Source organism: Salmo trutta, chromosome 38 (genome assembly GCF_901001165.1).
Source record: "Salmo trutta chromosome 38, fSalTru1.1, whole genome shotgun sequence".
NCBI lineage: Eukaryota > Metazoa > Chordata > Actinopteri > Salmoniformes > Salmonidae > Salmo > Salmo trutta.
In genome coordinates, this window is record NC_042994.1 from 11,158,895 (window position 1) to 11,302,898 (window position 144,004).

Genomic DNA, 144,004 nt, shown 5'->3' on the forward strand with positions numbered 1-144,004 from the left:
CAAACGTCAGCCTCGAAACCTTAATGACTTGGAGAAGATCTGCAAAGAGGAGTGGGACAAAATCCCTCCTGAGATGTGTGCAAACCTGGTGGCCAACTACAAGAAACATCTGACCTCTGTGATTGCCAACAAGGGTTTTGCCACCAAGTACTAAGTCATGTTTTGCAGAGAGGTCAAATACTTATTTCCCTCATTAAAATGCAAATCAATTTATAACATTTTTGACATGCGTTTTTCTGGATTTTTTTGTTGTTATTCTGTCTCGCACTGTTCATATAAACCTACCATTAAAATTATAGACTGATCATTTCTTTGTAAGTGGGCAAACGTACAAAATCAGCAGGGGATCAAATACTTTTTCCCCCCACTGTAGGTGAGATGTGAGATAAACACGAAGAAGCCAGTTGGTGTGAATGTCAAAGGCTCTGCATTACCTGCGTCATCACGCTCACTGTGATGGCAGAGAAAATGGGACGTTCTTTATTTGTGTCTATGAATTGGGAGCTGTAATTGCCAGCTCGTAAATATGGCTACTTCCCTATGCTATCGTGCTATCACTGTGAAATGGAATTATAATACTAGTACACTGTTGTTTTGATGCGTACTGTAGTACTGTAGTAAAAACGCAGGGAGCATAAAAAGAGTTCAAGTTTGCGAGAAGCTAAATGTATTACCATTTTTTTTATATGCCTGGTTTTATCAAGTACATATATCATTCATACATGTCGATCTCCTCTGAAATTTTACACGATAGACCAAGGTAGAGAAAATGCAGAAAAATATATTCAACAGTCTGACGCTATGTCACGTCCTGACCCTTGTAAGAGGTCATTTTCTATAGTAGATGGGTCAGGGCGTGACAAGGGGTGTTTGGTTGGTTTTCTGGTTTTCTATTTCAATGTTTTGTGTTCTAGGTTTTTTATTTCTATGTTGTTGTTTTTTTGGGGTTGATCTCCAATTGGAGGCAGCTGGTCCTCGTTGCCTCTGATTGGAGATCATATTTAAGTAGGTGGTTTTTCCTTTTGGGTTTGTGGGTTGTTCATTTTGAGTAGTGTGTTTTCCTCTCTGCGTCACGGTTTGTTGTTTTTTTGTATTTCTAGTATTTGGTGTATTGCAACGTTTCACTATAAATAAAAAGATGTGGAACTACAACCATGCTGCGCGTTGGTCCGGTCATTCTGACAGCCGTGACACCCTATCCTGAAAGAACACAATATCAGATTAATATCAGTTCATGTTCAATTTCCCCTGAGCCACAGCTACGACTCAGTTTCCTTTGTTGCCACCAGAAGTCATGAAACTGAATCAGTCTAATTACTGAGCCACGACAGGAGCCACGACAGAACAATGCCACCTTGCATCCGAATCCTCTTTTGTGCATTAGGACTTAAAAATGTTTCTCATTGAACTCCCCTATAAAATAGATGAAAGGGAAAGGGGGATACATAGTCATTGTACAACTGAATGCATTCAACTGAAATGTGTCTTGCTCATTTAACCCAACCCCTCTGACAGAATACATTTTTAGGATCTTGATGATAATCTCAACCTTAGTGATGAAAGGTTCAAGTATGAGTGCCTTTTAATTTCGACAAGTGTGTGTGACCTTTGAAACAAATTGAAAAAGCAAAAGCCATTAACCATAAACATAAATGATAATTTCAGCCTCCCGAATGGCGCAGCGGTCAAAGGCACTGCATCGCAGTGCTTGAGATGTCACTACAGACCGGGTTCGATCCCAGGCTGTATCGTGACCGGGAGTCCCGTAAGGCGGCGCACAATTGGCCAAGTGTCATCCGGGTTAGGAGAGGGTTTGGCTGTGGGGCTTTACTTGGCTCATCGCGCTCTAGCGACTCCTTGTGGTGGGCCGGGCACCTGCAGGCTGACCTCTGTCGTCAGTAAGTGGTGTTTCCTCTGACACATTGGTGCAGCTGGCTTCCGGGTTAAGCGAGCGGGTGTTAAGAAGTTCGGTTTCGGGGGTCATGTTTCGAAGGACGCATGACTCGACCTTCGCCTCTCCAGAGCCCATTGGGGAGTTGCAGGGATGAGACAAGATCGTAATTGGATTGCATTTGGATATCATGAAATGTGACCTCAGAGGTGCTACATGCACAGACACAAAACAATATCCCACAAAGCAGGTGGGAACAATGACACCTTAAGTATGATCCCCAATTAGAGACAACGAACATCAGCTGCCTCTAATTGGGAACCATACCAAGAGCACCAACATAGAAATGAAAAGACTAGAACACCCCCTAGTCACACCCTGAACCAAGGGCTCTCTATGGTCAGGGCGTGACAAAATAACTAATACAATTAATTTCAAACATGTGATTGCATACGACCAGTTGTGTGTGCTGTGGGCATGCAATAGTGATAGTAGGCTTACCATTGGACAAACAAACGTACCTCAAATCTGACTGACAGCTAAGACATCTCCGTCAACTAAACCATGAATGACATGCAGTCAAGTCTATACATAGCAGCATCTTGTTCACGGATGGAAAATAATGACTTTCCCATATACATGTTAATGCCGCAGCTTGTTGGCGTGTTGCTAAGGAACAGTGGGGTGTAGGAGCCGGGTGTGAAGATAGCTAATTGCAGAATGCACATAAACTAAGTACACGTTCCTAGAAGGTTAATGCCCCCCCCCCCACACACACACACTTGCACCTCTGTAGTGTGTGTGTGTGTGAGTGTGTGTGGGAGAGAGAGGTCTCTCTAACCTTCCTCTTTAATAGGGGCAAAAGGATGCGTTATGGTGTGAAAATCAGTAATGTTATCTAAGTCCATTTGCTCTACTGTATTTTAAGACATGTAGGACAGTAAGAAGTTTTCTCTTCTTCCCTAAATAAATATTGAGAATGAATGTATAGAGAATGTATAATAATGGTAACCTATCTTCTTTCGAAAGAAAAGCATTTATTACAAAAATCGATTGGATGAAAAATGCATACATATTTAATGTCAGCTGATCAGAATCTTCAACCAAGATTCTGACTGAGGCACACAGAACAGAAGTCAAGCCAGAACCAAGGTCGCTAGCTGGAGGGAGGGAGGGAGGGAGGGAGGGAGGGAGGGAGAGAGAGAGAGATAGAGAGGGAGGGAGGGAGGGAGAAACAATCAGATAGCTGAATTACCCAGCACGGTACCGAGGTTTGCAGTGTTTTTTTACTTATGCAGCATAGCCAGATCATATAAGATTAGCCCCCAAAAAAAGGAATTCTAAGATAATGCATCTTTGGTGCAACACGTGGTCAATTATATGCTTTTATCAGATAATTAAATTACTTAAGGTAGGATGGGTTTTCAACAGCTAGGAAAGCTAACTCCAAAATGGTCTACAGGAATCAATAGCTGAAACAAGTGACTAATGTACTTGACGTGACTAACGTATATGTACACAGCAAGGGCTTGTGGGTCCTGGTACCCATGGCGATGCAAAGTGTGTTTGCCTGAGACCTGAGGATGAGTCATCCACCATCTCTGCAATGCAGCACACTTCAGGGGAGACGCGTTGAGGAGTGTGTGTGTGTTTTGTTGTGTTTGTGTGCGTGTGTGTGTGCGTGCGTGTGTATGTGTGTGTGTGTGTGTGTGTGTGTGTGTGTGTGTGTGTGTGTGTGTGTGTGTGTGTGTGTGTGTGTGTGTGTGTGTGTGTGTGTGTGTGTGTGTGTGTGTGTGTGTGTGTGTGTGTGTGTGTGTGTGGCATGCCTTAGCTCACCATATACACTCTATTCTCACGCTTGTTGTCATAACAATCACAGGCACCGTCAGGACCCCAGGATACTATAGAGGTTTGGTCAAGGGTCTGATGGTAACACTTGACGGCCAATCACCTTCAAGACTGTTCCCTGTAATTTATTGAACTCCATTAGGCCACCCACCTTGATACTGGTAACACAGATACAATAACACATCTACGGCAATCGTCTGGCTATGCACGGCCTTGTAAGCCATTATCCACATACTATACTGATCAGGTGAAGAGTTGTAAGAGAAACACAGCATACTGAACACCAACACTAGTCTAAAGGATCTAACTAGCTACTCTGGCTATGGAGGATACAACAGAGACTGGACCACACACACAATACACACACACAATACACACACACACAACACTGAAATCGTATTATTCAAGACACTTCATTCACAAAGACTCATGGCCCAAAACTCTCCTGCTTATATAAACGAAATGAACCTATATTATTCAAGGGAGTTCATTCTCCTATAAGTGACAGTCACATGATCCAAGGTGATATCCAGTGCATATCAGAGAGATTAAATCAAATATTATTTGTCACATGCGCCAAATATAACAGGTTTCACCTCACAGTGAAATGCTTACTTACAAGCCCTTAACCAACAATGCAGTTGTTAGTGGTCTAATGATGACACCACTCATTGAATGATAATAGCGTATTCAATGATTAGAGCAGCCAAATGGCTCATTATAATGGTTGACTTCAATAGAAGATTTCCATAAATGACAAGGGCATAATACAGATAGGGAGATGAATGTAGAGTTATATATTTGCAAACAAAGCAACAGCAGTGAGGCAGGCACACGGCACACACACAACACACACACACACACACACACACTTACATTTGACTTTTTAGTCATTTAGCAGATGCTCTTATCCAGAGTGACTTACAGTTAGTGTATTCATCTCATGATAGCTCGGTGGGGCAACCACATATCACAGTCATAGTAAGTACACTTTTCCTCATTAAAGTAGCTATCAGTTGGGGGGGAGGGGGGGGGGGCTGGGCAGGGACTCTGCTTCCCTAGCTTCAGGGGGAAGCTGGTTCTACCATTGGGGTGCCAGGACAGAGAAGAGCTTGGACTGGGCTGAGCTGATTAGGAGCACACACACAATACACACACACACACACAACACTGAAATCCTGTTATTCAAGACACTTCATTCACAAATAAACGAAATTAATCTATATTATTCAAGGGACTTCATTCTTCTATAAATGACAGTCACGTCTCTTAATGATCCAAGGTGATATCCAGTGCCTACAAGTATTCCCCCCCTTGGACTTCTTAAAAGTTACAAAGTGGGATTCAAATGGATTTTATTGTCATGTTTTGTCAACGATCAAAAAATACGCTGTAATGTCAGAGTGGAAGACAATTTTATAACATTTTATAAAGATTCATGAAAAATATAACACTAATATACCTTGATTAGATAAGTATTCACCCCCATGAGGCAATACATGTAGTGGCAGCAATTACAGTTGTGAGTCTTCTTGGGTAAGTCTCATAAGAGCTCTGCACACATGTATTGTGCAATATTTGCCTATGATTATTTTCTAAATTCTTCAAGCAAGGTGTTGTGGATCATGGCTAGACAGCAATTTTCAAGTCTTGCCATAGATTTCCAAGCAGATTTAAGTCACAACTTGATCACTTATGAATGCTCAGTGTCTTGGTAAGCCACTCCAGTGTAGGTTTGGCCTTTTGTTGTAGGTTATTGTTCTGCTGAAGGGGGAATTCCTCTCCCAGTGTCTGGTGTAAAGCAGACTGAAGCAGGTTTTCCTCTAGGATTTTGCCTGTGCTTAGCTCCATCCCCTTTCTTTTTGTCCTGAAATTCTCCCCAGTCTTTGCCGATGTCAAGCATACTAATACCATGATGCGGCCACCACTGAGCTTGAAAATAAGGAGGCAGTTATTCAGTGATGTATTGTGTGTCACACCCTGATCTGTTGCACCTGTCCTTGTGATGGTCTCCACCCCCGTCCAGGTGTCGCCCATCTTCCCCATTATCCCCTGTGTATTTTCACCTTTGTTCTCTGTTAGTCTGTTGCCAGTTCGTCTTGTTCGTTGAGTCAACCAACGTTTTTCTCAGCTCCTACTTTTCCCAGTCTCTCCTTTTCTCGCCCCCCTGGTTTTGACCCTTGCCTGTCCTGTCCCTGAGCCCCGCCTGACGTCCTGTGCCTTTGCCCCACCTCAGGATTACCGACCTCTGCCTGCCCTGACCGTGAGCCTGCCTGCCGTCCTGCACCTTTGCCCTTATACTCTGGATTATTGACCCCAGCCTGCTTCGACCTGTCGTTGCCTGCCCCTGTTGCTATAATAAACATTGTATAATAAACACAGTCTGCATCTGGGTCTTACCTTGATTCCTGATATTGTGTTGGATTTGCCCCAAGCATAAGGCTTTTTATTTATGCCAAAAAGTGCATTCATTTCCCATGTTTTTTTTTGCAGTATTACTTTAGTGCATTGTTGCATACAGGATGCATATTTTGGAATATTCATTATTTTGTATATTTTTATACTTATTTTCACTCTGTAATTGAGGCGATTATTGTGGAGTCACTTCAATGATATTGATCCATCCTCAGTTTTCCCATAACAGCCATTGTAGTGGTTTTAAAATCACCAATGGCCTTATGGTGACATCCCTAAGCAGTTTCCTTCCTGTCTTGCAGCTCAGTTCAGAAGGACGACCGTATCTTTGTGTCTGGGTTGTTTAATAAATCATCCACAACCTAATTATTAACTTGACCATGCTTAAACAGATATTCAATGTCTGATTTGTTATTGTTACCCATCTACCAATCACTGCCCTTCTTGCGAGCTTTCGAAAAGCTCCCTGGTATTTGTAGTTGAATCTGTGGTTGCAACTCAACACTTGACTGAGGGACCTTACAGATGTTGTATGGATGGGGGACAGAGGCAGGGGTAGTCATTCAAATATCAGTTAAACCCTTATTATTTGACACAGAGTGAGTGCATGTAACATATTGTGTGATTTGTTAAGTCATATTTTATATATTTTAGTAATTTATGCATGCCTAAACAAAAGGGTTGAATGCTTTTGCAACGACTATATTTTAGTTATTTAATTTTTATTAATTTGTTAAAAAAAAGTTTAAAAAATTTAATGACAATTAAATCTGTTTCAATTCCACTTTGAAAATGCAGCAAAATGTGAAAAACTCCAAGGGGGGTGAATAGTTATGATACCAAGTGTACTTCAAATACCAGTAACTCTCTGAGTCAAACAGTTCTTCTGCAGGCCTGTGTGAATATTCCATTCTTGTGACCAAAACATTTGCATTTAGGTGCTGTTGACATAATGAGAAGAAGATAAGCAGAGATGCTGTTTCTGTGCTTGGCTGGCAACTCGCTACATCCTAATCACCTGCTTATTTAGATGATGCGTGTGTGTGTGTGTGTGTGTGTGTCGTAAAAAGAATGAAGGATAGATGGATGTATGGAAGATGACTCAAATCTTTTTTGTATTAAATGAGGAAATTCAATTTGACCCATTTGAGTGTCTTTAGCAAAGCCAGAGCACAGTACAATGAATAGACCTTGGCCCTCTGCCACGCTACCACCACAACCATTAGCACTCAACACTTGTTACAACGGTTTATTCCTCAATACTTTTTACAATATGTTAGCACCCTTATCACAACGTTTTATTAAACCCTCAACACTTGTTGCAGCAGTTTAACCATGGAGTTGGTGTAGCATGGTTAACGTTTGCATTCAATCTATTATGTAACCCACCATGTCTCTCCATCAGCCCGAGTACCTCTTTAAAGACAAACCCATCAGGGCATAGACTCCGTAAGTCATGAAACAGCAAAGCCCAAGGTACTAATGCTCCAGCAATTAGCATCCTGATAGCAGCAGATGCCACTGTGCCGCTAATTAGCAACGTTAGCCAATACTGGCCCTGCTGAGATAAAATAACTCTAGGGCAGTGGTGCAGGGCAGGTCGAACTCTGCAGCTGAGGCAAATGGACACACATACGGAGCACACGTTAGGAGGAATAAACAATATCTTATCACCATTTTATTCTCAATATTTATTTTTCAATATACAGTATTTAAATCCATAGCTTGTTTGATTATGCTACACAATTTCCTACGATTCCCAAATATTTGGCACAGATTATACATACACAATCTTTTAAAATATCATCTTACAGTTACGCTTTGTCCCGTTCCACTTGGGTTCTTTGGAAATGTAATTATAACCCTGTTACGACACATATTTCAGTGAAGCAAAGATGTTGAATGACTGGACATTCAATATACTGTACAGAAATATAGTAAGCTACACGATTCAATTCAAAATTGCTACAATATGCATGCAGTAACAAATACAGCTGCTGAAGCATTGACTTTACACACTATTCTCAGGATATACACACATCTAATAAAAACATACTGTACAATCAATGAACACAGAATAATGAAACCTTTCCAACAACAACACGTCTGTCAAATACAAAAATACTCGCTTTTACTGGTTTCTCCACTCTATGAAATAGCCAATGTCCTGATAATACATTATCCACACATACAAATTCCCCCAAAGAAGAAAAAACAAAGCACAACACTGTTTAGGTTGACAGGTTTCATGAGAGGCCGTACGACTGTGGACCATGGAGCTAAGCTGACAGCAACACAGCATTAGATACATCCTGCTCCCTAACACCCAGAAAGAGAGAGAGAGAGAGAGAGAGAGAGAGAGAGAGAGAGAGAGAGAGAGAGAGAGAGCGAGAGAGAGATAAAGCGAGTGAGACATCAGGCTCCAGAGACCTCGTCAAAAGAGGGAGAGAAAGAGGGAGGGGGGGACATAAGAGAGGGGATGGAGAGAAAGTGACAAAGAGGAGTATGTGTGGAGGAGGAGTAATAAAAGATAATTGAATTGTCTCCATCTTATCGCACTTTAAAGTAGGACCCGAGCACAAACACACACACAGTATACACAGCGATACAAAGGAGAGACGAACTAGAGGGCATTCTTCAAGTAAAATAAACCCTTTGGGCTACACTCAACATCCCATCAACATCGACTTGCTTAAAGTGTGCAACAACCTCTCAAACACTACTATTGTGTTTTTTTCAATTTCATCCTACAAACGGATGATATTAAGTGGGTACATGTCCCTCAGTTTCAATGGGCAAGATGCCTCTGGAGGGCACTGTTATGTGAATATACTGGCTTGACAGATTCAGATTAGGTGGGAGAGCAATGAAGAAGTATTGAGTTGAGGTTGACAGATTCGGATTAGTTGGGAGAGCAATGAAGAAGTATTGAGTTGAGGTTGACAGATTCGGATTAGTTGGGAGAGCAATGAAGAAGTATTGAGTTGAGGTTGACAGATTCGGATTAGGTGGGAGAGCAATGCAGAAGTATTGAGTTGAGGTTGACGGATTCGGATTAGGTGGGAGAGCAATGAAGAAGTATTGAGTTGAGGTTGACAGATTCGGATTAGGTGGGAGAGCAATGCAGAAGTATTGAGTTGAGGTTGACGGATTCGGATTAGGTGGGAGAGCAATGCAGAAGTATTGAGTTCTTGACAACTAACACTTGAATCCAGCATTGTTGCTGTGATACAAGGAGAGAGAACCAACTCAGGGGAGGTATGCTGCCAAAACAAGGGTGGTCATAGCAACCTTGTGATGACAGCTACATGTCCCCTGCGTGTCACTTCCCCTGTGTCCCCCCGCTCAGGGGAAAGCGTTGTAAGGTGCAGAGATAGAGCGTGGGGGTCACCGGATTATGCTTGCTGCTTGTTTGATTGACAAAACTAACCTTTCTGGCAGCTCACCAAGGACACTTGCGACAACAACAGGAACTTTGTCGGAGCTCTCTCCTCTCTCTACTACTGATGACTCACACTAGCTTATCCTTCCTCTCCTCCATCTCTCTTGGTCTGGCTGACACCATCTTATCCTTCCTCTCCTCCATCTCTCTTGGTCTGGCTGACACAAGCTTATCCTTCCTCTCCTCCATCTCTCTTGGTCTGGCTGACACCAGCTTATCCTTCCTCTCCTCCATCTCTCTTGGTCTGGCTGACACAAGCTTATCCTTCCTCTCCTCCATCTCTCTTGGTCTGGCTGACACCAGCTTATCCTTCCTCTCCTCCATCTCTCTTGGTCTGGCTGACACCAGCTTATCCTTCCTCTCCTCCATCTCTCTTGGTCTGGCTGACACCAGCTTATCCTTCCTCTCCTCCATCTCTCTTGGTCTGGCTGACACCAGCTTATCCTTCCTCCATCTCTCTTGGTCTGGCTGACACCAGCTTATCCTTCCTCTCCTCCATCTCTCTTGGTCTGGCTGACACCAGCTTATCCTTCCTCTCCTCCATCTCTCTTGGTCTGGCTGACACCAGCTTATCCTTCCTCTCCTCCATCTCTCTTGGTCTGGCTGACACCAGCTTTTGAAGTCCTCGAAGTGGGTCACAGCTCTTCACTGTATAGTCATGTGGGTCGTGTCAGCCAGACTACCTCTCTCCTTCCCTCCCCTCGCTAACACAAAATAACCACCTTCTTCTATATGGGAATAAGGGATGAGCATGGAAAATGGTGCATGATGAAATTGTGTTTTATAATTGAGGTGTGGTGACGGTACCAACGCTCAATAGCATGTCATAGAAAAGAAAAGGTTAAGACCCCTGATTTCAGAGGAACCCTGATTTCAGAGGAGACTTCAGAGGAACCCTGATTTCAGAGAATAAATAAAAAACACACCCAACAGAAACCAGCGTGTGTGTAATGCAGCGCTTTTTTCTCATTGTATACAGTACGTTCGGACTACCTACGCCGTGGTTGCTAGGGCGACGGCTCTCTGCGATGAAGAGTCCTTGATCCCTGTGTGTGGAGTGTACACTCACGACTCCAATTCTGGGTGCTTAGTTAACTCGTCCTGGACCCTTGTCATCACCATCACACACTAGAGTGTCCTACTAAGTGCCCTATTACGTACCCACTGTGTTATACAGGAAAGACACAAGCGGAGTCTCGGGCTGAAAAGTTAACATCTCCATGGAGAGACTTGACACTGAACTGTGGTTCCATGTTGACAAAGACTGCTTAGTAATTACTGACAATTACTGACACAGTTTACAGTAGGCCTATACAGTTTAACATGCTGTCAGTAATAACATGCAGTCAGTAATAACATGCAGCCAGTAATAACATGCAGTCAGTAATAACATGCAGCCAGTAATAACATGCAGCCAGTAATAGCATGCAGCCAGTAATAACATGCAGTCAGTAATAACATGCAGCCAGTAATAACTTGCAGTCAGTAATAACATGCAGCCAGTAATAGCATGCAGTCAGTAATAACTTGCAGTCAGTAATAATATGCAGCCAGTAATAGCATGCAGTCAGTAATAACATGCAGCCAGTAATAACATGCAGCCAGTAATAACATGCAGTCAGTAATAACATGCAGCCAGTAATAACATGCAGCCAGTAATAACATGCAGCCAGTAATAACATGCAGCCAGTAATAGCATGCAGTCAGTAATAACATGCAGCCAGTAATAACATGCAGCCAGTAATAACATGCAGGCAGTAATAACATGCAGCCAGTAATAACATGCAGTCAGTAATAACATGCAGTCAGTAATAACATGCAGCCAGTAATAACATGCAGTCAGTAATAACATGCAGTCAGTAATAACATGCAGTCAGTAATAACATGCAGCCAGTAATAACATGCAGTCAGTAATAACATGCAGTCAGTAATAACATGCAGTCAGTAATAGCATGCAGCCAGTAATAACATGCAGTCAGTAATAACATGCAGTCAGTAATAACATGCAGTCAGTAATAACATGCAGTCAGTAATACAGTGTAACAATGTTAGCTGCAGTTCCACTCAAAATGACTGTTGTTACGGTGGAAACCTTTTCTGCTGATTGGTATACTGTACACTAACCTCTAGCGTGTGTAAAGTCAGCAATGTGGAAGGTCGACTCATTTTGTAGTCCCATAAAAGATATACTTTGAGTGTATGTATTGAATAACAACAACAGCAAGAAAGGAAGCGAGTGATGAGTCATCTGTTAAGCTCTGTTGTTCGGTATGTTCAGTCACTCCTAAAGGCCTCTTCATTGGACAATGGCTGTCAAATCAGTGACTAATGACTTCTTTTCAGTGAGTTGCCTAAATTCTGACATTAGTGTCATGTTATCATGAAACCCTAATCTTATCACCAAACGTTAATTAGCCCATCAGTTGCATGTCTGGCTAACGTTGACCTGGCAGCAATGATTAGGCTGCCATCAATTAACGGTGACTATGAATTATTGAGCCAGTGGGAAGTCTGTTCAAAGGCAACTACAGTCATTTGAAATGTAAAAGAGTTAGGGAGGCTAAACAGGGCTTAAAGAGATGTATGTATGATGTTCCAATTAGAAAATACTGTACAGTACATCTTCACTGTTGGGTTTAGTCTCATGCATCATAAATAATCATCTACACCGGGGCAGCAATATTTAACATCTGTCACTGGTAGACAAGCAGCGCTTTGTACGTCATTTGATAGCAATATCTGACTCATGCAAATTACGTTTACATCCAATCTTCATGAAGGGACAGGTTCTAGGTACAGAGGTACCAAACCCAGAGAGATAGTCCAGAATGAACTGCTCTGAGAGCATTGGTGACACCATTGAGAGGCGGGGAGAGACAGTAGGAGGGACTCTGACAATGATGAATGAGAATAGTCTGATACAGACGACGGAAGATCATTGCACAGCCTCATGGGGGATGAGCCTGATGCGGAAAGGGGACACTGGGTATAGAACCCAACTAGAAGTGCAGATAGGACTGGAGCCCTAATGATGGAGAGAAGACAGAGAGAGATAGAGAGACAGGGTTGGACAGGGAGAGAGACAGGGAGAGAGACAGAAACAAAGGAGTGAAAGAGAAACACAGCCCAGACGGGATGCAGCATAGACTGGGAGATAAAACACCATCAATCTCACCCTGGCAACATCCCCAACCTATCCTTGAACATTCTCCACTGGCTCGTTGTCTGTCCGTACTTCAAGTGTTTCTCGGGTTGGAAAGCTGAAACTGTGATGCAACAGGGTTCTATTTTGGCTCCATGGTAGAGCCCCTGAGGGCCCGGCCTACATGATGGAGCAGGTGAAGCCACAGCACTCCTTCAGCAGGGACAGGCCTGTCTTGGTGAAGGGGGACGAGGTCTGCTGGGCCCTGGACGTTAGCCGTCTGGCTGGAATCTGACCTGGGGAAGAGGAGGTGGAGTCAGTCAGAGGATATGGGGATGTACCAGGTGGCGGTACTGGTGATGCTGTAGTAGATCAGACATAATGACACACATCCAGACTCACCCAGACACAAGGGTACGCAGACACATGCATGCACACACACGCCTTCAGATGATCTGATATGAGCAGAATACACGCTGATGAAAATAAATGTTGCTCAGTGGGGAGCCAGTTCAAAGATGTATGCATTTTTGTGGGTGAAATCCATAGTTTCAAAAAGAAATGCTTCAGTAGGGAAGAAAGAATTTAACAAAAAAGAGGCGCCAAACTGTCCAAAGAAATTGTCATGAAATCAAGGTCACTGACTATTACTGAATCAAAGTGAATACTTGAAAACGTTGAGACATACAATTGAGCATTTGAATGGAAAATAATAACTCACTATGACGCACTATGACTACACACACACACACCTTTCTTCTTGGAGTTTCTGGGGAACTTGGACTGGAGGAAATCAGCCATTTCTTTGTCCTCCTCCCTTTCCCTGTAGAGGAGAGAAAGATGGATGAGTGGAACTTGAAATGCTACATTTCTGTCTGTTCCTGCTAGCGATGACTAAGACTCCATATCCTCATGCCCTTTCTCCCTGGGTGTCTTCACATGCCTCAAAAACAATCAATTATTACCTCGTATTGAATTTGTATTTGTATTTCGGACAGGATGTCATTGAAGACCAAACCAATAAGGGGGAGGGGGGGGACAAGACAGATGGAACAGAGTTCTGTAACATAGGTGGTTCAGAACCATGCTCCCGTGATGACCTGGTCTGAGACCTGACGACATACTGTACGTTGGGACCCCAAGGTAAATGCCCAGGCTTTAGCTCAGAGGGCTAACAGTGTTCTGGTGAGCATGACACCTGGTTTCGAACCCCATTCGGTCACACTTGCCTTAGCCTCTCAAACTCCACATCGTCAACAAGGAAATCTCTGGTCTCCACCAGCTTGTGGATCTGCTGGAGAAGATCCTCCTCTTTCTGTCTGTCCTCGTTGGACTTGTCATTGTCTGTAACAGAAAAATGTTATGAGTTTGATCACTTTGGTCATGATAATGTATGATTACACAGTGTCTCATTCCCCAAGTTGATATTAACACATTGTAATCATTATTGACACAAGACATACATTTTGTGCTTGGTGAAGGATTTAATGATCTCACTTAGGACTGGATTCAGTCTGTTGTGCTGAAGAGTTGCGCTACAGGGTGATAGAAATTTAAAGGTAATGTTCCCGTGTTAGACGAGACTGCATTCACGGTAAACGCTGCATATGTCGGCTCAATAGGAAATTACCTTCACCTTTAAATTGCTCTAGAGCACTGAACTTCAGCGATACGGATTGAATCCAGCCTAAATCATTATTTTACAGCACTTACAACCCATGAAAAATCATAAATCAGAAAATCCACAACAATTTACAACATAAGTTTTATTAAGCACAAATTATGTTAGGTTCCACATGCAGTGGATACATTTTGACAAAAGAAACAGATCACCAGATGCAATTTTCTGCTTACATTCTTATCAAAGTTAATGTGTTAATGCCATTATCTTCACAGAACCCACTAAATCAACCCCAAACCCAGGATAGAGGTGCTGAGTGAATGTGGTCTGGACTCTATGGAGGAGGGTCATTGAGACGCCGTAGAAGGACAGAATTACTGTCTTGTGGTCCAGGTACACTCCTACTCTGGAAGAGCAGGGGACAGAGATGTCTGTCTGTTTATCATTGTGGTAGAAGGTGCAGCTATAGTCAGAGCAGATTAAACACCAGGATTGATCATTCTTCCCAAACAAACTGCGTCTTTTCAGCTGATCCCTTTATATGAGACGGCTATACAAACTGACCCGTCCCAGTGTACATTCCAGTAGCAAGCTCCAGACAGACCCTCCCTACACAGCACCTGGGGGTAGAAGGTAAATCTGTCTGGATGGTCAGGATATTCCAACAACTGACACTGGTCCCATTTCACATCTCTGTTCCCCACCGACAGATACAGTTTGTTATGTGCTGTGTTGGGATCCAATGTGAGTTGATCATTTCCAGATATCTTGGCCATTTCCTCCTCCAATACATCCTCCAGTCGTTCTTTTAGTCCGGAGACTGATTTCTTCACATCTTCAAAGGAGACATGTTGGTCGACAGCGCTAGGTAAGGCTTCAGATTCAGGAGTGACACAGAGAGACTGGACAGTCTGGAGGAAATGGATGTGATCCTCAGTTTCCTCCAGCTCATTGTCTCTCCTCCTCAGCTCAACCACCTCCTGCTCCAGTCGCAGCAATCGCTCTTCAACATGAATCCCTTCAGCCCTCTCCCTGGCTATGATCAGCTTCTTCACCTCAGAGTGCCTTTTCTCAATGGAACAGATCATGTTAGTAAAGATACTTTCACTGTTCTTCACCACACCTTGTGTAGAGCGCTTGAGTGACTTCATAGCCTTTCTTACTTTATTCTTCTCCTTCTTTATCCCGTGGATTCTCTGCTGGGATTTCTCCCCCAACTCTCTCTGTTTCGCAATCCTTTCTGCTGCAACTGAGACTGTTTCATGGCCTTTATGTTCATCTAACAAACACTGATAACAGATAAACTGCTGATCGGACCGGCAGTAAACCTCTAGTAGTTTATCATGATGAGAGCAGATCTTCTCCTGTAGCTGTGTGGTGGCTTGGACCAAGTGGCGCTTCTTAACGGTAGGAGATTCATAGTGAGGCTTGAGGTGAGTCTCACAGTAAGAGGCCAGACACAACAGACAGGACTTGACAGCTTTGAGTTTTCTCCCAGAACAAAAATCACACTCCACATCTCCAAGATCAGCATATCAGTAAGCTGGAGGAGCAGGTTGGAGTCCTGTCTCCAGATTCTCCACTAAGCCAGCCAACAGAGTGTTTTTCTTCAGAACAGGCCTTTGGATAAACCCTTGTGGTCATCCTGATCCCAGCTGCCCTCAATACAGCCCGTACAGTAGCTGTGTCCACAGGAAGTAGTCACTGGGTCCTTTTGTAGATCCAGACAGATTGAACAACTGATCGAGTCCCTGGCTGTTGCCATTTTGCTGCCCTGACTAACAGACTGAGCAGCAGAGTATGAAAGATAGGTATCATTTCTCGAGAAATGTTTGTGTTTATGACACAATGCCACATCCGGGTTCTGTGAGTACTCTTAACCTGTAGAGGGTGTGGTGATGGACAGAGGTCAGGAAGAGATCGCCTCTGATTGGACAGACAATCTTCATTGCCATTCAGTGCCATTTTTACAGTATGTCTACCATTTAACTCTCTACACTCCACTGCACCTTAGTCTGCAGTTTAAGACCTCTCAGTAGTTGACCTCTCCATCCAAAACACTATTGGCATTCTGGGGCTTTTTCATGATGATGTAAGCATCAAAATCAGACTAATCTATTCTATTAGATCTCCACTGAGTCAAAAAGCTCTGGATATCCTGCGTCATCATATGGTGATAGGAGCAGTGTTCATTTTGGATTTAGTTTAGTTAAAATACCTTTTAGTCTTGGTCACATTTGAGTAATTTCATCCTTTGTTAGTTTTAGTTATTATCAGTCAACTAAAACTCTGGACAATTTTTGTCTAGTTTTAATCACAGCCATTTTAGTCACATAATAGTCTGTGCATTTGTTTCTATTAAATAATGAATATTTAGGCTACCTCTAACTTCCATCATGTGCACATTCAAATAGCCTTGTCCAACTAAGCCTACTATCCCCTCCTACACCTTAGCTGGCAACATTGATATTGTGGCAGATTATAACCAATGCCAGCCATAATTAACCATATAGGCTATAAAGCCACGACTACAGGTTAAACAATTTAAAGCTCAGATTTTCTCCCCGTCATAACCATCAAGGAGGGTAAATAACAGTGGTTTCTTGAAAAGGGGATAATTTATGCTTTCCCAAAATGACAGAAGTATTACTTTAATCCTAATATTTAAATAGCATTAGTTTTCCCCTAATATTCAACAATTTGCATTAATTTTTCCTATAGGAAAAAAGCAACCGCAACACTCATTTGCAGACCGCTGCACGAGAGCAGCCACACAGACGGATGAATAACAGCTCTCATGGGAAAATAGAGCTTCTGATGTGATCAAAGCAAAAATAGCCTACATGAAAGTAAGAAAGAGAGTAAAGAGTAAACATTATTGTTTCTGGTTGAGGTCAATTACAAGTCAAGTGTCCTGGCACCTGACCTCGCATCAGTTCAACAGATTGACGAGTGACTGAAGTCACTGCATGGGAGTTATGTGGGAGAGCCCGGAAACTGAAATACATTTTGAGAGGATTGGAAAGCAGATGAAAATGATATTTTCATTTGTTTTGTCCAATCCTAAGAATATGCACGCATGCAGAATATTTCATGTAATCCTCTCATTGGCATCTTTCAGTTGCGAGGTCTGAGGGTGCTGATCTGCACGGCTCTCCCACACAGTTCCCAGGGGGTCACTTCAGTCATTCCTCAATATTTTGAACTGATGCGAAGCCAGATGCCTCAAATAGAAACAATAATGTTTACTCCCTCTCTTATATGCTGATCAAACCACACGTGTGCATGCGTCCGCGATCTCTGAACCAATTAGATTAATTTGGGGACAGGTTGAAAAGCATTAAACATTTATGGCAACTTAGCTAGCTTGCTGTTGCTAGCTAATTTGTCCTGGTATATAAACATTGGGTTGTTATTTTACCTGAAATGCACAAGGTCCTCTACTCTGACAATTAATCCACAGATAAAAGGGTAAACCGAATTTGTTTCTCGTCATCTCTCCTCCTTCAGGCTTCTTTTTCTTCTTGGGACTTTATATGGCGGTAGGCAACCAACTTTACAGTATTACTACAACCGACCGGAGTGTGGACCTTCATCTTTCAATCACCCACCTGGGTATGTGCTCCTAAAAACCAATGAGGAGATGGGAGAGGCCAGACTCCAATTTCAATTTTAGCACCTGTGTCACTTCCTGACCAGTAAAAGAGGTTGTTTGTTATTGTAGTTTGGTCATGGCGTGGCAGGGGGTGTTTGTTTAGAGTGTTTCGGGGTTTGTTGGGCCATGTTCTTGTTAGTCTATTTCTATGTTAGTTCTAGTATGTCTATTTCTATGTGGTGTTTATTGGGTTGACCTTCAATTGGAAGCAGCTGCTCCTCGTTGCTTCTAATTGAAGGTCCTATTTAAGAGGGGTGTTTTTTCTATGGGATTTGTGGGTAGTTATTTCCTGTTTTGTGTTCGTGCACCTGACGGGACTGTTTAGTGTCGTTTGTTGTTTTTGTATACGTGTTTCTTTTGTTTTCCTTCTTTAATAAAATAAGAAGATGAGTTTACACGTTCCCGCTGCGTTTTGGTCCAATCCCTACAACACCCGTGACAGCCTGGCCACGCAGATGACCCTAGCCACGCAGATGACCCTAGCGCAAGTGGTGTGGTCAGCATGTTACTCTGCCTCGCGCCGCGGTTCACATATCTTGTCTCTAACGAAATATATTTTCTTTGACTAAAATGAAAAGTAATTTGTAATAGTTATCGTCGTCTTGTTATCATCATAGTTTTTGTCAGGAAAAATAGTTTGTTGATGAGTATTTTTCTTCATATTTATTGTTGACGAAATGAACACTGGATAGGAGTTTGTTCTACCACCAATTTAACCCGTTGACAGTGGATATATTCCGTTACAGTATTCCATGTTAATAGGGAAACATTGTTTAAAGGGTGGTTTGAGTTTGATCACTTCTATGATGACAATGTATACAATATCTCTTCACATGATGCTGCTGTGCTGAAAAATAATTGTTATAATTAAGTACAAATTATACAACTATTACATTTTGTGGATGGTGAAGGGACTGCTGACCTCACTTATTAATTATTTGGTAACACGTCACTGTATTTTAAATGTATTTTATTTAACCTTTATTTAACTAGGCAAGTCCGTTAAGAACAAATTCTTATTTACAATGATGGCCTACCCCGGCCAAACCCGGACGAACCTGGGTCAATTGTGCGAAATATATCCACTGTCAACAGGGGTTAAATCAGTGGTAGAACAAACTCAATATATGACAACAGGATGAACAGTCATTTTTAAAACCAATTATATCCGGTTTTATAACATCTCATGCTGTGAATCATGATTCATTAAAACTACTTATGACAGCTTATAACAAATGTTATAATGTGTTTTATAAACTAGGTAGTTTGGCTCCTGGATGATGATTGGCTGAAAGCTGTGGTTCATCAGACATTATAAACTGGGTGGTTTGAGTCCTGAATGCTGATTGGTTGAAATCCATGGTATATCAGATCGTGTACCATGGGTATGACAAAACATGTATTTTTACTGCTCTAATTATGTTGGTAACCAGTTTATAATAGCAATAAAGCACCTCTGGGGTTTGTGATATGTGGCCAATATACCACACGCCGCGTCGTGCAAAAGAACAGCCCTTATCCGTGGTATATTGTGAGAAAGGCCCCACATGGTCCCAGCTGAGTATGAAAGATAGGTATTGTTTGACGAGAAGTGTTTATGCTTATCACACAACGCCACTTCCTGATTCTGTGTGTACTCTGAACCTGTAGAGGGTGTGGTGTTGGACAGAGGTCAGGAAGAGATTGTCTGTCCAATCAGAGGCAATCTTTACTGCCATTGATGGCAAGTTTTACCGTATGTCTGGAATTTAACCCTCTACAATCCATTGTACCTTAGTCTGCAGTTCAAGACCTCTCAGTAGTTAATCTCTCGATCCAAAACACTATTCTCATACTCATTGCCCTAACTAAAGTAAAGAAAACAATATAATAATAAAAATAATAATAAATAAATAATAGTTGGGCACACAATGTAAACATAGACTATACCTGGTATGGACACCAGTTTCTGGAGCTCTTTCTTGAGGCGAGTGATTTCCTTACACAGCTGAATGTCATCCATCCTAAAGACATAAACATTTCATTATTTAAAAACCCTGCATTATTCAGAATGATTCAGCAAATGGTCCAATCTAAGTTCACATGTTTTTTTTGTTGTCATTTAGCAGATGCTCCTATCCAGAGCGACTTACAGTAGTGAGTGTATACATTTTGATACCGGTAACCCAGTATCACAGCATCACAGAGCCTACAGACATCCATTACTGTCAGCTAACTGAGAGCCTCACCTCCTCTACCTTTCTACTTGTCAGACAGGATGAACAGGGACCTGCGGTGGGCAAGGTGCAGAATCCCACCCATGTGGCATCCCAAGCTTCAGAGAACAGCCACTAGACTCAACAGGATTCATCACACTTGGCCTGTAACGTTGAACTCTAAAATCATTCCATGAGTTAGAGTTAATTCAGGTGTGACATAAGACTTCTCTGATATTCTCTATAGCGCCACATCAAATACCATTACTGCCTCTGAGCAGCCAGCCTCACATCTCTGATGTTATTTAATGTCAATGGTAGAAAGTCCCCCCCCCCCCTGCTCAGCCTGTTTTCAGCTGCCTTTCTCTCTCCCACCACATTATACTGAACCCACTGGCACAGCTTTAAACAGAATGCCTGACTTATTAGATATTTCAGATTGTAAACCGTGTCAAAGGCTAAAAACAAGATCCATATATAAAAAAACACTGCCAGGCTTCCATACAGTGCCAAAATCTCTCTTCTCCAATGAATGAGGAAAGGATTCTCTCGCTCCCTCTCTCTCTCTCTCTCTCCCTTCCTCCATGTAACACTTTCCAAGCATTGTAATACAGGGAGTAGGACTAGGCGCTCTGCTCCATGTGGTTAGACCAGGGATTCTTAAACTTTTTCAGCCTGGGACCCAAATGATCAATTCTGTTTTCCTGGGACCCAAGTTTATGAAAACATGCAACTATAGGTACATATCGGTACATTTAATGTTTAAAACAAATGCAAAATAGAGAAAAACAAATGACAATGAAATGAAATACCCATATAAATAGCGATTCATGTTTATTTTTCCCCATTAAAAACACTCTTACATATCTGTCTAGGTTGGAATGATTGGTGTTAAAATACAATAAATCATTTTCATTCTGAACTGGAATTAACTGATCATATCACACAGATGTTGACCAGAAAACAAACACGCGCACACACACACACACACACACACACACACACACACACACACACACACACACACACACACACACACACACACACACACACACTCCTAATGACAGGTGTGTGGCTGGTTGAAGTTTTCATCAAGAATGTCTATTCTGGGCTCAGTTTTTGACAGTGCAACATTGAGGTCATGCTCAGCATTGAGTCTGTTTCTGTACTTGTTTTTTAAGTATGCCAGAGTTGAGAACCCTGACTGACATAGGTATGTGGTGCCAAACTGGATCAGAACATCTACTGCTTTCTCAGCCAGGCAGGAGACCGCTTCCTACTGTACTGTAGATGAGCAACCCAGAACTATGTGAGTATGTTTGCCTCAAAAAGTATCTTGCTTCAATCTGTTAATTCCAGAATAGAAATGGTTACTTGTATTTTAATAGCAACAGTTCCAACCTACACCTTTTTTCAACAGTAATTTCTACAGTAAGATGTACAGTAGGCCTGATAATTTTTCATTTTCATCTGTACTGTTACTTAGGGTTGCACTAAGTACAGTAGCTAACTAACTTGCTTTGGCTAACGTTAGCTAGCTATTAGCTGTGTACAAGGGGATTGTTTGAAAGAGAAACTCACATTTACTGCTATGAGCGATAGTAGTCCCTTATGTCTGCTTATCACCTGTTAGAAAATGACAACACTAGCTGACTTACTTTTACTTCCTGAAGCATTGTACCCGGACAAAAAAGGTGAAGAAAGGTAAAGTATGAACCCACCCACACCCGTGAACACCTACTTATCACCTTACATCTCATCCCCATCATCCTCCTAATCCTAAAACCCGAGCTTATATGAGGCTGATGTTTCTGTAGATATAGTTTTAACCAAAACATTAGATTGTGATTCTAAAAACAGAGGTTAAAATCCTCTTATCCACGAGAGAAGTCTGTTCAGTGAAATACTGTTTCGTCAATCGGATTCGTCATCTCCTTAGTTATTGTAATTATATTCCTGTTTATTCTTTGAGAAGCCTTTGCTGCTAAACGAGAAGTAGCATCAATTGAACTAACTTCAACAAACGTAGAATGACTACACGGATGCCCTTTGATGATAATTTAAGTCCGGATAAACTTGCTAAGGCAATAATTAAACGTTGGGCAATTGATGTTGTTCATAACCACTTTGTAGGTGTTCTGAAATAACTCCCTGGGTTTCCCGTCATGCTGTGGATGTTTTGTCAGGACGTGTCATTTTAATTTGTTCGTTTTGAGCGACTCATTACTAAGCACTTCCCTGCACAAAACACATTGTGGGCGCTTCTCGTTATTTCTCAAAGTTTGTATGAAACCAAGCGAGTGAGAATGACAAATCAGTGGCTGACAGCGCATAATCTTCTGCTGAACCATAGCCCTGCAGCGTGTGGGTCGCGGAGTGATCTTCAATAGAAATGCAGAAAAAAAGATGTCGTAAACATAGCAGAGCACAAGGCATCTCCCTCCCACTCGCGCAGCTGGCAAATTGAGCAGAGACACAGCTGCTACCTTCTAAGCAGAGAGCGCACTGAACAGAGAGTGCAGTTGCATTTGGCAAAATCAGTTCCAGTAATGAATAAAATAATTATACATTTACTCTGACACGTCGTGACCCACCATTAACAGGTCCTTTAAAAAAGGCTGGGTTAGACAAACATCCAGGTCCTCGTCAGAAGAGGACAAATATGTAGTGCCGCTGCCGGGAGGAAGACAGAAAAGAGGAGGTGAGCGAGTAAACCCTCACTGCCATCCGTTCTATTTGCCAACGTGCAATCATTGGAAAATAAGATCCTACCAACGGGACATTAAAAACTGTAATATCTCATGTTTCACTGAGTCGTGGCTGTAATGACCTCATGAATAACATACAGCGGCCTCTGGTAAGAAAAGGAGTGGTGGTCTAAGTATATTTGTAAACAACAGCTGGTGCACAAAATCTAAGGAAGTTGCAAGGTTTTGCTTGCCTGAGGTAGAGTATCTCATGATAAGCTGTAGACCACACAATTGACCAAGAGAGTTTTCATCTATATTGTAATGACCCTGGGTTTATAAGCGCGGATATCGACTCTGCCGCACGGGCATGCTTTTACGGCACAGCCTATAGCGCGCTGGACTTCGGGCTTGAAGGTAGAGGGTTCGAGACCTGCTCCCTGCCTGTTTCATTACACTGGTGTCAGAAGTGATCGGACCTTGCATCCACGACAGTGCGTGTGCTTGGCCGGTGAGCGCGTTCCTGTAAGACGTAGAGTCTCAAGCTAGCGCGAGGACGCGCTCTTTGAAAGGAGGGAGTAGTGTAACGACCCTGGGTTTATAAGCTCGGATATCAACTCTGCCGCACGAGCATGCTTTTGCGGCACAGTCGATAGCGCGCTGGACTTCGGGCTAGAAGGTTGAGGGTTCGAGACCTGCTCCCTGCTGTTTCATGACAATATTCTTCGTAGCTGTCTATTTACCACCACAAACCGATGCTGGCACTAAGACCACACTCAATAATCTGTATACGGCCATAAGCAAACAGGAAAACGCTCATTCAGAGGCGGTGCTCCTAGTGGCCGGGGACTTTAATGCAGGGAAACTTAAATCTGTTTGACCTAATTTCTACCAGAATGTTAAATGTGCAACCAGAGGGGGAAAAAAACTGTAGACCACCTGGAGTTGATGGAATAATCCTTTAATTCATTGCCACTTACTCAGCTGGGCCAGGGGCGCTTTAATTAGGTCAGGTGGAAATGTCCTACAGATCTCCACTCCATAAAAGGAGGAAATCGCCATCGCCTGATCGCGCTGCTTTCTCTTCCTTCACTCTGTCTAATCCAGAAGTTCTGTGCGTCCATGAATCCACGTAAGTCCACCGACTCTGTTACCTTTCATCTGAACTGTCATCTGAACTATCTGTTGCGATCGGGAGAATGGGCCATCAGTTGTTGTTTGAAGTTATTATCGTGGAGCGCGGCTTGTGTAATGTGAATGGTCAATGATCCCGGCTCTACAGATCATAATAGGCCAATTATGCAATTGGTATGGTTAATATGTAATGAAATTACATGTACACATGAAGACACTTGACAGGGTGAAATAAGAAAGTCATTGTTTGTTGAACTGATCGACTCTGATATCCAACTAATGGCGATTATAGATAGAATAACCGATCACTGTTTGTATTCTTTCATGATTTATGATAAATAGTTACGAGCCTAAATTGCTCACAGATGGTTCCTATTGACTTATTAATGAACTGGATTGTTGAATTCCTTAAATGATGTTAATAATGAATGATTGTTATGATTAGATCTTTGTGATGATGGATTTGATTGGATACACATTATTCGGTTTCCTTTGTTATGCAGCACAGACTACTCAGTAAATATACCACTTTATGGTTAACCTCTTTGGTATAGGGGGCAGTATTGAGAATTTTGGAAAAAATATGTTCCCATTTTTAACTGCCTCCTACACCAACTCAGAAGCTAGAATATGCATATTATTGTTCAGGTTTGGATAGAAAACACTCTGAATTTTCTAAAACTGTTTGAATGGTGTCTGTGAGTATAACAGAACTCCTATGGCAGGCAAAAACCTGACAAGGCTTCAAGCAGGAAGTACCCTGTCTGACAAGGAGTCGTGCGTCTTACCTCTTTTTATTGAAAAGTAAGGATCTTAGCTGTAACGTGACAATTCCCAGGGCTCCAATAGGCTCTCAGAGCCCGCGAAATAACTGAAGGTTTACGAGGGAACCTCAGGTTGAAATATATTATCGCCTTTTGTAAGTGGATGCTCGGAGGACCTTTCAATGATGCGCGTGCATGAGTCGCTTCTGAGGAGAAATTTTATTCGGCTGTTTAGGCTCAATGCATACTCCCGGTCGGAATATTAACACTTCTCTACGACATAAATGGCATAAAAATTGGTTTTAAACAGCGGTTGACATGCTTCGAAGTACGGTAATGGAATATTTAGACATTTTTGACACGCCAATGCGCCATGCGCGACACCGCGAAGAAGCATTCTAGAACTCACGAACAAAACGTCGCTGTTGGAATATAACGATGGATTATTTGGGACCAAACCAACATTTGTTATTGAAGTAGAAGTCCTGGCAGTGTATTCTGATGAAGAACAAGCAAGGTAAGAACATTTTTCTTATAGGAAATGTGATTTTGGTGGAGGCTGAACTGGGTGGGTATCTAAATAGCTAGCCCTGTAATGCCGGGCTATGTACTTAGATTATTGCAAAATGTGCTTCATCCGAAAAGCTATTTTAAAATCGGACATATCGAGTGCATAGAGGGGTAATGTATCTATAATTCTTAAAATAATTGTTATGCTTTTTGTGAACGTTTATCGTGAGTAATTTAGTAAAATCACCGGAAGTGTTCGGTGGGAATGCTAGTTCTGAACGTCATATGCTAATGTAAAAAGCTGGTTTTTGATATAAATATGAACTTGATTGAACAGACATGCATGTATTGTATAACACAATGTCCTAGGTGTGTCATCTGATGAAGATCATCAAAGGTTAGTGCTGCATTTAGATATGGTTTGGGTTTATGTGACATGATATGCTAGCTTGAAAAATGGCTGTGTGATTATTTCTGGCTGGGTACTCTGCTGACATAATCTAATGTTTTGCTTTCGTTGTAAAGCCTTTTTGAAATCGGACAGTGGGGTTAGATTAACGAGATTCTTGTCTTTAAATAGCTGTGAAATAGTCATATGTTTGAGAAATTGAAGTTATAGCATTTCTAACGATTCAAAAATCGCGCCACTGGATTGAAGTGGCTGTTACGTAGGTGGGACGAAATCGTCCCACATAGCCCAGAGAGGTTAAAGGAATTCCTGCCTCAGTCTCGTCCATTCCTCTGTCACCTGACCTGTGACCACCTGTTCACCCTCACTGTCAGTCATCCTACCTGTCCAGCTACCCACACAGATTCCACTAATCTTTCACTGGTCCTTCGAGCCGGATGATGACAGAACCAAAGACAGGTGAAAAGGAAATGAAGGGGGAGAGGGAGGAATTGTCTCCACTGGAAGGAGGGAGAAAGGAAGAGAGAGCAGCGGAGGGAAAGGTCTTGGAACAAAGAAAAGATCCAGGAGCTAAGCCTAAAGTAACAAAGGCTGCATCCTCAACCACCAGGAGAACCAGGCAAACACCTGGTTATCTTAAGGATTATGTGGTTGAGTTTCCCACATCCAAGGGCAAGCCCACCAGAGCTCAAAGTGGTGATGGATCCGCTGTACGTTTCAGAAATTAGCATTCCTCCATCTAGACAAAGCATCACTCCTTCGCCTTTCCGCCAATTACCAACCATGGCAAATCGTTCCTCTCATCCAGGGCCTGGACCAGGCCAGTCCTCAGACAGCAGGTGGGAGGGCTCTCACCCAATTCCGGCTGCCACCCATGGAGGGTCTGGGACAGTAGGGGACAGGCCCAATGAGGCCACAGTGGGCTCATCAGAAGTCCCGGGTTTATCCTTCACGCAACCAGAAGAGGGAGCCAAGATTATGAAACTACTGGTAGCCTCAGCCTATGGAATTCCCAGACCCAAACTACCATACTTTGAGAGCGGAAAGGAGAGTGAATTTGTCCTTTTGGAAATGGCATTGGAGAGCCTACTGGGTATTCACAGTCATCTGTCAGAAAGCTACAAGTACCAAGTACTAATGGATCACTTGCGGTTTCCCAGTAAATACAAGCTGGCCCAATCCTTTATGCACTCCGCAACACCATACACTGCCGCTCTCCAGGCCCTGAAAGCGAGATATGGTGAGCCACGCCAGCTAGTCCGAATGAACTAAACAACATCCTGAACACGTCTCCAATTAAAATGGGAGACCATGCTGCCTTCCAAGAGTTCTCCCTGGCTGTCCAATCCCTGACATCGATGCCGTTGAAGGAGAAGACGGGAACGAGCTGAAATGTGGCTCCCACGTGGACAGGCTTCTTAGCAAGCTGCCAGCGTTCCTCAGGGACAGTTTCATTGAACATTGTTTGAACAAAGGCATCCTGAAGGAGGGCTTGAGAAGCACCTATGCTCTCAGAGACCTGGTCGCATGGTTGCAGGTGAAAGTGAGGGCGAAGAGCATCGCTCACCAGGCCACAATCTCAGCCATAGTCTACGGGGGAAGGAAGGAGTTTGAACGCCAGGAGGGACAGAAAAGGCCAAATCCCACTACTATGTACTTAAATAGTGAAGCTGGGGAGGAACCCGGGAAGAAGACGCCTCTCAAGAGCAAGAACATCAAATTTCAGCCTTACTGCCCATATTGCAATAGTAAGGGGCACTTCCTTGGCTCATGCCCCAGGGTAAAAAAGCTCACTCAACCTCAATTGAAGGCTTGGATCACTTCAGGCTAGCGATGCTGCAAGTGTGCCCGTAGCCATAAGGCGGAGACCTGCACATTGAGGAAACCCTGCAATCGCTGTACGGAAATCCATCTCACAGTGTTGCATGATGTAATTCCCCAAGCCCAGAAAGAGCAGAGTATGCTCATGGTAGGAGCTGCAAAGGAGCTCTACCTCGACCAGCAGAACCGGTCTCCAAGGGTCATGTTGAAGGTGGTCAAGGTCACTCTGCAAAGTGAAGGGAGAAGCATTGATACATTCGCCGTTCTAGATGATGGGTCTGAACAAACAATCATTCTCCCGGCGGCCACCCATCAGCTTAACCTGGAGGGGACCCCTGAGACCCTTAATCTCAGAACGGTGCGACATGATGTTATCCAAATGAAAGGCTCTGCTGTGACCTTCAGCATTTCACCTTCAGGAAACAGGGACGTGGCCTATACCATCACCAATGCCTTCACGGCAGATGGCCTGAATCTTGCAGAGCACTCCTACCCGGTAAGTGTTCTACAATATCCTCATCTCCGAGGATTGCCTCTTCCTAGCCTGGCCAGAGTAGCTCCACTTATTCTGATTGGGTCAGACCACCCACATCTCGTCACCCCGACTGAGCCTATATGAGCTGGACCAGAAGGTGGGCCCGTTGCTGTCCATACATCCTTGGGTTGGGCTGTGCAAGGTCCAGACCATTTACTTCTCTCCACCCAAGCTGTACAGTCACAGCAAGTCCTCTTCACCAGAAGCAATCCAGCTCCATCCCCTGTCCAGCCATTGACCTCCTTCGGAATGTTGAGATGCTCTGGAAGATGGACACCTTCTCCAACCGGAAGCTACAGGAGGTCACCTGCTCTAAACAAGACTCCTATGCATTAGACCTCCTGGAGAAGCGCACCACCACCACTGAAATGGATGGCGTTCAGAGGTACGCGACCCCACTGCTACGGGTGCCCAACCATCCTCCTCTGGCAACCACGACACAGGCTGTACTCCCACTATTGCATGGAACGGAGCGACGCCTGATGAAGAATCCTGAGCTTGCTGAAGTTCATAACCGAGAGATTCATAACCTTGTAAAGGCAGGCTATGTCATCAAAGTGACAGCTCAAGAAGAGGGAAACGCACTCAGCGAATCCTGGTATCTCCCTCACCATGTTATCCAGCAACACGGTGAGAAGTACAGACTTGTCTTCAACTGTTCATTCCAAGCTGCTGGTCAAAGCTTGAATGACTGTCTACTCCCTGGACCAACTTTAGGTCCTTCCTTGCTCGGTGTCCTTCTCTGGTTCCGGCAGCACTCTACAGCCATCAGTGGAGACATTAAAGCCATGTTTCATCAGATTCGTCTGCTGCCTTCCGACACCACACTGCTCCGGTTCATATGGCGAGATATGGAACGAGACGCAGAGCCTACAATCTATGAATGGCAAGTACTCCCATTTGTCACCACCTGCAGTCCTTGCTGTGCCATATACGCTCTGCAGAGACACGCACGGGAGCACCCAGACAGTGACCCAGAAGTATGGGATTCAGTGGAAAATGCCTTCTATGTGGAGAACTGCTTAAAGAGCGTCCCATCCACAGCTGAAGCGAAAGCACTCCTTGACAAAGTACGGAATCTCCTGTCCAAAGGGGGATTTGAGGTCCGACAGTGGGCGAGTAACAGAGCGGAGGTTATCCAGCACCTCCCGCCACAAGCCAGGTCTAGTAGCAGTGAACTATGGCTATCGCAGTTTGGCGCTAACCCACAAGAGCCCACTCTAGGACTGAGATGGAGCTGCATACCGGATACCCTGGGGTACAAGCACCGCTCAGCCCTGAGTACCGAAACCCCCACTCTGTGCACCATCTATCAGACCCTGGCCAGTCAATACGATCCCCTTTGGTATATTCTGCCATACATAACCCGGGCCAAAGTCTTAGTCCAGGACCTGTGGCAGTCCAAGAGGGACTGGGATGAACCGATCCACCCTAGTGGAACGATGGATCTGTTGGGAAACCGAGTTATCGGAGCTCTCTGAAGTCCAAATGCCAAGATGTTATGTATCACCCTGTGCTGACCAACTGGGATCATGCCTGGAACTGCATGTGTTCTGTGACGCTTCGGAGCGAGCTTATGGGGCGGTTTCCTATCTAAGAGTGGAGGATAAGGCAGGCCACACCCATGTCTCCTTCGTCATGGCCAGGTCCAGGGTCGCACCCAAGAAGCAATTGTCAATGCCTAGGCTGGAACTCAGTGCTGCCCTTTCTGGAGCCCAGTTTGCATTGACCTTGCGAGCCGAGGTCACCTTGCCAATCCAAAGGGTCATCTACTGGAATGATTCGACCACTGTATTGACCTGGCTCAAGTCGGAGTCCTGCAGATATAAGGTGTTCGTCAAAACTCGCATTGCGGAAATCCAAGACCTAACAGAAGTCCAAGACTGGAGGTATGTTAACAGCGTAAACAATCCTGCTGATGACGTTACTCGGGGTAAACCACTTAAGGAACTGGCTCAACCCCATCGCTGGAGTTTGGGGCCACCATTCTTGTCCCAACCAGAGGACGAGTGGCCGACAGCCCCCAGGCGTGCAGCCCCTCCGCAACCAACTGAAGCTCATGAGTTAACCTGTTCAGGATAGGGGGCAGTATTTTCACGGCCGGATAAAAAACATACCAGATTTAATGTGGTTATTACTCCTGCCCAGAAACTAGAATATGCATATAATTATTTTATTTGGATAGAAAACACCCTAAAGTTTCTAAAACTGTTTGAATGGTGTCTGTGAGTATAACAGAACTCATATGGCAGGCCAAAACCTGAGAAGATTCCATACAGGAAGTGCCCTCTCTGACCATTTCTTGGCCTTCTATAGCCTCTTTATGGAAAATAGAGGATCTCTGCTGTAACGTGACATTTTCTAAGGCTCCCATAGGCTCTCAGAAGGCGCCAGAACAGGGAATGATGACTCTGCAGTCCCTGGGCGAAAAACAGTAGGGCTTTTGGAAAGTGGTCGCTCTGAGAGCAATGACACGGGTGCGCGCGTGCATGTGAAGACTCCATTTTCTATTTTCAGTGTTTGAACGAAAACAAGGTCTCCCGGTCGGAATATTATCGCTATTTTACGAGAAAAATCGCATATAAATTGATTTTAAACAGCGTTTGACATGCTTCGAAGTACGGTAATGGAATATTTTGAAATTTCCATTTCAAAATAGCCATTCGTAAGCACCAATACGCCTGCGTGGAATGTCAGAGATGGCGGGCCAGAGCCACGGTGCCCAAAATGGCAGATTAACCCCCTGCTCGCTTAAGCCTCCTCAAACCACCCTTCTGGTCAACAGGAGTTGATTGCTTTGGCCCCTTGACGATCAAGCTAGGTGGTCGAGTGGAAAAGCGCTGGGGCATTCTATTCAAGTGTTTGACCACTAGATGTGTCCACCTGGACCTACTGGAGAGTTTGGATACTGAAGCCTTCCTCATGGCCCTACGGCGGTTTATCTCCCTACGGGGGAAACCCTACGAGATCCTGGCTGACAGAGGCACAAACTTCAAGGCAGGAGAAGCCAGGTTGGAGGAAGCCTTCCAAGCCATGGAACCCAGCCTCCAGGATCAGCTGATGGACCAACAAATCTCATTCAAATGTAACCCTCCAAGAGCTCCTCATTTTGGAGGAACATGGGAGCGAGAGATCAAATCTGTAAAGACGGCCTTAGGAGTCGTACTGGGGGACCAAACTGTCACGGAAACTGTCTTGCGGACTGTCCTGATAGAGGTGGAAGGGATAATGAACTCCAAACCCTTGGGATATCTCTCTGCAGACATCGCTGACCCCGATCCGGTTACACCGAATATGCTCTTGATGGGACGCCGAGATGCGTCACTTCCTCAAGCCATGTATGCTGATACCAACCTCGTTGGCAGGCGCCGGTGGCGACACAGCCAGATCTTGGCTGACCATTTCTGGGCCCGATTCATTCGGGATTACCTACCAAGTCTACAGCACAGAGGGAAATGGCGGAGAGAAATGGCCAGCCTGGAAACTGGCCAAGTCGTAATGATGGTGGACCCTCAACTGCCTCGAGCCTCCTGGCCGGTGGGTCGTATCACTAAGACCATGCCTGGGACCGATGGTCGTGTTAGATCAGTGGAGATCCAGGTAAAGAACCGGACATATATCCGGACAGTTGCCCGACTATTTCCTCTCCCTGAGATGACAGAGGACGGGGAGCAATGAGCCTTTTTTGAGGAGTGTGGAAATTAACCAATTTCCGGGGTGGCTGTAGAAAAAGCCCATGGAGTTGGTGGAATAATCCTTTAATTCATTGCCACTTACTAAGCTGGGCCAGGGGCGTTTTAATTAGGTCAGGTGGAAATGTCCTACAGATCTCCACTCCATAAAAGGAGGAAATCGCCATCGCCTGATCGCGCTGCTTTCTCTTCCTTAACTCCGTCTAATCCAGAAGTTCTGTGCATCCATGAATCCACGTAAATCCACCGACTCTGTTACCTTTCATCTGAACTTTCATCTGAACTATCTGTTGCGATCGGGAGAGTGGGCCATCAGTTGTTGTTTGAAGTTATTATCGCGTGGCTTGGAGCGCACGCTTCAAACATTTTGTGTAATGTGAATGGTCAATGATCCCGGCCCTACAGATCATAATAGGCCAATTATGCAATTGGTATGGTTAATATGTAATGAAATTACATGTACACATGAAGACACTTGAAAGGGTGAAATAAGAAAGTCATTGTTTGTTGAACTGATCGACTCTGATATCCAACTAATGGCGATTATAGATAGAATAACCGATCACTGTTTGTATTCTTTCATGATTTATGATAAATAGTTACGAGCCTAAATTGCTCACAGATGGTTCCTATTGACTTATTAATGAACTGGATTGTTGAATTCCCTAAACTATGTTAATAATGAATGATTGTTATGATTAGATCTTTATGATGATGGATTCGATTGGATACATGTTATTCTGTTTCCTTTGTTATGCAGCACAGACTACTCAGTAAATATACCACTTTATGGTTAAAGGAATTCCTGCCTCAGTCTCATCCATTCCTCTGTCACCTGACCCGTGACCACCTGTTCACCCTCACTGTCAGTCATCCTACCTGTCCAGCTACCCACACAGATTCCACTAATCTTTCACCACCTTTACTCCACACACACATACAAAAATCGCCCTCCATTTGGAAAATCTGACCATAATTCTATCCTCCTGATTCCTGCTTACAAGTAAAAACTAAAGCAGGAAGCACCAGTGACTCGATCAATAAGAAAGTGGTCAGATGAAGCAGATGGTAAGCTACAGGACTGTTTTGCTAGCACAGACTGGAATATGTTCCGGGATTTTTCACATGGCATTGAGGAGTATGCCACATCAGTGACTGGCTTCATCAATAAGTGCATCGATGACATCGTCCCCACAGTGACCGTACGTACATACCCCAACCAGAAGCCATGGTTTACAGGCAATATCCACACTGAGCTAAAGGGTAGAGCTGCCGATTTCAAGGAGCGGGACTTTAACCACAGAAGCTTATAAGAAATCCCAATATGCCCTTCAACAAACCATCAAGCAGAAAAAGTGTCAATACAGGACTAAGATTGAATCGTACTACACCGGCTCTGATGCTCGTCGGATGTGGCAGGGCCACGAGCTGCCCAGTGACACGAGCCTACCAGACAAGTTAAATTACTTCATTGCTCGCTTTGAGTCAAGTAACACTGAAACATGCATGAGAGCATCAGCTGTTCCGGACGACTGTGTGATCACGCTCTCCGTAGCCGATGTGAGTAAGACCTTTGAACAGGTCAACATCCACAAGGCCACAGGGCCAGATGAATTACCAGGACGTGTACTCCGAGCATGTGCTGACCAACTGGCATCTTCACTGACATTTTCAACCTGTCCCTGACTGACTCTGTAATACCAACATGTTTCAAGCAGACCACCATAGTCCATGTGCCCAAGAACACTAAGGTAACCTGCCTAAATGACTACCGACCCGTAGCACTCACGTCTGTAGCCATGAAGTGCTTTGAAAGGCTGGTCATGGCTCACATCAACACCATTATCCCAGAAACACTAGACCCACTCCAATTTGCATATCGCCCAAACAGATCCACAGATGATGCAATCTCTATTGCATTCCACGCTGCCCTTTCACACCTGGACAAAAGGAATACCTATGTGAGAATGCTATTCATTGACTACAGCTCAGCGTTCAACACCATAGCGCCCTCAAAGCTCATCATTAAGCTAAGGACTCTGGGGCTAAACACCTCCCTCTGCAACTGGATCCTGGACTTCCTGACGGCCCCAGGTAGTTTGGGTAGGTAGCAACACAGCCGCCACACTGATCCTCAACACGGGGGCCCCTCAGGGGTGCGTGCTCAGTCCCCTCCTGTACTCCCTGTTCACTCATGACTGCATGGGCAGCCGCGACTCAACACCATCATCAAGTTTGCCGATGACACAACAGTGGTAGAACTGATCAACGACAACGATGAGGTAGCCTATAGGGAGGAGGTCAGAGACCTGGCCGTGTGGTGCCAGGACAACAATCTCTCCCTCAACGTGATCAAGACAAAGGAGATGATTGTGCACTACAGGAAAAGGAGGACCGAGCACGCCCCCATTCTCATCGACTGGGCTGTAGTAGAGCAGGTTGAGAGCTTCAAGTTCCTTGGTGTCCACATCACCAACAAACTATCATGGTCCAAACACACTAAGACAGTCATGGAGAGGTTACGACAAAACCTATTCCCCCTCAGGAGACTCAAAAGGTTCTACAGCTACACCATCGAGAGCATTCTGACTAGTTGCATCACTGCCTGGCATGGCAACTGCTCGGCCTCTGACCACAAGGCACTACAGAGGGTAGTGCATACGGCCCAGTACATCACTGGGGCCAAGCTTCCTGCCATCCAGGACCTCTATGCCGGTGTCAGAGGAAGGCCCTAAAAATTGTAAAAGACTCCAGCCACCCTAGTCATAGACTGTTCTCTCTGTTACCGGCGCGCCAAGTCTAGGTCCAAAAGGCTTCTTAACAGCGTTTACACCCAAGCCATGAGACACCCAAGCCAAAAAGTTTATTTAATTTTATTTGAATGACTACAGAGACCAAGTCTACTTTCATCTTCACCAATACAGCCAAGAGACTGCTTCTTAAGAAAATACTACGTCTAAATAAAGAGAGATGCACAAGAAGCTAATATTTTAAGAATTGGCTGAAGAACTTGTAAAGGTAGATTGCAAGAAAAATGTCTCCTAGACAGTTATTTCTCTCCTTGTTAACACATCAACATTGTTTTAGTTACGATCCTGAACCTACGTAGGAACACACTAGGAAGTAAAGTGACCCTGGCCCGTATCCACAAAGCATCTCAGAGTAGGAGTGCCAATATAGGATCAGTTTGGTGTTTTAGCTCACAATGAGTAACATTACATGGACAGAGTGGACCTGATCCTAGATCTGCACTCTGAGACGTTTTGTGAATAAGGGCCCAGGCAGGTATATATGTGCTCTCAACCAGCAGCCAATTTATCCATTGACAGAGGGTCATAAATCCACAACAGTAACATTGCCTTGCTGCCTGTCCCAGTCTAGTTTATACCCCATGTTCCAGTCATTAGGTCCCATTATATGATGGAAGTGCTGATGCTGAAGCCTTGTTTTCAGACCGCTGTGCAATCTGCCAATCACTGATCTAACACTCCTTCACAGGCCAATCATGACGTCATCCCAACGCTGAAACACACAGGATGGGGGGAAATCCCAGAAGTGTGAAACCATGGTAAACACGGTTCTCAACGTGCCAATCACCATGGAAACCACGGGTCTCAAAGTGCCAATCACAGAGGATACATCAGGCTGACCTCTGACCCCTATCCTGGGAGGTTAACTCAAAGCAGCCTGGGTAAAGGCTGAAGCAGACTGAATATAAACGCAGACACATAGTAATTTCCTTACATGCCACACGTTATCAGTAAGTGGTGGTCAACCAATTGTCAAAATACTAACATTCCTCTAGAGCAGGGGTGGGCAACTCCAGTCCTCAAGGGCCTGATTGGTGTCACACTTTTTCTACATCCCTAGCAAACACAGCTGATTAATCAAATTGCATTCTAAACTGAAGATCATGATTAGGTGATTATTGGAATCAGGTGTGTTAGCTGGGGCTGGGGAAAAACTGTGACACCAATCAGGCCCTCGAGGACTGGAGTTGCCCACCCCTGCTCTAGAGGCTGGAGAGTGGTGTTAGACAGACAGGGTACATCATCCATGACTAGGAGGATGAGACATCAGACCATAGTGAGTTCAGGTCTCCTGCCACATGACACATTTCCCTTCTGAGGAAGTGATGACTCATAGGTCAGTGTAGTGACGTACTGTAGAGCAGAACATTATTCATACTGTAGTGTAGATAGAGCAGAACATCACTGCTGAGTGAGGGGGTCAGCTACAGTGTCATCATTAGTAAGCTACATCATTGTTAATTTAGAGCTCAGTGGCAGCGGTATAATTAGAATGTTGTGGACATGGCTACTGAGTGAGAGGGTCAGTCCAGTGACATCATTAAGAAGGGACAGCTCTAGCTACTGAGTGAGAGGGTCAGTCCAGTGACATCATTAAGAAGGGACAGCTCTAGCTACTGAGCTACACTAGGCTGCTTTCAAGACAACTGGGAACGCTGAAAAAAACGAGGTCAAATCATGACGTCCGTGATCTTCAGGTCAGAAAGTTGGATCCAAGTCGGATCTCGTTTTTTCAAAGTTCTTGGTTGTCTTGAACCACTGAAGTCTGAAATCAGAGATTTCCGAGTTCCCAGCCTAGTGACATCACTAGCTACTGAGGGAGAAGGTCAGTTTAGTAGCATTATCAATAGGGAAGATTATAGGGAAAGTTGTTTTTCACTACAGCTGAGAGGGACAATGCCCTGAGGTGTATGCACTCACTCACTGTTGTAAGTTGCTTTGGAAAAAAGCATCTGCTAAACGGCATATATTATTTATTGTTATATTACATGCAGTGAACAGTTCATTGTCGGTTTACAGGTTGCCTAGATGAAGCTGAATCTTGACTTGTACAGTTTATAGTTTAAACCCATGCTACTCTATTCTTTATCTAAGACAAAGAGAATGGCAGGGCACTGTTCTTATGGTTCCCCCTGTCTGTAGGACAACTGTAGCCCTCCGGTAACCCAGTTTCACAGCATTACAGTTGGGTAGCTGAGCCTAGACATCCATCACTGTCAGCTAACTGAGAGCCTCACCTCTCTACCTCGTCTACCTCTCTACCTGTCAGACGGGATGAATAGGGACCTGCGATGGGCAAGGTGTAGAATACAGATGATGTATGACCTGAGAGGAACCACACTATTCTACTTAAACAGATTATACTCCCTTCTATTCTATTATAATGAAATCGTTGAAGTAACTTTGCTTCTATTCTTTGTTATTATTGTTATGAGTGGTGTGTTGAATGGGTTTTCTATAAACTTGATTTGATCACGGATATAAGATGCTACTCATATTCCTGAATTGGCAACACACAGGGATTATTATACTAACTACTTACACTTTATATGCTCAGTCATACTCATTAAGTCCTAGTCTGATTAGATTATTGTGTATCAAATTAATCACAGCTCATTCCCTGTCTTTGCGTCACAGTAAGGAAGGCGACGTCACTACAGTGCATTCTATTGGGTTATGATGTTGGTGTAGCACCAGTAAAAATGCAGTATAAACATGCCTCTGAGTATAGACATTCCTGAATTCCTCTCCTTCCATTCTTGTCTATTGGATCACCTTGTTTCTTCTAACAGTGTACATAACTGTGAGCATGCATTCACGCACACACAGACATACACATATGTGTCCCTGTGTTGAGTTTAACCCTGACCTAAAAGCTTGGAAGGGATGAGAGAGCCAAGCCTATGGGTTCGTAGCTTCAGCCCTGCAGCACACACACACACTTACACACACCAACTGATTAATGGACTGCTGAATGTTTTATTTTTTGTTCTCTTGCTTTGTTTGTTATTTTCCATATTATGTCTATCTCTGAGAAACTACCCAGGAAAGGGTTGAAAATAGCCCATATTAATAGAGGTAGCCTTAGAAATAAGGTTCATGAAATCAATAACTTGCTAACATCAGATAACATTCATATATTTTCATTTCTAGAAGTCACAGAGATAATTATTTTGATGATACAGCAGTAGCAATACAAGGATATAACATCTATAGAAGAAACAGGAATGCTTATGGGGAGGTGTTGTTTTATTTATATATATATATACAGTGGCAAGAAAAAGTATGTGAACCCTTTGGAATTACCTGGATTTCTGCATAAATTGGTCAAAGTTTGATCTGATCTTCATCTAAATCACAACAATATACAAACACAGTCTGCTTAAACTAATAACACACAAACAATTTTACGTTTTCATGTCTTTATTGAACACACCGTGTAAACATTCTCAGTCCAGGGTGGAAAAAGTATGTGAACCCTCGGATTTAATAACTGGTTGACCCTCCTTTGGACTAAACGTTTTCTGTAGTTGAGTATCATACCTGCACAACAGTCAGGAGGAATTTTGGACCATTCCTCTTCACAAAACTGTTTCAATTCAGCAATATTCTTGGTCATGCCACAGCATCTCAATCGGGTTGAGGTCAGGACTCTGACTGGCCACACCAGAAGTCATATTTTCTTCTGTTGAAGCCATTCTGTTGTTGATTTACTTCTGTGTTTTGGGTCATTGTCCTGTTACATCACCCAACTTCTGTTGAGCTTCAATTGGAAGACAGATAGCCTTACATTCTCCTGGGAAATTTCTTGATAAACATGGGAATTTATTTTTCCGTTGATGATAGCAAGCTGTCCAAGCCCTGAGGCAGCAAAGCAGCCCCAAACCATGACGCTCCTACCACCATATTTTACAGTTAGAATGAGGTTTTGATGTTGGTGTGCTGTGCCTTTTTTCTCCACACATAGTGTTGTGTGTTCCTTCCAAACAACTCAACTTTAGTTTCACCACAGAATATTTTGCCAGTAGTGCTGTGGAACATCCAGGAGCTCTTTTGCGAACTTCAGACGTGTAGCAATGTTTTTTGTGGACAGCAGTGGTGTCTTCCCATGAACACCATTCTTGTTTAGTGTTTTACATATCGTAGACTCGTCAACAGAGATGTTAGCATGTTCCAGTGATTTCTGTAAGTCTTTAGCTGACACTCTAGGATTCTTCTTAACCTCAATGAGCATTCTGCACTGTGCTCTTGCAGTCATCTTTGCAGGACGGCCACTCCTAGGGCTTCACATACTTTTTCCAACCTACACTGTGAATGTTTAAATGATGTACTCAATAAAGACAAGAAAAATAAAATAATTTGTGTATTATTAGTTTAAGCACACTGTTTTTGTCTATTGTTGTGACTTAGAGGAAGATCAGATAAATTGGTCAAAAAATGTATGTAGAAATGCAGGTAATTCCAAAGGGTTCACATACTTTTTCTTGCCACTGTAGTATTTGAACTTAGATCTGATTAAGTGACATACCGTTGAAGTCGGAAGTATACATACATCTTAGCCAAATACATTTAAACTCAGTTTTTCACAATTTCTGACATTTAATCCTAGTAAAAATTCCCTGTCTTAGGTCAGTTAGGATCACCACTTTATTTTAAGAATGTGAAATGTCAGAATAATAGTAGAGAGAATTACTTATTTCAGCTTTTATTTCTGTCATCACATTCCCAGTGGGTCAGAAGTTTACATAAACTCAATTAGTATTTTGAACCTTTAAATTGTTTAATTTGGGTCAAACGTTTTGGGTAGCCTTCCACAGGTTTCCCACAATAAGTTCATTGAATTTTGGCCTATTCCTCTTGACAGAGCTGGTGTAACCGAGTTAGGTTTGTAGGCCTCCTTGCTCACACACACTTTTTCAGTTCTGCCCACAAATATTCTATAGGATTGAGGTCAGGGCTTTGTGATTGCCACTCCAAAGCCTTGACTTTGTTGTCCTTAAATCATTTTGCCACAACTTTGGAAGTATGCTTGGGGTCATTGTCCATTTGGAAGACCCGTTTTCTTTAATAGTAGCCTCTCTAATATCAAACATGTAGGGTGTGGTGTACCGCAGGGCAGCTCTCTAGGCCCTTTACTCTTTTCTATTTTTACCAATGACCTGCCAATGGCATTAAACAAAGCCTGTGTGTCCATGTATGCTGATGATTCAACCATATACGTGTCAGCAACCACAGCTAATGAAGTCACTAAAACCCTTAACAAGGAGTTGCAGTCAGTTTTGGAATGGATGGCCAGTAATAAAATGGTCCTGAATATCTCTAAAACTAAGAGCATTGTATTTGGTACAAATCATTCCCTAAGCTCTAGACCTCTTCTGAATATGGTAATGAATGGTGTGGCTGTTGAAACAACAACAAACTGTCATTGTCAAAACATGTAGATTCAATGGTTGTAAAGATGAGGAGAGACTGACTGCATCATTTCCTCTTTTTATAAGAAACATTAATGTGTTGAAAAATCCTAATTGTTTGCATAGTAAACTTACACACAGCTCTGACACACACACTTACCCCACCAGACATGCCACCAGTGGTATTTTTACAGTCCCCAAGTCCAGAACAAATTCATGAAAGCGTACAGTATTATATAGAGCCAATCCCTTCCATCTCATATTGCTCAAATGAACAGAAAACCTGGTTTAAAAAAACAGATAAAGCAACGCCTCACGGCATGCCTGTCCCCTATTTGACCTAGATATTTTGTGTGTATGTATTGATATGTAGGCTATGTGTACCATTTTACATTTATGTAGTTCTGTCCTTGAGCTGTTCTTGTCTATTAATGCTTTCGCAACAGCTAATGTGAATCCAGATAAAATATCCCCCAGAAATTGTATCTTCCTCCCACCCACACACAAAGGTCCCTGCACAGACCCCCAGCAACCTCCCTATTCCTTCTTCTTCTTCTTCTTCGGTGTCCTCCTTCTTGGCTATTTCTTCCTCCCACACTTCCAGCGAAAAGGCTTCCCTCTCTCTAGGGCTGTGGCGGTCACGAAATTTCATCAGCCAGTGATTGTCGAGCAAATAACTGTCAGTCTCACTGTAATTGACCATTAATTAACATAAACACATTTAGCATCTTCTGGCTTCCACACATAGCCTACAAGCCACTGATGCAGACCTTTGGAACATCTATATTTTAAAAAGTAAAATAAATACATGTAATATAGCCTACACATTCACAATAAATCCATTATTTATTTTAGACAGGTCTAAAGAAGCATGATATGAAGATAATGTAGTCTAGTTCAGAAGAACAGAATAGCATACTCTGAGTTATCTTTATGTTAGGTCCTGATGTGGCTATGCCAAATGGCTGTAGGCTAAACTAGTTCATTTAGCAGACAAGATTTGCTTAGAATTCCGTGGCATTATATTTTATATTATTTTATAGTATGAAGAATACAATTGAACACATATTTTCTCCAAACGATTTGAGGGAGTGCGCACATGCGACTACTCTGTTTCTTATGCTGGGCATCATTCACAAATGATAATATATAATTCACAAGTGACAGGCTAATATTGTCTCCCATCAGACTATTCTTGATTTAATCTTGTCTTTACATATAGGAAATAATATATGTATGAAATTTGTTTTGATTAAAAATGGACCATTATCATGCACCTGTCTCGAAACAGGGGCAGTGGGAAAAAAATACATGTCTATGCACTTAAAGAGCGAATGGAGGATGCTTTTCCTGTGGTTCATTTCCAGCCAGGCAGCCTATACTCCTGTTGTAAAGATAAACAATGTTCTTAATATTAGGAATGTTGAGAAATAAATATAGTAGGCCTAGTCTATAGAAAGCTGAGGGGAACCTCCTCTTTTTAGTAGAGGCCATCACTCTGTTTTCTTGTATAATTGCATAGCCTATAAAAATGTGGTGGTAAATGAGCTCATGGGCTCTCATGAAGTGTTTGATTAGATTTTTGGTTACATTTGCTTTGATGTCAGAGTGATTCAAGAGACAATAGAGTGTTGAGTACCAGGCAGTTAGAAGGTTGATAGGCTACTAATGACCATCAGCAGCATCAGAGCTTGGGGAAGCCTAATTACCATGACTAACCGGTCACATGGAATATGATGGCCTTCATGACTCGTGACCGCCGGTGTGGAGGTACTAAAGTCACCGTAACAGCCCTACCTCTCTCTCTCCCCTCCTTCATTCCTTCCTCTCCACTCTCCCTCCCGTGTAGCATCCCAAGCTTTAGAGAACCGCCACTGGATTCAACAGGATTCACCACACTTGAACTATATTGTTACACACACACAAGCACACCACCCTGCTATTCAGAATAATACTTGACAATACAGTAGAGATATCTAGATCAGAGATATCCAGATTAGAGATAACAGACATACAACATACTCACATGTATCTGAGTTCTGACTCTCTTCTGACCAGCACATCTCGAATCCTGTCAATCTTGAACAGCTCTCCCTCGATGTCATCTATGGTGATGGTGGAGTCTGCCATGGAGACGATGTCCTCTTCTGGTCAGAGAGAAGGACAGACAAACGTTACGTTTTTCTATTAAACTTCTTTCCAGTTCTACATTTTGGAATGATATGGATATGGTAGAATAGGTAGGCAAACGTGTGCTCACTCGCAAACATGCGCACACACACACACACACACACACACACACACACACACACAGTCGCACATGCACACTCTCACACTCTCACACACACACACACACACAGTTGGGTTGGCACAGCAAAGTAACATTGTGACAAGATAAAGCTCGCATATGCATAAAGGTGGCTGTAAGACACATGTCCTACTGTAGCATCATGGATAAAGTAGCTTGGGACAAGATCATCTTCCTTGTATGCTGCCAAGCAAAACATTGATTTTGTCTGGTTCAATGCAGGCTAAGGAATTAAATTAGGGTTGGTTCCAGGCTTAATCAAATACATACAGTTGAAGTTGGAAGTTTAAATACACCTTAGCCAAATACATTTAAACAGTTTTTCACAATTCCTGACATTTAACCCTAGAAGAAATCCATGTCTTAGGTCAGTTAGGATCACCACTTTATTTTAAGAATGTGAAATGTCAGAATAATAGTAGAGAGAATGATTCATTTCAGATTTTATTTCTTTCATCACTTTCCCAGTGGGTCATAAGTTTACATACACTCAATTAGTATTTGGTAGCATTGCCTTTAAATTGTTTAACTTGGGTCAAATGTTTCAGGTAGCCTTCCACTTCCACAAGCTTCCCACAATAAGTTGGGTGAATTTTGGCCCATTCCTCCTGACAGAGCTGGTGTAACTGAGTCAGGTTTGTAGGCCTCCTTGCTTGCACACGCTTTTTCAGTTCTGCCCACACATTTTCTATAGGATTGAGGTCAGGGTTGTGATGGCCACTCCAATACCTTGACTTTGTTGTCCTTAAGCCATTTTGCCACAACTTTGGAAGTATGCTTGGGGTCATTGTCCATTTGGAAGACCCACTTGCGACTAAGCTTTAACTTCCTGACTGATGTCTTGAGATGTTGCTTCAATATATCCACGTAATTTTCCTTCCGCATCATGCCATCTATTTTGTGAAGTGCACCAGTCCCTTCTGCAGCAAAGCACCCCCACAACATGATGCTGCCACCCCCGTGCTTCACGGTTGGGATGGTGTTCTTCGGCTTGCAAGCCTCCCCCTTTTTCCTCCAAACATAACGATGGTCATTATGGCCAAACAGTTCTATTTTTGTTTCATCAGACCAGAGGACATTTCTCCAAAAAGTACAATCTTTGTCCCCATGTGCAGTTGCAAACCGTAGTCTGGCTTTTTTTATGGTGGTTTTGGAGCAGTGGCTTCTTCCTTGCTGAGCGGCCTTTCAGGTTATGTCGATATAGGACTCGTTTTACTGGATATAGATATTTTTGTACCTGTTTCCTCCAGCATCTTCACAAGGTCCTTTGCTGTTGTTCTGGGATTGATTTGCACTTTTCGCATCAAAGTACGTTCATCTCTAGGAGAAAGAACGCATCTCCTTCCTGAGCGGTATGATGGCTGCGTGGTCCCATGGTGTTTACACTTGCGTACTATTGTTTGTACAAATGAATGTGGTACCTTCAGGCCTTTGGAAATTGCTCCCAAGAATGAACCAGAGTTGTGGAGGTCTACAATTTTTTTTCTGAGGTCTTGGCTGATTTCTTTAGATTTTCCCATGATGTCAAGCAAAGAGGCACTGAGTTTGAAGGTAGGCCTTGAAATACATCCATAGGTACACCTCCAATTGACTCGAATGATGTCAATTAGCCTATCAGAAGCTTCTAAAGCCATGACATAATTTTCTGGATTTTCCCAAGCTACTTAAAGGCACAGTCAATTTAGTGTATGTAAACTTCTGACCCACTGAAATTGTGATACAGTGAATTATAAGTGAAATAATCTATCTGTAAACAATTGTTGGAAAAATTACTTGTGTCATGCACAAAGTAAATGTCCTAACCGATTTGCCAAAACTCTAGTTTGTTAACAAGAAATGTGTGGAGTGGTTGAAAAACGAGTTTTAATGACTCCAACCTTAGTGTATGTAAACTTCTGACTTCAACTGTACACAGCAAAAACTGAAAAACAGGGAGATATGCTTTTAAAAAAAAAAAAATCTAGCCGGTGCCTAGCACTTTTGCTCTGATGAAAACAATTAATTAAGTCACAAAATCCACGCTTTGGCAGCAAGTTGGAGGTTTCTTCCTCAGTCATTGTTATGAGAAACGTTGAAGGTAAAAACTTTTCAGCCTTTGAATACAAAGACTTTTTACCAATTCCCCAGCGTGTGAGAAGTTGAGGTAGAAGAACTGTGTTCCTTGTAATTACTGTTGATTGTCTGAACCCACGGAGACTCTGGGGAACCATTTGAGAAAAGAGCTGACTGTCTGAGTGCTCTGGTGCAGACTGTGCTCTGGTGTAGACTGGCTCACACAGTGAGTGAGTTAGTGAGTAAATGAGAGTGACAGAGAAAGTTTGCGCGTGAGTGAGTCTGCCTCTGTGTGTCCTACCTCCCTCACCCCCAGTGGGCTTTGAGTGGAATATAAATCACCAAGAAAAATATGTCTAAGTATGAACAGCTACTTATGGGGTTTTACAGCAGCGGCCAGACATCAGCACAAGGAAATACCTAACAGAATGACATTATAATAAACAGTTGTGTATGTCAATGTGCATTTCTTGAATTTATGCAGGGCACACCTTGCCAGGCCATTTCTCTAAGTTGCTTTATAACATTTACTTGGCTTTTTACTACTTTGGTAACCAGAGTGTAATTGCTACTGGTAGTATACCATCCTTTACCACTATTCCATGATTCCATCTAACCTGCTGTTACACAATGATAACGTATTATAAGCTTCGCCACATCTCAGCCGCTATATCTAACCCGTTTGTCTGTCTGCCCCAAGCTGTTAACATCAAGCTTTGTTTTCCCGCAGAGTCCCAATAACTAGTGTGGGATGGTGTAATGGGCGTCATATAGAGGAGACCAAGGCGCAGCGTGTTGAGTGCTCATCGTTATTTTTTAATGAAAAACGAACACTAGACAAAATAAACAAAAATGACAGCCAACAGTTCCGTCAGGTTATACAAACTAAACAGAAAGCAACTACCCACACAAACCAGGGGGAAAAAAGCTGCCTAAGTATGGCTTCCAATCAGAGACAACGATAGACAGCTGCCTCTGATTGGAAACCATACCCGGCCAAAACATAGAAACAAAAAACATAGAATGCCCACCCCATCACACCCTGACCTAACTAAACAGAGAAAAACCAGCTCTCTTAGGTCAGAGCGTGACAGATGGAGCCAGTTCAAAGCATTTCAGCTTCAGAGCCACTGCAGAATTTCAATCGAGCTAAACACTCTGACATGAAATCAAACATTCCACTGCGTTCACCTCCCCAACTCCCTATTGCTTTCACAGATTTATGCCTACTAGTCACACAAAAGAGAATTATACATTTATTTTACCATCTGATCCTAGATCAGTATTTCTTGATCAAACGTTCAACTGCATCCACCTCCACAACTACCTATTTCTTTCGCAGACTTACACCTTCAAGTCACAGAAAAAACAGATTATACATGGATTTAACTTTATTTACTGATCCTAGACCTGTCAGAAAGATCAGTAATTCCTTGTTGAAGGCGTATTGAGGTATGCTGATGAGTGTCCTGCGTGCCAAAAGACTGTTAGCTTGCTGAGCTAAAGGAAGTCAGATATTCAACAGTTCAGTCAGTCTGCCTTCTCTTCCTCTGAGTCTCTTCTGAGTCTCGTCTGCTGGTGTCTTGGTTCCCTAGCGGCTCTGCTAACTAACTCTCCCCCGCTGTTGAGCTGCTCTGTGTGGAGCCCGACTAACTGAGACACCACCTGGGCTGGGGATTGAGAAACCTCACAACACCACCACTGACTGAACAGAGAATCTGATAGTCTCATCCCTCAGGAGGAAGAGGGAGACTGTCTACTTTGATACCCTTTACAATGGCAAATACATACAAGATGTGTGTTTTGTCTGAAAGTCAATTGAAAATAAAGCAGAGAGAGAAGGGTGGGGGGGAGCGAGAGAGAGATATCCTTTTCTCCTCCTCACACATAGGCTAGCCCCAGGGATGGCAGGCTAGACTGGGCTTGATGTGCAGAATCAGATATAACATCCTTTGAGAGAGCTGAAAGGAAGAGAAGAGGTGTATTCTAACTAGCACCAGCTGTGCGTTGTTACATCTGCTCCTGCCATGCCCTCTACTGCTCATCCTGTGTCTCCTTGACCTGCCGCCACTCCCCCAGTACTCTCTCCCTCTCTCTGTGTGTGTGTTTGTGTGGGTGGAGACAGGTGTGCTGGAGTCAGAGCAGATCCCCACCAGCTGCAACCTGTTCCATAATCAAGACCTCTACAAATACTCGGCCCTGCCACTTCCACGCTGCCAGATCATAATCTCTGCTCAGTCAGTCTACGCTTCTAGCCGTTTGTTACTGTTAGATCCTGTTATCCTGTTTTCCTGGCCTGATGCTGTTTTCCTCTCCGCTACATTTCCGCCTGCTCTGACTCTGGTCCCTGTCTCCAGTTCCACGTCTCGTCATCCTGCTACTCTGTCCTGGATTCCCCACTCTACTACTCCCTTGGATTCCCCTCAGGACCTGCTTACCCTGTCCCAACCCCTCTCGCTCCAGCCTTAGTCTCCGCACCTGGCTTCCTGCAACCCACCCGAGCTTCCCCTGGCCTGCACTCCATCTTCCCCCTGTGTTTCAATAAATACTTTGTTTACTTCATCCCAGTCTCCTCATCTGAGTCTGCTCTTGGGTTCCCCTGTTCCACTCCGCGTAACATGCGTGGGTAAAATCACTGGGGAAGCCAAGCCCCTGTCCCCTCATCCTCAAAAAAAGTCATAATACAATCTATATCGCATGTACAGTAACAGACCCTGTTACTGTACAACATGACCTACAGAATGGTCAAGCTAGTTAATGTTTCTGACATTTTCGGACCACTCTTGATGTAGCACCAGAGAGTTACCGCAAGTCACGAAGAAAACAGGAACTGCCTCCACTATTCCAGCACCATTTCAACATCATCAAATCACCTCTGCTTAGTCTAATACAGTGACAACTCAAAGATACCAAAAACAATTTAGTCCAATCAATGTAAGCTAAATATGATGTGGCTGTCCATGGTTCTGATTTCTGTGTGTGTGTGTGTGTGTGTGTGTGTGTGTGTGTGTGTGTGTGTGTGTGTGTGTGTGTGTGTGTGTGTGTGCATGTTTGGGTAAGTAGAAAAACATGTTGACTCACCCTACTTGTAGAGAAAATCCAATGCCATCCTCCTCTCTTTGATGTTGACGAAATGGTCTATCACTCTGTCATACAGTACATTCTTTTCATTTTTGTTGTCCTAGGCTACCTGGCTAAAATGCTTGCTCGCTAGCCTAACTTCCATACATGGGAAACTTTGGCTAGTTAACATTAGCCTTCTACATCTAGCTACATATTGAACTTGTATCAAATCAAATCAAATGTTATTTGTCACATGCACCGAATACAACAGGTGTAGACCTTACAGTGCAATGCTTGCTTACAAGACCTTAACCAACAATGCAGTTAAGAAAATACCCCCCAAAAAGTAAGAGATAAGAAAAACAAATAATTAAAGAGCAGCAGTAAATAACAATAGCGGAGCTATATACAGGGTTACCGGTACAGAGTCAATGTGTCAATGTGCGGGGGCACCAGTGTCGAGGTAAATGAGGTAATTATGTACATGCAGGTAGAGTTATTAAAGTGGCTATGCATAGATAATAACAGAGAGTAGCAGCAGCGTATGGGGGGGGTACAAATAGTCTGGGTAGCCATTTGATTAGCTGTTCAGGATTCTTATGGCTTGGGGGTAGAAGCTGTTTAGAAGCCTCTTGGACCTAGACTTGGTGCTCCGATACCGCTTGCTGTGCGGTAGCAGAGAGAACAGTCTATGACTAGGCCTTCCTCTGACACAGCCTGGTATAGAGGTCCTGGATGGCAGGAAGCTTGGCCCCGGTGATGTACTGGGCCATACGCGCTACCCTCTGCCTTGGTGTCGGAGGCCGAGCAGTTGCCATACCAGGCAGTGATGCAACCCGTCTCAGGTCAGGGGCACAACAATGTATGAATTAATGGTTGGATCAGAATTGCCATTATAATCATTGACCAGTACGGAGAAAAAGTAAAAGCACAAATCCCTATCTCTATCCATGGCTAATTTAGGAAAGGGACAATTTTAGCTAGCTGGCTAGCTAGCCAAATGAGGACAACACGAGATGCAGCAATTCAAGTTTTTCTATCAATGACGTAAGCTCCTAATGGGATTTCAGAGCACACTTTTTTTTGGTGCGCCAGGACCATTCACAGTTGAGCTCACTCAGTTTAGCTCAACGCTGACTGGGAGACCAGATGCTCACTGGCTTACTTTGCATTCAATGCTACAGGTGGCAACAATATCATACTCGTTTGGACCAGACAGCATCAGGTAGATGGCCTACACAGAGAGACAGCGGGGCGCTGTTTTGCTCGCTCGGATGCTTTCTCCTGTGAGTTACATTCAGCCTCTTGCGAATTGAAGGAAAATGATGAAACACAGAGAGACTAAAGATAAATTATTGTATGTTTTTTTTGTCCATTATTTGGGGAAGTCTGGCTTCCCTTGGCATCCATGAATACACGCCACTGCTGACTAGGCTCTGTGACCTTTGGCTTGTACTGAGAGAGTTAAAAAGCTAAAGAAAGGAGACTTGATGACTATCAGCAGTGTAAATTCACTCATATCCCTTTGGCATCTGTCAGCGTTGTATTGTGTACAAGCCTGAGACTCCCAAAGAGCCAAAGCAGTCAGCTTTCTCAGCCAGGCACAAAGGATGCATACTTAGCTATATGAATCTTCACAGAGCCGCTCAGCTGTGTTACTACAGTATGACACACTTCCTGATGTGACCCGCTACGACAGCGCTTACGTCAAGACAGCCATGGCACTTTTACACCGGAGGGAGGGGTGGTCTCATCATAAAGACTGATTAGTGGACTCTGGATCGTAAAAACTTGCTAATGTTTCGAACTCCATTCAAGTAAACCTGACAACACTCCCAACATCTCCTGAAGTTCAAACCTCTCTATAACTCTATTGTCTTTAGTGTCTATTCCCATCCCTCCTCGGACCTACACTTCCCCCCTGTTAAGGACAACACCAGTGGCACGTTGGGATTTCAAAATGCCACAACAGGTTTCCCAAAAGCCATCAGTGAGAGGTTCACTGTGTACCCAGCCTCCGGCGCCCATTACCTTGACAGCCATCATCACGTCTGGGGCTGAGAGGTTGGTCGGGTCTGGCGTAACTATGCGGCATGTTCACACCCCTGCACTAAGGGAAAGAGATCGGAGTAGGGCTGGAGGGGGTCATTCCTGGAGCTAGAGCTAGGGTCACTGTGAGAGTGCATAGCAGAATTGTGTGTGTAATAGTGTGTGTGTAATAGTGTGTGTGTGTAATAGTGTGTGTGTAATAGTGTGTGTGTAATAGTGTGTGTGTAATAGTGTGTGTGATTGTGTGTAGAGAGAGAAATGAATAATAGAGATACTGGAAGAACAGTCATCCAATTCCTCTGCGGAGCTTCTCATGTTGAGACAATTTCTGTGTTCCAAACTCAATTAAAAAGTACACTACTACCTGGTTTGACTGCGGCTCGCTCTAAGTCCATGTCTCTCACCCTCCCTAAGAGAATGTCTAGCACACTGTCACTGCCAATTGGAGGACACTGCTGGATCTGTTGGCCGACCGTTACGTGTTAGCATTCAGCACCCACATAGCATATGTAATATAGCATAGAACAATGTATGTGACTCCTCTGAAGTCTAATTATTTTATGCTTCGAAGAGAGCTGCCACAGCGCGATTTAAACAAGGCCTCAATTTGCTGTATTTTTTCTCCTCCTTCTATCCCTTATTTTTTCCCCCTCCATCAGCCTGGGTGGTTTTCTTCTTAATGAGGTAGATATCACGCAGTGACGGACTAACGGACAGGTCAGTCTAAATGCAGGGAGGAAGGGAGGAGGAAGGGTAGAAGGAGGGAGGAGGGAGTGAGGATGGGAAGACCGGAGGGAGAGAGAAAGATATAAATAAATGAGAGAGGGGTAGAGGGGAAAAGATAGAGACAAGGAGAGAAAGGGAGAGAGAGAGAGAGAGAGAGAGAGAGAGAGAGAGAGAGAGAAAGAAAAAAAGGAGAGATTCAGATTCCTCATTTTGAGGAAGTGCAGTAATAGACTACAGGTACTTTGATTGAAGAGAAATAGAAGATAATGACTAAAACAATAAAGTGTTTTAGTTACAAAAAAATATATAAATTATTCTCAACAAACAAACACTTTCCAATTCCTTTTGTTGTTGAAACATGAAAGCAAAAGGAGAATGACTCAGAGTATTGTTGATGTAATGATATCAATAGTGTGGGAACAGTGTGTCCCCAGCCTTGCAAAACTGACACTCACAATGTTCTCTTCCATTCTCAATGTCCTGTTAAGTCTCATCAGCGGGCCATCATCTATAATTTGGGGTGCAATTTACTAACTTTAATGGCGTACACCCTGTGACTGTACACATTATTCTAAAATGTCCACACACACGTTATTGAAAAAACTCACTTGTTATGGCTTTACGTCACCTGCCATCACATGGTTGGAGAGTTACTTATCCAATAGAACCCAGAGGTGTCCTTCAATGGAAGCTTCTCTAACATCAGATATGTACAGTGTGGTATCCCTCAGGGCAGTTTCCTTAGGCCGTTACTCTTCTCAATTTTAAAAAACGATTTGCCACTTGTCTTACAAGAAGCTACAGTCAGTTACAGTCAGTGTCAGAATGGGTCATTAACAATAAACCGGCCTTAAATACATCTAAAACCAAAAGTATTGTATTTGGTTCAAAGCCTTCTCCTAGACCTAAACGTCAAATGAAGTTGTGCATAAAGGGTGTGACCATTGAACAAGTGGATGAAGCTGAACTCCTAGGTATAACATTGGATGGTCAGTTATCATGGTCAAGTCATATTGACAAAGTTGTTGTAAAGATGGGGAGAGGTATGTCTGTTATAAAAATATATTCTGCGTTTTTGACACAACTGTACTACAACTAATCAGATCTTCATTACTGTCTGGTAATATGTTAAGGTGCCGCAAAGAAAGACCTATCAAAGCTGCAGCTGGCTCAAAACAAAGCAGCACACCTTGTCCTTAACTGCACACACAGAACTAACGCCAACAACATGCATAATAGTATTTCATGTTTGAGGGTTTAGGAGAAATTGTCTGCTTCTCTTGTAGTCTTTTTAAGAAACATTTGTGTGTTGAAAATGCCTAACCATTTGAATAAACTATTTGCATACACTTCAAACAGACATACACTGTACATACCGCACCAGACACACCACTATGGGTTTCTTCACTGTACCCAAACTAAAAACAGATGTAATGCGTCACTCAGTTACTGTTTCTTCGGAAAGTATTCAAACCCCTTGACTTTTTCCACATTTTGTTACGTTACAGCCTTATTCTAAAATTGATTAAATTAAAACAATATCAGAAATCTACACACATTACCCCATAATGACAAAGCGAAAACAGTTTTTTTGATTTTTTTGCAAATGCATTAACAATAAAAAACAGAAATACCTTATTTACATAAGTATTCAGACCCATTGCTATGAGACTCGAAATTGAGCTCAGGTGCATCCTGTTTCCATTGATCATCCTTGAGATGTTTCTACAACTTGATTGGAGTCCACCTGTGGTAAATTTAATTAATTGGACATGATTTGGAAAGGCACACACCTGTCTACATAAAGTCCCACTGTTGTAAGAGCAAAACCAAGCCATGAGGTCGAAGGAATTGTCCGTAGAGCTCCGAGTCAGGATTGTGTCAAGGCACAGATCTGGGGAAGGGCACCAAAACAAAAACAATTCTGCAGCATTGAAGGTCCCTAAGAACACAGTGGCCTCCATCATTCTTAAATGGAAGAAGTTTGGAAACACCAAGACTCTTCCTAGAGCTGGCCGCCCGACCAAACTGAGCAATTGGGGGAGACGGGCCCTCTAGAGTTCCTCTGTGGAGATGGGAGAAACCTCCAGAAGGACAACCATCTCTGCAGCACTCCACCAATCGGTTCTTTATGGAGAGTGGCCAGACGGAAGCCACTCCTCAGTAAAAGGCACATGACAGCCTGCTTGGAGTTTGCCAAAAGGCACCTAAAGACTCTCAGACCATGAAACAAGATTCTCTGGTCTGATGAAACCAAGATTGAACTCTTTGGCCTGAATGCCAAGCGTCACGTCTGGAGGAAACCTGGCACCATCCCTATGGTGAAGCATGGTGGTGGCAGCATCATGCTGTGGGGATATTTTTCAGCGGTAGGGACTGTGAGACTAGTCAGGATCGAGGCAAAGATGAACGGAGCAAAGTACAGAGAGATCCTTGATGAAAACCTGCTCCAGAGTGCCCAGGACCTCAGACTGGGGCAAAGGTTCAGGACAACGACCCTAAGCACACAGCCAAGACAATGCAGGACTGGCTTCGGGACAAGTCTCTTAATGTCCTTGAGTGGCCCAGCCAGAGCCTGGACTTGAACCCGATCGAACATCTCTGGAGAGACCTGAAAATAGCTGTGCACCAACTCTCCCCATCCAACCCGACAGAGCTTGAGAGGATCTGCAGAGAAGAATGGGAGAAACTCCCCAAATACAGGTGTGCCAAGCTTGTAGTGTCATACCCAAGAAGACTCAAGGCTGTAATCGCTGCCAAAGGTTCTGAGTAAATGTTCTGAATACTTATGTGAATTTGATATTTAATTTGTATTTATTTTTATTAGCAAACATAATAAAAAAAATGTTTGCTTTGTCATTATGGGGTATTTTGTGTAGATTGATGATGGGGGGAAAAAACAATTTAATCAATTTTAGAATAAGGCTGTAACATAACAAAATGTGGAACTAGTCAAGGGGTCTGAATACTTTCCGAAGGTAGTGTATGTATAGAGCCATGTCATCATGGAATGCTCTGCCACCAGATGTTACTCAGGCAAAAGCGAGTTTAGCTATAAAAAAATGATTAAAAAAAACACATTCTATCACAGCACCTCTCCTCTTTCTAAAGATCGAATTTAACTGTACTGTATATGTATATGAATAGTGTGTCAATATAATTTGTATTGTTTCTTGGTGTCTTTCCAATATAGAACTCTTATATTATTTTGTATTTTGGAAGAGTTAGCTGCGGCATGTGCAGTAGTTGATGGGATCCTAATGAAATAACATACGCGCTCTAGCTACAGCTGTTGACTGCCACCTGTAGACGTGCATTACGAAACAAACAACATCTGCATGCAACTGCAAGCATTTCCCCTGTAATAAATACTATTGTCTTCACTTTCTCAGGTCAGTTATGCACACACAAACAGTTCCATTTATTTACCTGTTTTGGAATTGTCTGTATTCCATTTAGTGCATTCCAGAGAGCCGTACTGATGTGATGATCCTTGTTTATTTTCCATCTCTCAACCGTGGGTTCGATTCCAAACTGGTCAAGGATGCGCTGTCAAACAAATACAATGCTGTGTCTTGGAAACCGAAGGAAAACTAACAAGAAAAGGCAACTGGAGCAGTCTGTGCGCACAGTCTTTCATTAAGTACCAAGCTGCATGGCAGAGAATTGTGTAAAAACGCTTCCACAACGTGCTGGTGTTGCCACGCTCTTGCCGTTATTTGAGTTTGCGGTGTTCAAGCCAAGGCTGATGATGTTTTCAATACCTACTGTAAACTCGAAGATATACTTTTATATTAGACCATGGCGCCACCTAACGTTAATCGGTGGTACTACACGCAGTTTCACCCACAGTATCCCTCTCGTTCAACAGCACTGTACTTAAAGGGATAGTTCACCCAAATTACACATTGGTTTCTTTACACTGTAACGCTGCGTTCAAGAAAACTCAGAACTAGGAAACTCTGAAATGTCCAACTTGGAAACTCGTTGTAGAAAGATGAGGTCAGAGTTCCCACTTGGAAAGTATTAAAAGCAACCAATAGGAAGCCCTACACTAAAAACTTACGCAAATTTTAACTCTGAGGTTCGGAGTTTACGAGTTGTCTTGAACACAGCATAAGCAGTCTGTGGACAAGGTAGGACAGCAATCCATGCTTTGGTTTTATTCCCCTGGCACCGTTTTAACATTTGTGGCACAAATCCCATTCAAGTCATGGTACCGATATTAGTATTTTTCACGCATCAAGTCCAAATCATCTAAAAGTATCTCAAATGTATTGTGAAGCTAAACAAAGTCCCTTCTAGATGATTTGAATATGTGGAAAAATTCTAATATCAGTATATATAGATATTATATATATATATATATATATATATATATATATATATATATATATTTGTGCCATAAATGCTAAAACGTTAGCAGTGGAACAGTGCCAGGGAAACTAAACCAAAGCATGTATTTCTGTCATACCTTGTCCATGTATGTCTGCCATACCTTGTCCATAGACCTATTGCTTACAGGGTAAGGAAACCAATATGTAATTTTGTAATTTGGGTGAACTATCCTTAAGAATAGAATAATCAACTCATTCATTTTTCATTTCAGAAAAAGTCGGATTCAAATTCTCTCTTTTTATATCAAATATACAGTAATTATATAAAAATACATGTATTTACACTACTATTAAACAAGTAATTGCAATGACACCATACTCCAATGATTAGTCTTACATACATAACATTTAAAAAATAGACAAGTGTGCAAAAAGGTCTATTGATGATGCATTACAAAAATACTAGCTGGCGATCAGAATACTCTTTAGACCCTTGTTTTTTTTCAATGGTATTATGACAGTGGCTTTTATAGATGTGGCCACTCAGTCATTCAGTCAGTCAGTCTTTCTCTCTCTCTGTCTGTATGCCTGTCTTTCTGTCATCTACATACTTTTTATGGGTGCATATATGATAACTAGTCCCCATCACCTCATGATTTATTGTAAACCAGCCAATGTCCGACAGCGGTGACTGTGTTCCATCACCTTCAAGTTAGGCGTGATAAACTCATTTGAAACAAGCAAAGGGCTCAGAGTTGAACTTTCATTTTAGCATAGACCTCCTAGCATGGTAATAGTCAACCACACTGGATATTGCACCACTTGTTAGTCTAGCATACAGAACAAAGTCATAAGCAGAAAGCTACCAGAAATTGAAACCCCCCCAGTCGGTTTCCTGTCATGCAACATGTTCTTAGGGATCTAAAAATAGGTGCCTGTTCTTTTGTGTCATGTTTTTACTGAAGGCTTGTGCACAGTGCATTCAAACCTTTATTGCTAACTTACAAGAACTTAGGTTGAGCTCAGAGAGCAGACGTGGCCTGTAATAGGCTATATGCCCCTTTAAATAGAACCTGTTTTTTAAAGAACTGGTTAATCCAACAAGTGACTGCTTCAAGAGCTTCTGTTGTTAGCTCACCAAGACATCAAACTATCTTTAAGTTGTTCTTCTGCCAAGCTTAGTAATGAAAATGACCCTACCAGGGTTATTCAGTGTCAGAACTCAAAGAGCAGCAGGTAGTGTGTTTACATGGCAAGCAGGGTTGGGGTCAATTCCATTTAAATTCAGTCAATCCCTATGGGAATTTCAGTTTACTCCATAACTTTGCTGAATTGAAATGGAATTTGCCCCAACCCTGACGTCAAGGGATGGATGAGTCTTCCCTTAGATTAGATGATTGGGAGGGTGGGCTACTCTTCTGACGGACCAGATTTTGAACCCAGGTTGTCAAGTTTATGTTAGTCCTCTGAGCTAAAGCTTATCTTGGAGCTAATACCAACTCAGCTTCACTCTCATGCCTCATACACTCTCATAAAATTGTAAATTTTAGAGGCAATATTGTTCTTTGACTATGCTGCCAGTCAGAGATATGCCTATGGGAGCAGTATATGATAAAACTGTCACAAGCAGAAACTGGAACGAGATCCAATACCCATGACAAATTAATTTGTTTGTTGACAAATCTAACACTTGTCAAACTCAACTGGTTTTCTTGTCAAGGTTACACCAGTTACCCTTAGCTGCCACCCAGGTTCTCTTTCCACATCCCTTCAAGGTACACTGAGGCGCTGTTGTGAGTACTAAGCGCGTCCCTGATCCTCATACAATGTAGATGGTCTCAACGTTTCAGTCTCTGTACAGTGGAGTCCATCCAGATGGTTGTGGGATCAGTCAGTTGATGATACCAGCGAAGGTATTGATTGGTAGAGGAAGTCCTTTGTTCATGTACTTGCTGAGGCCAGCGTCCCTCTCCTCTTCCCCCAAACTGAACTTGGACCGCATGGTCTTCTGGACACAGTATCCAGGATCAAGACAGGGAGCGATCTCTATGCTGGAATTAAATTAATTTATAGAGGACATGTCAAATTATGAGAATTAAATAAGTATGTTTGCCATTTTTGGGGGGCTTTAGTGACATTGAACATTGAAAGATTATAATATTACACTTTTTAAAAGCATATATGTGCATTTAGTTATTTACATACAGTTGAAGTAGTAAGTTTCCATACACCTCAGCCAAATACATTTAAACTCAGTTTTTCACAATTCCTAACATTTAATCCTAGTAAAAATTCCCTGTCTTAGGTCAGTTAGGATCACCACTTTATTTTAAGAATATGAAATGTCACAATAATAGTAGAGAGATTGATTTATTTCAGCTTTTACTTCTGTCATCACATTCCCAGTGGGTCAGAAGTTTACATACACTCAATTAGTATTTGGTAGCATTGCCTTTAAATTGTTTAACTTGGGTCAAACGTTTTGGGTAGTCTTCCACAAGCTTCCCACAATAAGTTGGGTGAATTTTGGCCCAATACCTTGACTTTGTTGTCCTTAAGCCATTTTGCCACAACTTTGTAAGTATGCTTGGGGTCATTGTCCATTTGGAAGACCCACTTGCGACCAAGCTTTAACTTCTTGACTGATGTCTTGAGATGTTGCTTCAATATATCCACATAATTTTATTTCCTCATGATGAAATCTATTTTGTGAAGTGCACCAGTCCCTCCTGCAGCAAATCACCCCCACGACATGATGCTGCCACCCCCATGCTTTACAGTTGGGATGGTGTTCTTCGGCTTGCAAGGCTCCCCCTTTTTCCTCCAAACATAACGATGGTCATTATGGCCAAACAGTTCTATTTTTGTTTCATCAGACCAGAGGACATTTCTCCAAAAAGTACGATCTTTGTCCCCATGTGCAGTTGCAAACCGCAGTCTGGCTTTTCTATGGCAGTTTTGGAGCAGTGGCTTCTTCCTTGCTGAGCGGCCTTTCAGGTTATGTCGATATAGGACTCGTTTTACTGTGGATATAGATACTTTTGTACCTGTTTCCTCCAGCATCTTCACAAGGTCCTATGATTGATTTGCACTTTTCGCACCAAAGTACGTTCATCTCTAGGAGACAGAATGCGTCTCCTTCCTGAGCGGTATGACGGCTACGTGGTCCCATGGTGTTTATACTTGCGTACTATTGTTTGTACAGATGAAAGTGGCACTTTCAGGCATTTGGAAATTGCTCCCAAGGATGAACCAGACCTGTGGAGGTCTACCATTTTTATTCTGAGGTCTTGGCTGATTTCTTTTAATTTTCCCATGATGTCAAGCAAAGAGGCACTGAGTTTGAAGGTAGGCCTTGAAATACATCCACAGGTAAACCTCCAATTGACTCAAATTATGTCAGTTAGCCTATCAGAAGCTTCTAAAGCCATGACATAATTTTCTGGAATTTTCCAAGCTGTTTAAAGGCACAGTCAACTTAGTGTATGTAAACTTCTGACCCACTGGAATTGTGGTACAGTGAATTATAAGTGAAATAATCTGTCTGTAAACTATTGTTGGAAAAATTGCTTGTGTCATGCACAAAGTAGATGTCCTAACCGACTTGCCAAAACTATAGTTTGTTAACAAGAAATGTGTGGAGTGGTTGAAAAACTAGTTTTAATGACTCCAACCTAAGTGTATGTAAACTTCCGACTTCAACTGTGTATACTGTAACATCACACAATATATATAATTTATACTGTAACATGACACAATATATATAATTTATACTGTAACATGACACAATATATATAATACATACTGTAACATGGCACAATATATATAATTTATACTGTAACATGACACAATATATATAATTTATACTGTAACATGACACAATATATATAATTTATACTGTAACATGACACAATATATATAATACATACTGTAACATGGCACAATATATATAATTTATACTGTAACATGACACAATATATATAATTTATACTGTAACATGACACAATATATGTAATTTATACTGTAACATGACACAATATATATAATACATACTATAACATGACACTATATATATAACATGTGCATATGTAACTAAACCACATACAGTATGACTAGGGCTAAACAAATGAGGTTAGACCAACATGCTTCAGAAGAAATTTCAACCAGCAACCTTCTGGTAACAAGATCATGTGTCTATCCACCAAACCACTGTCTGACCTGTTTTCATCTATTTCAAGTTTCCATGGTAGCCCTACCGTAGGCAACAGCAACAGCTACACCAACAGCTCTCACCTCTGTACGTCTTTGAAGGTCCTCCTAGAGTCTTTGTCCAGGGTCACAGTGAAGGTTTTCATCTCCAGGGTTCTGATCTTGATGTTACAGGTACGGATCTTGGCCTCCTGTGGAATTAAGTCTGTGTGTTAGGTTTGGTTTTAGGTTTATGAGATCATAAAGCGGTGTGGCCACCAGGCTTAGTCAAGCGAACCAGGCCTTTGTGACGTTAAGAACAAGATGGAGACCCAAGAATACCAAGAGGATGAAGTAAATCTGTTATGTTTCTGAATTTTATATCAACCTTCACTAATAGACATCTGTGTGTTAAAACGGTGTAAGCTCACCATGGTGTTTTTGGGTTTGGTTTCGTTGAAAGCTACTGTAAGACAGTTCAGATCTGAGGACAACAACAAAAATGACAACATAGGCCAGGCTTCAACAGATATACAGAATAATATGGGAAAAGTAGTAGACATTTCAGAACTTATTTTTACATTCTCACAATTGTATCAATATGCAACAGCATGAACATGCAATACTGTTTTACATTGTGACTTTGCCCAGTGGTTGAATCAACGTTGTTTCCGCGTCATTTCCATGAAATGATGTTGAACCAACGTGGAATAGACCCATAGGGTGACAACTCAGCGACTACTGATCACAATACAGATGAATCTAGCAATTCATTACGTGAATATAGTAAATATCATTGTGTGTGATATGTAGTGTTGTATACCTTCAGTTTCATTGGAGGGAATGGCACTAAGCTGAACACCTGAGGTCCTCACTGACATACCCTTATCTACGTCTCTACCACTCAACGACACCTGGAGAGGAGGACAGAGTCACAGGTCAGAGGTTATAGAGAGAAACCAACAGCTACATGTCAAATACAGGTTATATGATCTCTCTTCAGGTCAGGCCACTCTCATGATGCAGTTCAAAACTCTAAACAGAGAAAGACAAACGTTGCGTCAACAGTATCAATCCCAAACACTATGAAAATAGAGCATACCATTAGCTTTATAGCCAGATGCAGCACTTTTACATTGATGCATATTGATGAGGTAATGTTAAAAACCCGGTTAAACTTTCGCTGACCTTTTTGTAGTTGACAGAGACGACAGCACCACATACGTCTCCTGTGCTCTTCTTCTGCTTGAGGGTTGTGGCTGGGAGTGGGAGGACAGACGTGATCAGACCGGACGAGTGACATATACACGTGCACACGCCAATGCATGCACACACGTACACACACACACACTTCAAATCAGTCAAAAAAAACATCAGATGCAGAGAACGTCGATCGGCGTACACAGGCTAAATGTTACCTTTCAAAGTAGTTGGGGACTGTTTGAACTCGGGGAAGTCCAGCTCTAAGTGGGAGAGAAACACATCCTCCACTGGGTCCTTGGTCAGGTTGGAGAAGCAGATCTGGAACATAAGCAAGAGGATGACAATCGCGGGTCAGTTGGTAGAGCAAGGTGCTTGCAACACCAAGGGGGTTCGGTTCCCGCTGGGGCCAACCGTACGTAAAAATGTATGCATTCATGACTGTAAGTTGCGTTGGATAAAAGCATCTGCTAAATGGCATTTATTATTATTATTATGATATATTACCATTCAGATCATGTGCACTCTGGCATTTGGTGTTTTTGGTCTATGAGTGAGGACTGATAATCATGAACATGCTAGAGGGCCAAAGATAAACTATGCTTATTCCATCGCTGCAGACTTACTGTCATTATATCACACAATAGACCAGAGACAGTGGTAGAGAGATTCGATTGTGTATATGCGATAACTAGACCTGTTTGTGAAGCATATGGCTACGGCTGTGTCCCAAATGGCCCCCTATTCCCTATATTGTGCACTGCTTTTGACCAGGGCAAACAGGGCTCTGACTAGGGTACCATTTCAGATGCATCCTATGTCTCCTCACCTTGACAGAATAGATGGTGAAGTAAACAGGCTGCAGTCCGGTCCGCACATAGTAGGAAATGACATCAGACAGGAAGGGGTTAGGCTCTGCCTGCTTGCTGCTGTTGGACTGCTGGAGAGAGATGGGAACATGTTAGTATGGAGCCTGGGGTTGACCAAGACAGATAGGGGTACACATAAAACTAGCCTTTTAATACACTGAATATTCATGTTTTGGAAGGAACTCTATTTCATTCATGTAGAGACACAGGAGAGGAGCACTTCTTTGGTTTATAGTTCATCCACAAGGTGCTCTTTGATCATGGGATGAAATACTATAGAAAAGCCTTTGTACAAACAAACTTCCAGAAGTAATCAAGGCAGTATCATGTAGTGGAACATTTTTAAAAGCCTCGATTGTTTTATGGCTTATGCATGGCAAGAATAAAAAACCCACCCACGCGTTGTAAAAAAGGCTTTTTCATTCTTCCACTACACGAGTGCATTGATTACGTCGGGAAGTTTGTGTTGGTGCACAAAGGCTTTTTCATTCTTCCACTACACGAGTGCATTGATTACGTCGGGAAGTTTGTGTTGGTGCACAAAGGCTTTTTCATTCTTCCACTACACGAGTGCATTGATTACGTCGGGAAGTTTGTGTGGTGCACAAAGGCTTTTTCATTCTTCCACTACACGAGTGCATTGATTACGTCGGGAAGTTTGTGTGGTGCACAAAGGCTTTTTTACTCTGCAGCATCAACTTATTTTTGTTCTATTTCCCTCGCATTGTAATTCATTACAGGTCCTTATTTATTGGAAACTACAGCATTAAACAATGAAAACCTGACCCTGTGTCCCTGCAACGTTTCACAACCTTTTACCCCCCGATACTTCCCTGTCTTTCCCTATACTGTGTCAAACAGTTTCTCTTCCCTCTATCCAGCGAAATGCTAAGATGACCCATAACAGCAAAACTATTTGCATACAGTACTCATAGGTTCCTAGTTTCGATAAGAGCCCACAGATGTTTTTTTGTTGCTTCCTGTAAACAAGCAACTACTGTAAAGTCCTGTGCAATTTCCTTTTGTTTGCTAATCATTCAAAACACCTAGAAACATGCAAACGGTAATTTGTTGACTTTTTTATATGGTACAGACAGGTTGCAGAACATAAACCACATAACTTTATCTACTGTAAATCAGACCTACTGTAGATTAGACTAGCATTGTGTTTCCTCTTAAAATCCTGAAAGCTACACTTGATTGAGCTTGCCAGGCTAATGAAACCAATGGAATAGTCCCAAAAGTGCAAACCCTGTCAATCTAGCATTCCAGGCAGGCTCAATCAAAAGTATCAAAAGAGAACAGAAAATACTATTTGATGCTGTCATTTCAACATAACGTAGAAACAGCAGGTTACTGTACCATTTTGGCCAGCTTGGGGATCATGGAACCCAGACTGTTGATGTTGCAGTTGTACCATGGATCCACCATTCCCAGGTAGGAACCCAGGGCACAGGGGTTTTCCCGTAATGGGGAGAGGTTTTCCTGATAGAGAAGTACAACATGGTTTATTAAATATACACTACTGTACTAAACTGTTAGGGTTACTCAACCACAGCCAAGTTCCAGGTAAAACCAGAGAACAACATTAAGCCTTTACACTAGTGGGAATTGGCCTATATGGATAGGGTTAAATGTAAATGTTTCTTACAGAAGAAATATGAAAAACATATGCATAACCACGGTAGCAATTGAAAGGGAACCGTTTGGAGATTATAGGAAAATTATAATACCAAAGTCAAGGACACAGTTCAACTGACACAAGACTGAATCCAAAAATCACACTGTTGATTTTATGTGCATTTTATATTTACTGTACTTTTCGCCGCATTTGTTGATAACAAAATCTTAAAATACTCTGAATACATTCAGTAAGAGTATAAGAATATTCCTGGAAAACAATTGTCTCCAAGTGACCCCACCGCTCTCCAAAGTGTGCACAGTTCCTAAGTCATTTCAATGCACTTTTATAACTCAAAGAAGTCTTCAACGATAAGGTGCTTTTTTTAGCTTTCCTAGCTGTGCCGTTGAGGAACTAGAACAAGCACACTTGTAGTTGTTTCGTTTGGAACACAGCCCTGCATCCCCGCCGTCACACAATTACTGTTGTTGTTTACGCCATCCAGAAACGGACCATTATAAATCACAATCTGGGTCAGGTGGGCATAATTTGAAAGTGTGTTCTATTGCCAACATGACAAGCTAAGTTTTATAATACGATCTTACAGTGTTAGGCTTTCACAGGGCAATTCAGAGAACATATCGTAATTTTGGTGCGCATAGAAAGGACTATTCAGGTGCATTCAGCTGCATTCAGGTGCGTGTTCCGCTGCGGATTTTCTTCATAATACACAAACCTCCCACTGGGCACAGACGTCATTTCAACGTCTAGTTTTGATTTACATTTGGCTGAGTTGTCATCATGAAATCAACCAAAAATATCACTGTCATTGGATTTAGGTTAAAAGTTGGGTGAAAAAAACACATTTCCATACGTTGATGACTTTTTTCAAATTCAATCAGTTTCCACGTTGATTCAACATCCTCAAATAGATTTCTTGTTGTTAAAATGACATGGAAACAACATTGATTCAACCAGTTTCTGCCAAGTGAGATTCTGTTCAGAACAACCCAGGATATGACGCCATGCTTCTACATTTGCATTACTTGCTGTTTGGGGTTTTAGGATTCAGTATAGCATTCCCTGACATCTGCTGATCTAAAAAGAGCTTTATAAATAAACGTGATTGATCGATTGATGTCATCTTGTAACTGTACATCAAGCATAGTGATCATAAATGTTGACTGTATATTGCAGGAGTTTTATGATATGGAAATGTGAAATGCACATTTGGACATCTCATCTTTCAAAATACATAGTCCTCTTAATTTACAGCATTTCCCCCACTCAGACAACAAAACATTCCAAAAACTGTCCAATTAGTGGGAGGGATGTGGGCAACTATTACTGTACAGCCACCAACGTTCCAATGCAGGCACTTATCAGTGACCAAATCTGCCATTTCAACCCGCATATCATTCTTTTGATGTGATCATTTCACATACTGTGTGTGTGTGTGTGTGTGTGTGTGTGTGTGTGTGGGTTCACAAACTGAAACACTGAAATGAGTCATATAAATGTCTCTCGACAGGTTGTAAACTGATAGAGGTGAGGTGTTAGCTTGTGGCCTTACTTTGACAGGACAGGTGGGACTGGGATCCTCACAGACAGGGATGTAGTAAAACTGGAAGTTGACTTTCATGGTCAGAAATAGACGACGTGCTTCCCTTTTCCTGCAGAGTGAAACCAATGATTAACTCAAACCATGCTACACAGGACACCAAAATGGGTGTAATAACCAGTCAAGTTAGTTGGGAATAATCCCAATGTCTATTTCTGACGCATTAACTGTTAATGTGTCATGGTTTCAATTCAACTTCCTTCTTCCTGACTAGACCACGGGAATGGACAGTTAGTTTCCGATTCCATTTTTTGGACATTAGGAAATAAAAACATTTCAACAGCATAGTATAGGGCTAACCAAATTGTTGTAGGTGGAACTGTCTCCAAAAAGTATACTATGATCATTTCTAACAGAAATCGATTATATCCAGTATCCATTCTAATATATCCAATATCCACTACAAACTACATGCAGTCTCCCAGACTACATTACCCATGATCCTGGTCCCTCACCTGAGAAAGTAGAAGGCCTTAGCCAGCTTCCCCAGCACCCTGTCGTCCCCCATCACCACAATCCGGGCTGTGAAGTGCCTCTGCTGCTTGGAGAATGATGGGGTCCCGCTGCACCCCGCCTTCCTATGAAGTGTCCCCCCTCCCCCGCCTCCCCTTCCCCCGGCCACACTCCCGCTCTCCTCCAGAGCGTCCTGCATCAGGGCCATATTGTCCGTGACTGACGGCCTCATTTTGATACCTCCTCGTCGGGTTAACCTGGCCTCCCCCTCCTCCGAACCACCAGAGGGTTCCACCACTGAAGGCTCAACCCCAGGGGGAAGGTCCCTCTCGATGCCGCTGTCGGTGGACATCACGGAGTGGCGGGGCATGGCGGAGGATGAAGTGAGGTCGGCGGGGAGGTCAGCGAGGTCAAAGTCTGTCTCCTGGTCCTGGGTGAGGCAGAAGTGTTCCGACGACATGGAGCTGGAGCGCACGCACTTGGCCAGCTCGCGCCCTGGTGGAAGAGGTGACATCAGAAAAATAGGAATTAGATGACATATGTACTCCATCTCTATAACATGAATGTCAATACAGGTCAATGAGAACATGAAGCAGCGAGACAAGAAAGAGCTATGGTATTGGACATTTGCATGGGGTGAGAACACAGTGTGCTAGAATAACACTCCTCATTATTCACGATTCATTTAGGATTATCCATAACCATGGTAGCATCCACATTAATGTAGAAGTGTTCACAAACATATTCTATTCTTATTTACAATAAAAGTGACTCCAAAATGACACAATACATTATTTACCATTCATTTCTATTGGGCACAAAATAATCTGATACACAACCAAAAACGAATTGCAAATGCAGAGTAACAAGTTGATGTAGTCATTGCGTACTAGGAATATGGGATCAAATTCTAAACTTTTGACTACTTTATTTATAAGAATTTTTAGGGTGTCAATCATTTTGACCCCTACCTTTTTGAGAGAAAAAAAAGTATTACTGTTATTAAACAGAGAAACAGAGTTCATGTAACAGAGGTCTCTCATTGGTGTGTGTATAAACAACAGATCACTCACAGATCTCCTCATCCTCCCGCCACAGGTGGAAGCTCATCTCCGGGTTGGGAAGCGGCATGTCACACAGGCATCCCCCACCACCGGAGGACAATGTGTCTAAACCAGGAAGAGCCCAAACTGTCACAATGACACCAAAAACAACACAACACCCGATTACTTCCTGGTCCCCCTCCCCTACACTAAGTATATGGTCTCACACCTGGCCTGTGAGAGACAGTGTAGTGTCCATTTGAAGGATAGTTGTTATGATGAGAAGAATACATTTGTATTAAAAGGGAAATACAGTGTACATCTGTCCTAAGGAGGAGGGGGGGGGCTCTGACTCGACAGATTTAGACATGGAGGAATACAGTGTGAAAGATCAGCTGACCAATACAGCGATCTATTAATAACGTTCCCTGAGTCAGTGACTGCTGCACTATACGGTATGTGTCAGCTTGAAGACACACTAACACAAAAAAAGGACAGGGTTGGCAGTATTTCTCTGAATACGCCCTATGTGAAAAATGTATAACTACTTATATACACGTACCAGCTGTAATAGCTTGAAGTGTCGTCTACATTAACGTTACCCCTCCATTTTCACTTGTAAACAGAAACCAAATGCTAGTCTAAAAGAAATGGGAGATAATGTCTGGATGCTTTTTAGATCAGTTGGTTTTGGTTTCAAACAGTCAAAAGATGATTCCTCTATGATGATCCTGTACCTGATGTGTCAGTATTGGTGAGGATCTCTCTGTAGAGTTGTCCCAGTCTCCCCCTCAGCACCACCCCTTCCCCCTTGGTGCCCTCCTCCACACTCTGCTCCAGACTGGCCACCACTTCCTGGAAGTACGGCTCCACGTCCTGGCCAATTTCCTGCCACACACACGCATACACGCAAACACACACACGCAAACACACACACGCAAACACACACACACACACACACACACACACACGGTCTATGAATAGAATACAGGTGAAAGGCCATCAGCGTCCAGACAAACACATCTGGAAGTCTGAGTTTGACACATCCTGTTGAGATGAGTGTTATATTAGGACCAGTGTGTGTTTTAATGGGAATGGTGCCAACCTCTGTTAGATCACGGAGCAGCACAACTAAACAACACACTATTGAGTCATTATAGATCATTTCTGGTTAAGTGTGTTGCTGAATATGACTGAGATCGCATGTTTGAGGCACCAGTAGAGACCTTTAGCTTTCTGAGCTTTGCTTTGGTGCAAATTGAAACTGCACAAACCACAAAGAGGTTTGTGCAATACACTGAAATAGAAACTAGTGTCAAACACAAAGTGGTATTGATTTAGATAACTTTGAACAAAACATGGCAACATTTGCGAAATGACACGACAAAACCAAAGTCAAACTGAGATTAAACATCAAAGTAAATATCAAGACCATAAAACAAGTTTCTTTACTCTAGAACAGAAGTCACACCCAAAAGGTTTTTCTACTGTGTCAAATGTGCTGTGCATGTAAAATGTGCCTAGAATATACATGTAACAAAAACAATGTGGTAAAAACTAAGTTACTTTTGTTCTCCGAAGTGGGATGGATGGACAAAAGAATAAATAAAGCCAAAAAGAAAGAAACAAAGTAAATGAAGGGTTTTACCAATAACTTTTACCCTGAAACCCATCATCACATACGCATTCGGAAAGACCAGACATAAATAGAAGAAATGTCATAGTGAAACTCAATGTTAACACAACCACAGTGCAACTACACTGACCTTCAGTGCCTGTGCCAGTTTAGGACCGTGGCACAGCTCCCCTCCTAGAGCAGCCTGGATGGAGTGTTGGACCACGCTCCGCATGTGGTCAAGGGGATTCAGATACCCCCCTGACCCCGGGGCCTCGATGTCCCCCCTCAGCGCCTCACAGTGGGGGCCGGAGAAGACCGCCGGATCGGCGAACACAAACACCCTAGGAGAGATTGAGTTATTGCCTTTGGTTATCCTTGATTAACCAGTTCCCTAATTGTTTGGTCGGCAGTTCACATGCAACCTGCTGTTATTACAAGCTACTTTATCTACTAACAGCATGTCATTCTATACCATAAGGAAAAATGGCTTCTACACTGTACTGTGCTTCTCTCTGTGTCGCCGTGTGTATACAACATCAAGTTAGGTTGTTCTCTCACCTCTCCTGAAAGGGATGGTAGTCATTCTTCAGGCTCTGCTCTGCAATAACCATCCTCTGATAGAGCACTCCTGCGGGTCAAAAAGATTTACTATCCAAGTAAAACACATGACATTCTCAGTACTACAGCCATTGAATACAATGAAACAAACATCCCTCTTCATTCTAAAGTGTATTACAGTAAAACGATTATCACCTTTGAAGACAGTAAAGTCTACCAATAAAGTCTTATCTAATACATAATAAAAAATACATCGTTCGACAGGTTAGACCAAGGATGTATGTTGGTTTCGGTACCTGGTGTGTAGCGTTCTGTCTTCATGCGTCTGGTGTAGCTGAGGCCTACAGTACAGTAGGGCTGGGGGAGGGTAAGCAGCCTCTTACAGAAGTCATACACCCGCTTGTACAGGTCGTCAGGAAGATAGGCAGACTGGAACATACACAGATATACGCACAGTTAGTACTGTCAGTCAGTCACAGCTGTCCTCGGATTTACCTGAACCACCAAACACAATTGGTATTGTACATACACACAACCCTCAAATACAGTATAGTACCATTTCCCTCCATTAATACTTGCACAAACTTCCCAAAACTTCAATATACAACATATCCTGTTTTAAATTGCTAGCAATCATCAATGGTTTGTAATATTCTATTATTTTGGTGTCCATCCCATTCTATTCTATTGTACTTTAAAGAGCCTATGGCTCTGGTAACAAAAATAACTGTCTTTAAGAAGACACCAACAGATAAAGAAGAGATAAAGGTCTACGACAGTACAGAGTCCTGACCTAGCCTGACCAGGAAGTGTAGGAGACGATTAACAGGAAATAAGACTTCATCAAATCTGAGTAGATCATCAAAACAGTGATGGGTAATGAGCCAATCCCCCAAATGAAAGCTTCTCCCCAGCCAACCCCGAGACAGGTCTGTAAAGATGCTGTTATCATGTCTGACAGGTGTTTCCTTGTGTAATGTAAGCTCCGGGAACCTACCTGGATGACAGCATAGATGAGTGTGTGGAGCAAAGGGATGATGTGTGTCCGACAGTCTACCCTCTCAGCCTGCAGACAACATGAGACAAACACACAAACTTCTGTGTTAGTCAGTTACTCACTAATACAAAGTTTGTCTGTAAAAGATAGCTTATCTGTTACCACCGGGGGCGGACTGGGACCAGAAATCGGCCCTGGCATTTCTAACACATTGGACAATTATTTTCCTTGAGGCCTCTACACCGGCCAATTATTAGCAAGTTAATTATAATTTTGTGTAAAAAAAAACAACTAGTTTGACAGACCAACTGGGCTAAAAATAAACCATTCCATCTAGTGTTTGCCTGAAATGCCAGATGGCCAATCCGCCCATTTCCCACTAGACATAATATTCATGTTTCACATTGTTGCATAATGCCCTTGACAATCTCAGTGTTCTTTTCAAATGTATTTGGGTAGCAATCGTTGATTGTCTTATCATGTCTCTTGACACTACAGTGAAAACTAATAATGAAGGGCCCAGACACTTATATTTCTCCATATAAGGCCCCGGAATGGCCTAACGGAGCACATTGATGACATACCCTTTCCAGCTCCTTGACGACGACTCTCACCAGAATGAGACTGTTGGCAGGATTGTTCCGAACCTTCTTGTGCAGCGTCCATCTTAGCATCCCTTCGAATAGAAACACACACTCAGCACTTGCAAACATTTCCACAGATGGCACTAAACAGCACTCGCACTCTCTGTTGTTTCCATATACATAGCGCTACACAAATAGCTGGTGTGACTCAGTGCCAATGCTTTGTTCCATTGCACAACGAACCCAAACCGTGGATAAAATAGCTGACTCAGTGCAATTTTCCGATTATTGGCAGGCAGTGGTTATGTGTCATTCTCATGTGGTTTGGGCAGATTAATACGGAACATTAAAGAGGATCAACTCCTTCTGGATGGTGGAGCAGAGAGGCAAGTCAGGAACCTTTAGTCCATTTTAAACCTAGATGCTTTGTATGTAAGGCATAGGCGGCTGGTGGCACTTTAATTGGGGAGGACAGGCTCAAAGTAATGGCTGGAATTGAATAAATGGAACGGTATCAAACACATCGTTTCCATGTGCTTGAAACCCTTCCATTCACTTCCTTCCAGCCATTATTATGAGCCGTCCTCCCCTCACCAGCCTCCTGTGATATAAGGGTACCCATATGAATCGTTATTGAGCTTTGGGTCAGTAATGTGGGGGTTACTTGATGAAGCTTGCTATGCATCTAGCTAGCACTACCAGTTGAAGCTAGCCAGTTAGCGACACCTCTGACCAAACCAGACTGGAAATGTGCAACAAAAGCAGCCTGACCTGAAACAGAGCCATGCTCACTGGAAAGCAAGCCGGTTCACTACCTCTCAGCTCTGCTCAACTCAACAGTGTGTAAACCCCATAAAGAGTCTAGTGGAAACTACTGATGGGTTTACCTTTATTGAGCACAGAGGAGGGGTGTTGGCTCTCCAGCTCCCTGAGTACGGCCTGGACACTGCGGTAAATGTCCGACTCTGAGGCCAAGGGGGCACAGCTGCCTGGAGAGTCAGGGGTCAGCGGTTAAGAGTTAATGTTAATAAAAGCCGTACAGCAAATGTTCCATTTTGGATCAAATGTACATGCATGCCACTCTTCAAATGACACCCTATTCCCCATATATTACCTATAGGCTCCATGCTGCTCGGGGGGCTGCTCGAGCTATCTCAGGCTGCCTTGTTGGTCATGTCTCACATGCATGGCGGGGCCACGGCCTGGTGTCTATAGGGACGGGACAAGGAGAAAGTCAAAGCTGTTAGCGGTACCCACCGGAGGCATGACATGGGCATTTGAGGGCTGTTATTCTTTATTTAACCAGGAAAAAGGCCTTAAATGATATACTGGATATTCTTGTGGCACAGAGGTGTTAGGACTTGTGAGTCCCCAAGAGTAGAGCCAGTGAATTGACCACGAAACACACACACACACACACACACACACACACACACACACGCACACACACAACACCGAGCTGTAAGACTGGACATAATGAGTTTCAGCAGCAGGTGCTGCGGTCACAGTCACACTACTGTTCCAATAGAACAAGGCTGATCATTCTCCTTGCCTCATAAACAACCTCTTTCTCTGAGTCTAGTTTATCGCCGCGCGAATAGAATTATACCCCGTCCCAAGTGTTTCGTTTTTTTGGCTTTAGTTAGAGATCAGTCATCTACCCACCTGTTTCACACCATCCCCCATAACAAAGACTAAAATGACTGGGGATGTACGAAGGTCTATGGGACAGCTTCACACGTCAAGTATAAAACGACCAATCGTGTCAAAATGAAAGCTCCCAACAGTGAGAGACGATGACTTCTTGATATTCAGATCTGTGATGAGTACACTTACAGTATAAAGTTGAAGTCGGAACCTTAGCCAAATACATTTAAACTCAGTTTTTCACAATTCCTGACATTTAATCCTAGTAAAAAATTCCCTGTCTTAGGTCAGTTAGGATCACCACTTTATTTGAAGAATTTGAAATGTCAGAATAATAGTAGAGAGAATGATTTATTTCAGCTTTTATTTCTTTCATCACATTCCCAGTGGGTCAGAAGTTTACAAACACTCAATTAGTATTTGATAGCATTGCCTTTAAATTGTTTAACTTGGGTCAAACGTTTTGGGTAGTCTTCCACAAGCTTCCCACAATAAGTTGTGATGGCCACTCCAATACCTTGACTTTGTTGTCCTTAAGCCATTTTGCCACAACTTTGTAAGTATGCTTGGGGTCAGCTTTAACTTCCTGACTGATGTCTTGAGATGTTGCTTCAATATATCCACATAATTTTCCTTCTTCATGCCATCTATTTTGTGAAGTGCAAAAGTCCCTCCTGCAGCAAAGCACCCCCACAACATGATGCTGCCACCCCCGTGCTTCTGTCACGGTTGTCGTCGGTGAAAGAGGACCAAAACGCAGCAGGTACGTGTATGCTCATCTTGAGAATTTAATAAGTACAAAATGAACACCAACATAACAAACCAAGAAAAATGAACGAACTAACAACAACTAACAGTCTGGCCAAGCATAGGCTCAACACAGAACAATCACCCACAAATAACAACCACAAACACACCCTAATATATGGGACTCTCAATCAAAGGCAGATAGACAACACCTGCCTTCAACTGAGAGTCCCAACCCCAATCAACACAACATAGAAACACACTCACCAGACTAGACATAGAAATACATAAACATAGACTATAAACCAAAACCCCGGAAATACTAAATCAAACACCCTTTAACCAAACACACCACCCTGAACCACATAAAACAAATACCCTCTGTCACGTCCTGACCAAACTACAATACTAATTAACCCTTATACTGGCCAGGACGTGACAGCTTCACAGTTGGGATGATGTTCTTCGGCTTGCAAGCCTCCCCTTTTTTCCTCCAAACATAACGATAGTCATTATGGCTAAACAGTTATATTTGTGTTTCATCAGACCAGAGGACATTTCTCCAAAAAGTACGATCTTTTTCCCCATGTGCAGTTGCAAACCGTAGTCGTGCTTTTTTATGGCGGTTTTGGAGCAGTGGCTTCTTCCTTGCTGAGCGGCCTTTCAGGTTATGTCAATATAGGACTTGTTTTACTGTGGATATAGATACTTTTGTACCTGCTTCCTCCAGCATCTTCACAAGGTCCTTTGCTGTTGTTCTGGGATTGATTTGCACTTTTCGCACCAAAGTACATTCATCTCTAGGAGACAGAGCGCATCTCCTTCCTGAGCGGTATGGCGGCTGCGTGGTCCCATGGTGTTTATACTTGCATACTATTGTTTGTACAGATGAACGTGGCACTTTCAGGCATTTGGAAATTGCTCCCAAGGATGAACCAGACCTGTGGAGGTCTACAATTTTTTTTCTGAGGTCTTGGCTGATTTCTTTGGATTTTCCCATGATGTCAAGCAAAGAGGCACTGAGTTTGAAGGTAGGCCTTGAAATACATCCACAGGTACACCTCCAATTGATTCAAATGATGTCAATTAGCATAACAGAAGCTTCTAAAGCCATGACATCATTTTCTGGATTTTTCCAAGCTGTTTAAAGGCACAGTCAACTTAGTATATGTAAACTTCTGACCCATTGGAATTGTGATACAGTGAATTATAAGTGAAATAATCTGTCTGTAAACAATTGTTGGAAAAATATACTTGTGTCATGCACAAAGTAGATGTCCTAACCGACTTGCCAAAACTATAGTTTGTTAACAAGACATTTGTGGAGTGGTTGAAAAACGAGTTTTAATGACTCCAACCTAAGTGTATGTAAACTTCCGACTTCAACTGTACATGCAGAACGCATCATCACAAGACAAGATAGATAGATTCAAATCAAATGCTATTCTATTTGTCACATGCGCCGCATACAACAGGTGTAGACCTTGCTGTGAAATGCTTACTTACAAGCCCGTAACCAACAATGCAGTTCAAAAAATAGAGTTAAGTAAATATTGAACAGTGAACTAGTGAAACTGCTGTGGAGTTATAAACATTACTGAGCATAAAAAGGTGTATTACTGTAGAGATAGCCTTAGAGATAGAGGATATGGGAGTAAAAGAAATTACAAGTATATTTCCATTTGAATTAAATTGCCAAATAGAATATACTGCATTGTTTCTGCAACAACTATACCGACAACTTGACTTTCAGGACATGCCTCAGCTAACAGCACACTAAGATGTTTAAAAAAGTGAAACACACTCAGCATAAATAACTGTATTACTTCCTCAGTTTTGAATAACCTGACCCAAAATAACACAGCTGAATTGAATTGTCACCTTACTAGTCTATAAAGTGGCACCAAATGTTCTGTTGAGACATTTCCGATCCAGTCAAAACATGGAAAGAAACGACTATCTCACAAACCATGTAACGGTTCCCTAAGCCAGAGGCAGAGTGCATGCCAAAATGCCTCTCTCCATGTTAGTTCTCAGCTTCAAGTTCTATCCCAGACACATCCATCATCCAGTACCTACCGACCAAAGCACACAAAACAGGTGAACCGCCAAAAACAAATCCCCTTACCTTTTCCCTCCCAGAAAGGTTCCTCTTTTCAGCGATACACAAAAGGTTCCCTTAATTTCCGACACACTGGCTCAGTGTTCAACGTGCCGCTGCAGGGTCTGACAGAGAGAATAGTGAAGTGGAGTGAACTTCCTCTAACTGGGAGGTAGTGACGAGGTGGTGGGGGTGGTGACAGAGAGAGTGGCAGTGTTCTGAGAGAGGGGGAGAGAGAAAGAAGTAGCAGTGTTCTAAGAGTGGGAGAGAGAGAGGTAGAGGGGGAGGAGGAAAGTGAGGTGGAGGTTTGGAGGAGGATGTTTGGGGGCAAGGTAACAGCAGCAACCTGTTTGAACTGTGTTTAATGTTGCATTTTCTCTCTCTCTCTCTCTCTCTCTGACTCTATTTTTGTCTTACTGTTTTCTTGTATCTTTTTTTTTTCTTTCTTGTATCTTTCTCTCAACTTTTCCCCCTCTCTTTCTCCCTCTCCCTCAGGCTGCCCAGAGGTTGTTCCTGAGGCTACAGTAGAAAAATGGAGGTTTAGTTGGAGGGGATTTAACCGTGATCCCTGCAATAAAGCACGACTCAGGGAATGACAGCAACAGGGACAACAGCGCTGCCTCAGCAACTCAGCAACTGCCTGGGTGACCACACGTTTCCTGTTCCTGATGCACCCCTCACTCACTCTCTTCCTTTCTCTCTCTCTCTCTCTCTCTGACTTGGTCTGTCTCTCTCTCTCTCTCTCTTTCTACACTCTGTCCTTCACTCCCTCGCCTTTCTCTCCATCCTCCCTCACTCTCTCTCCCCCTCTTCAACACCGTCTCTCACAGACACACTAACATATTATATATATTTTTTAACACCTTACGTGCGGCGGGAGGACAGGACCTGAGACATTTCCTCTCTGTGTGAATGCGTAGGGTTGCACCACGCTCAACAGGCTATATTTAGGTTGGAGTGTGTGTGTGTGTGTGTGTGTGTGTGTGTGTGTGTGTGTGTGTGTGTGTGTGTGTGTGTGTGTGTGTGTGTGTGTGTGTGTGTGTGTGTGTGTGTGTGTGTGTGTGTGTGCGCGTGTGCGTGTGTGTGTATGAATATGTGTGAGTGTGTGTGCCCCAGAGGTTTCATTCATGCGTTGCCAAATGAAGAGCCTAAAAATAGCCGGTCAATTGAAAAATGTCAGTTTCTGCACTAAGTATTCATGTCCTTGCAAACTGAGGGAGGAAAGTGTATGTGTCGCAACAATGAGTTGTGATCTGCAGACAATTCTAGGTCTGTATATCGGCTAGATTTGATATGGGCACACAACTAGAGCTCTGTCGGTGGATGAGATTTGGAGCTTTTGATAGGAGTAGCTAAAACCAATGGTAAAAGCTTGTACTTCAAGAAAGAAGTACAAGACTGAAGTCCAAGTTTGCAGAGGGGAGTGCTCTGCCACCACAAAACCCCAGGCCTCAGGTGGACATGAACACTCACAAACAATGAGCTACAATACAATCAAACATACCCTTTTCAGACTGTATAATTGTACATGGTACATGGCTAAAAACAGATGTGATCCTCAAGGAGGAAAATAAATATTTGTATGCAGTAATTCACTCTTTAAGGGCGCTGCACTCACAATGACTTACCATAACAAAGACTAAAGCAAAGCAAGTTGTATAAATCTGATAGGCACTGAGTGGAGTCACTCAGGGCTCAGTAATCCGTCCCATCCGGTTTGATAATCTCTCTGCCTGGTTACATACAACCCTTTCCCGTTACTTCAGTCACACCTGTGTTTACCCAGCTAACCATGCCCTTTCACATGATCACATACCTATATACACCCTACAGTACATGCAGGGTTACTCAGGTGTATGATTAAGGTTTCATACACACACACACGCACGCATGCATGAACGCACGCGCACACACGCACCCTATAAAAACTACTGTAGAGTCCATGGCTGAGATTTCATTTATGACCTGGGCAACTTTAGTCTAATAGGCCTAGGCATTGTAATCCGTTTATGGGCAAAACGTTATGCAAACATCAAAGTTTAGCAAAAGTCTAGCAAAAAAATCAAATAAAAAAAAGATTCTAAAACAAGAAATCAATTAACAATCCAAGTAGATATATTAGAGTGAGCAGTTTCAGAACCCTGAATACAAATCTAATTACGTGGTGTCTATAGACAGTGTAACATTTGGAAAAGCAAATGGTATGTACAGTACAGTGTTCATTTCGTCAACAAAAATAGTGACAAAAATATTCGTCAAACACCTATTTTTCAGTGGCAATTGACGAGACAATAACTGACTAAATAGTCCCAGAAAAAAACTATAACTACGTTAAAAATATTTTTCATTTCAGTTGACTAAAACGAGACGAATCTCTGTGGCTAATAAGTGACTAAATCTCTGTGACTAATAAGGGGACTGGACAAGAGTTTTCGATTTTTTTTAGAGTTTTTCATTGATAAGCACAATTAATCTTAGCAGCACTGATGCTCAGCGCAGTTCAGTTCAGCAGTGGGAAGGACATGTCACACCCGGCGCACACACAGCCTACATCAGCTGCTGGCCTGTGGGGGAGCAAGTGATGAGTGTTGGCAGACGCGGAGACGACTCTTTCTTCGTCGTAGCTAACCACCGGCCTTCCAGTTAGCTACCCTTTGCCTGGTTAAGAAACACAAGCTGCTTTACGAAATTAGCGATGTCTAGCGATGATTTTCTCTCCTTTGATTATAGAAAAGTAGGCTGTCTATGAATTTGTAGTCTCGCTCAACCCTCCCACTGCATTTCATAGCCAGGTTCTGTAGACAGTGTGGCCAAGTCTCCCTCTTTTCCTCAGAGAAAATGGCTTGAGAGACTACCGTTCAAAACATACTGTATGACCCATAATACCGGTGCAACAATTTTTTCTTCTTCTTTCTATTGTGCATTGGCGGGCTGCATTTTACATTCATAAAGCATATCGCTGGCCGTTCTAAAACAAGGCTACTTGCGGACCAGACCGTTAACCATTTGTTTAGGCTACACCTGGTCATGTTACCTCATTAGCTAGCTATGGCTAACAACCTGCGGCACGTTCAGCAGGATGCAACGTTTTGGAACATTCAGATAGAAATATGCTATGCTAGAATTTACATGACTAAGACTAGACTATATAAATAAAAAGATTGCCAAAATGAACACTGGTACAGTAGTAAATATATTAGGATGAGCTACGAGAATACAGTATATACTATGTATACTATACTATGTATACACAGTGAGTAGACAACAGTATATAAACAGCATTTGAAGTGACCAGTGTTCAATGTCTCTCTATTCATGCACCTTGGTTGGGCTGCAAGGTAGCGATGGACGGTGTAAAATATTTTCTGCTTTGACTATGTTGGTTGGTTACATTCCCAATCTGCCAGTGGCAGTACCCAGTAAAGGAATGAACAGGGTTGGCTGGTATGCTCCTGCGGATGACAACAAGGACACAGACATACCACAGCCTGGCAGTGTAAAGTAAACTAACTTCTTCCAGCCCTGGAAGAAGAGAGAGTGTAGGAATTGGAGGGGGTGGGGTGGGGGATGAGGGAGGATGAGGTGTGTGTGTGTGTGTGTGTGTGTGTGTGTGTGTGTGTGTGTGTGTGTGTGTGTGTGTGTGTGTGTATGTGTGTGTGTGTGGCTTGAGGCTTGAAATCCCAACGTTAGGACAGTGAGCAGCAAAACAATATACACTGCTCAAAAAAATTAAGGGAACACTTAAACAACACATCCTAGATCTGAATGAAATAAATAATCTTATTAAATACTTTTTTCTTTACATAGTTGAATGTGCTGACAACAAAATCACACAAAAATAATCAATGGAAATCCAATTTATCAACCCATGGAGGTCTGGATTTGGAGTCACACTCTAAATTAAAGTGGAAAACCACACTACAGGCTGATCCAACTTTGATGTAATGTCCTTAAAACAAGTCAAAATGAGGCTCAGTAGTGTGTGTGGCCTCCACGTGCCTGTATGACCTCCCTACATTGCCTGGGCATGCTCCTGATGAGGTGGTGGATGGTCTCCTGAGGGATCTCCTCCCAGACCTGGACTAAAGCATCCGCCAACTCCTGGACAGTCTGTGGTGCAACGTGGCGTTGGTGGATGGAGCGAGACAGGATGTCCCAGATGTGCTCAATTGGATTCAGGTCTGGGGAACGGGCGGGCCAGTCCATAGCATCAATGCCTTCCTCTTGCAGGAACTGCTGACACACTCCAGCCACATGAGGTCTAGCATTGTCTTGCATTAGGAGGAACCCAGGGCCAACCGCACCAGCATATGGTCTCACAAGGGGTCTGAAGATCTCATCTCGGTACCTAATGGCAGTCAGGCTACCTCTGGCGAGCACATGGAGGGCTGTGCGGCCCCCCAAAGAAATGCCACCCCACACCCTGACTGACCCACCGCCAAACCGGTCATGCTGGAGGATGTTGCAGGCAGCAGAACGTTCTCCACGGCGTCTCCAGACTCTGTCACGTCTGTCACGTGCTGAGTGTGAACCTGCTTTCATCTGTGAAGAGCACAGGGCGCCAGTGGTGAATTTGCCAATCTTGGTGTTCTCTGGCAAATGCCAAACATCCGGCACGGTGTTGGGCTGTAAGCACAACCCCCACCTGTGGACGTCGGGCCCTCATACCACCCTCATGGAGTCTGTTTCTGACCGTTTGAGCAGACACATGCACATTTGTGGCCTGCTGGAGGTCATTTTGCAGGGCTCTGGCAGTGCTCCTCCTGCTCCTCCTTGCACAAAGGCGGAGGTAGTGGTCCTGCTGCTGGGTTGTTGCCCTCCTACGGCCTCCTCCACGTCTCCTGATGTACTGGCCTGTCTCATGGTAGCGCCTCCATGCTCTGGACACTACGCTGACAGACACAGCAAACCTTCTTGCCACAGCTCGCATTGATGTGCCATCCTGGATGAGCTGCACTACCTGAGCCACTTGTGTGGGTTGTAGACTCCGTCTCATGCTACCACTAGAGTGAAAGCACCGCCAGCATTCAAAAGTGACCAAAACATCAGCCAGGAAGCATAGGAACTGAGAAGTGGTCTGTGGTTTCCACCTGCAGAACCACTCCTTTATTGGGGGTGTCTTGCTTATTGCCTATAATTTCCACCTGTTGTCTATTCCATTTGCACAACAGCATGTGAAATTTATTGTCAATCAGTGTTGCTTCCTAAGTGGACAGTTTGATTTCACAGAAGTGTGATTGACTTGGAGTTACATTGTGTTGTTTAAGTGTTCCCTTTATTTTTTGAGCAGTATATATACACTGTAGGCTCACATGTACCTGTATACAAAACCTAGGGAGATACCTTGAGAACTAGTCTCGTGTAGAGTCGATATTATGTCACAGTTGAAAAACCAGGCAAGCACAGTGTCAAAATAGTCCAGTAGATCATTCCTTTCATGACATAAGCAAAGAAATTTCCCAGCTATAGTAACTCTTAAATTGTGTTGCTACAGTATGTTGTTGAGCAATGCCTCACGTCACAAGCAAGTTGACATTTATTGTCAAGAGTTCTGTCCTGGAGGCAGAACTGAGTGATTTCCCCTTAGACAGGCCAGCTGCAAAGTCAAACTTTGCAGCTGCTTTAAGGCTAAGGTTAGGGTTAGCAGTGTGGTTAAGTTTAGGGTTAAGTTTAAAAACAGATTTTATGACTTTGTGGCTGTGCCAGCTTGTGACCACTCTGCAGAGCTGCCTCCAGAACAAGATTCATGACGAAAAACGCTAACCCACACGTCACAAACTAACACTACAAAGGTTTTTTTTTGTTGGAAACCAGTCCAGTAACAAATGGTGAAAATGTTGTTCATCGATCATTTCCATAAAAAACAAGGCACCATGAACAGAAAAAAAATCTAAAAGTGACACCATTGAAAACCAACAGTATTTCCCTCCATCAAACTAAGCAGTAATCTACATCCAACCCCTCTGACCCATATCACCTTCCGTAACCATAACCCATACAAGATAAACTGGTCAATGATTCTCCTCCACCAGTGGCAGAGGTACCTGTAAGAAAATAAACATAGGCTATGTCCTAAAAGTAGTGCATTCTACATATAGGGAATATGGTGGCATTTCAGATGCACCCTTTATGCTGCTGGTATGAGGGGGGGATATCAATCAAGGATATTTCCTGCATTCACAGCAGGAACAATTACAGGAAGTGTTTCAAGACCACTGGACTCTCGCAACCCTCTGGCCCTCTACCATAAGTTCCCCCATCACATTTGCGTCAGACCCACGCATGAGCATGCACACACACATTCAGGAGGCAGGCACGCACACACACACACACACACACAATTCTGACTGGACACAACGGGGCTAAGGGGAAGATTTATACCCCATGTGCTAAAACCATCAGGCTGGATGGAGGAAGACCGGAGGAAGAGGGTGGGTAAAGAGGGGGTCCCCAGGGGGGGTCTGTTGGTGTGAATTGGGTCAGCCCCTGTACAGAGGTTCACCTGAGGATGTCGTTCCTGGGGTGGTTGTTGTTTGGGCACCAGCACTCAGTGGCCAACTGTATTGTACAGTACTGTACACACACATGCATGCACAAATATGCACATGCACGCATGTTCACACAAGCACGCACAAAAACTACTGTAAACCTAACCAAAATAAATATGACACTTTATAGCCCTGGCAACTATTCAACTTCCACATAGACCTACAGTACAGCACTTACTTTTGATCCTGGTTTATCATGACTATGCTTTTTACAACCATTTACAACACATACTGTTCAAGGTTTTGAAATGATATCATTTGCACGATATCAAAAGTGTATGGCCTCCCTCTTATCAAAGTGATAAGAACGTTGCACTTAACGGTTTCCCATTCATTCCTTAACGGGAAATATCATTCTTAACCTGTTCTTATCAAGCAAAAATCCAGGTTTGAAAACAAGGTTGTTACCATAGCTACAACTAGAGCCCTGTGACAACCCTGTAACAAGTGTGCTTGTGGATTCCAGGCTAGTGGTGTTGTACATTGCCTAAAGCATAAATTGCATTTTTCCATTGAATGTCTAAGGAATGGTTTTGGAGATTCTAGTAGGGCTGGTTTTGACATACACTGCTGCTGTACGTGGTCATTATAAGCCATGCTATAATGACCACGTAAACATTTATCGAGGGAGGTTGTTTGGTGTAATGCAATCTATCCGCCACTGGGACAGGATGTACGCAAGGCGTCAGACTAGACGTGGTCGCAACACACACACACACACACTTGGCAGGGAGCATGTCGAGCCATTGTGGAGACAACCTCCCAGGAGGCTTTGCACACGACGATGCCAAAAGTGTGGCCTTTGTTTTTATATTCTTCTTTAGGAAAACAAACGGGTGGTGTGTTGTTGAAATAAAACTGAAGTGCGTCTGAGCTGAAGTGTGTGTGCGGTTTGCCTGCCACCTCAGTGTGATCATAGCGTCAGGCTTAGACCGTGAGTAAGGTAGCATTTCAACTTACAATTCTTCAGTTAAACAAGGAGGCAAAATCTTCATTTCTAATGCCAGACTCTTAGCCTGGGTGCCATAAGGAAACCAGGCACAGTGGAACAGACTGGCACCAAGGCTACCATATTCCCAAGAGGGCCACTCTTGATTTATATCAACATAGGCATGCCATAAACCTAGATTGTTTGGACCCAGTGACTCCTGGGTTGCTACTTTGGAACACCATTGAGACAGATGGCTTTACCTATAATTACACTGCCTAAGCTCTCCTCTCCTCAGCTATGTACACTACCAGCATACCATACAGAAGACCCAAGCCAATAGGTCATATCACTGAGGGTCCATATTCAGGGGTGGCCAGGGTTTATGGGCACTCCCATAACAAATCAGAGCACCACTATAAAGCACTTAAAATATAAACTTGGGAACCCACATAAATTCACGGAATATGAACATTTAACAATGAACAATTAGCAATTAACACTTTACCCATACATTAAAGCTGCAATATGTAACCTTTTGGGGCGACCTGACAAAATTAACATAGAAATGTGAGTTATAGATCTGTCATTCGCATCGAAAGCAAGTCTAAGAAGCGGTAGATTTGTTCTATGTGCACTATTTCTATGGTTCCTGTTCTTAAGTTTCATTTTTGCATCTTTTACTTTAGGTTTTGTACACCAGCTTCAAACAGCTGAAAATACAATATCTTTGGATATGGAAAATATATTTCACAGTGGTTTAGATGGTACAATGATTCTCTACAATATACTTGTTTGTTTTGTCACATAAACTGAAATTAGGCAAACAATTCAAATTAATCCATGTTGGTGCATGCCACCCATAGAATTTTAGCAACCAGGAAATGGCAGAGCGATTACTGCATAGTGCATTTTAAGTTGCTCTTATACCGGTGTAGTAACACAGTAATTAAATAGCTGGAAATGGGCACCAACACTCGATGAGTAATTCGAACCCTGCCCAAACAACATCACCAACAACTAATCTAGCCTGGTCCCAGATCTGTTTGTGCTGTCTTGTTGACCATATGAGTTGGCAAGACAGCATAAACAGATCTGGGACCAGGCCACCACTCATCCCAGAACGACCAGGAAACCTGAATCTAAAACAAGGAAACTTGAGGAAATGCACCCTGGACAGCTGTGCTTTAGACTCACCAATACAAAACACACATCGCCCACAGAGCCAGAGCTTCAATCAGGCATTGTGTTATCATACTGTTGTTATCTCAGCAGAGAGAAAAAACTGTTGTTGTCCTTGTGTATTCCAGTTAAGGCGCAGTGTGTTTGAAAAGGCATGATGGCAAGGAGCTTTTTTATAAAGACTAAAAACAGAATAAAAAACTAAAAATAGAACAACCTCTTCCCATGTCTACTTTGTTTATCCCCTCTATGTATCCATATTCCTTTCATTCACGACTGTCTATCAACAATGAAATACTGAATGCATAGTTCGGGAGTGGGATTTATTTATGAGTCGCTATCGAACTGGTTAGGTTACAGTGTGGCAGATTCTGAACTCTCAGTTACCTTATCTAAGTGTAGTAGCACACTGCCACACTGATAAAGAACGTACCTGATTCTCATTCACTGGAAAACATAAACAGCTACAGTAAAAGACTGGAACCAAACAAAATACACAGTAATATTGTAATGAGATGAGCCCTTCCTGGTTAAATAAAGGTTAAATAAAAATTAGTTTATGTAACTCTCAACCCCAAAATACAAAGGCACACTGAGCAGTGGTGGTTCTAGACCATTTCAACTGGGGGGGCCAAGCTGGGGCCAGTTGTACTGTTAGAGGGGCCAGTTACATTAGACGTTATTGTTGTCATATCGTTTTCTTCACTGCATTGCAGGCATTAGCAGGCAAAAGACCATGTTCATAATCATTAGTGTTCCGCGTTGCTACTGTCTAATAACGGATGTAAAAAAAGAACAATAGCAAAAATTTGTTATGTAAAAATTATTTCATACTCAACATTTAGGGGGGCCACAAGGGGGTCCAAAATTGTTGTCACAGGGGCTCACTTGTGCATGGATGACTACTGCTTTGAAATATGCATCAAAGCTCCGCTGGCACCATATCAGAAAAAGAGTTAAACATTATCTCAGTAGTGAGTTTAACAGTGTAACATTATCGCAGTATTTAGGTCACAAAACTGTGCAACTTGAACATAAAACATGAATCATGCAATGGTCCAAGAGCAATTATCTTACTATAAAACCATTCAAAATTAACAAAACAAAAACGCCATACATTTAAGAGAGCTTATTTCTGTTGATAAAATCAATATTTACCTGCTGTTAGGTTCAGCAAAGAAATCCATAAGCGTTCTATGAGAGTGATTGAACTCTGCTCAGGAAGTACAACTTCACACGTTGCTACAGTTGCAGCTGTGACAGCAGCACGCGGGGTAGTACAGTATGACAACGCCCACTGAGGATTTATTCAACCAATACGATGTCTCAAATGTTTCCCTGGCGATCTAGATTGGCTAAATCCTATCAAATAGGCCGACAACATATACTTCCTTGTATGTTGTGCTTAGTTGAGGTTTCTCATCTTTGAATCGATTTTTAACACAGAAAAAATGTAGCCTATCATTTTATCTTGTTTCATCATTATTTATTTATTGTAGGATTTCTTATATTATACAATTTATAGAACATTGACAAGACACAAAATAAAGACTAACATAAAAACTGGTACCATATGGAGAGAACAGAAGTGCCAGACAACACTATTTTGTTATATGTTGTTACATGTACAGTACCTTTCATTTCTGTTTATTTTACATCTGTTTATTGAAGTTAACTATATAGCAATATACACTGAATGTACAAAACATTAGAAATACCTGCTTTTTCCATGACATACTGTAGACTGCAGTGTTGGTGAAGGGCTTGTAAGTAAGCATTTCACGGTAAGGTCTACACTTGCATTCAGCGCATGTGACAAATAAAGTTTGATTTGAATCCAGGTGAAAGCTATGATCACTTATTGATGCCGCTTAAGGAGACAGGTTAAAGAAGGATTTTTTTTTGTGTGTGCGCCATTCAGGTGATGGTCAAGACAAAAGATTTAAGTGCCTTTGAACAGGGTAAGATAGAAGGTGCCGGTTTGCATGTTTCAAGAACTGCAACGCTACTGGGTTTTTCACACAACAGTTTCCAGTGTGTATCAACAATGGTCCACCACCCAAAAGACATTCAGCCAACTTGACACAACTGCAGGAAGCATTGGAGTCAACATGGGCCAGCGTCCCTGTGGAAGGGCTTTCGACACCTTGTAGAGTCCATGCCCTGACAAACTGAGGCTGTTGTGAGGGCGAAAGAGGGTGTAACTCAATATTAGGAATGTGTTCTTCATGTTTTGTAGACTCGGTGTACATGTGTAATGTATTCATCTGTGGTGTTTTCCTATGATGCCAGGTTAACTGGTTAGGTCACAGTCAGGATAAACCCAGAGCCCTACCCATGTTTAACACAAAGATTTCTAAAATACCAACCTCACCCTTTAAGCAATTTTACTGTGCATTCTATTCTGCTATATGATTGATATTTTGATATTCTGCTATATATTTTCTGCAGTGCAAAGCTGTAGACAACAATAAATTAGACAACTGATTAACAAAAAGACTGGATGAGTATATTCTGTAGCACCATAAACTGGTCTATGACACCATGTCAATCTACCCTGGAATATCCATGTCCTTTGTGTCCCTGCGGTCATCAGTATCAGCTAAATAAAAAAATATATCTTATGTCAAATACAGTGTCAAATAAACATTACAGGGTGCTACTTAGTATGATACATCTTATATTATGTACAATGGAATGCCAAAATAGGATTATTTAATACAATGTCAAATATATACATTCAAATGTAAAAACAACATTTAACATAATTGCTATTTGAGTCCTGAGAAAGGCCACTTTTCCTACCTCCTTATCCTGACATACATTACTCTAGTGTGGGAAAGTGAACACAATAGACTCCCCTGCTGGTCTAAAGAAGTCACTGTGATATTTCAGAAATGTCCCATTTCAGGAAACCGTTGCTCATCGCAGTACAGGAAGAGAGGACTTCAGTGCTTCCAAATGCCTTGCACCAATGACAGTGTAGCTACAGTGTAATGAAGTTATTCTGAGGGAAGAAATATATAGTATACAAATGTACATCATTTACAGAATCCATAGTGTCCATTTTAGCAACTGGGTATTGAACCCGGGTCTCCTGAATGTCACAAGACTGTGTTAGCCCAACGGAAGTCTGTAGGTCTCAGGCAATGTTAGTCATCACAGGAGGTTCGCTGAACCATCCGGCAGCCATAATGTCCCTTGGCTCCAAAAAGAGTCTCATCCATTCATTTTAGTCTGGTCCACAGACTCAAGGCTCTTCACCTCCACTTACTAGTCTCCCCCTCTGTTACCAGCTGTCTAAAAGTGTCAGAAATACATTAAAGTATATTTTTAAGGCTGGTCTTCCCCTCTCAGGGCTGTGCCCCACTGAAGGTGGCTATGGGCAGGCAGAGGAGGGAGCAGAAGGTGGGGTGGAGAGGCTGGATCTGGGCGGACAGGCTCTGGCCTAACCTCCAGTCTGTAGAGCTGTCAGGCTTGTAGCATACAGATACCTCACACCTGGGAGAGAAGGAGGGAGGGAAAGAGACACTGTGGTCAGAGAGTGTGTGTCTGTGTGTGTACGTGTGCATGTTTAACTTTACTTCTGGGGACTGTGTGGATGTGTTTAACTAAGAATAGTAAACAAACAAAAATGTGACCAACTGTGGACATTTTGTTGGTCCCCAAAAGGTCAAATGTTATTTCTAGGGGGGTTAGGGTTAGGATTAGGTTTAGGGTTAGTTTAAGGATTAGGAGCTAGGGTTAGGTTTAGGGTACAGGTTAGGTTTAGGGGTTAGGGAAAATAGGATTTTGAATGAGACTGAATTGTGTGTCCCCACAAGGTTAGTTGTACAAGACTGACTGTGTGTGTGTGTGTGTGTGTGTGTATGTGTGTGTGTGTGTGTGTGTGTGTGTGTGTGTGTGTGTGTGTGTGTGTGTGTGTGTGTGTGTGTGTGTGTGTGTGTGTGTGTGTGTGTGTGTGTGTGTGTGTGTGTGTGTGTGTGTATGCCTGTACCTGGTGACACCCTGGAAGATCTTCTTCTCATCCTGGTCCAGACACACAGCGAAGGTGGTGTTACCAGTCCCACTAACCTGCACTTTGTCCACCTTCACTTCAGTAATACTCAGTTGCTGTCAAGTAGAAAATGACCATTAGAAGCATAACAAGTATATTTTGGGACTCCAAGGGTCGCTTTTCCACACACAGACTAAGCATAGTCGTGGATCAAAAACATGACCAAAGGATAATCTCCAGTGAAAGAGTTCAGGACTAGGCTTAATCGGTGTCTGGGAAACCAGCCCTAACGACATATAGAAAATAATTATTAGTGGCATTAATGCTATATTTGCCTGAGCTACAGGATGCAGTGTGTCATATTAACGTAAGATCAAGTGAACAGGAAAAGGGTTGGAGAACAACAGGAAAAACTCAAGTGAAAGTTGTGCTCTGTTAAGGTAGAAACTGAGACGTGTCTGTGAAAGTGTACATTGGGTTTCTTATCGGGTTGATCTAGAAAGAAGCTCGTTCTCGGGATACGAGAGATGTTGCTCCATTTATGGAGTCCTTATAGAGCACTGTGGTTTATGTAAAGTTGTTGATGTACGCTGTCTAACCGCGAGTCACACCGACTCGTATCTGACAACATCCTGCTCACCTGATTGTAGCCCTTCTTAGATTTGTTTGAGTTTTGCCTTTTCAGTACTTCTGTCATCGTCAACTGCAAGCACTCCATCTTTGAATCTAAACCGTGGGGGAAGGAAGGGATCAAAACATGATGTCTGCGTTAATGAAACAAACTTTCAAACCTAACTGATTTGGCAAGAAATGTCCAACTCATGAATGAACGCAGATTATAATATTACTATAGTTTATTTTATTGCTGTAGTTATATCACCTAGTTCCTCTGGATTCTTGCAGGCTTTGGTCAGGTTGATGGAGGTGCAAACTTTGTCTTTTTTCGTCCATTGACTTCTCCCACTGATGACCACCTGAGAGAGGAAAAAGAAGGACAAAGAGAGAGAGATGCATCAGAAATGCATCAGATAATGCTGATTCCTTATGCAGTTGACACGGTCAGTATGTTTCTAGAAGGATGAACAGCTGCTGAACACCATCTTACCCTGTTGTAAACCACCTCTAACATCAGAGGGACTGCCTCCCGGTCGCCATCGATCCCAAACCTCTTGCTTGCGGCACCTACAAAAAGGACAAACACAGAGCTTTCCTATTAGGATACAGCCATAGAGCTGAACATGATGATGAAGATGAATAATCAATCATTGATGATGAATACGAAGAATGATGATTTATACATTTAGCGTCACTTCGTTTTTTTAATAAGCAAAAAGCGGTGGAAGAGATTCAGTAATGTAACATAGAAGAAACGACATGGAGGAACGAGACAAACTGAGTTTCTGAATCATAGATTGAAACAGCAGATGTTCCCATAGGTATAATCCATCCAAACCTCGGACTCCCGGCTGAAGTCAAGACGCATATTTTCTGTTTGGAAAATCTTACCTGCCTGTTGTTTATTATGGGCTGGTTGCTAGGAGACGGGGCTGAGGCAGATGTACGTACCCATAGCCTTGATGGCTCGTGTGCCCGCGGTGTGGCCCAGCTCTAGGGAGTGAATGAAAACCTCTGTCCTCCTCTCGCCTCCAGCTAACGTCATCTACAACCCCAAGGACATCAAACACTCAACACACACATTTATAACATGGAGGTTGAGTATAGGAGATGTGCAGTGTGTGTGTGTATGTGAGAGTGAAAAAGAGAGACAGAAAAAGGACAGAAAAGAGAATCCAGGCCTCACCTCAGCTTGGTAGAGCTGCATCAGTGCAGGCCTGGTGGCATGGCGACAGTAGTACAGCACCAGGTCAGCCAGGATGGGCAGACGATCCTCATAGGAACTATCATACAACTCGGACTCTATCTTAGAGGTTTGCTGCAAGACACAGTGAACACCATTGACTGTGTGTGAGACAACATAAATTTTCCAATCATATTCATCATTTGACATGTCATACAAAATGTGGTCTTACCTGACACACCACGTTGGCTGGTAGACTGAGCAGGCTCAAGGTGTTGCGTTCGTACCAGGGGTCCAGCATACCAATAAAACGGGCTATGTCGTTAGTGCTGTCTTCTGTGCCCAGATTGTTGAGGTCCTAAAAGAACAATACGTCAGACTCTCTTCACTTTAGCTGCAGAGTAGTAATAGTATTGTATGGCCACAGAAACATTGCCTGACGACTCATCCTGAATTTAATTCCGCTGCTCTATCGCAGGGTTTTGCCAACCTCGGTCCTGAGGGAAACGGTCTCCTAAACAGCTATCAACCCATAATCTAGAATTGAGGTTAAGCTTTAGAGATCTTTCTTATGGTTCACCAGAAACTGTAACATGGTTTGGGTCAACCTCATCAGGAAGTGAATTGAAGTTCAATTTATAAATTGAAAAAAAAACATAAATATTATAAATCCAATTTCAATTATCTACCCAATTGACTTGAATTGAAATAGAATTGACCCCAACCCTGACAGGGCCGCTTAAAAACAGCCACTATACTATAAACCTGACAGGGCCGCTTAAAAACAGCCACTATACTATTAACCTGACAGGGCCGCTTAAAAACAGCCACTATACTATAAACCTGACAGGGCCACTTAAAAACAGCCACTATACTATAAACCTGACAGGGCCACTTAAAAACAGCCACTATACTATAAACCTGACAGGGCCACTTAAAAACAGCCACTATACTATAAACCTGACAGGGCCACTTAAAAACAGCCACTATACTATAAACCTGACAGGGCCACTTAAAAACAGCCACTATACTATAAACCTGACAGGGCCACTTAAAAACAGCCACTATACTATTAACCTGACAGGGCCACTTAAAAACAGCCACTATACTATAAACCTGACAGGGCCGCTTAAAAACAGCCACTATACTATTAACCTGACAGGGCCACTTAAAAACAGCCACTATACTATTAACCTGACAGGGCCGCTTAAAAACAGCCACTATACTATAAACCTGACAGGGCCACTTAAAAACAGCCACTATACTATAAACCTGACAGGGCCACTTAAAAACAGCCACTATACTATTAACCTGACAGGGCCACTTAAAAACAGCCACTATACTATAAACCTGACAGGGCCACTTAAAAACAGCCACTATACTATAAACCTGACAGGGCCGCTTAAAAACAGCCACTATACTATTAACCTGACAGGGCCACTTAAAAACAGCCACTATACTATAAACCTGACAGGGCCACTTAAAAACAGCCACTATACTATAAACCTGACAGGGCCACTTAAAAACAGCCACTATACTATAAACCTGACAGGGCCACTTAAAAACAGCCACTATACTATTAACCTGACAGGGCCACTTAAAAACAGCCACTATACTATAAACCTGACAGGGCCACTTAAAAACAGCCACTATACTATAAACCTGACAGGGCCGCTTAAAAACAGCCACTATACTATAAACCTGACAGGGCCACTTAAAAACAGCCACTATACTATAAACCTGACAGGGCCACTTAAAAACAGCCACTATACTATAAACCTGACAGGGCCACTTAAAAACAGCCACTATACTATTAACCTGACAGGGCCACTTAAAAACAGCCACTATACTATAAACCTGACAGGGCCACTTAAAAACAGCCACTATACTATTAACCTGACAGGGCCACTTAAAAACAGCCACTATACTATTAACCTGACAGGGCCACTTAAAAACAGCCACTATACTATAAACCTGACAGGGCCACTTAAAAACAGCCACTATACTATAAACCTGACAGGGCCACTTAAAAACAGCCATTATACTATTAACCTGACAGGGCCACTTAAAAACAGCCACTATACTATAAACCTGACAGGGCCACTTAAAAACAGCCACTATACTATAAACCTGACAGGGCCACTTAAAAACAGCCACTATACTATAAACCTGACAGGGCCACTTAAAAACAGCCACTATACTATAAACCTGACAGGGCCACTTAAAAACAGCCACTATACTATAAACCTGACAGGGCCACTTAAAAACAGCCACTATACTATTAACCTGACAGGGCCACTTAAAAACAGCCACTATACTATTAACCTGACAGGGCCACTTAAAAACAGCCACTATACTATAAACCTGACAGGGCCACTTAAAAACAGCCACTATACTATAAACCTGACAGGGCCACTTAAAAACAGCCACTATACTATTAACCTAATTAATGATATCACTGAAGCCCTTGACAAAAAACAGCACTGTCTCACTTTTTATTGATCTCCCTAAGGCTTTTGATACAATTGATCATGCTATAGTGAGGCAGAGATTGTCGAGTGTAGGTCTTTCGGAGCATGCAGTTGTATGGTTTGCTAACTATCTGTCTGATATTGCACTCAAGTTGATGGCTCTGTACTTATATATATTTATATAAATAATTTAGACAAAAATGTGCAACTTCGCTTTTATGCTGATGATACTGTTATTTGTTGTGCCTCGTCTCTCACAAAAGCTTTCCAGAACTTGCAAACTGTTTTTTTATACTGTTCAACATACCTTGTGTCAATTGAAGCTTATCCTCAATACTGACAAAACTAAACTTATGGTGTTTTCTAAAGCAAGATATAGATCTCTGAACCTTTCACCTATTACCTATTACCTGTCAGGGCAATGAGATTGAGACTGTAATCTCATATAAATATCTTGGAATTTTAATTGATGACGGCCTCTCTTAAATTGCATATTCAACAAGTTACAAAAAAATTGAAGCTGAAGTTGGGATTTTATTTTAGGTATAAGGCCTGTTTTTCTTTTGAAGCCAGAAGGAGGCTAGTATCAGCTACATTTATGCCTTTACTAGACTACGGGGATATTCTATATATGCTTCCGCTCAGTGCTTGAGATCAATTGACACCCCTTACCGTGGCGCATTGAGATTTATTTAAAACTGCAAAACCCTTATGCACCACTGCACTTTGTATACCAGGGTTGGCTGGCCTTCTCTAGTCACTCGTAGGCTCAGTCACTGGTATACTTTTATTTACAAAGCCATTTTGGGTTTACTACCATTTTATTTGGGCATTTTGATTGTTCAGAAATGTGGTGGGTACTCTCTTCGTTCGCAGGACTTTATCCTGCTAACTGTTCCAAATGTCCAAACAGAATTTGGTAAAAGGGCTTTTATGTACTCTGTGCCATCAGCTTGGAACGCCTTACAAAATACTTTTATGATGGAAGAACTTGTCCCGATTGTTTTTTTAAAATCACGGACAAAGGATTTTGAGGCTGATTCCCTGATCTGTTAATGTTTTTAATTTGCTGTTTTATGATTTTGTAATACTCTTGTGAATTCTTTGGTTTTTACTAGATTACTTGTGGTTTTTCATGTTGTTTGTCTGTAATTGTGTAATGACTTGGTGCTGCCAATCTCTTGAAAAAGAGATTTCAAATCTCAATGAGCCCTTCCTGGTTAAATAAAGGTTAAATACATTTTTTTTTTATCTGACAGGGCCACTTAAAAAGAGCCACTATACTATAACAGTTGTACTCACTGTACTTCCTCTCCGTGGGCTAGCCGACTGGCCTCCGGGGCTAGGGCACCTCACAACACCGTCCCTCTTCACGGGCACAAAGAAGAACTGCAGCCGGAAGGCTCTGCTGAGGCTCGGGCAAGCGTTCTCTCTCTGGCGTAGGTTACTATAGGCCCTCGCCACCTTGCCCGCCACGTGGTCAGCCCCAAACACTACCACCCTCAGGGTGGTGGCATTACTGTTACCCTCCTCGTCACTGCTCAGGATGGGCCTCCGGCGGAAGCACACGTGCTTGAGGGCCTGGGGGGTACAGGGGGTCTGGAACAAGGAGTCTGGGCTGCCTAGGTGCACCTGCTGCGGGAGAGAGTTGGAGCGCTTTGAACGAACCGCGACCAAGTCCTTAGCATCTGGGCTGCCGAGGCTCTTGGCTCTGGTCAGGGACTGCGTCTTTGTCTTGAAGAAACGGGAGAAGTGCTGGCTCAGACGGGCCGAAGCTTTGGTTGACTTGCCGGACGATGGGCTCCGTTCCAAAGGGGAGGGGCTGGAGGTGGCATCCTCGGGGTCTTCGTAGAAGTCGCTGTCGATGCCGGAAGTGACTGAGAGAACGGAGGGGGCGTAGGATCCGGAGGCCAAGGACAAGGTGGAGTACATGGAGTCTTTAGAGGCAGAGGAGAGGGAGGAGACGGTAGAGAAGGTAGAGGCTCGGTGGTCCACGCTGCAGTAGTTGTACATAGACATGGTGGAGACAAACTCCTCCTCTCCCTCCTCTCCCTCTTCCTCCTCCAGATCGAACTCCCCTTCCTCCTCCTCCTCCTCCTCTTCACCGTCACCCTGACCACTGGAGGTCTGGAAGCCGGTTAGGTCATGCTCGTTCTCCAGGATGGTGTTGAGGATATCTGAAAATCACAAGGACACAGTCTATCAGTTGCATGTACTGTAAAGCACCGTCTACAAATTAATTTATCACAATCCAAGTCGAAACCATCAAACAGAAAGGAAAGTCAACCTAGGTAGGAGAAACCTAGAGAGGAACCAGACTCAAGGGGGATCCCATGACAAGCCATTTCATGAGAGAGTGAAGACCAAAGTCCTTTACCAAAGTTGTCCTTGTCCCAGTGAAACATGTAGCACTTGGCTGTGGGCAGTGGTAGAGTTTGCAGCATTCCTAAAAACAGAATAAATACAACGAAACAACATTTACACATATTGTATGGACATTTTTTGCATTAGCCTCATTTTGACAAATCAATACACTGGTTAGGCTCCGCCCTCTCACCGTCAGACGTCCTGCCATTGGACGCTGGGAAGCCCATCCTCTCCCTCAGCTCCTCCAGGCCCTGGGTCACACGATCACGGCCTTTCGCCGGGTCGTCCATGGCAGCGGCCGTCTCCAGGACGTCGGTTACCATGGAGAAGATCTCCGCCAGCTCCTCTAGACTCTTGACCTGTGGAGAGACAGTCATGTTGTGTTACTGTACAGAAGATGGGTACTAACAAACTACTAAACATTGATTTTGATTATGATGGAAAACTAACAGATTACACAGCCATCGAGACTAACAAAATCTTAGCTAAAAATCACTATTTCTATCGGTATCTGTACAGCATTCCAGTGGTATATTGCGTTGTCCAGTACCTGCAGGGCTTTGTGGATGCTGGCCAGCGGGTACTTGGTGCCCAGGGTAGCCTGGTAGGCATGTTTGACCAGGTTGATGTATGTCTCTCTCTGGGACCGTTGGATACTACTCAGTTGGTCTGCTACAGACAGGAACTCAGAAGGCACCTCACTAGGGTTCATCAACAGAACCGTCCTATAGGGATGAGATGACATAGGGATGAGATGACATAGGGTTGACATGGTGGAAAACACAGGGGTGATAGAGGTCTGCACTCTAAAAACGAGTCAATATCATTATTCCTTGTTACATGAATTTTAGAACAGGAAGATACAAATGCCTTTGTCTCTCGGCACACACACAAAGACGTGTATATACAGTTGAAGTCAGAAGTTTACATACACCTCAGCCAAATACATTTAAACTCAGTTTTTCACAATTCCTGACATTTAATCCTAGTAAAAATTCCCTGTCTTAGGTCAGTTAGGATCACCACTTTATTTTAAGAATGTGAAATGTCAGAATATGTCACGACTTCCACCGAAGGTGGCGCCCCCTCCTGCTCGAGTGGCGCTCGGCGGTCGTCGTCACCAGCCTACTAGCTGCCACTGATTCCTTTTGTTTTCCCCTTTCTGTTATTGTTTGCACCTGTCCTTAGTTGGGTTGATTAGCGGGGCTATATTAGCCAGTTGGCCCGCCTGCTCTTTGTGTGGGATTGTTTCTCTGTGTGTTGCTTCGTTACGCGCTGTATGTATTTGGCGCTAGTGCGTGGTTTTGTGCTCACTGTGTTTTGTCCCCTGTGTTTGGGGCACTTCGATTTTTGTGTGCGCTCAGTTCGCTATTTGGGGTGGCTGGTGTTTTGCTGTGTCGCGCATTAAAAGCTATCACCCTTATCGCTGCTTCCTGCGTCTGATTCCTCCTCCACTACGCCCAAGCCTTACAGAATAATAGTAGAGAGAATGATTTATTTCAGATTTTATTTATTTCATCACATTCCCAGTGGGTCAGAAGTTCACATACACTCAATTATTATTTGGTAGCATTGCCTTTAAATTGTTTAACTTCGGTCAAACGTTTCAGGTAGCCTCCCACAAGCTTCCCACAATAAGTTGGGTGAATTTTGGCCCATTCCTCCTGACAAAGCTGGTGTAACTGAGTCAGGTTTGTAGGCCTCCTTGCTCGTACACGCTTTTTCAGTTCCGCCACAAATTTTCTATAGGATTGAGGTCAGGGCTTTGTGATGGCCACTCCAATACCTTGACTTTGTTGTCCTTAAGCCATTTTGCCACAAATTTGGAAGTATGCTTGGGGTCATTGTCCATTTGGATGACCCATTTGTGACCAAGCTTTAACTTCCTGGCTGATGTCTTGAGATGTTGCTTCAATATAGCCACATAATTTTCCTTCCTCATAATTCCATCTATTTTGTAAAGTGCACCAGTCCCTCCTGCAGCAAAGCACCCCCACAACATGATGCTGCCACCTCCGTGCTTCACGGTTGGGATGGTATTCTTCGGCTTGCAAGCGTCCCCCTTTTTCCTCCAAACATAACGATGGTCATTATGGCCAAACAGTTCTATTTTTGTTTCATCAGACCAGAGGACATTTCTCCAAAAAGTACGATATTTGTCCCCATGTGCAGTTGCAAACCGTAGTCTGGCTTTTTTTATGGTGGTTTTGGAGCAGTGGCTTCTTCCTTGCTGAGCGGCCTTTCAGGTTATGTCGATATAGGACTCGTTTTACTGTGGATATAGATACTTTTGCACCCGTTTCCTCCAGCATCTTCACAAGGTCCTTTGCTGTTGTTCTGGGATTGATTTGCACTTTTCGCACCAAAGTACGTTCATCTCTAGGAGACAGAACGCGTCTCCTTCCTGAGCAGTAAGACGGGTGCGTGGTCCCATGGTGTTTATACTTGCGTACTATTGTTTGTACAGATGAAAGTGGTACCTTCAGGCATTTGGAAATTGCTCCTAAGGATGAACCAGACTTGTGGAGGTCTACAATTTTTTTCTGAGGTCTTGGCTGATTTCTTTAGATTTTCCCATGATGTCAAGCAAAGAGGCACCGAGTTTGAAGGTAGGCCTTGAAATACATCCACAGGTACACCTCCAATTGACTCAAATTATGTCAATTAGCCTATCAGAAGCTTCTAATGCCATGGCATCCTTTTCTGGAATTTTCCAAGCTGTTTAAAGGCACATCCAACTGAGTGTATGTAAACTTCTGACCCACTGGAAATGTGATACAGTGAATAATATGTGAAATAATCTGTCTGTAAACAATTGTTGGAAAAATGACTTGTGTCATGCACAAAGTAGATGTCCTAACCGGCTTGCCAAAACTATAGTTTGTTAACAAGAAATTTGTGAAGTGGTTGAAAAACGAGTTTTAATGACTCCAACCTAAGTGTATGTAAACTTCCGACTTCAACTGTAAATACACATGCAGTTACACAGAAACAGAACATGGGGAACGCTAACAGAAGAAAAACCAACTTGAGAGTGAAAAGGAAGTAGTGATATATTGGGCAGGGAAGGGGTGGGGAGAACCAATAACTGAAGTGGAGTTCCAGACGTGTGGTTTACATGTGCATGACAAAAATTCACAATCATTCATGATAATCTGTAGTAAAATATAGCAGTTAAACTGTTGACAACCTACATTGTTTTTGAGCGATGTTTTGAGGTGGCCAGGCCTTGCTCTTCTCTCACCAGTCTGTGATAGGAAATGCCTGTGAAATGAACACACACATTGAATAAGTTGATTGTTCTTGGCACACTATAGTATTGTATTGCACACAATTATATATTTTCATCTCACAACATCACCAAATCGTGATCCCCATTCACACCACTGCACGCTCATTCATTCATTGGCCTGTACCTGACGTGACTTTCTCAGATATCAGTGGTATTCTTTATCTTATCTGTCATTATCCTCTTCCAGGTAGTTGACAGGTTGTTATAGTTCTGCTTTTTTTCTTTTGTGAATTGAAATATCACACATCCGCTTTCAAAGAACAGGCTACCACAGAACCATAAAGCACTTCTGCATTATCAATGGCACATGTTGGCGCAGACAGGTTTACCTAACTTGACAATTAACCTACCTAACTTGAACAATTTGAGGTGATCAAGTTCATACGATTATGTTATATCTACAGTGCCTTCAAGTATTCACACCCCCTGACCTGTTCCACATATAGCGGTGTTACAGCCAAATTCAAAATTGATCTGAATTGTAAAAATAAAAAAATAAAAACTCGCCCATGTTACACACAATACATCATAATGATAAAGTTATAACATATTGTTTTTGCAAATGTATGGAAATTGAAATACAGAAATATCTCATTTACATAAGTATTCACACCCCTGAGTCAGTAGAAGCACCTTTGGCAGCAATAACAGCTGTAAGTCTTTCTGGGTAAGTCTCTAAGAGCTTTCCACACATGGATTTTGCAACATTTGCCCATTATTCTTCACAAAAATCTTCAAGCTCTATCAAATTAGTTGTTGATCATTGCTAGACAACCATTTTCAGGACTTGCCATAGATTTTCAAGTAGATTTAAGTCATAACTGTAACTCAACCACTCAGGAACATTCACTGTCTTCTTGGTAAGCAACTCCAGTGTAGATTTGGCCTTGTGTTTTAGGTTATTGTCCTGCTGAAAGGTGAATTAATCTCCCAGTGACTGGTGGAAAGCAGACTGAACCATGTTTTCCTCTAGGATTTTGCCTGTGCTAAGCTCCATTCTGTTTATTTTTTTATCCTGAAAAACTCCCCAGTCCTTAACGATTACAAGCATACCCATAACATTATGCAGCCACCACTATGCTTATATGGAGACTGGTACTCAGTAATGTGCAGGGTTGGGTAGATTACTTTCTAAATGTAACCCTTTAGTTACCTGTCCAAAATTGTAATCAGTAATGTAACTTATGTATTATCCAAACTCAACGTCATTTGATTACATTCCATTACTTTTAGATGACTTTCCCCGTTAGAGACATTAGAAGACAAACATGTATGTTACCAATTGAACAACATCTATTGCAAGATAAATCAATGTTAAAGTTTACATAGCTAGGCCTCCCGCAGTAGTATGTGCCACTAGAGATCCTGGTTCGAGTCCAGGCTCTGTCGCAGAGAAATATGGAAGTATAGATTAGCCATATAGTTTGAGCTGAGCATGACCCCAAAACTAAGGACTTATTACCAAGCCCTAGTCTGTTGTTGATGATGATTGTGTAGTCATGGAGGACTCATTGATTCGAGTTGAAAAACAAATGTTGCACTCATGGAATGGCATGCTTTGCCAAGAGTGTGCAAAGCTGTCATCAAGGCAAAGGGTGGCTACTTTGAAGAATCTAAAATATATTTTGTTTAACACTTTTTTGGTTACTACATGATTCCATATGTGTTATTTCATAGTTTTGATGTCTTCAGTATTATTCTACAATGTAGAAAATAGTAAAAATAAAGAAAAACCCTTGAATGAGTAGGTGTGTCCAAAGTTTTATATATAATTTATAAGTCCAAAAATGGATATAGCAACTACAGAGTTCCCATTTAAGTCTATCAAAAGTGTGCAAGTTTGAGCATGTGTCCATTAGGACAATGGATTTATTTGTATTTTTATCAGCATTAATTTGATTATGGAATAAAAGTGGGGCTTTTATTGCGCAGACTTGGATCTGCACTATGCAGCTGCAAGAGCGCATTTTTCACTGGCTGTCCACTTGTTTCAAAAACAATGATTGATAGGAAGTTTAAACTTCTTGTATTCAACCATTATTGGGTTCAAATACACATTTAGATTTTTGAACAGTCATCCACAACAACCACAATCCGTATGGCGCAAATAGCTAAATGTCATGGCTTTAGAAGCTTCTGATAGGCTGATTAACATCGTTTGAGTCAATTGGAGGTGTACCTATGGATGTATTTCAAGGCCTACCTTCAAACTCAAGTCCTCTTGGCTTGACATCATGGGAAAATCAAAAGAAATCAACAAAGATCCCCGAACAAAAAAACTGTTGACCTCCACAAGTCTGGTTCATCATTAGGAGCAATTTCCAAATGCCTGAAGGTACCACGTTCATCTGTACAAACAATAGTATGCAAGTATAAACACCATGGGACCACGTAGCCATCATACCGCTCAGGAAGGAGATGCGTTCTGTCTCCTAGAAATGAACGTACTTTGGTGTGAAAAGTGCAAATCAATCCCAGAACAACAGCAAAGGACATTGTGAAGATTCTGGAGGAAACATGTACAAAAGTATCTATATCCACAGTAAAACGAGTCCTATAGCGACATAACCTGAATGGCCGCTCAGCAAGGAAGAAGCCACTGCTCCAAAACCGCCATAAAAAAGCCAGACTACGGTTTGCAACTGCACATGGGGACAAAGATCGTACTTTTTGGAGAAATGTCCTCTGGTCTGATGAAACAAAAATAGAACTGTTTGGCCATAATGACCATCGTTATGTTTGGAGGAAAAAGGGGGATGCTTGCAAGCCAAAGAACACCATCCCAACCGTGAAGCACGGGGGTGGCAGCATCATGTTGTGGGGGTGCTTTGCTGCGGGAGGGACTGGTGCAATTCACAAAATAGATGTCATCATGAGGCAGGAAACTTATGTGGATATAATGAGGCAACATCTCAAGACATCAGTCAGGAAGTTAAAGCTTGGTCGCAAATGGGTCTTCCAAATGGACAATGACCCCAAGCATACTTCCAAAGTTGTGGCAAAATGGCTTAAGGACAACAAAGTCAAGGTATGGGAGTGGCCATCAAAGCCCTGACCTCAATCCCATAGAACATTTGTGGGCAGAACTGAAAAACCGTGTGCGAGCAAGGAGGCCTACAAACCTGAGTCAGTTACACCAGCTCTGTGGGCCAAAATTCACCCAACTTATTGTGGGAAGCTTGTGGAAGGATACCCAAAATGTTTGACCCAAGTTAAACAATTTAAAAGCAATGCTACCAAATACTAATTGAGTGTATGTAAACTTCTGACCCACTGGGAATGAGATGAAAGAAATAAAATCTGAAATAAATCATTCTCTACAATTATTCTGACATTTCACATTCTTAAAATAAAGTGGTGATCCTAACTGACCTAAGACAGGGTATTTTTACTAGGATTAAATGTCAGGAATTGTGAAAAAATGTGTTTAAATGTATTTGGCTGAGGTGTATGTAAACTTCTGACTTCAACTGTATGTAGATATCAATATTAAATTATATCCCCGTAGACTACACCACTGCTGTCATCCTTACCGCCAAGCATTTATTCAAGTTAGATAATCTTTGGATGCCGACAGCAGTCGCACCATTGGGAGACACTGCTTGGACTGTGGCCTACAAAAGCCTATTCCTGCTCTTTTCCCACAATCCATCCACATTTGGTGTGTCATCATAGTGGTCTCTGACTTCTGGTCAACTCGCTCAGGTGGAACAAACTTAAAATGTGCCCCTTTTTTTCAATGCTGATTTGAATGTCATTGAAAAAAACAGTGTCAAATATTTTTTTACGCAAACATCCTTTCTGAATTTAAAAGTAATCCTCGAAGTAACCATTCGTTTTTCAAAAGTAATCTGTACTCTGATTACAATATTTTTGCTGGTAACGTAACAGATTACAGTTACCGTTTTTTTTGTAATCTTTTACATGTAACTACATGTAATCCATTAGTCCCCAACCCAGGTAATGTGTTGTATTGGATTTGCCCCAAACATAATTTATATTCATGACAAAAAGTGAATTGCTTTGCCACATTTTTGCAGTATTACTTTAGTGCCTTGTTGCAAACAGGATGCATGATTTTGAATATTTATAGTCTGTACAGGCTTCCTTTTTTTCCACTCTGTCAAGTAGGTGGCGTAACTACAATGTTGTCCATGTAACTTATTATGGGACTTGTTAAGCAAATGTTTACTCCTGAACTTATTTAGGCTTGCCATAACAAAGGGGTTGAATACTTATTGACTCAAGACATTTCAGCTTTTCATTTTTTATTAATTAGTAACATTTCTAAGAACATAATTCCACTTTGACATTATGGGGTATTGTGTGTAGGCCAGTGATAAAATAAATCTCTATTTAATCCATTTTAAATTCAGACTAACACAACAAAATGTGGAATAAGTCAAGGGGTGTGAATACTTTCTGAAGGCACTTTATTTGTGCGTTTCATCTTACTGTTTTACCTGTTTGAGTCACTAGAGGGCAGTCACTGATCATGGGTGACTGAGCCACAGTACATGACATGGGGTGTATTCATTATGGAAACTGTTTACCGTTTAAGAATCCAACGGAATTAACCAGAGCAAACTGAAAGAAACGTGGAGGGACCCACGTGAATTTGTTCAATAGAAACTTGTGCGTTTTCTGTGTTTGGAGTAAACAGTTTATTGCAAAACATTTTGCAACAGAATCGGCGTAATGATTACACCCCTGAGTAACTATGACTCCGACCATTGAGAGAGAAGTCAACCTAAGCACTTGTTGCCTCCCAAAAAAGGAAGGCTGTCTTACACATGTCTGTTTTTGACCTCATATTAATTCACAGTCCACATCATGATCATCAATGAAGTAAAGGAATAGTTCAAAACCTCCATAGAAGCATGGATAGATATAAATCCTAGAGTAGCCCACGTCTTTCCATGTTTACCTGGGGCCTTGAGTTCCTGGTGTAAGGTGGAGAGCAGTCCTTTACACACGCTGCAGTAAGGCTCTGGCCAAGTCAGGAAACAGCCAAACACCTCACAGGCCTCCTCCAGCAGCTCCGTGGCAGGAGGACAGAAGGGGGTCTGCAACCAGAAAAACACCTAGTTACAGGTAACTAAGGTTGGGGTTCTCGTGTTTGATTTATTCATTGATTGATTGATTACCTGTAACAGAGTGGAGGAGAACATGATAGCGAGGGGAGCCACAAGCTCATACTGACACTGATCCTGGACCTGCACACACATACAGAGACCCAAAAGTTAATTCACATGTCCACACATCACAGTTTCAGTTCTCAATTCCCACCACAAGGTGCCCTACTGCTTCTAATCACATACTGTAGATCCCACCTACATTCTGTAGAGGCTTGGGGTCATCATGACATGTGACCATAAGAATATAGGTCATAGCAGCATCCTGAGTAGAGGAGTTATGATGGCCTCTGCCCTTGCGGTAATGACCTGTGACCCCTCACCTCTCGGGTCTTCCTGAGGATCTGCTGCAGGAGGATGAGGAAGTTCTCTGGGTCTCTCTTCACCAATTCCTCCAGACTCCAGCGGTTCATCGACTGGCCCGCCGAGCACATCAGGACTGAAACACACACACACACACACACATGTCACAGTGGCCACATTGTGCAACATGCTATGAATATAGAACATGCAGCTTCCCTGAAGGGTACACAGCGTACTTCGAACAAATTAATAACATCATTTCAACACCGTATGTGGCAACAAGGTACCTCCTGAAAATGTGATGTAGAAAACCACAGTGTGTAGGTGTATGATATCTGACACAGTCGGTGCTGCTACGCTCTGCTACACTAACCGATCCTACCCCCTCACACTACCTCATCATACTTCCAGGCACACTGTGGTCTATGCCACCACGGTCTCTCTGTGTGTGTGTGTGTGTGTGTGTGTGTGTGTGTGTGCACCACTTCCGCCACAGCCATAGTGTCAACGTTGATACTTCCTCTAGCATGTAATAGCACTTCACTGACAGTTTTCAACAACAACAGACTCACTAGGTCTACTGGGCTTCAGATAGACCAGTCACAACGAACAGTCACAACGAACAGTCACAACGAGTTGAGAAAGAACAACAATTTACTGTCAGTGTGGTCTGACTGATGACTGATGACTGATGACTGATGAAGATTTTCTAGTGGAGGGGTTAACGTGCTGCTGGACACTTGAAATGTGAAACTTCTCATGCCGACTTTCTGTAACACCACAGTATTGATCCAAACTGTAGGAACATTTTCTATGACATGAACTACATGCAACAGTGACACTGAACAGGCCTGCTTCCCATATCATGTGAACAACCATATTATGCCTTTCTTATTGAGAAATAAAGCACTGTATGTCTCAAGTGAAATACACCGGGAATCAAATTCCCTGAGAATGAATACTAAGTCACCAATGAAGAGATGAAATACTCCCGCCCGTGCCCGACCCTGTTCAGCCCAGATGAGGCTTACCGTTCCAGGGTTGTGGTGTCGTGGGGCTGGGTCTGAGCCCATCCAGACATCGGTCCAGAGCATGCTGGATCCGGTCCTCAGTACACGACGTGTGCTGCATGTCTTCTCACGACCTGGAGTAGAAGAGAGGGATAAGATAAACATCACACCTCTCTCCATTCATCCCTCCCTTTCCATGAAAGTATATTAGACTGTCATCAGATCAAGGAAGTAAACACAGGTCCAGTTTTGCATCTTGGTATACATCGCAGGGTTCATATGAAAATGCCCTCATGAGTTCCGTGGAAAAGCCACAGGACAGGAGGGAATTTCAGGGGGATGGAGAGATAAACTGTTATTCTATCTTCTCTTCCTGCCCTTCTTATAGTTTATTATCTTTCTATGGCCCTTCATAGGCATCGCCCTCACCAGTGTTCCTGGGAATCATATAGAGACAATAGCATGGGACTTCCTGATATTAGGACGCACAACAGGGGCATGTTCAGTAGAAACCAAACGATTTCAACATGTTTTGAAACAGAGAACATGAACCGGTATATTATAAAAATGTTCGGCTTGAAAACGTTTCTGTTTCACGCCTGTTTCGACCCAGGTGTTAGGCTCTATGGCTGGGCTTTGTTTCAGTCGTGTTATAATTGTGTTGAGTCTCCTGTTATGCATGACAGGATGAGGGTGTTGTTTTATAACAGGCAATTTCACTCTCAATCACGGGAGTTTCATGTTTCTGTAATCCAGTCTCTGCATCAACGAAATAAGATCCAATAACAGCCGCGTTAATAAATGTACATTATACCCTCAAAACTACTGGAGGCTGATGAATTTGCTGTCTATTACTATAATACCTGGTAATCATTTGTTAATAATGATGTAAATGAACTAAAATGTCTAATTGTTTTTCACAACAATCTTCAAGTAACGTCGGTGACATGTGACAACCTCAGCACTTGATAACGTACAGTGGTAAGTACAGTAACCTACTGTGTGAATGTGTTGACCGCACTTTGATCAACAGCCGGACGTTTTTTTGGTCATGACACAATCTGCAGATGTCTCAAGAAAGGCCTGTAAAAATGACTGTCAAAGTCATTGGCATGTTGTTGACCAGCTACAGTAATGTAGGATACTGGACATTCACAATAGAAGCAGCTATTGTATTAGCCCGAGTGCCAATCTATTTGTGCCATCATGTCCCAACTTCGTATCACTCATTGTCATACCTTTGTCCTGACAATGAGAGCAGCAGGAGTTGGCAAGAGCACAAACAGATCTGGGACCAGGCTAGGAGTGTATGAATTGACTGTACACATTCTAAGATTCCAATATAGGGACATATCCAATGGTACGGTCTTTGGCAGCAGCCGCACTACGTGTTGTCCTTTCTTGCCCCACTGGGGAACTTTACCATGGGTTAGAGCCTAGGGTTGGGGTTTCCAAAGTGGACAGTGCAGCTTCCTTTGTTGAATAAAAACACATTTTTTTCCATAAGACAACACTTCAATCCCTCCCACTAACTACAAGTGTTTGTATCCAATAACAGGCTCAAAAACTCCCCATCGAGACAGAGAAATCCCCTATAACCCACATGTGAGTGATAATGTGTCCCAGATAGTCCCGCGCTGCATATGAATCGGTGCCTATGAATGACTCACACAAATGCACAAAAAAAAGGTCAGAGCAGTGATCGCCATGGTGATTAGCGGTAATATCTCACCAAATTATGGTGAAGGAAAAACCACCAGACACCTGCTCTGAGTGGACTTACACTGATTCTGACCGACCGATGCTCATCTGTGAGTGTTCCTTACTGGCCTTATGTCGATACAGAGATACGAGCCTGTTTTTATGTTTTAGCTTTAAGTCAAAACAAGCACTACCTCATTTGAAGCATTTCAAATCCAGGAGCAGGCTTCGTTTGGGTCCTGGAAACCCGGCTTTTAAAGTCATGTTTCAGGGGTCAGGGGTTAGACCAAGCCAAGCTTTCTCAACTGGGTCATGCAGCTGCTGTTGAGAGAGGCAATGATATAAATGCTCACCTTGAGAAGTCTCCCTATTTGTAGGTATTGTGGGGGACTTTTCACAGTATTGACCGCAGGATAGGAAACTGTCATTGTGTACAGATGGGCCTGGGGGGGCCACACACACACACAAAGAAACAGACAAATACCACAGGAGGTTGGTGGCACCTTAATTGAGGAGGGCGGGCTCGTGGTAATGGCTGGAGCGGAATCAGTGGCATGGTGTCAAATACACCAAACACATGGTTTCCATGTCATTCCATTCGCTCCATTCTGGCTGTTAATACGAGCAGTCCTTCCCTCAGCAGCCTGCTGTGACACATAAACACAGCGGGGCCAGAGAGCGACGAGTCAGACAGATGGGGAAATGGAGGGTTACCCCCCGGCTCCAGAAGCTAACCGGCGGGGCGCCCCCACCATTTAAGGCCCCTAAGGAACCATGAGAGGAAGAGCATGTGACCAAAGGCCAGGGGGGTCAGAGTAATTCAACCATGATTTTCCAGCACCACTACTGTTAACAACAATATGGTGAACCCTGACAATAACAATAGAAGTTACATAAACATAAACACTTCCATACAGCCTAGTTCTCAGCCCCCCGTCGCCCACGCTGAAGGTTGTATCCCCCCAGAAGTGTTATAGCCTGGTCTGAGATCTGTTTGGGCTGTCTTGCCATTGTTTGAGTTGACAATGACCATAGGAGTTGGCAGGACAACACAAACAGGTCTGGGACCAGGCAAGATGTGTTATGAGTGGCACGGTCAGAAGGTGTAGGAAAGCTACTGTTTGATACTAACCGGTAAATGACTCACCGGTCATTGTGGAACTATACTGCGTTGGACACAGGCCAGGTGGAATGGGAAGGAACTAATAAGTCATAAGTTCTGATGGCTGTATCCAGCCTAGGATCAGATGTTGGCTCTGGGTATAATAAAGAAACTCTTATGATCTCATAAACTCAGTAGGATATTCAGAGTGAGTCATCCACTGCCATATAATGGCAGACTGTAGGTTATTAACTTAATTAAATGATTATGTAGTGGTATGAATGCATTAAGTAGGGATTGTGAATGTGTAATGAAGTCCTTCAAATAAAGTGTTAAGCATTTTCTATAACATCAGTGACTGTTGGATGTATTTCACACTGTCAGTGTAACAATAGCATAGATTAACAGGCTGTTCTAGAAAATTCTATTCAGGTATTGAATCGTTCTGTTCACATGGCAACTATTGAAAATATATGAAACTGTGGGCTTTCATAAGAGGATGTATGAATGTCCTCTCAAAACGTCAACAAGGTCACTTCCACATTTTCAGCTGTTGCAACAGAGGTTAATAAGGAAAGCTGACTAAAAGTCACATGTCTGTCTCTCGGTGCCATGTCCCCGGTCTCTCCTTTGTCCTTCACATCACATATCATTTTGGAGTACGCTACACTCTTAGAAAAAAAAGAAAAAAAGTGCTATCTAGAACCCAAAAATTGTTTGTTGGCTGTCCCCATGGGAGAGCACTTTGAAGAATCTTTTTTTGTTCCTGGTAGAACCCTTTTGGGTTCCATCTAGAACCCTTTCCACAGAGGGTTCTACATAGAACCCAAAAGGGTTCTACCTGGATCCAAAAAGGGTTCAACCTGGATCCAAAAAGGGTTCTCCTATGGGGACAGCCGGAGAACTCTTTGGGAACCCTTTATTCCTAAAAGTGTAGCGTCTGCAGGTTTTCCACTAATCCCTGATCTCAACCCAAGGTCCTAGCATGACACATCCGACCTCATCCAATTAATCAATTAGGATCAGTTAGATCAACACAAACAATTGGGTCCCAGTATAAACCAAAATACTTGGATTGGAGTGCCACGATCAAGCCAACAAGTGAGTCATATTGAGCCTGACTGAACACAACCTGACTATTTAGTCTTATTGTCAGCAGATTTATAGGTCAAGCCTGAATGTGACTCAATCCTGGTGGAGCACCCTTGCACACAGCTGCAGCATGATGAAGGCCCTCAAGTAATCTCAAGTCAACAGTAACAAGATCTTCATCTTGCCGCTAGCCGGGTTGCCAGATCTGTGTAAGCTTTGGCCAACTCTCCAATACAATGAACAACAGAAGAGTTATCACAAGCAGATCTGGCAACCAGGATAGCTTCCCACTCTGCCTGTACCCCCCACAAAGATCCTATTAAATGACTATGTAATTCTATGGTACCCTTCCCTCAAAAACAGTGTTACAGCCATGACAACGAGCAACATATCTGGCAACCAGGTTAGCCCTCCACTTTCTTCTCTGCCTCTATAACGCTCTACCCTCACAGTGTGAGACTCTTCCTTCTTCCCAAGTCTTTCCTTTCCTCTGACCCAGCCTGATCACATTTCCAACAGCTTCCAAACAGGAAGATAGTTCCCCAGCCCTGGAAGGGAAGCAGGTGCCTGTCCATTGTTGTGGTGTGATCAGCCTCTCAGATAGACTCCCACAGACCAGGGAGGTGGTGGTGGTGGGGGGGGGGGGGGTTGTCTCATTGTACTTTAATTGATAGTCCCATATCCCCATCCAATCTTCTTCTGTTGGGTTTAAAACACTTAAGACCCCCTCCCTGTATCACCTTACCCTCCTTTTTTCTCTCCACTGGACAACTGCATGAGAACCAGCCGCTTATGGTTTTAGGAAATAACAAAAGTTGAACAATAATACCATAATGCTCCGCTGTAAATTGCTTCCTCTTTTGTTCAATGCAACTACCGGCGAGTGGGTGTCTTTCGCACGTACAGGCCCAACCAGGTACAGTGGGACGCAGTGGCAGGGTATCGATGATGGTAAAGTTCATTTGACCCCATGGTGGAAGTATAGAAGCGGCCACATCTGCAGTTCCTGAACACTTTTATCTGACAAAAATGACTATTTCCCGCATTAGAGTCCTTAGTGTACATCCTACACATATTTTATGATCAGATTCAGGACACATTTAGACAAGAGACAATAGATCCACGAGGTGGATGGGAGTTAGGACAACCGTGTCATTATACACAGACTTTGATCCTCACGTCCCCAGTAAAGATATTTTTTAGAGGGAGTGGACAATTATGCAAATATGGTCTGAATTGCATGATGTTGTTGTTGCAGGATATTATGGACTACGAGCCAAGTCTGATATAAGACATGGCTACCAAACATCCACACCGTTTTATATATATCCACATTTATAGCTAGACTGTCAGTTAGAATATCGTGAGCACATGATATGTAATTAAGGAAAATTAGTCGGGTGTATAATATTTGACTGCTCTAACCCATTAGTGTATAATGTGCAATGTAGATATAGTATATGCAATGTGGAAGACCTGGGGGCGTGTTCAGGTGACATTCAGATAGAAATATGTTTAACAAAATATGTAGAACAAACATGCCTCTCTGACATGTAGAATAAGGAATCATGTCAGCTCTATTCACTACATTTCTATCTGCAACATTCCACGTTTGCCTCCTGAGCGTACCCCTGGGTGAGTGAGGTGTATATCATGTGGGAAAGTTCTGTGAAAACATAGATCCTGTAGATAAGACTGGTAAAGAGGTAAACAGGAAGAGAGGTTGTGCGGATCGTACTGCATGGCGTTTTGATGTGAGTGCTAACCAAACGATCTTGTCTGCTAAAAATGGGTGTTGCCGCTTTCACTAGTGCTTGGAGATATAGGGAGGTAGGTGACTTCCAATTACACGCTGAAGAGCGGCAGGTAGCCTAGCGGTTAAGAGCTTTCAGCCAGTAACCTTAAGGTTTATGGTTCGAATCCCCGAGTTGACTAGGAGAAAAATCAGTCGACGTGCCCTTGAGCATGGTACTTAACCATAGTTGCTCCTTTAGGTTGCTCTGGGTAAGAGTGTCTGTGAAATGACTTTGGTTAATAGTTTGCTAGGGTTATAAATATTCTCAGTGCTCACAATAGACTGAAACCTAAAACGGAAACACACTTGCACATCAAGAGCAGATTGTTAGAAAGTGCATTTGGAGATATGAAATAAAGTATTCTGTTTCATTCTGCCTTCGCCATAAACCAGTGAATCCACACTGATGATTGGGATATGAATTAAATAGTTCCTTGTGTAATATTACTAGAATTCTTTGAAAAACTGCAACACCGAACGGCAGAGGCCATTTCCCAATCTTTGACTAATCTTTGAGCAAAACACTGAGTAGAAATATGTATGACTGTGACAGACTTCCACTTACCCATCTACAGTGCACTCGGAAAGTATTCAGACCGTTACGTTACAGCCTTAATCTAAAATGTATTAAATGCCATTTTTTCTCACCAATCTACACATAATACCCCACAATGACAAAGCAAAAACAGTTGACATTTTTGCAAATGTATTAAAAATAAAAAACTGAAATAATTTATTTACGGAAGTATTCAGACCCTTTGTCATAAGACTCAAAATGTAACTCCTGTTTCCATTGATCATTCTAAAGATGTTTCTACACCTTGATTGGAGTCGACCTGTGGTGAATTAAATTGATTGCACATCATTTGGAAAGACACATCTGTTTATATAAAAGGTTCCACAATTGACAATGCAAGTCAGAGCAAAAACCAAGCCATGAGGTCGAAGGAATTGTTGGTTGAACTCCGAAACAGGATTGTGTCATGGCACAGATCTGGGGAAGGGTACAAAAAAAATGTCTGCAGCATTGAAGGTCCCCAAGAATAAAATGGCCTCCATCATTCTTAAATGGAAGAAGTTTGGAACCACCAAGACTCTTCCTAGAGCTGGCCGCCCAGCCAAACTCAGCAATCGGGGGAGGAGGGCCTTGGTCAGAGAGGTGACCAAGAACCCGACGGTCACTCTGACCGAGTTCCAGTGTTCCTCTGTGGAGATGGGAGAACTTTCCAAAAGGAGAACTTTCTCTGCAGCGCTACACCAAATCAGGCCTTTATGGTAGAGTTGCCAAACGGAAGCCACCCCTCAGTAAAAGGCACATGACAGCCCGCTTGGAGTTTGCCAAAAGGCACCTAAAGGACTCTCAGACCTTGAGAAACAAGATTCTCTGGTCTGATGAAACCAAGATTGAACTCCTTGGCCTGAATGCCAAGCGTCACGTCTGGAGGAAAACTGGCACCATCCCTACGGTGAAGCATGCTGGTGGCAGCAAGTGGGGATGTTTTTCAGCAGCAGACTGGGACATTAGTCAGGATCGAGGAAAAGATGAACGGAGCAAAGTACAGAGAGATCCTTGATTAAAACCTGCTCCAGAATGCTCAGGACCTCAGACTGGGGCGAAGGTTCATCTTCTAACAGGACAACGACCCTAAGCACACAGCCAAGACAACGCAGGAGTGGCTTCGGGACAAGTCTCAATGTCCTTGAGTGCCCCAGCCAGAGTCCAGACTTGAACCCGATCTAACATCTCTGGAGACACCTGAAAATAGCTGTGCACCAACTCTCCCCATCCAACCCGACAGAGCTTGACAGGATCTGCAGAGAAAAATGTGAGAAACTCCCCAAATACAGGGGTGCCAAGCATGTAGTGTCATACCCAAGAAGACTCAAGGCTGTAACTGCTGCCAAAGGTGCTTCAACAAAGTACTGAGTAAAGGGTCTGAATACTTTCATATTTTTCATAAATTTGCACAAAAATCTATAAACCTGTTTTTGCTTTGTTATTATGGGGTATTGGTATGGAGATTGATGAGGGAAAAAAAACAATTTAATCAACTTTAGAATAAGCCTGTAAAGTAACAATGTGGAAAAAGTCAAGGAGTCTGAATACGTCGCAAATGCACTCTATACCTTCAGATTACTGTAAGTGGTGTATCAATCAACACAGTTATACTGTAGGTGACAGGTGGGGTATTAGAGTATTATAACTGTGGTCCTCTGTGGCTTGGTTGGTAGACCACGGCGTTCGCAATGCCAGGACTGAAGGTTCGAGTCCCGGGAACACTCGTTTGAAGAATGTATGCATGCTAGACTAATTCAATTTGGATAAAAGCATCTGCTAAATGATTGATATATATATATAGTTTGCATGCATACTGTATCCATGCAACCAACACATGCGTATTCCTCTACTTCCTCATTGTGTATTAGAATAATGACAGTACAATCACAGGGTGTCTAAAAATAAGTTCCCAAAATGCTGCTTGGTGGGGGTCTGCAAGTTTACTTCCTTGTGTGTCAGTGACATTATTTTCGACAGCCCCTTAGCCTTTCCCATCACTTTAACAGCATCTACCACAAACTCATAAACAGTTTAATAAGCCCAGTTGGGTTTATAGGTGTTGTTTCTGATAGTCACATTTTAATTGATCCATTTGTGGAATTTGCAAGTAAAATCACTTGATATCAGTTTAATGGATGATAACCTCAACTAACTAGAATACCCCATCACCAGAACTTTAGCTATCCTTATTACGATGTATTTATTGTATTTAACTAGGCAAGTCAGTTAAGAACAAATTCTTATTTACAATGACACCCTACCCCAGCCAAACTCTAACCTGGATGACACTGGGCCAATTGTGCGCCGCTCTATAGGACTCCCAATCACGGCCGGTACAACCTGGAATCAACCTGGAATCGAACCAGGGTCTGTAGTGACGCCTCTAGCACTGAGATGCACCGCTGCGCCACTCGGGAGCCCCATAATACTGTCTCAATACCCTTTTCTTACACCCCTGGACCAACCGCCAGCCACAAACTCGGAAACATTGAGGAAATGTTATGACACTTGGGCATTAGTTAGGTTTATTCGATTGGCTAGTCTACTCCCAGGACTAGCGCAAACACAAAGTGATCCCTTCTCAGATGTATGGAACCAGCATTTTCTCCGTTTGCAGTTGTGGGCACAATGGCAACTAGAGATTTGCAATAATAAGGCATCGTCCACAGATGAAGACGACTGACAATACTAACTCATATCCAAGGTCAAACGTCTAAATTTGAATATAATATAATTTTGAATGTCTGAGTCTGGAGTCATAGACACTTGAGTACTTTACAAATTGTCCGGATGTTATATTTCTGAAACTTTTCTATTGCCTATTATTCTGGATTTAGGCTCCAGTAATTTAGATTCTGCGGGTGAGTTCAGACCTCTTGGCAGTTGCTGGACCCGGGTTCGAGTCCCAGTCGGGGCTACCCCTTCCACCAAATTCCCACTTAACCCTCAACCTTCTGGTCCAAAGCCCAGCGCACCATCGACTGTGCCACAAAAGCATGCTCATACATTGGGAAAAGACAATAGCCTTGCAGGCTTACAACCGCAGACAACGCACCAGATCCCCTTCAGGAGATAGCCCACTAGTCCTCCACACTTACCTGCTGTTATTGTCCAGTAACATCCACAGCCTTTTGGCGTTAGTTTGTGAGAAAGCCCCTCAGGTCCAATGACTCCAATCCCACTGCCATTCATTCACGAGAGAGAAGAGGGGGAGCGCAGATGAGCCACTTCCTTTACTAGTGCTGTGTATGGCTCCAGAGAAACAACAGCTGTAGACTACCACCAGTCACAGTAGCTGCAATAGTAGTAGTGGAGATATAGTCCCTGCACACACAGAGGGCTTGTGTCAAACAGGAAGTGAATGAGAGGTGCATGTAAGCACAATGAGGAAGGCAGAGTGTGGGTGTCTGTGTCTGTTGGCCTCCCTAAAGGAAGTAATTTGTCTCGTTTGTTTGTTTCCCTGCTATTTTCATGACTAAAGATGTGTTTCATTGTTTTGAATGTCGGGCTTTGATCTTTCAATCTTTAGTTTTGACTGGGTCATTGATTTAATAGCATTGACCATATTTATTACTAATCCCAATAGCATTTTGCTCCGTCTTTGCAAAGGTAGGTTTCACATATCTCTACCCGATACGCTTGAGAGAAAATACAATTGTGTGATGAATAATAAAAGGATAGTAATAGAAAAAAACAAGTACTTGTAGTCTTACACTGACTTCCTAAAGGTTAATATCTATATAACAACAAGCCTATTTTGAAATGAAAAATGGATCTGGGCTCATTGGGACAGCCACTGTTCCAGGTCCAATTCAGCAGTTCTGTCATTTTCTCTGTCAACTGTTTTCTTCTCACTCAGGGCAGCCCTATTGGTCTCCTTACTTCCCCTGATGCTACTTTGACTGCGATTTGCATTTCATGTTACGGTAAATCCCCCCCCCCCCCCTCCCCACCCCCCTCTCTCCGAGAGGGAACAGGACCCAAGGCATTAGCTAAAAACAATGGCAGTAAATAAACAGTAAATACATGAGGTTCACAATGAAGGGGAATGTGAGTAGCTCCTGTATTACTTTGGGCTTGGGATGGATTACTTTATTCCTATGATATATTTTTATATAGGCCCTACTCTGGAAGTCTGAAGTCTATGATTACTATAATAGCTCTAGAAAGGTAAAATGTGAAAATGATATCATTTAAACTGACTTTAAAAATGTGCATTGAGTTATTGGGAGAAGAGTCTAATAAAGACGGTTCTCCACTTGCGGTTCAACCAGTGAAGGCCACTATTACACAGATGCCATCATGCCAATGAGATTGAATAGACCCCACAAAGTACAGTAGCCAGCCGTTAGCCAACCTACAACAGTGGTGAAACACTGCCACCTCCTGTTATGAAGTCATTAGACTACAGCAGTGGTGAGGACAGAGATGTGGCTTATCATGAAACTTCCCTAGTTCTTTGACTATTGCACAGAATATCAAAAAGGTGCCAGATTAATATTGGTCAATGTTGGATAAACAGCACTACGTTGTCTCAACGTTTTAAGTTGATGATGATGATTTGGAACAAACGTACCAAGTTCCATCCTGTTCCCAAAAGATGGCGCTCTTTCCACAGCCTCAGGATACTAACGTGCTACAGGTGCTTGACAAACAACAACAACTTCCCACTCCACAGCCATCTCAAGAGATAAATGGAATACGCAATAAAAAAATACTGCTGACATTATTGTTCTGGCAACCTTGTTATACGTTCCTGACAGCCACTCTAGCATAGGTGTTAGCAAATGTCCATTAACGCGTGCCAAACAAACCATTTTCCAGACGGGATCTTTGGTTGAGTCTTTTGCCTTTTTATTAGCAGCGAATCAAATATAAAAACACTGAAAGAATTACATAAATGCCTAATACCATATGCGAAATCCTAGTTCCAATGTGTAAACGGTGACATGTATTCTCTCCATACCTGTGCATTCCCACTTCCTGATCACCTGTGTGCCTACACACGACCCAAGATATAGAGCCCCATAGTGATGTCATAATACCCATAAAACCTAGCAGTCATACAAGGAAATGATTCCAATTGTTTTTCCATCACTCATTTTTCCCATAGGAAATTTTAGAAACACTTAAAATAAGGGCTGTGTTTTGTGTAGGCTTACCCTGGTGTGACATCTTGATAACTATGTAAATGTCTCTCGGACAAGGTAACTTTTATCAATATATTCGTCTCTATTTACTCTCAGATTTGAAATTGTAATTTGCATCAAAGTAGACATCATGCAAGACTACAAATCCCTGGAAGCTCCTGCACATCATCTCTAGCTGCAACCTGGTCTCAGAGAATTTGTATTATTCTGTATGTAAATCCTAGACACTCCATTTAGTATGGTATGTATTAATGTGTGAATGTCCATCACCCATTTCGTATGATATGTTACAAATTACAATTTGTACTATATTTTACAAATTTGCAAAATGTACCATATGTTATGAATTACAATTCGTATTATATGTTATGAATTTGAAAACATATATGTTACGGAGTTGCAAAATGCACAATATGTTACATATTTGCAAAACGTATGATACAGTATGTTACAAATTCTAGCTAGGTGGCTAACGTAAGCTAGCTTGCTAATGTTAGCTAGGCTAGGGGTTAGGTGTTAGGGTTAAGTTTAGCAGTTAGGTTAAAGGGTTAAGGTTAGGGGAAGGGTTAGCTAACATGCTAAGTAGTTGCAAAGTAGCTAAAAGGGAGTAAGTAGTTAGTTTGTAATTAGCTAAAATGCTAAAGTTGCGCATGATGAAACAACTTTGGGTTACTAGACATTTGCGGTATACACCTACCCATCCACCCCGACCAACCACCCTACTTTTGTTTTTGCCTTACGTAACTACATTACATTTACATTTAAGTCATTTAGCAGACACTCTTATCCAGAGCGACTTACAAATTGGTGCATTCACCTTATGATATCCAGTGGAACAACCACTTTACAATAGTGCATCTAAATCTTTTAGGGGGGGGGGTTAGAAGGATTACGTTATCCTATCCTAGGTATTCCTTAAAGAGGTGGGGTTTCAGGTGTCTCCGGAAGGTGGTGATTGACTCCTCTGTCCTGGCGTTGTGAGGGAGCTTGTTCCACCATTGGGGTGCCAGAGCAGCGAACAGTTTTGACTGGGCTGAGCGGGAACTGTGCTTCCTCAGAGGTAGGGAGGCGAGCAGGCCAGAGGTGGATGAATGCAGTGCCCTTGTTTGGGTACCTTCAGGCCTGATCAGAGCCTGAAGGTACGGAGGTGCCGTTCCCCTCACAGCTCCGTAGGCAAGCACCATGGTCTTGTAGCGGATGCGAGCTTCAACTGGAAGCCAGTGGAAAGAGCGGAGGAGCGGGGTGACGTGAGAGAACTTGGGAAGGTTGAACACCAGACGGGCTGCGGCGTTCTGGATGAGTTGTAGGGGTTTAATGGCACAGGCAGGGAGCCCAGCCAACAGCGAGTTGCAGTAATCCAGACGGGAGATGACAAGTGCCTGGATTAGGACCTGCGCCGCTTCCTGTGTGAGGCAGGGTCTTATGTTAATTTTGGTATGGTTACATATCATACTAATTTGAGCATCCCAGACTAACATTTACTATGTTACGTCTAGCCTCTGAGACCAGGCTACTAGCTGACACCTTTGCTTACAGGTATTGTGTCAATTTAAAACTTGCACAAGACAGTTCACAAAATTGTCAATTTAAAGAAATGTAGCCAATTTATTCATTAATAAGTTTAGCTAACATTAGTTTATCCAGAGATTCTAACCTTTGCCTCGATTCGGCAGTCTGGTCCAGATCATCATGGCATTTGTAGTTCTTTATGATAGCCACATTAGCAGCTAATTGGCATTTGATTTTTGTGGGGTAAATACAGGAAAATATATTGGTAAAAGTCACCTTGTCCTAGAGAGATTTACACGGTTACCAAAACGTCACGCCAGGGTAAGCCTACACAAAACACAGACCTTATTTTAAGTGTTTCTAAAATCCCCTATGGGAAAAATGAATGGTGGAAACCTAGAGTGTCGCTTGAACTGGTATAAAACCAAGATTAGTGATTTACTGCCACCTGCAGTTGTGGAATGTTTGCTAACAAGTATAATTCATTGGCTGATCCCTCCCGATGACCAGGATGAATAATGTGATCCTTCCTTAACCCATAGGAAGTCCCACCAAATTGACTACTTCAAAATGGTGAAAGTCCTTAATGGTGCTGCCCATGCTAAAACAGGATTTTGGGCCCTAAAGTCCACTATCTATCTCTATAGCCAAGTCTTATGGGAGAGCCACCCAGATGCTCCAAAGGTTTTACATAATTTCAGCCAGTAGTTTTGAAAGTAGTGCTCAGCAGCCAAAACGGGTCGCGGAAAATATGTACTACGTCATCCATTTAGTATGATATGTTATGAATTCCAATTCATACAATACTTGTATGTTACAAGTTTGTTACTGTTTAAAATCCCTGACTGCATCTTTATGTATACTGGAAATATTACATTTTCCAATGGTAAACGGCCTTGATGGGATATCTTCATTTATCCATCATCTTAGAGCCTAGTATAAGAAAATTAAGTAAACTATACATACAAAGATAGACAAAATATAGACAACACAAAAAAAAATATTAGTAGGCCAAAATGGCTCCTAGAGTTATAACAGAGCTCTCGAACTCAATTTACAACAGAGAATTTGTGAATTTGAACACATTATTCTAGCAATAGAGCAGGCCTACACTGCAGGGCCTATTTGTAGTCCTTCCACACCGATCTCGACAAACCATTTCTGTATGGACCTCGCTTTGTGCACAGGGGAATTGTCATGCTGAAAGAGGAAAGGGCCTTCCCCAAACTGTTGCCACAAAGTTGGAAGCACAGAATTGTCTAGAATGTAATTGCATGCTGTAGCCTTAAGATTTCTCTTCACTGGTACAAAGGGGCCTAGCCCGAACCATGAAAAACAGCCTTAGACCATTATTCTGCCTCCACCAAACTTTACAGTTGGCACTATGCATTTGGGCAGATAGCATTCTTCTGGCATCTGCCTAACCCAGATTCGTCTGTCAGACTGTCAGATGGTGAAGCGTGATTCATCACTCCAGAGAACGCTTTTCCACTGCTCCAGACTCCAATGGCGGCAAGCTTTACACCACTCCAGCCGACGCTTGACATTGCGCATGGTGATCTTAGGCTTGTGTGCAGCTGCTTGGCCATGGAAACCCATTTAATGAAGGACCCAATGAACAGTTCTTGTGCTGACATTGCCTTCTGAGGCAGTTTGGAACTCAGTAGTTGGTGTTACAACCCAGGAAAGATCATTTTTACGTGCTATGCGTTTCAGCGCTCGGCAGTCTCATTACGTGAGTTTGTGTGGCCTACCACTTCGCGGCTGAGCGGTTGTTGCTCCTAGAAGTTTCCACTTCACAATAACTGAACTTACAGATGAGGGGCAGCTCTAACAGGGCAGACATTTGAGGAACTGACTTGTTGGAAAGGTGGCATCCTATGACAGTGCCACATTGAAAGTCATTGAGCTCTTCTGGAAGTCCATTCTACTGCCAATATTTACTATGGAGATTGCATGGCTGTGTGCTTGATCGTAGACACCTGGTACCAAGGGGTGTGGCTGAAATAGCCGAATTCATCATTTGAGGGCGTGTCCACATACTTTTGTATATATAGTGTATTATAGCCGTAATCCCCAATGAATAGGCTATGGAAGCATTACGAGAGATTTAATATGCATAGTATTCACTGCATTTTTTTCCTTCAAAAATTGTGAAGTCAGAAATATCGAAAAAGTCATGTTTTATAGTGATCTTGGCAGTTTATAAAATATGCACAGAAGCCTTATCATATTATAGAATAGGACAAACTTTTTCGTTATTTGCACTTCGTTTCCATGAAGGTTTGATTATTTAAACTTTTGGAAAACTGATAGGCTTACTGAATAGGAAGAGAAAAAAACATTAGGCATGCGTAAAATATGCTTAATAACTCTTAACTGGGTCACAGTCTAAATTATGAAATACAAATGCACCATAATACCCCAGAAATAACAATAATAATAGTAGTACTACTACTACTACTAATAAATAGATTTAAAAAAAACATATTTTAACCTAATAAAAGGCTAATGTGACAAAGTCAATATTCATGATGAAATATAAGCTTCCATTTCGATTAGCAATATAAACACGACTCTATATGGAAGCCTTGGATCATGTAATCTACGTGATAATCAGATAAACTTGACCAGTTTGTTGTTCCTTCGCTTGGCACTTAATTAGCCGTATCTATCTTGTTATCGATAAACTACCAGTGGATGTCGTTGTTCACTCTTTTTACGCGGGAGTGTCACTCCTCAACATGACCTCATGCTCTGCAGACGCTCCAATCGTCCTTCACTTTCTCTACGGTCAGTGCGGCAGACAGAGATAGAAGGATAGAGGAAGGGAGTGAGTGAATGAGAAAGACGGGCACACAGGGAGTGAAACAGACAGAGCGAGAGTAGCGGCTCTTACATCTAGACGCGTGTAGATATTTTGCTCCCGGAGATTCAAAATAAAACAAACAAGAACACAACAGATCGCGCTTGTGACAGGACAGGCACCCGACAGAGATATCTGAATGACTTTTCTGCCTAGTTGAATTATTATTCCGAGGAATAGTGTCATATGTGGAGATTTCTTAACCTCGTAAGCCCATTTATTTCACTTAATAGGTGCATTATGAAAGGCTAATGTTTTAAATCGATACATTTCTTCTGACAGTGTTTTCATATTAATAACGGTTCAAATTATATTTTATGTAGGCTTTTCATGTGATGGTAATCTATATGCAAATGTTATTAGATCTATGTGCATGGTAAATTCAAATATCTATTGAGGTGTTGCTTTTCTATTTTAATTAATAGATTTACATCTGCCGTGCTCTTTTGGACATCTTGCAAAAGTGTCTTATTTATTTTCTCTCTTTTCAGGGAACGGCTGGCGTTTTTCAGCGCACGAACAAGGAATACAATGCTAAGGATTTTGGATACCGTGGTCACTGTCGTGATCATTTCCTTTGTGGTAGAGGGGGTGCTCGGTGGCTACGGGATGAGCATGTTCGCGGCGCAAACATCTCCCCCGGACCCTTGCTACGACGAGAACGGTAACCCGAGGAGATGCATCCCCGATTTTGTGAACTCTGCTTTTGGAAAGGAAGTCCGTACTTCCAGCACCTGTGGTAAAACCCCGGGTAGGTACTGCTTGGTAACAGAGAAGGGCGATGAGAGAAATAGGAACTGCCATACTTGCGATGCCTCGGACCCCAAAAAGTATCACCCACCGGCATATCTAACGGATCTCAACAACCCCCATAATCTCACATGTTGGCAATCGGAAAATTACATCCAATACCCCCAAAACGTCACCATAACACTGTCACTGGGCAAGAAATTCGAAGTCACCTACGTAAGCCTGCAGTTCTGCTCACCTCGACCCGAATCTATGGCTATCTTCAAGTCTATGGACTACGGCAAATCTTGGGTACCTTTCCAATACTATTCGGCCCAGTGCAGGAAAATGTACACCAAACCGAGCAAGGCCACCATTACCAAACAGAACGAACAAGAGGCGATATGCACGGACTCCCACACGGACATGCACCCTCTATCCGGCGGTCTCATTGCCTTCAGCACTCTGGACGGCAGACCGTCGGCGCACGACTTCGACAACTCGCCGGTGCTCCAGGACTGGGTCACCGCCACCGATATCAAGGTGACGTTCAGCCGATTGCACACTTTCGGTGATGAGAACGAGGATGACTCGGAGCTATCCCGGGACTCTTATTTCTATGCGGTGTCCGATCTGCAAGTTGGCGGTCGATGCAAATGCAATGGCCACGCTTCGCGGTGCGTAAAAGACAGGGATGGAAACCTTGTTTGTGAGTGCAAACATAATACCGCGGGACCGGAGTGCGACAGGTGCAAGCCTTTCCATTATGATCGGCCGTGGCAACGCGCAACAGCTAGAGAAGCCAACGAATGTGTCGGTAAGTCAAAACAGTATAATTGTCTCCAAAAACCATCCCAAATATCTTTAAGCACTGCAGCAGTTTCCTCTCCACACAATGCCTGTATCACAAGCGAAATTACATTTGGCATAATTTGTATTATTGGGTGACTTGTTTGTAGAGTCATGAGAGATTTGGCTGTTTTTAAGTTTGGTAATGTTGGTATTGGTTGGTTGAGTTAATTGCTAAGACGGGCACTGCGCATTTGTCAGTTCTGTTGAAAAACAAAGATTCAGATAGGCCTATTTTCTCTGTATTAAAGTTGTCGAAATACTGTAAGAGTTATTGTCATTAATTAAAAATGTGATTATAGCACATCATATTACGCACCAACAAAACCTGTGTAATTTAGGTTTCCAACTCCAAGGCTCGAGGAAAAATTGCCTATCCTTTGTTGTAGCTTATATAGTTCTGGAAAACAATTTAAAATCCTTATTAGTATTAAAATGTTATTAGAATTATAATAATAATTGTTGTTATTTTGTTTCGAAATTAATTGTTATAGTTGTAAGCATTTTATTAGGCTATGTCAATTTTAGTCTGATCAGCCCACGCTGAATTAATAGTACACGCCTTCATTAAAACATGATACTGAATTTGAAAATGTAGGCTATCAAAAACAAGGCTGTACGGTTGTTAAAGAGGTCTGAATTAAGGATAAACCAAAACCACTGTTCGGCCCACCACAAAATGCACTATTTTAATGAAATGATGTCGCGCGTCCATGCACATAAAAAGTCACATGCAATGAGTTCTCAATTTGAAAACCTTAAAGCCCATTACCGCCATAGCTCAAATGGAGGTTTATAACAACCACCCACTTCAGAAAGACCGCCATATCACAATGTCTAATCATTCACCGCGTTGAAATGTTTCTCATGGGGAAAATTGATGTACCGTTCCAACTTTATCACTGCAATAAAGCGACGCACTGTAATTTATTTAAAGAGCATTTAAACTGCCCCACCACAGTAATTGAACACAGACGTCTCTGCCCATTTAATTATCATTTGAATCAAAGTTAATTATAGGTCTAAATTACGTTAATTTATGTATCATAAAACTATTGTTTAAAAAAAAAGTATATTTAAAAAAAATCACTATTTCATCCCGAAACTATTATGATTATTATTATTGTTGTTGTTATTATATCAAATGAAATTGCCTTTTTTTTTAAAGAACATTACAATATGAATTTGTCTTCCTTGGAAACAATCTGCTAAATGTTAATCCACCTATTAAGCCTAATACTCAAAAACATGTGATATAATTAGGCAATCATTATTAATTACAACCATAACACATCATTACTATTGTAATCATTCTAAATATTATTAATAGGCTACTTATTAGTATTCATATGATTCGCTTTGTATTATGTTCTGGTCTTCAACGATATCATCGGACATAGTTTATTCATGTGAACGCTTAAGGCCTACAAGAAGAAAAGTAACCGGAATCCATATCTACTCCGATCTTCAATGAACCGGCCCATTTAGATTTATGCTTTCCCGTCTGCCTCTATGAAGACTAATAAAGCACATAGAGGAAGTTATCACATCGTGGCTTTCAACACATTGTTTCCAGCAGCGAGGCTCAATCAGCTGCTATAGAGATGGGGACAATGCCGCAGCAGAATCAAAGATATGCTAGTTGCTTTTATTGCCAGACATGCCTAAGACCCACTTAAAGATAGTATGTATTCGTGCTTAGATCAGAGAGAGAGAGAGAGAGAGAGAGAGAGAGAGAGAGAGAGAGAGAGAGAGAGAGAGAGAGAGAATATGCAGGAGCTTGGTGAGAATGTGAGTGCTACTGGTTCAGATAAAGGAGAATTAATTATTGGAAAATTGTAGTCTGATATTGACTTGGCTGTGTGTTGACTGTCTAGCAAATATTGTATACGATTTTATCATTATGAGTGTGGTTAAAAGTTGTGATTATGGGTTGTTGATGTAAGCGAAGAGAATTGATTCCTTGTGAAATATCTCACCCCTTATAAGCCAAGTACCTGCCCGATACATGCATGCTTTTAAGGTTAAGATCAGAGTTAGGCCGAGTGGGGGGGTGGTTCCCTGACCATAGTACCTTTAACGACTTCATCAACCGCATTGCTGCATAATGTAGATGTCAGTACTTTATATCGACTCTGCAAGTGTGCAGTATTTCATTGGCATTGTATACCCAACATTTATATTAATAGTTCAAGACTTAGGGCATGCAATATGGATACAAATAGGCCGGTGTGTCTCAAGAGACATTGCTGATGGAAAAGATGATGATGAAGGTGAATAAACCTTGATTTCTCACTGTAACCCACTCTAGATTGAATTTGCGATTTCATGGCACACATGAATTATTGCCCTACAGTGAATGGTGACAGGAGGCTCCTCATTCAACCCCATATTGTTTGCATCCGAGAGACCCAACAGTAAAATGAACTGACTCAAACTCCCCTTTGTCTCGGTATTTCTATTTCACTGTGGTTGGGGGGGAAAGTGGCGCTGTGTTGTTTGACAGTCATCCATGGCACATGTCGACTGTTTTGACACGTAGCCGGTGTTTCAAAGGGTTTTGTTTGCTGTTTGTTTCCATTCCCACAGAGTGGTTCTCTGCGGCAGATAAACAGGCTTGAGCCTTGTGGAAATATCTACGCTTTTACTATAGTGACTGGCTACGAATACACTTTGGAGAAGGTCACCCCAGTTGTGTATTAAACTGTGAGGTGTTACCTCAATTAAGAGAGCTCTGAATCTGATAACACATCACTCAGAATATCCTGACCGCAGTCCTCCATATTACAGGCTACATTTCTAAGCCCTGCCGTCAAATCCAAGATTTATACTAGTTGGCCAACTATGAGAAACACGGAGTGACAATGACTAAATTAAGTTGACCAAATAGGTGAGACACAGAGTGACAAATGAATACAAATGAATAAGTGATAGTCAGTGGTGGTTTCTGTGAGGAGGAAAGGAAGGCTGTGCCTCCCTCCTTGGGGCACCAGGGCTCCCATCCTGGAAAAGCAAACAGACTTGTTTAGACACAACCACGCCGCTATAGGAATGAAGAATGAATTGTTCCCCCCTATCCCCAGTATCCTTGACACTTTATTTTTACCGGAACAGTATATGTGTGTGTGTGTGTGTGTGTGTGTGTGTCATGTGTGTGTGGTGTGTCTCGCACGGTGCCACAAAGGAGCATCACTCATTGTATCAATCATGCTGTCAGCGCACACACACACATACATACACACACGCACACCCTGTAGCAATACATTCCTCTGGGCTGTTTGTGCTGCGGGCCGCCTGCTCCGTCAGACAAGGCGTGCAGAGCGGGTTGCGGAGGGGTGCTGTGGTCGCACACCCTCTGCTAAAACAAACACCGCCTCAGGGAGAAGAATAGTCTGCCTGACACCTCTGTGTAAAGGCAGGGTCCTAGGGTTTTTGAGAGGGTGAGGTGGAGTTAGGGTAGTAGTGTGTGGCATAGTGCTGTTGTCTGTTACCACCTGTAAAAGCAATTTGTCACAGGAGGTTGGTGGAACCTTTAAATGGGGAGGACGGGCTCGTGTGAATGGCTGGAGCAGAATAAAGGGAATGGTATCAAATACATTGTTTCCATGTGTTTGATGCCACTCCATTAACTCCATTCCAGCCATTATTATGAGCCGTCCTCCCCTCAGCAGCCTCCACTGCAATCAGTAATTGTAGCTTAAAGTTATGGCTAGGACAGAACACTGTGTGTACTATAAGCTTCAGGAACAGAGAAGTGATGTCAAAACGAGATGTACTGTACTATACGATAAGCTCTGCTATGAGCTGCTTGGTTGGATGTGCTGAAATATTGAACGCTTCCAGCACTATTTGTCAGTCAGTAAATTGAAAGACTCTCTCTGGATCCTCTGCAGTCATAACATGTTCTCAGTTACAGAGTTTATCTAGTGTAGATTTGGAAAGTGACACAGAGTGGGGACATTCAGAGTAAATGAGAAAGAGATAGCCAGGTGGGGAAAGGAAACGTCATCAAGACCAGCATATTTTTCTATGTTGTGTGAAACACATAGGGATAGGTACTTCTATTTTATTATAGAGATAATGATAGGCACTTGTTTTTATCATGGTCCAAAGAGCCAATGGCTGAGAATAAGAAATGTGTACAGCCTATTAGTCTGTCAGTATCTCTCTCCAGATGATTGTCTTTGTTCAAGCCCTTAAAACTTGCTACTTGCTCTGTCTTTTACTGAACCTGGATATTGGTTATCATATCTATACAAAGGACTAGGCATTTGCGGAGTGATTTGAATGCAGTTGGTCTTGCAAAAACCTAAACATATTGAAACAGGTTGCAGGTCGTCTTCCCTCCTTGATGTGCACTTTGCTGATTAGTTCGCCTGAGTCTTAAAGGACCTTCATGCGGGCACTTCCAGGTCCATTTGGGATATTGATTCTCACAGGCCACGCGGGAGACCGTCTTTGTAATCTAATGCAATACATTTAGGAATGGAGGCATGGAGGAGGAAGAATCGTGGGTTCAATATAAATTCAGGTGTGACCAGTCTCAGCCTGACAGACATGGCTGGATGGATAGACTCTCTCATCACGACTGTCTTATGTCGAATTCGGTCGGCGTCAGCAAGGATGCTCAACTACCTGTAAGAAAGCACGCAAGTGTCTCAATTGAATCAACTAGATTCTCTTGCTTTAGAACTCTATCAACTCAGAGTGACACTACAGCATCTGAAGGAGACGCCAATTCAGCTAATCGTGATGAGGAAAGTCTTTCAGATACAGAAAATTAAATGCAATGCTGTTCAACTGCATTATCTGCCTGAGTTTGTCCAGTTTTATTGGCTTCAGGTTCCATAGCTTGAAAGTGTTGAGAAAAGGGGTCTTGAATAATTCAGAGAGATTAAGAAGAATGCTTGGAGGCATGCAGAATGAAGGGACGGATACTACTGCAGCACAGAGAAAAGTAAAGAGATTGAGGGAGACTACAATAAAGACTATAAATGAGAGAGAGAGAGGAAAGATCTAGAGAAAGAGACAGGGAAGCTATAGAGAAAGACAGATGGAAACAGAAAGACAAAGTGACAGGAGAGAGTGACCCATCCAGGGGCTTTTGGGGACAGGAGAGACTTTTTGGATGAAACAGGCTTTATCTTTTCTTGAGAACCACTTCACGGTAGTTTTTCTACTTGTTCACAGAGTGGGCGGGGGAGGGCCCTTCCCTCAGCTCTAGAACTTTGTTGGCACAGAGAAAGCATATCAGTGACTTGGCACAGACATCGCTTCAAGCCCGTCCAAATCTCCATGGATCCCCCCCCCCCATCCCCCCGAGAAACACGTTTCCCCCCGTAGATAACTTCACGTATCCAGCCTCAAACCGCAACATCATCTGGCCGATTTGAGCAGACCTGCTGGTTGTCTCGCCTGATTACGTCAAGTAAATACGCTCCCAGGTGTTATTCTGAACAGTTTGATTGACAGGGGAAGATGACTGTGGTGGTGGATTGACATTGAGATTTGGCTCCCCTTCAGATAATTGGGCTTAAATGCTCTAACCACTTGCTTAGAGGAAACAGTGTTTTGCTGAGATGTCTTTTTGATAGAATCTTCCCTAGTTCCATTGAAGGAAGAAAGATCAACATTGACATGATGATATGTCAGTAATTAAAACGTTCTCACCTGAAATAACTAATTCAAGTTTTTGGAAATGGAGAATGGGGAACTGCAATGAAGACAATCATTTTGAGAATGTCGGTTAGATTGTCAATGTAATAGACTAGTATTTACATTCATATGGTCTCCTGCAGATAAGATTTAATAAAAAAAACAAAGCAACCCTTCACAAGAAAGTATACTGTATAGTGTTGTCCTTTTACACCTTTCATTTCATGTAGGAGCCCCTACAACTGAATACAACAGCAATATTCATTAACAATGATACCATGATGAGGCCTGATGACCGAGCTGTGGTCTGGTTAATGTTTGAGCTGCCACCAAGGATCGCCATCCTTTATGAACCGCCGTATCCTTCATCTTCAAAGTGCGACCGCCGTCCGCCAAACGCATTGACCATCCTGACACTCACCTGCCCGACAACGCCTGGCAAACAAACGGAGTGAGAAACAGAGGTGCAAAAAGAGTGTCCGAGTAGTTTGCACTTTGCACCGTGGCGTAGTCTCCTCCCTTCCCCCCCTGAAGAATCCCGACACCAGTGCCGGTAGTTCAAAGGGGTGAATGGCCTCCCTCACGCAACGAGGACCTCCTTCCTACAAAGTGTTATCACTGTTTTACGACTTGTTTTTAAACCATTGCATAATGGTTTATTCAGAGTCTGGAGTTGGACGCACTCTAAGGACTCCTACTTTTGCTTAACTGTGCTATATACAGCCTTGCAGCTTGCTCGTTTAAGTTTAGCATATGCATGCACTCACATACGGGCATGCATGCCTGAAACGTCACACACACCCACAGAGCCAATCCAACTCACAGATACATAACTGTGACCGTAACTTTGATTCTAGGCTCACTGAAACCAGCCATAGAAGCAGACAGCCAAAACAGACAGCCAAACAGATAACTGTAATTCGTAAAACCTTCTCCACAGTGAGAAGCCACATGTTAGGTTTCTGAGGAGGCCCGGGGGGGGGGGGGGGGGGGGGGGGGGGGGGGGGACTAAATGAAGGGTGCTCTTTTTGTTTAGTTTTTGAATTCTCCTGTAAAGGGGTTTGATATAGATTGCAAAGGGGATTGATATCAAATCGTATTGGTCACATGCACATATTTAGCAGATGTTATTGCGGGTGTAGCAAATTGCTTGTGTTCCTAGCTCCAACAATGCAGTAGTATCTAACAATTCACAACAATACACACAAATCTAAAGTAAAAGAATGGAGTTAAGAAATATATTCATGTTAGAATGAACAATGTCATAGTGGGATTGACTAAAATACAGTAGAATAGAGTATGTACATATGAAATGAGTAAAACCATATGTAAACATTATTAAAGTGACTATTGTTCTATCATTAAAGTGACCAGTGATTCCATGTCTATGTACATAGGGCAGCAGCCTCTAAGGTGCAGGGTTGAGTAACCGGCTGGTAGCCGGCTAGTGATGGCTATTTAACAGTCTAATGGCCTTGAGATAGACTGAAAAACAGGTGCTGTCGGTCCCAGCTTTGATGTACCTGTACTGACCTCGCCTTCTGGATGGTACTGGGGTGAACAGGCCGTGGCTCGGGTGGTTGATGTCCTTGTTGATCTTTTTGGCCTTCCTGTGACATCGGGTGATGTAGGTGTCCTGGAGGGCAGGCAGTGTGTCCCCGGTGATGCGTTGGGCAAACTGCACCACCCTCTGGAGAGCCTTGCGGTTGCGGGCAGTGCAGTTGCCGTGCCAGACGGTGATACAGCCTGACAGGATTCTCTCAATTGTGCATCTGTACAATTTTGTGAGGGTCTTAGGTGACAAGCCAAATTTCTTCAGCCTCCTGAGGTTGAAGAGAAGCTGTTGCGCCTTCTTCACCACACTGTCTGTGTGGGTGGACCATTTCAGATTGTCGGTGATGTGTAGGTCGAGGAACTTGAAGATTTTCACCTTCTCCACTGCGGTCCCGATGATGTGTATAGGGGTGTGCTCTCTCTGCTGTTTCCTGAAGTCCACGATCATCTCCTTCATTTTGATGACGTTGAGGGAGAGGTCCTTTTTCTGGCACTATTCCTCCAGAGCCCTCACCTCCTCCCTGTAGGCTCTTGCCATTGTTGGTAATCAGCCCTACAACTGTTGTGTCGTCTGTAAACTTGATGATTAAGTTGGAGGCACGCTTGGCCACACAGTCATGGGTGAACAGGGAGTACAGGAGGGGGCTGAGAATGCACCCTTGTGGGCCCCCTGTGTTGAGGATCAGCGAAGTGGAGGTGTTGTTTCCTACCTTCACCACCTGGGGGTGGCCCGTCAGGAAGTCCAGAACACAGTTGCACAGGGCGGGGTTCAGACCCAGGGCCCGGGCTTGATGATGAGCTTGGAGGGTACTATGGTGTTGAAGGCTGAGCTATAGTCAATGAACAGCATTCTTACATAGGTATTCCTCTTGTCCAGATGGGATAGGGCAGTGTGCAGTGCGATGGCATTTGCATCATCTGTGGATCTATTGGTGTGGTATGCAAATAGAAGTGGGTCTAGTGTGTCAGATAAGGTGGAGGTGATATGATCCTTAACAAGCCTCTCAAAGCACTTCATGATGGCAGAAGTGAGTGCTACAGGGCGATAGTCATTTAGTTCAGTTACCTTTGCCTTCTTGGGTACAGGAACAATGGTGGCCATCTTGAAGCAAGTGAGGACAGCAGACTGGGATAGAGAGAGATTGAATATGTCCGTAAACACTCCAGCCAGCTGGTCTGCGCATGACCTGAGGACGTGGCTAGGGATGCCGTCTGGGTCAGCAGTCTTGCGAGGGTTAACACGTTTAAATGTCTTACCCACATCGGCCACGGAGAACGTGAGCCCCCAGTCCTTGGGAGCGGGCCGCATCGGTGGCACTGTGTTATCCTCAAAGTGGGCGAAGAAGGTGTTTACCTTGTCCAGGAGCAAGATGTCGTTTCCCGCAACGTGACTGCTTTTCCCTTTGTAATCCGTGATTGTCTGTAGACCCTTCCACATACGTCTCGTGTCTGAGCCGTTGAATTGCGACTCCACTATGTCTCTGTACTGACGTTTTGCCTGTTTGATTGACTTACGTAGGGAATAACTACACTGTTTGTATTCAACCATATTCCCAGTCACCTTGCCATGGTTAAATGTGATGGTTCGCGCTTTCAGTTTTGAACGAATGCTGCAATCTATCCACGGTTTCTGATTTGGGTAGGTTTTAATAATCACAGTGGGAACAACTTCCGCTATACACTTCCTGATGAACTCAGTCACCGTGTCAGTGTGTACGTCAATGTTATTCTCAGAGGCTACCCGGAACATGTCTATGTCTGCATAATCAAAACAATCTTGAAGCATGGATTCCGATTGGTCAGACCAGCGTTGAATAGACCTAGCACGGGTATTTCCTGTTTGAGTTTGTGCCTATAGGAAGGGATGAGCAAAATGGAGTCATGTTCTGATTTGCCGAAGGGAGGGCGGGGGAGGGCCTTGTAGGCATCCGGAAGTTGGAGTAGCAGTGGTCGAGTGTTTCAGCAGCACGAGTACTACAGTCAATGTGTTGATAGAACTTTGGTAGCGTTTTCCTCAAATTATACAGATTGTAAAGGGGGTTGATACAGATTGTAAAGGGGGTTGATATCGATTGTAAAGGGGGTTGATACAGATTGCTTTGAGTTTGAGGCATCTCTTTTGATCGTCGTAGTCTTTAGACAAAATTAATTCCGTGGTCTGTGACAGTTTCAGTATCAGTCCCAGATGAGTTACAGTAATCCATTAAATCAGTTTGACAATTATCTCATAACAACATTCTACCAGGACAGTGTTCCTCACAGAAAGATCCTGTGAGAGACAGCACTTTGTTTTTTTTAGCATGTAAGGGATTCCGTACAGTAGCTAACTGTACCGCGTCAATCGCTTTGACAATAAGATCATAATGGCATTTTACAATGGTAGCAAAGACAGACACATTGAAACTTGATGGCTTGATGGTTTCTTGGACCTTTAGAGGATCCATACTTCACTGTATTGTAAGGGTCACATTTACAGCTGTCCAGGACGGTCATACTGTAGGACCTTGAATGCATGGACTGTACATACAAATACACAGTAAAAATATCCCCAAAGACAGGGACCCCCCTGGGCCATCTTCCCCCAGCAAGGTCAACACACGAGCAAGTCAATCTGTGCTAGTCAGAGCCCCCTGTGTTGGATCTCTCTGTCTTTCTCACTTTCTTTGACAACAAGATGAGGAACTATCGGTTTTTGACGATTCACACAGAGACAATTCTGGTTAATTTCCCAAAGACTGCGCTCATATGAACTACAATAACTCACTCAAGAAACCTAGTGAAATTTAGACATATTAAGAGTTATATTCTATTGTTATCTTGACAAACTGAAAATCTTGAATTCTACTTTGGCCAGACGTCTTTTAAAAGGGGAATTTTAAGCAGGTTGATGTAAAGTGAAAGGGCTGTTCAAGACGCAATTTCACTTTGACGGAATTCCAGCTTTACCCAGATAACAGATTTTGAAAGGGTATTTCAAATGGAAACACCTTATATATGGAGGAGAATGTCAAATGAGGAGAATAGATGCTGGGGCTGGTAACACAGAAAACAATAATTTGAGCGGCAGGGTGGGTGTGTTTATGTGCGTGAAAACACCATTTTAAACATGTACATGATACTGCAATGAAATTTTCCCCACGGGGACAATAAAGTCAGTAAATTGAAGAGAGAGAAGGGGAGAAAGAAAGAGAGAAGGGTATTGGCTACTGATACCATGTGCAGCAGCAAACAGGCTCCTGGCAATCTATACATCACATACTATGATTAAAGTATGGGAAATCTATACCATCTCTTGTGGAAAGACATTGTTGCTACAATACATTCCATAACCTTTGGAAACGCTCACGCCATAACACTGAGGGCTTGTGGGATGTGTTTGATTGACAGAATAGCAAAAATGCATTCAGTCAAAGCTTTTTGAGGAATTTCAGGCTTCCTCGGGCAAAGCCTGCATTTTGGGGCTTTTTGTTTTGTTTTTCTGGTTAGGGTTAAATGCATAATGCAACCCAGATACCACTGATGGTATGTGTGTGTGTGTGTGTGTGTGTGTGTGTGTGTGGCTTGCTTGAGTACACGTTTCTGCTTTGACTCTCCTAGATACTGAACCTTGAACCTGTTTAGAGAGGTGGTTTGGTGGGAAGCCATATTGTTGTGTAGAAGGAGAATATTGCATTACTGCCTTGGCTCTGTGTTTGCTTCCACTCATCGGTTTAAGTTCGTCCACTGTCACTGGTTTATCGCATGGTCCGCCATCACCGTGTGTGATGTCATCACCTCACGGCCTTCAGAACGGGTTGGCGGTTGGTCGGCAATGGGACACGTGTTTCTGCTTTGATAATTTGGGTGCGTTTAAAACGGCACCATCTTAATGTGAAGCAGACTCCCACGCTTTCTCATTCAGCACTCTCACAACAGCTGGAGCTAATTGGGTCGGAGGATGACGGGACTTTGCGTTAACCAGCAAGGCCTTCTCTTCTGTTTTTTTCTGTTTCCTTCTCTTCTGTTTCTTCTTCTCTTCTCTCTCCCTATTGGCCTGAGAGTGTTGAGTGACTCAACACTAAGCGAGTACGGCATACCAAAACGCTGCAGGCGTAGACGCGGGAGACGAGGTGGGATCCTGGTGAAAGTGAGGCGAAAAGAAAACCGAACGGTGCTCCCCTCCGTTCTACTGGCAAATGTCCAGTCACGATAATAAGGTGGATGAGCTTCATTTGAGAGTCTCTTACCAGAGAGATTTGAAAAGCTGCAGTATTACATGTCTTACTGAAATGTGGCTGGATGACGACGCTATGCACGTAGTACTCAGTGGATTCTCCATGCAGTGGCAGGATCGTCCAGTGGCTTCGGAGAAGTCGAAAGGAGGTGGAGTGTGTTTTTCCATAAATAACAACTACTGTGCTGGTTCAAGTGTGAAGGAAATCTCAAGCTTTTGTTCACCAGCTATAGAATACCTCATGGTAAGCTGCAGACCATTTTATCTACCAAGAGAGTTCTCAAACGTAATTGTCACGGCTGTCTACATCCCTCCCCAAGCCAACACTACTCTGGCACTCGACGAACTGTATGGGGCCATAAACAAACAAGAAACCGCTCACCCAGAGGCAGCGTTTTTGGTGGGTGGAGACTTTAACACGGGGAGACTTAGAACCGTCCTACCTCACTTCTACCAACACGTCTCCTGCGCCTCTAGGGGCGCTTAAATTCTAGACCGCTTCTATTCTACCCACAGAAATGCATACAAGGCCCTCCCTCGTCCTCCCTTATGCAAATCTGACCATGACTCCATTCTCCTGCTTTTTGTTTACAAACAAAAGCTCAAACAGGAAGTACCAGTGATACGCTCAATGCGGAAGTGGTCGGATGAAGCAGACGCGAGGCTATAAGACTGTTTTGCTAGACCGGGATATGTTCCAGGATTCATCCGATAGCATTGGGTTTACCACAACAGTCACTGGCTTCATCAATAAGCGCATAGACGATGTCGTCCCCACAGTGAGTATAAGAATGTATCCAAACCAAAAACCGTGGATTACAGGCAATATCCGCGCTGAGCTAAAGGCTAGGGCTGTCACTTTCAAGGAACGGGATATGAACATGGATGCATACAAGAAAGCCCGCTACGACCTCCGAGACATCTAACATGCGAAAGGACAATATAGGAGGAAGGTGGAATCCTAATACACCAGCTCCGACACTCGTCGTATGTGGAAGGGCTTGCAGGTGATAATGGATTAAAGGTAAACCCAGCCATGAGTTGCCCAGCGACGCAGAACTCCTAAACTAGCTAAATGGTTTTTATTTTAGCTTCGAGGAATGTAACACTGTGCCTTGCATGAAAGCCCCTGTTTTTACGGATGACTGTGTGATCTCGCTCTCCGTGGCCGATGTGAGCAAAACGTTTAAACAGGTTAACACTCACAAGACTGGATACCAGGGCGCGTTCTCAAAGTACGCGCAGACCAGCTGCCAAGTGTCTTCACAGACATTTTCAATCTATACTAGTCCCAGTCGGTAATCCCAACATTTTCAAGCTGACCACCATTGTCCTTGTTCCCAAGAGCGTCAAGGTAACCTTCCTAAATGACTATCGCCCTGTAGCATTCACATCTGTAATTATGAAGTGCTTTGAAAGGCTGGTCATGACACACATCAACATCATCATACCAGACACCCTGGACCCACAATCGCATACCGCCCCAGCAGATCCACAGATGAAGAAATCGCGATTGCACGTCACATAACTATGTGAGAATGCTGTTCACAGACTACAGCTCAGCGTTCAACACCATAGTCTCCTCAAAACTCATCATGAAGCTAGGGATGCTGGAACTGAACCCCTCCCTCTGCAACTGGATCCTGGACTTCCTGACGGGCCGGTCTCAGGTGGTGAGGGTAGGCAACAACTCCTCCGCCACGCTGACCCTCAACACATGGGTGTGTGCTTAGTCCCCTCCTGTACTCCCTGTTCAAACACGACTGCGTGGACATACACGACTCCAACACCATCATCAAATTTGCTGACGACACTACGGTGGTAGGCCTGATCATAAGACTGCTAAATAGTCAGTTAATGGTACCCAAACTATCTGCACCGACTCTATTTTGCACTGACCCTACGCACACTCACTAGACTTTATATAAACACTATATACACACTCACTAGACTTTATATACACACTATATACACACTCACTAGACTTTATATACACACTCACTAGACTTTATATACACACTATATACACACTCACTAGACTTTATATACACACTCACTAGACTTTATATACACACTATATACACACTCACTAGACTTTATATACACACTATATACACACTCACTAGACTTTATATACACACTCACTAGACTTTATATACACACTATATACACACTCACTAGACTTTATATACACAACATATACACACTCACTAGACTATATACACGACACATACACACTCACTAGACTATATACACGACACATACACACTCACTAGACTATATACACGACACATACACACTCACTAGACTATATACACGACACATACACACTCACTAGATCTTATATACACACCATATACACACTCACTAGACCTCATATACACAACATATACACACTCACTAGACTATATACATGACATATACACACTCACTAGACTATATAAACGACATATACACACTCACTAGACTTTATATACACAACACAATATACACACTCACTAGACTTTATATACACACTCACTAGACTATATACACACTCACTAGACTATATACACACTATATACACACTCACTAGACTTTAAATACACACTATATACACACTCACTAGACTTTATATACACACTCACTAGACTTTATATACACACTATATACACACTCACTAGACCTTATATACACACTCACTAGACTATATACACACTATATACACACTCACTAGACTTTAAATACACACTATATACACACTCACTAGACGTTATATACACAACATATACACACTCACTAGACTTTATATACACGACATATACACACTCACTAGACTGTATACACACTATATACACACTCACTAGACTTTATATACACACTATATACACACTTACTAGACTTTATATACACACATATATACACTCATTAGACTTTATATACACACTATATACACACTCACTAGACTTTATATACACACTATATACACACTCACTAGACTTTATATACACACTATATAGACACTTACTAGACTATATACACACTATATAAACACTCACTAGACAAAGTATACACACTTACTAGACTTTATATACACACTGTATACACACTCACTAGATTATATAAACCACATACAGACTCATTCACTCACACACACTACATTGCCACTCCCACACAAAACCCACACACACTCACACACACACACACACACACACACACACACACACACACACACACACACACACACACACACACACACACACACACACACACACACTTTTACACTCATCATTTGCTGCTGCTACTCTGTTCTTTGTTTTACTCTTATTGTTATCTATCCTGATGCCCTAGTCACTTTACCCTGCCTTCATGTACATATCTACCTCAAATACCTTATTGTTATCTATCCTGATGCCTAGTCACTTTACCCTGCCTTCATGTACATATCTACCCCAAATACCTTATTATTATCTATCCTGATGCCTAGTCACTTTACCCTGCCTTCATGTACATATCTACCTCAAATACCTTATTATTATCTATCCTGATGCCTAGTCACACTACCCTGCCTTCATGTACATATCTACCTCAAATACCTTATTATTATCTATCCTGATGCCCTAGTCACTTTACCCTGCCTTCATGTACATATCTACCTCAAATACCTTATTATTATCTATCCTGATGCCTAGTCACTTTACCCTGCCTTCATGTACATATCTACCTCAAATACCTTATTATCTATCCTGATGCCTAGTCACTTTACCCTGCCTTCATGTACATATCTACCTCAAATACCTTATTATTATCTATCCTGATGCCTAGTCACTTTACCCTGCCTTCATGTACATATCTACCTCAATACCTTATTATTATCTATCCTGATACCTAGTCACTTTACCCTGCCTTCATGTACATATCTACCTCAAATACCTTATTATCTATCCTGATGCCTAGTCACTTTACCCTGCCTTCATGTACATATCTACCTCAAATACCTCGTACCTCTGCACAGTGATCTGGTACTGGTACTCCCTGTATATAGCCTCACATTGATCTGGTACTGGTACTCCCTGTATATAGCTCCACATTGACTCTGTACCGGTATCCCCCTGTATATAGCTCCACATTGATCTGGTACTGGTACTCCCTGTATATAGCTCCACATTGATCTGGTACTGGTACTCCCTGTATATATCCACATTGATCTGGTACTGGTACTCCCTGTATATAGCTCCACATTGATCTGGTACTGGTACCCTGTATATGCTCCACATTGATCTGGTACTGGTACTCCCTGTATATAGCTCCACATTGATCTGGTACTGGTACTCCCTGTATATAGCTCCACATTGATCTGGTACTGGTACTCCCTGTATATCGCTCCACATTGATCTGGTACTGGTACTCCCTGTATATAGCTCCACATGATCTGGTACTGTACCCCTGTATATAGCTCCACATTGATCTGGTACTGGTACTTCCCTGTATATAGCTCCACATTGATCTGGTACTGGTACTCCCTGTATTAGCTCCACATTGATCTGGTACTGGTACTCCCTGTATATAGCTCCACATTGATCTGGTACTGGTACTCCCTGTATATAGCTCACATTGATCTGGTACTGGTACTCCCTGTATATAGCTTCCACATTGATCTGGTACGTGTACTCTCCCTGTATTATAGCTCCACATTTGATCTAGGTACTCTGGTACTACCCTGGATATAGCTCCACAGTGTATCTGGTACGGTCCTCCCCTGTATATAGCTCCACAGTGATCTGGTACTGGTACTCCCTGTATATAGCTCCACATTGATCTGGTACTGGTATCCCTGTATATAGCTCCACATTGATCTGGTACTGTACTCCCTGTATATAGCTCCCACATTGATCTGGTACTGGTACTCCCTGTATATAGCTCCACATTGATCTGGTACTGGTACTCCCTGTTATTATAGCTCCACATTGATCTGGTACTGGTACTACCTGTATATAGCTCCAAATGGATCCTGGTACTGGTACTCTCCTGTATATAGCTCCCACATTGATCTGGTAACTGGTACTCTCCTGTATATAGCTCCACAGTGATCTGGTACTGGTACCTCCCTGTATATAGCTCCACATTGATCTGGTCTGGGGTACTCCCTGTATATAGCTCCACATTGATCTGGTGCTGGTACTCCTGTATATAGCTCCACAATGATCTGGTACTGGTACTCCCTGTATATATCTCACATTGATCTGGTACTGGTACTCCCTGTATATAGCTCCACATTGATCTGGTACTGGTACTCCCTGTATATAGCTCCACATTGATCTGGTACTGGTACTCCCTGTATAAAGCTCACCCATTGATCTGGTATGGTACTCCCCTGTATATAGCTCCACATTGATCTGGTACTGGTACTCCCTGTATTATAGCTCCACATTGATCTGTACTGGTACTCCCTGATATAGTCCACATTGATCTGGTACTGGTACTCCCTGTATATAGCTCCACATTGATCTGGTACTGGTACTACCTGGTATATAGCACACAGTGATCTGGTACTGGTACTCCCTGTATATAGCTCACATTGATTGGTACTGGTACTCCCTGTATAAGCTCCACATTGATCTGGTAACTGGTATTCCCTGTATAAGCTCCACATGATCTGGTACTGGTACTCCTGATATAGCTCCACATTGATCTGGTACTGGTACTCCCTGTATATAGCTCCACATTGATCTGGTACTGGTACTCCCTGTATATAGCTCCACATTGATCTGGTACTGGTACTCCCTGTATATAGCTCCACATTGATCTGGTACTGGTACTCCCTGTATATAGCTCCACATTGATCTGGTGCTGGTACTCCCTGTATATAGCTCCACATTGATCTGGTGCTGGTACTCCCTGTATATAGCTCCACATTGATCTGGTGCTGGTACTCCCTGTATATAGCTCCACAATGATCTGGTACTGGTACTCCCTGTATATATCTCCACATTGATCTGGTACTGGTACTCCCTGTATATAGCTCCACATTGATCTGGTACTGGTACTCCCTGTATATAGCTCCACCTTGATCTGGTACTGGTACTCCCTGTATGTAGCTCCACATTGATCTGGTACTGGTACTCCCTGTATATAGCTCCACATTGATCTGGTACTGGTACTCCCTGTATATAGCTCTACAGTCATCTGGTACTGGTACTCCCTGTATATAGCTCTACAGTGATCTGGTACTGGTACTCCCTGTATGTAGCTCTACAGTGATCTGGTACTGGTACTCCCTGTATATAGCTCCACATTGATCTGGTACTGGTACTCCCTGTATATAGCTCTACAGTGATCTGGTACTGGTACTCCCTGTATATAGCTCTACAGTGATCTGGTACTGGTACTCCCTGTATATAGCTCCACATTGATCTGGTACTGGTACTCCCTGTATATAGCTCCACATTGATCTGGTACTGGTAGTCCCTGTATATAGCTCCACATTAATCTGATACTGGTACTCCCTGTATATAGCTCCACATTGATCTGATACTGGTACTCCCTGTATATAGCTCCACATTGATCTGGTACTGGTACTCCCTGTATATAGCTCCACATTGATCTGGTACTGGTACTCCCTGTATATAGCTCCACATTGATCTGGTACTGGTACTCCCTGTATATAGCTCCACATTGATCTGGTACTGGATCTCCCTGTATATAGCTCCACATTGATCTGGTACTGGATCTCCGTGTATATAGCTCCACATTGATCTGGTACTGGTACTCCCTGTATATAACTCCACATTGATCTAGTACTAGTACTCTCTGTATGTAGCTCCACATTGACTTGGTACTGGTACTCCCTGTATATAGCTCCACATTGATCTGGTACTGGTACTCCCTGTATATAGCTCCACATTGATCTGGTATTGGTACTCCCTCTATATAGCTCCACATTGATCTGGTACTGGTACTCCCTGTATATAGCTCCACATTGATCTGGTACTGGTACTCCCTGTATATAGCTCCACATTGATCTGGTACTGGTACTCCCTGTATATAGCTCCACATTGATCTGGTACTGGTACTCCCTGTATATAGCTCCACATGATCTGGTACTGGTACTCCCTGTATATAGCTCCACATTGATCTGGTACTGGTACTCCCTGTATATAGCTCCACATTGATCTGGTACTGGTACTCCCTGTATATAGCTCCACATTGATCTGGTACTGGTACTCCCCTGTATATAGCTCCACATTGATCTGGTACTGGTACTCCCTGTATATAACTCCACATTGATCTGGTACTGGTACTCCCTGTATGTAGCTCCACATTGATCTGGTACTGGTACTCCCTGTATGTAGCTCCACATTGATCTGGTACTGGTACTCCCTGTATGTAGCTCCACATTGATCTGGTACTGGTTCTCCCTGTATATAGCTCCACATTGATCTGGTACTGGTACTCCCTGTATGTAGCTCCACATTGATCTGGTACTGGTACTCCCTGTATATAGCTCCACATTGATCTGGTGCTGGTACTCCCTGTATATAGCTCCACATTGATCTGGTGCTGGTACTCCCTGTATATAGCTCCACAATGATCTGGTACTGGTACTCCCTGTATATATCTCCACATTGATCTGGTACTGGTACTCCCTGTATATAGCTCCACATTGATCTGGTACTGGTACTCCCTGTATATAGCTCCACATTGATCTGGTACTGGTACTCCCTGTATAAAGCTCCACATTGATCTGGTACTGGTACTCCCTGTATATAGCTCCACATTGATCTGGTACTGGTACTCCCTGTATATAGGTCCACATTGATCTGGTACTGGTACTCCCTGTATATAGCTCCACATTGATCTGGTACTGGTACTCCCTGTATATAGCTCCACATTGATCTGGTACTGGTACTCCCTGTATATAGCTCCACATTGATCTGGTACTGGTACTCCCTGTATATAGCTCCACATTGATCTGGTACTGGTACTCCCTGTATAGCTCCACATTGATCTGGTACTGGTACTCCCTGTATATAGCTCCACATTGATCTGGTACTGGTACTCCCTGTATATAGCTCCACATTGATCTGGTACTGGTACTCCCTGTATATAGCTCCACATTGATCTGGTACTGGTACTCCCTGTATATAGCTCCACATTGATCTGGTACTGGTACTCCCTGTATATAGCTCCACATTGATCTGGTACTGGTACTCCCTGTATATAGCTCCACATTGATCTGGTACTGGTACTCCCTGTATATAGCTCCACATTGATCTGGTACTGGTACTCCCTGTATATAGCTCCACATTGATCTGGTACTGGTACTCCCTGTATATAGCTCCACATTGATCTGGTACTGGTACTCCCTGTATGTAGCTCCACATTGATCTGGTACTGGTACTCCCTGTATATAGCTCCACATTGATCTGGTACTGGTACTCCCTGTATATAGCTCTACAGTCATCTGGTACTGGTACTCCCTGTATATAGCTCTACAGTGATCTGGTACTGGTACTCCCTGTATGTAGCTCTACAGTGATCTGGTACTGGTACTCCCTGTATATAGCTCCACATTGATCTGGTACTGGTACTCCCTGTATATAGCTCTACAGTGATCTGGTACTGGTACTCCCTGTATATAGCTCTACAGTGATCTGGTACTGGTACTCCCTGTATATAGCTCCACATTGATCTGGTACTGGTACTCCCTGTATATAGCTCCACATTGATCTGGTACTGGTAGTCCCTGTATATAGCTACACATTGATCTGATACTGGTACTCCCTGTATATAGCTCCACATTGATCTGATACTGGTACTCCCTGTATATAGCTCCACATTGATCTGGTACTGGTACTCCCTGTATATAGCTCCACATTGATCTGGTACTGGTACTCCCTGTATATAGCTCCACATTGATCTGGTACTGGTACTCCCTGTATATAGCTCCACATTGATCTGGTACTGGATCTCCCTGTATATAGCTCCACATTGATCTGGTACTGGATCTCCCTGTATATAGCTCCACATTGATCTGGTACTGGTACTCCCTGTATTAAACTCCACATTGATCTGGTACTGGTACTCCCTGTATATAGCTCCACATTGATCTGGTACTGGTACTCCCTGTATATAGCTCCACATTGATCTGGTACTGGTACTCCCTGTATATAGCTCCACATTGATCTGATACTGGTACTCCCTGTATATAGCTCCACATTGATCTGGTACTGGTACTCCCTGTATATAGCTCCACATTGATCTGGTACTGGATCTCCCTGTATATAGCTCCACATTGATCTGGTACTGGTACTCCCTGTATATAACTCCACATTGATCTGGTACTGGTACTCCCTGTATATAGCTCCACATTGATCTGGTACTGGTACTCCCTGTATATAGCTCCACATTGATCTGGTACTGGTACTCCCTGTATATAGCTCCACATTGATCTGGTACTGGTACTCCCTGTATATAGCTCCACATTGATCTGGTACTGGATCTCCCTGTATATAGCTCCACATTGATCTGGTACTGGATCTCCCTGTATATAGCTCCACATTGATCTGGTACTGGTACTCCCTGTATATAACTCCACATTGATCTGGTACTGGTACTCCCTGTATGTAGCTCCACATTGATCTGGTACTGGTACTCCCTGTATAGCTCCACATTGATCTGGTACTGGGTACTCCCTGTATATAGCTCCACATTGATCTGATACTGGTACTTCCCTGTATATAGCTCCCACATTGATCTGGTACTGGTACTTCCCTGTATATAGCTCCAACATTGATCTGGTACTGGATCTCCCTGTATATAGCTCCACATTGATCTGGTACTGGTACTACCCTGTATATAACTCCACATTGATCTGGTACTGGTACTCCCTGTATATAGCTCCACATTGATCTGGTACTGGTACTCCCTTGTATATAGCTTCCACATTGATCTGGTACTGGTACTCCCTGTATATAGCTCCACATTGATCTGGTACTGGTACTCCCTGTATATAGCTCCACATTGATCTGATACTGGTACTCCCTGTATATAGCTCCACATTGATCTGGTACTGGTACTCCCTGTATATAGCTCCACATTGATCTGGTACTGGTACTCCCTGTATATAGCTCCACATTGATCTGGTACTGGTACTCCCTGTATATAGCTCCACATTAATCTGGGTACTGGTACTCCCTGTATTAGCTCCACATTGATCTGGTACTGGTACTCCCTGTATATAGCTCCACATTGATCTGGTACTGGTACTCCCTGTATATAGCTCCACATTGATCTGGTACTGGTACTCCCTGTATATAGCTCCACATTGATCTGATACTGGTACTCCCTGTATATAGCTCCACATTGAATCTGGTACTTGGTACTCTCCTGTATATAGCTCCAATTGATCTGGTACTGGTACTTCCTGTATATAGCTCCACAATTGATCTGGTACTGTACTCCTTGTATATAGCTCCACATTGATCTGGTACTGGTACTTCCCTGTATATAGCTCCACATTGATCTGATACTGGTACTGCTACTCCCCTGTATATGCTCCACATTGATCTGATTACTGGTACTCCCTGTATATAGCTCCACATTGATCTGGTACTGGTACTCCCTGTATATAACTCCACATTGATCTGGTACTGGTACTCCTTGTATATAGCTCCACATTGATCTGGTACTGGTACTCCCTGTATGTAGCTCCACATTTATCTGGTACTGGTACTCCTTGTATATAGCTCCACATTGATCTGGTACTGGTACTCCCTGTATATAGCTCCACATTGATCTGGTACTGGTACTCCCTGTATGTAGCTCCATTCTTGTGTACTTTATTTTATTCCACGTGTTACTATTATATTTTTCAACTCTGCCTTGTTGGGAAGGGCTCATAAGCAAGCATTTCCGGGTAAAGTCTACACCAGTTGTATTCGGTGCGTTTGACAAATCAAACTTGATTTGATTTGAGTGTCAGTGCTCCTCAGGCTGTCTGTCTACCTGACTCAGACTGTCCATTCACACCCAACATCTCTTCACTCAACACCCCTCGCCTTTGGCAGTGAACACACAACCCACTCCAGACAGCCGTGTTTAGCTGGTTGGCTGTGTCCTTGTCGGTACCTGTCTCACTCATCTCATCTGCCAACAGCTGTTTACAGTACAGAGACGTATTGTAGGTGGGTTGTTTCTAGCAATTCCCTGGCCCTCGGGGCGAGTCCAGCTAATGAATTAATTGAAGGCCGTTGATGCCGTAGTGAAAGCTATGTGTCTCGGTGTAGGGCGGCGTTTCAGAGCAGTGGTTTTGGAGCGAGATGGAGGGATGAGAGAGAGAGAGGGATGAGGGAGGGATGAGTGAGTGAGTGAGCGAGCGATGGAAAGAGAGTGAGAAGGTGTGGAGGGATGAGCGAGAGAGAGAGCGAACAGGAGGGAAATGAGACAGAGAGATCTTGTCCTGATGGAGGGTGGTGTTTCAGAGCAGTGGTTTGGAGCGAGATGAAGGGATGAGAGAGAGAGGGATGGAGAGACGGAGGGAGAGAGATTTAATGGAACGTTTGGGTGGTTTGGTAGACTGGTCAGTCAACAGACGATTAGGAGCAATTAAAGCCAACGCCAGACGACATCAATGTGTTATTCACACATTAGACAGTGTAATGTTTCAGTACCCAGTCAATCTGAATCACTCTTTGTTTATCAATGACATTCTGACCACAGAATGAACACACCGTCTGCATGATCAAACAGCAATGAAATAGTACATTATATGCCTTTTGGTTTGATATTATGTTGTTGTGCTTTACCCCAAAGAACGGCAACAATGTGCAGACTATTCCAAAAGAGCTGTATCTTAACAACCAATTCATTGGCTATAAATCACGATAGCCTACTTTCCATGTCCCAGGTTGTTGAAACACTGGCATTGCTGTACTACAGAGCCCATGTGAGATGTACTACAGAGCCCATGTGAGATGTACTACAGAGCCCATGTGAGATGTACTACAGAGCCCATGTGAGATGTACTACAGAGCCCATGTGAGATGTACTACAGAGCCCATGTGAGATGTACTACAGAGCCCATGTGAGATGTACTACAGAGCCCATGTGAGATGTACTACAGAGCCCATGTGAGATGTACTACAGAGCCCATGTGAGATGTACTACAGAGCCCATGTGAGATGTACTACAGAGCCCATGTGAGATGTACTACAGAGCCCATGTGAGATGTACTACAGAGCCAGTGAGATGTACTACAGAGCCCATGTGAGCTGTACTACAGAGCCCATGTGAGATGTACTACAGAGCCCATGTGAGATGTACTACAGAGCCATGTGAGATGTACTCAGAGCCCATGTGAGATGTACTGCAGAGCCCATGTGAGTGTACTACAGAGCCATGTGAGATGTACTGCAGAGCCCATGTGATGAGGTACTACAGAGCCCATGTGAGATG

The 144,004-nt window shown here is 42.9% G+C and overlaps 4 protein-coding genes across 9 annotated transcripts in view; 1 reads left to right on the plus strand and 3 right to left on the minus strand.

The window, feature by feature from the left end:
- Window positions 1–12,162: 12,162 nt before the first annotated feature.
- On the minus strand, window positions 12,163–54,339 carry LOC115178529 (uncharacterized protein C16orf45-like). 2 transcript variants are annotated; one of them, XM_029739777.1, is made up of 7 exons: window positions 53,610–54,339; window positions 42,009–42,129; window positions 19,944–20,017; window positions 13,968–14,082; window positions 13,491–13,561; window positions 13,141–13,193; window positions 12,163–13,034 (listed from the first exon to the last, which is right to left on the minus strand). In XM_029739777.1, exons 1-7 carry the CDS (start codon window positions 53,686–53,688, stop codon window positions 13,011–13,013), a joined length of 537 nt encoding a protein of 178 aa, XP_029595637.1. In that variant the 5' UTR covers window positions 53,689–54,339; the 3' UTR covers window positions 12,163–13,010. The 2 variants fall into 2 exon arrangements, with proteins under 2 accessions (XP_029595637.1, XP_029595636.1); XM_029739776.1 differs by lacking the exon at window positions 13,141–13,193.
- Window positions 54,340–54,800: 461 nt separating this feature from the next.
- Window positions 54,801–83,672, minus strand: LOC115178179 (phosphoinositide 3-kinase regulatory subunit 6-like). 4 transcript variants are annotated; one of them, XM_029739240.1, is made up of 20 exons: window positions 83,581–83,672; window positions 70,384–70,478; window positions 70,157–70,258; window positions 69,270–69,361; window positions 68,686–68,754; window positions 67,985–68,117; window positions 67,689–67,758; window positions 67,279–67,471; window positions 66,250–66,400; window positions 65,543–65,659; window positions 64,472–64,964; window positions 63,969–64,068; window positions 62,137–62,259; window positions 60,735–60,845; window positions 60,124–60,226; window positions 59,894–59,964; window positions 59,529–59,619; window positions 59,137–59,189; window positions 58,811–58,917; window positions 54,801–56,568 (listed from the first exon to the last, which is right to left on the minus strand). In XM_029739240.1, exons 2-20 carry the CDS (start codon window positions 70,394–70,396, stop codon window positions 56,409–56,411), a joined length of 2,352 nt encoding a protein of 783 aa, XP_029595100.1. In that variant the 5' UTR covers window positions 70,397–70,478; window positions 83,581–83,672; the 3' UTR covers window positions 54,801–56,408. The 4 variants fall into 4 exon arrangements, with proteins under 4 accessions (XP_029595100.1, XP_029595101.1, XP_029595099.1 ...); XM_029739241.1 differs by lacking the exon at window positions 83,581–83,672 and adding an exon at window positions 73,792–73,982 and having other exon boundaries at window positions 60,735–60,842; XM_029739239.1 differs by lacking the exon at window positions 83,581–83,672 and adding an exon at window positions 73,792–73,981.
- Window positions 83,673–84,317: 645 nt separating this feature from the next.
- LOC115178181 (phosphoinositide 3-kinase regulatory subunit 5) lies at window positions 84,318–112,412 on the minus strand. Its single transcript, XM_029739243.1, has 18 exons — window positions 112,143–112,412; window positions 102,817–102,929; window positions 101,806–101,921; window positions 101,495–101,563; window positions 101,275–101,413; window positions 96,250–96,319; window positions 93,606–93,780; window positions 93,246–93,414; window positions 93,066–93,134; window positions 91,991–92,865; window positions 88,450–88,575; window positions 88,221–88,352; window positions 87,986–88,079; window positions 87,525–87,601; window positions 87,300–87,393; window positions 87,060–87,145; window positions 86,420–86,535; window positions 84,318–85,923 (listed from the first exon to the last, which is right to left on the minus strand). Exons 2-18 carry the CDS (start codon window positions 102,914–102,916, stop codon window positions 85,776–85,778), a joined length of 2,655 nt encoding a protein of 884 aa, XP_029595103.1. The 5' UTR covers window positions 102,917–102,929; window positions 112,143–112,412; the 3' UTR covers window positions 84,318–85,775.
- Window positions 112,413–118,477: 6,065 nt separating this feature from the next.
- The window catches only part of LOC115178182 (netrin-1), a 91,652-nt gene continuing 66,125 nt past the window's right edge, over window positions 118,478–144,004 (plus strand). For both annotated transcript variants that reach the window (XM_029739244.1, XM_029739245.1), the window contains exons 1-2: window positions 118,478–118,776; window positions 119,061–120,115. In XM_029739244.1, the coding sequence (XP_029595104.1) occupies window positions 119,101–120,115 (1,015 nt within the window). In that variant the 5' untranslated portion in view covers window positions 118,478–118,776; window positions 119,061–119,100. The remainder of the gene's footprint in view (window positions 118,777–119,060; window positions 120,116–144,004) is intronic.

What these genes read in the sequence shown, in the direction of transcription:
- LOC115178529 (XM_029739776.1), bottom strand. Translation starts at nt 53,688, where the DNA reads ATGGAAAATAAACAAGGATCATCACATCAGTACGGCTCTCTGGAATGC. An exon ending in GAGTCAGAACTCAGATACAT is followed by an intron (nt 20,018 to 42,008) that starts GTGAGTATGTTG and finishes TTATGTCTTTAG; the next exon opens with GATGGATGACATTCAGCTGT. An exon ending in GTGGAGTTTGAGAGGCTAAG is followed by an intron (nt 13,562 to 13,967) that starts GCAAGTGTGACC and finishes TCTCCTCTACAG; the next exon opens with GGAAAGGGAGGAGGACAAAG.
- LOC115178179 (XM_029739240.1), bottom strand. An exon ending in TCGTCAAGGAGCTGGAAAGG is followed by an intron (nt 68,755 to 69,269) that starts GTATGTCATCAA and finishes TGTTGTCTGCAG; the next exon opens with GCTGAGAGGGTAGACTGTCG. An exon ending in TCCCCAAGCTGGCCAAAATG is followed by an intron (nt 60,846 to 62,136) that starts GTACAGTAACCT and finishes ATCTCTCTCCAG; the next exon opens with CAGTCCAACAGCAGCAAGCA.
- LOC115178181 (XM_029739243.1), bottom strand. Translation starts at nt 102,916, where the DNA reads ATGCAGCACACGTCGTGTACTGAGGACCGGATCCAGCATGCTCTGGAC. An exon ending in TCTCCTCCACTCTGTTACAG is followed by an intron (nt 101,414 to 101,494) that starts GTAATCAATCAA and finishes TTCTGGTTGCAG; the next exon opens with ACCCCCTTCTGTCCTCCTGC. An exon ending in AAACATCGCTCAAAAACAAT is followed by an intron (nt 93,781 to 96,249) that starts GTAGGTTGTCAA and finishes TCATCCCTATAG; the next exon opens with GACGGTTCTGTTGATGAACC.